At 43.6% G+C, this 144,179-nt stretch overlaps 1 protein-coding gene across 2 annotated transcripts; it reads right to left on the bottom strand.

Moving 5' to 3' along the window:
• Positions 1–61,575: 61,575 nt before the first annotated feature.
• Positions 61,576–118,861, bottom strand: DOK5 (docking protein 5). Of its 2 annotated transcripts, none has more exons than XM_033153577.1 (8): positions 118,464–118,861; positions 79,528–79,635; positions 72,584–72,698; positions 72,341–72,460; positions 69,626–69,776; positions 68,022–68,157; positions 64,717–64,837; positions 61,576–62,142 (listed from the first exon to the last, which is right to left on the bottom strand). In XM_033153577.1, the coding sequence occupies exons 1-8, from the start codon at positions 118,527–118,529 to the stop codon at positions 62,084–62,086; spliced, it is 876 nt and encodes a 291-aa protein (XP_033009468.1). In that variant the 5' UTR covers positions 118,530–118,861; the 3' UTR covers positions 61,576–62,083. The 2 variants fall into 2 exon arrangements, with proteins under 2 accessions (XP_033009468.1, XP_033009467.1); XM_033153576.1 differs by having other exon boundaries at positions 69,626–69,815; positions 118,464–118,860.
• Positions 118,862–144,179: the final 25,318 nt, after the last annotated feature.

Here is a 144,179-nt window from a genome sequence, read left to right as displayed (position 1 = left end):
AAAGAATTTCTCAAACTATTCTTCTTTCAGCTGAGGGTTGTGGCCTTTGATGAAGGATCCAGGAGCTCACCATCTTATTAATATGGCTCTTGAAAGTTTCAGAATAATGAGATGTTGGGATGAGAGGAAAAAATGAAACATTGTGTGCCTTTAAAGAAAAAATGATCAAACAATTTGCCCTCATGTGCCAATCAGAACTGGCAAAGCACAGGGACTCTTTTTCTGTCTTTTCCACAGGCTTTTGAATAAGGGGGAGAAGGATGCTTTTTATGATTAAGATAATGAAATAAAATGATTATAGCTGCACTTGCAAGGCCCCTAATCCTCACAAAGTGCATTCAGGCAGAGAAAGAGGCAGCAGAACAGGGTCAATCCTGCAGTCCCCACTTGTGTCTGGGAACAGCTTCTGCCAATGCCCTGACATATAGTGAAAGAGATACTAATCCCAGCATGTAAACACATTCAGTTCACATCCTGTAGATATTCAGAAAGTCAACTAGAAATTACTGGTGTGCAGCAGGGAACCCAGGGGTATTAATTACCTTGCTTCTATGCTGCCACATGGGTGGGTGTGTTGTTCTTGTTTTAAACCTGAGGAACTGAGCTAAAAATAAACACCAACCTCTGCCTTTGAAGCATCACTCTGTATGGGCTACTGAAGACTGACTTTGAAAGCACGGGGATGCAACCATGTTCTTAACTGGAGGCTACCAAGAATGCTCCGGTTACTTTGAGGTATCAGCAACACTATCCTGCAGAATAAAATGTTCAAGTCTCTGTCATGAAAATGTATGGCTTCATGTGTACATGGTACTTTTTGATGTGAAAAGAGGATGAAGGAAAGGTCTCAAGCGGCTTGGTTCACACAGAGTGACCTGGTTCACCCAGCACCAAGCCAAAGGCAAGCAGGTTCTGAGTGGCTCAGTCAGTAGAGCACAAGACTCTTAATTTATGGGTTGTGGGTTTGAGCACCACAATGGGAAGTTTTCTCCGTCGCAGGGGGTTGGGCAAGAATGACCCTTGGGGTCTCTTCCAACTCTACAATTCTATGATTCTATGTGGGCTCCTGGAGAGAAGTCCACAACTATTTTGCTGCCCTCTGGCCCTTTTTATGCTGCATAAACTGGGGCATGTCCAAACTGGGGCTTTTGGTTAAGTTATCTCCTCACTAGCCACAAGCTGTATCGTAGATTTGTTTTGTGTTACAGCTTGTGGTTAGTGAAGAGAGAGATTAGCTCCAAAGCCCCTGTTTGGATGACATGCTAAGCCAAACCTTGTTTTCACTGGTTGTGGCAAGAAAAAGAAGCAAGGAGGAGCAAAGTGCTTATGAACCTGCAGACTTGTGCGATATCGCTATGCCAGGATTTGGCTTAGCGAATCACGCAATGTAGGTGAGTGGTGATTTGATGGCATTGTTAAAGGTCTATGAGTTTGCAAACGATATGCTGCTCTAAGCCAGTTGGCCCTCTGCCCAACAACATCCAGCATTCCAAGAATAGTCAACCAGATTCCTCAAGGAAGGGAAGGAAGGAAGGAAGGAAGGAAGGAAGGAAGGAAGGAAGGTTTTGAGTTGCATCAAAGGAATTTGCAGTACTATTATTTTTCTTAACATCTGCTGCTTAGGATTTGTTAATTTAACAGAAAACTGTTGATGTTTCCTCTTCTCCAACATTTATCTCATTTGGGGGGAGGGGGTTAGGCAGAATGGATTGCCATGGCTGTGCTGCGGCAACTTGATGGATTGCAATATCCTTTTGATAATATGTTTGTTGACTAGGGCTGACCCAATAGGGCTGGCAAGGTCAAGCAACTGCCTTAGGCAACAAATCTAGCCTCCAAAGATTGCATTGACTATGCTGCTGCCACTGCTGCAGTGGCAGTGATGTCTCTGTCATGCTCCTTGGAGGCCATGCTGCTCTTCCTCAGCAGCACTCTCAATGCTGCCTCTACAGCAACCTCTCGGCAAATAGGAAGTGTTGCTATTTATTGAGATCTTTATTTCCCCCTTGTTCCTGATATAGATCTTCACTCAGCCCTTCTTCCCTAGTGGTGGGGAAGGGACAGCATTTTTGTGGTTCACCTCAGATGCCAAAATGTTTTGGGCTGGCGGTGGCTTGTTCAAAAGTTGGCTTTTATCCAAAGTATGCTTTTGGTGGTTATCTCAGTGGCTTGCCCAACTTTGTCACTTTGGAAGCCTTGGAGAAGAACTGGTGAATCTTTGTCCCTGAAAAAACTACCTAGGCAAGGAGCTTCCCTATTGCTTGGGATGAAAACAACTGAACCTGGTTGCTAAGCAACACACTTCTGGGGGAGCAATATCTTCCAGGGGCCTTGAAGATTTTGATCTTTGTGAAATCTAATAAGAACTGACCTGATCTACACCTCCCAGACAAACATGTGGATTGGAACTTAGCTATCTACTGCCTCTCACGTTTCCTGGATGTTCTGACACACTTCAGATTCATGCAAAAGTGAGCTGAAGCAGATTGATGAGTGAACATACACAAAAACAGCTGAATCTGAAACAGAATCAAGTCTACAAAAGCTTATCCCATAATGCAAAAATGAGGAACCTCAGGCCCTCCATGCCTTTCTATCTGGCCCTTAGGACCCTCTCTATTGGGCCACACCCATCCTCAAGCCATATCCATTCACACACTCCTCTTTTTCCTGGCTGGAATGTGACCTTGAAATGCGCCTCTTGCTTGCCTATAAAGAGAGCTGTGAATTAGTGTAAATGGTAAAGAGGGACCATTAAAGATCTGATTTTTTAAAGCCACTCTGAGGGCCTTTTTGGCTAAAGGGTAGGGTACAAATGCTGTAAAGAAGCAAAATCTCTCCATGCTTGAACACTCTGATAACTCTCTGGACAAGGACTGCCATTCTCTGAAAGAACTGACTCTCGAGGAGAAGGGGAAATCTTTTGATGGATTTGTCATCGATCTGCCTCAGGTTTTCCGAAGCTCCCTCAAAAATGAGTACCTGCGACAGCACTTCTTCTTTGCATCTGCTGCACTAAAGTTTAATGAAGTAAAATTAGGAAATTTGTCTTTTTATTATAATCACGAATACGTTATCCAATGCACGCCACCTGAGCCCGTGTGACTGTGGTTTATTTTAGATTTTCACTTAGGCTAATAGTTCGTAAATGACTTTGAGAGGAGAATTAAGAATGTGATGCAGCACCTAAGTGCTGCATTAGCATTGTGCTGTGAATGGTGCAAACTTCCTATTAAACTCCACATTCACAGAAAATGTGTGAAGAAAACAAAACTGTGAATGGTTGCTGTGTGGGTGTGTGATTGGTTAGGCTGGAACTTTTGTGTTTCAAGACAGTGCTGATCTTTCGGGATGCTTCCACAGAGAGACCATGATTCTGCCTCTATCAATGAGGTGCAGTGGTTAGAGCAGGGGTGGAGAACCTGTGGTCCTCCAGGTTGTGCTGGATTACAACTCCCATCAGCACCAGCCAATCCGGCCATTGTTCAGGGACGATATGAGTTGCAGTGCAACAACTTCCAGAGAACTAGTCCCATAGAGAACTGGGCTCTAGTGGGAAGGGCCATAGCTCAATGACAGATCATCTGCTTTGCATGCAGAAGGTCCCAATCTTGGTTTCATAGATGTAAGATCCTTCTGACCTGTACACAAGGCATGACTGATTGAAAAGCAATGTTGATGCTTCTCTAGCTCCATTTTAGTCATATTTTTTTTTTGTATTATTGGGAATGGGGAATAGATTATTCTCAGTATATGACTGTTTCAGGCTTGCTCACTCATGTGCCTGTTCTGTGAATTTCTACTGCTCAGGGAAGTTTGATACCGTTCCAACAGCATCAAACACTCTTTTGTACTTTGATGAGGGATTTGCAGCGTCAATAGGCAGCAACATCTGTAACATCTAAAGATACTATTGCTCCCTGCTGTCACAGAGAGATTGTGGCAATGAACGCATTCATTCAAGGCCAAGATGGTCTTGCAAAGGAGATGACTGGCTGTAGCCCTATCCAGAAGTTATCTGTGCATAACTTCTTCAGTGAGGGAGACTTTGTGACTACACCTGCACGTGCGAAGGATCCCTCTCAACAAACACTTGTGCTATAAAGGAGCAGGACTAGTGAGTACATGTGACACCAGTGGTGTGGCTACCCAGTGGTGCCCCACAAACCACTCACTCATGGATCTTGTGCATGGGCATCAATTCTGAGCAGGAGTTACAGATCCTCCAAGTGTCCCTATTTCCCAGGGACATCCCTGATTTAGAAAAGCCATCCCAGTTTCTGATTTGATCCCGGAATGCCCCCCTTTCCCTTAGGATGTCCCAATTTTCATCAGAGAAATGTTGGAGGGTATGGAGTTTTCTGACCCCCCAAGCCGTCTGAAGGCAATTGTGTATAGGGAAGTGGGTTTTTATGTTTAATGTTTTTATATATGTTGGAAGCTGCCCAGAGTGTCTGGGGCATCCCAGTAAGTTGTGTGGGGTATAAATAGTAAAATTATCATTATGGAATGGGACGTCCCTATGTTGGAAGGTATGGAGTTGTATTTAGACCCTGCAACAATAACAGAAAAGGGAACTTTAGGGTGGCTAGTGTTGTGTGTGGCACATTTAAAATAGATCCAAGAAGACCACACAAATATGGAACTATGGAGAAAAGAACTGGCTAGGTCTCAACCCTCAATTGTCCACTCACCTGCTGGTGAGTAGAGGATTCAACCCTGCAGGATGCTGCTTCTCAAGCCTTCCCTACAGGCTTTGCACAGTGCCAACCTCCCCAGCATCTCACACAACCCACTCTCCCAGTAAGCAGCAACGGCCTGCCAGCTGGGAGGTCAGGTAAGTGCAACCTTCCCACCCCACGGTCCACTACAGCCAGCATATCAATCTCCTACCCTATACCTGTGCCAAATTTGTGGAAACTGCACCCTCTCCAAGTAAAATGGTAAATATCAACTTGAGATATGCACATTTTATAATGAGAGATCCATCAGGGCAATAAGCCCTGAAGAAAGCACATTTTGCTATATTGTTTCATTCCTAGGATCTATCTGTGTGTCTGTTTGACGGCCTTGGGAGAAGTGGCATGCGGCTAGCCGATCTGACACTCTCTGTGATGGGTTGTTTCATAAGTTGGTTTCATATACAACTTTAGAAAGCAGGCCTGCTCAGATCATTGATGTTTACATGAAAAATAATTGAATATCAATCAAGGTTCACCAGCAACCCCTTGACAGCTTCAGTGCTACTATAATTCATTCAGTTAATCAATCCCTGACGTTCTGATAGGTTATTATAGTACTAAGAAAAGGGCCAGAAAATTATAATTTTCTTTTTAAATAACTTTCATCTCCAGTGGAAAGTTTCCAGCAAAAGTAAATAAAACAGGCATATCTTAAAATCATACCTGCCAGGCTTTAGACTTCCAAGAGAGTGTGTTTATCTCCTCCTTCATGAAACTGCCATCTGAGCCATTTTTTAAAATCAAGGCTACCTAACTTTTGATGCAAAGCCTACTAGCCATTGTGACTTGCCAGATGTTTGACAATCCCTCTGTTTTTGCAGTTTTGGGGGAAAGTAGCAGGGGTGTTCACGCACGAAATTAGAAGACGCCTGCTTCTTGGGAGAAAAGCAATGACAAACCTAGACAGCATCTTAAAAAGCAAAGACATCACCCTGCCGACAAAGGTCCGTATAGTTAAAGCTATGGTTTTCCCAGTAGTAATGTACGGAAGTGAGAGCTGGACCATAAAGAAGGCTGATCGCCGAAGAATTGATGCTTTTGAATTATGGTGCTGGAGGAGACTCTTGAGAGTCCCATGGACTGCAAGAAGATCAAACCTATCCATTCTCAAGGAAATCGGCCCTGAGTGCTCACTAGAAGGACAGATCTTGAAGTTGAGGCTCCAGTATTTTGGCCACCTCATGAGAAGAGAAGACTCCCTGGAAAAGACCCTGATGTTGGGAAAGATTGAGGGTACAAGGAGAAGGGGACGACAGAGGATGAGATGGTTGGATAGTGTTCTCAAGGCTACTAACATGAGTTTGGCCAAACTGCGGGAGGCAGTGAAGGATAGGAGTGCCTGGCGTGCTCTGGTCCATGGGGTCACGAAGAGTCGGACAAAACTGAACGACTGAACAACAACAACAACAACAACAACAACAACAACAACAACAACAAGCAGGGGTATTGTTTGGAGATGTCCCAGACCCCAAATCTCCTGCCCCTTGCTCTCCTTTAAAAAACAACTACAACGAAAACTGTTTCTTGTTTACTTTGTTTACAGGTTGGCTGTGCATATTGCAAAGCATAGTGCTGGTGAGAGCCCAGCCAGCCACCATATTAATTTGCCCAAAGCCATGAAAATGCACACAGAGAGAAAGATATTGCTACATGCATAAAAATGTAAGGCTGTTGTCACATTGCAGTTCCATGGCTGCTGACAGGGAACTCAGAGTATGCTCACACTCAAGATTGGCCCACCCATGAGGCAAGGTGAGATGACCGTCTCAGACTCCACAGGGGCAGCAGATCTGGCCTCCAAGGAATGCTTCACCCACTGCTGCTACATGGTGGCAGAAAAAAAGCTGCAGTGCATTTCCTGGAAGCAGGATGTGCCCCACATACAAATCTTGGTGGGGAGGATCAAAACAGCCCAAACAGGACTGAGCATGCTCATTGGCCAAAGACTGCTGGCTGACAGCTTCGGGGAAAACAGGAAACTCTGTTGGAGGTAAGAGCAGAATGGAATATTGTGGAAGACAGCATGGCTGAAGACAGCAGTAAAGAGGAGTGCTAGGCACACCACAGCATGTTGTAGTCTCCATGTTTGCCAGTGTCCTAAATGTCTCACTGACACGCTAGCTTTCCACTTGCAGGAGGTTTTTTGTCACTACTGCTACCATTAACTACAAATATATATACCCCTGCTTTCTGAAGTGAACAGTTCTGAAACAGCAAAGCATACATATTCGTATGATAGGCATATCTACTCAGAAACAAGTCTTATTTTGTTCAATGAGACCAACTGCTTGGTAAGTATATTAGCAGCCTAAATCAGCCTTTTCACATTCAGTCTAACACTCTTTAATTGGTGTTAATTATTAACTTCTTATTGGAGATTGTTTTCTCCTCTGTGTGGAGTCACATTGGTTCTAACATGGCCTGTTTGGTGGGATTATTATTATTATTATTATTATTATTATTATTATTATTATTTGAACCATAGCTTTCTCTCCCCCCCCCCCAACATTGATTTTAGTCACGCATCTGATATGATTAAGAGTGGAGCTCCCAGTTCCCAGAATCCCAAGTTCCATGATTGATCTTATTAAACAGGAACATGATTATATAAACTACCAAGACTAAGGTTGTACCTGTGCAGTTCTCAGAATACAATTAAATCTCCAATGTCCTTGCTTGATCATGCTGTGCTTCATTATGGGATGAATTCTAGGAAGTGGCAGTCCTGGCAACACAAGCAGAGGTTTGGAACTGGATGGAGACAGACAAGCAGAAACATTAAATGAATGAACATTCATTTTTCTGTTACTATTATTATCACCATTACCATCATTATTACTTACTATTATACTATAATTAGGATCCTCCTACATGTACCTTTTCTGTTATGGTTCCACTACCTTCTCTTTTGCACATACACGATGTACTTCTCCCAAAGATGGAACATGGAGAGGGACTTAGAGGGACTTCCTCTGATGTTGAATTGGATAAGGTCATCAATGACTGCTAACTGCTATGTCTACATTCTACTTCCACTATTAGATGCAAAATGCATCTGAATCCCAGTTGCTGAGAATTGTTTGAGGTCTTCCCATGTGCATCCAGTTGGCCACTGTTCAGACAGGACGCTGGAGTAAATGGACCTTTTGCCTGTTCTAACAGGCCAGATTCTCATTATCTGGATGCATGGGCAAGTTGATGAAGAAACCATCTTTGCTGGAAGACCTGCAATACCTACGCCTTGATTTGCTGGTCGATTTTCACCTGGCCAGGGTAGAGATGGCCCTAACTGACTCCAGCTACAAAAGCTACTACTGAAGGGGCCCAAGACTACCTTGCTGTTAGTCTAGAAAGATTTCATATCCAAGATGCCTAGACTATTAGCGATGGGGCAATGGTTTTTCTTGGGTCAACATTTAGTTTTGGAGATGCCTTATTTTCGCTGTTGTTGGGATTAAGTTTTTGTATTTTTATTGCTTTAAGAATTACGTAGTACCTTTTTTAATTTTATTGTGTATTTGTTGAGATGTTTTCACTAGTTTATTGTTTATGATTGTTTACATTTTGCCATATGTTGCAATTGTTAGAGTGAATTATTTTGATGTTGTAAGCTGCCTTGAGCATGGTTTAACTATGGAAAGGTGGCATGCAACTGAGTGATGAGGATGAGGACGGTGATATATTTGTCTGGTTTCTGGGTGAATTCTAATTCTGTATAAGTTAGAAACGAGAACCTCTCTTCTAAAAACAAACAAACATATGGCTATCTTTTAAAAGAATGCCAGTGGGCAATAAATATTGTGCGAGAAGGTGATCTGCTCTTACTTCACCTCTAGCACAGGACAAGAAAGCACTTAAAATATACTTCAGGGAACACTCATTCGTTGACAAGCAGGCAAGGCTGTGAGACTCACTAACATCCTTGATTTTGTAAAGTAAGCAAGAGCAGCTAAACACGCAGCCGTATTCTAAGAAGTGCTGACAGTATGCAAAATTGCAAATGGAAGGTGTGCTGTGGGATCTCATTCCTCTAGAAATGACCTTCCCAAGAAGTGGAACAAGAGGAAATGGGCAAAATGCAGATAGGCATCCATGATGCTTTGTCTGCTGACTTCAAACCTTTTGCGCAGGTTGCAGGTTGCTCTGAATTCTCACACACACCCAACCAAATATTATCACTGTAGCATGGAAGAATGAACACTCATGCTCTGCCCATGTACATATATGGTGTGACCCAAATGATCTGAGCCTAGGCTCGAACATATACCAGCTTCATTTACACAATGACAGAATCAGAATTAGGAAGGACAAGATGTTGAGGTAGGTAGGGCCAGTTTCCTTCATGTCATGTGTTGCTGCTGCTTACCGAGAGGGAGGAAAGAAGAAGAGGAGGAGGAGGAGGAGGAGGAGGAGGAGGAGGAGGAGGATCCTGCTTTATCACAACCCAAAGGAGTCTCAAAGCAGCTAACATTCTCCTTTCCCTTCCTTCCCCACAACAAACACTCTGTGAGGTGAGTGGGGCTGAGAGACTTCAAAGAAGGGCAACTAGCCCAAGGTCACCCAGCAGCTGCATGTGGAGGAGCGGAGACGCGAACCCGGTTCACCAGCTTACGAGTCTACCGCTCTTAACCACTACACCACACTGGATGAGGGGCAAGGCAGTGGGGAGTTTGGCAAAGCACATACTAAAACTAAAGACAACTTAGGATTGGAAAAATAAGAGAAAGCAAAATTTTGTCCATAGTGTGGTGAAGAGGTGGAGGGATGAGATGATGGAGAGGTCGGCCTGGTGCAACCTGGTGCTCCTGCTGGAACATTTGCAGTGTGTTGCTCTTACCACTGCCTTGATCCTCTCCGCCATCAGCAGGGGCTCGGTAGAAAGGCCAGGTAAGCGGCAGTGTTTCTGATTCCCATCAGTGTGTTTTTGCCAATGGGTGTTCTGGGACTTGACAACAGAACCTAGAACCTCCCACCCCACCCCACACCAGGTGAGTTGGGATGCAAACACAGATATCCCTGGCCAAAGGTTGGCACTCCAATCACTGCACCACTCTGGCTTTTACACATCTCCTAATGTGGTGTTTTTGTGCTCGCACATGCACTGTTAGGTTCCAGATAAATAACAAGCATTACTACTACTGAACACTTGGAGATGAACTGTAAGGCACTTTCAGAGTTAGAGGGGTGGGGAATGCAACTTCATCCTGAACTTGTAGACTAGCCTCTGGGAATTTTCATTTGAAGCATGCCCCCATACATAGATTTCCATCCAGTGTTACACTGAGTGCTTCTCTATTCTCAGTATTCTGTGCATAGTACATTGCTTGGCAGCTCTGCCCTGATCTACCCAAGCTGGCAGTGGGTCTCTATGGTGTGTGATTGTGGCCTCCAGTCACTCAACTGAGAAACAGTCAGATGGCTAGGTGAAAAGAACCTGCAGATGCAGACAACAGATACTTGATGGGCAACTGCTTTCCTTTAAGCACTGAAAATGTTTCCCTACATCTCTGCTTGAAGCAGACTTCACACACATGTATACAAATGGCTCGACAACATATTGGTTTCCCAAAGCACACAATGAGAACAGGCCTATCTTAAAGCAGATCTTCGTGAACAAAAGCACAAGGAGATTCAATGGAGTGTGTTTCTCTCTTTCTTTTCTCGTTTTGAAAAGTAACTTACCAAAAAGCCCTGCCGTGTCTGCAACTCAGAAAGCATCAGTAATTACTTTAGGGGTACAGCTTAACTCAATGGAGGTACAGATTTCTAGGGCTGGGGGAGACATTCAACTTGGTTTGCATCAAAAGGTGTACCTCCCTAATTCACACTTTCTGAAACAATACGAGAACCTGAAACACAGCCATCCTTCGAAAATTTCCTAATTTTGTGTTGCAGTTCTCCAGCCAAGTAATGTATACAAAACACATATATGAGGGTGAAGTGTGCCTATATTAGTGAAAAGTATATACAAAAATAGTGGAAATTGCTATGCAAAAAAATATATGTTAGGAGAAAATTGCAATTGTCTCCTTTTACGAATCTGCCTGGATGCTAAGATCCTCAGGTGAGCTCCTTCCATCAGCCCCATCAACATCAGAAGCATGGTTGGTGTTGACAGGTGATGGAACCTTCTCTGTGACTGCGCCCATATTGTGGAATTCCTTCCCTTAAGTGGTTAAACTGGCTTCCTCTTTTATATTTCCACCAACAGGCTAAGATCTTCTTATTCAGACAGGCCTTTGAAAATTAAGGTGCAGACAGCACTAATCACTGGGCTGCTATCGGGGCAAACTGTCTTTAATTGCTGGTTTTCAATTAGCTTTGATGTATTTTAGTTATTTTTAGCTAGTTTGCTTTTTTTACTTCTTATTTGATTTACATTGTTTTTCGGTGTTGCCATGAATGGATTCAAGTTAAAAGAATGAAAATTCCAACTAAACATCAGGAATAACGTTCTGGCAGTAAGAGCTGTTTGACGGTGGAATGGTCTCCCTGGGGAGGTGGGGGACTCTCCTTCCTTGGAGCTTTTTAAGCAAAGGTTGGGTGGCCATCTGTAATGGATGATCTAGTTGAGATTCCTGTATTGCAGGGACATGGACTAGATGGCCCTTGGGGTTCCTTCCAACTCCACAATTCTATGATTCTATGAATCACAATTTGGGATAAATGTGGGAAGCAAATCTATTAAACAAATAAATAAAATGCAATAAAATGCTGCTGAATTTTCCTGAAGACTTTAAAAAAAATATCATAAACTGATGTGGAAATACAGTCGTACCTTGGTTCTCGAATGCCTTGGTATGCGTAAGTTTTGGCTCCCGAGTGACGCAAACCCGGAAGTAAGTGTTCCGATTTGCAAACGTTCTTTGGAAGCCGAATGTCCAACGCTGCTTCTGTGGCTTCTGACTGAGTGCAGGAAGCTCCTACAGCCAATCAGAAGCCGTGTCTTGGTTTTTGAACGTTTTTGGAAGTCAGATGGACTTCTGGAACAGACTGTGTTCAAGAGCCAGGGTACGACTGCATGGAGAACTAAACTTAAGATCAAAAAGTTTGGAAATTGAGAGAAACCCAAACTGTCAAATTTACCTATTCCTACTAAGTGTTTTTGTTGAAAAGGGAAAGCTTAATTCGTATATTAGAGGCATACACTGTCTTTTGTTTAAAAATAATGGTTGGTACTGTAATGCACATTCCCCAAAGACCAGCTATCGGGGAGGGAAAGGGGATCTACTGAGACCTATGCAGATCCCTGCCCACATTTGCAAATGCACCCTTAATTCCTGGTCTTAATTTTGCAGATATGCACACAGCAAGGCTATTATATTAAAGGGCACAGTCTTTTGAAATACAACTGTTACGATTTTTTAGTAGCCAATGATTCTTTTAAAAAATTGCAATAATAAAACAAGCCCTTATGGGCAAGAGGGTAATAAAACAGTTTCTTTTGAATAAAATATGTGCACTTCCGGAAAAGTTGAGCTTTTCCAGAAAGAAAATCCATTGCAACAATCAAATACAATTTCCTTGTGATACAATATTGAATGCAACAGTGGAGCTCTTAGATATTGCTCCCATTTGCCATTACCTAACAGAATCTCCTCGGTGGGATGCTTCCTGTTTTATTATTCTCCACATGCAATATGAATATATTCTTGTTTAGTAATTAATTACTGTTGCGCATTTCCACAGCTCTGCCGCTTCCTTGGGGAAAGTCTTGACCACATATTTAAGAAATGGATTAATGTGTATTTATATAGATAGCCCCTGTGGAATAATTTACACTTTGCAATTATGGTTTCTTCGTCAAATACATCTAAATGGCTTTGGAAAAGGATGGGGGAGTCTAAGAAAATGAGCAGTTACAAACAGATTGTTAATAACATTGACGTAGCATGGTGCAATAAACATTGGTTCCCTTGGGAGCTGATTACCCAGTTCTGAGATCAGCAGGGGTTGAATCCAACTCATTTATCCACATTCCTTGGGAGATAGCAGTTACGGTCAGTTGGCTGGCTGTTCAGTTAAGCTCCTGCATGGACTTGTCTATTGAAATCAAAACAGAGAGGGCCAAAGTGCTAAATATAATTTTATCTTAATAGATGGTTAATTTATATAAGGCATAAGCTTTCAGGGAGTCTTCTTAATCATATAATGGTCATACCTCAGGAAAACGTCCATAGCTCAGTGGTAAACCACATGATTTGCATGCAGAAGGTCCAAAATTCAATCCCTGGTATCTCCAGGTGACTCTGCTTTGAGTAAAGCGTAATTGGATACATCTCAATAATAATATGATTTTGTGCAGGGTCCTAACCTGTGTGTCAGTGGGAGGTAGAAGGTATTGCATTCATCAAATTTTAAAAGCCCATTCATTTAGAAACCAAATATGGTTTGACCCTTCATCCAAATGAATGGTTGCTGCACACACACACACAGACACACACACACACACACACACCTGCAGATGTGCATGCATTTGCCTCACACCCAGTAGAGGCTGACTCAGAATAAGGTCCAAGTTTTATAACAATGGCAGGTTCATGCAAGATATATGGAAGCCACACTAAATTGCTCCCCAAGGTGGCTCCTTCTTGCAAGGTAAGCAGATTTGTGTAGCGATTCGACATAAAAGCAGGGAGTTGTTTTGATTTCCATGCCACTGCAAACCTTAAAAAGGGGAGGGGGCAAAAAATGCTCTACAGTTCTGAGAAGAAAACCCTCAAGTTTGAAGAGTGAACCACTGAACAAAATTAACTTTTGATATGGAAGTAGCTTCTACGGGGAGTCATTTCAGATAAATTCATGTATGCACTAGATTCCATCTATGAATCTCGTCCCATGAAACATCTCACAGCAATTTCACAGTAAAAACACCCACAATTTTAACAATTAAAAAACCCATTTCGTATATAAGAGCAATTCCATATATGCAAACAGTTTGCAACAATTCCATATATAAAAACAACTTCAAATTCAGTGCAGACACAGACTGGGATAGAGATAGTGCCTGCCTGACTCATGTGTAAAAGGAGGGAGTTCAAAAGGGTAGGTACTACCAAATTAAATGCCCACTTCCTTTACCATATGCCAAAAGATCTCCTGTTAAGATGGTATGTGCAGGAGGCTCTGTCTTGCAGTGATTATTTGGGTATACGGTATAAGGGATAGGAAGGTATTTTAGGTATCCTGGTCCTAAGATGCATAGTTCTTTGTAAACCAGAACCAACACCTTGAACTTGGTGGGTTCTTGAGGCAGATCAAAGGATGTGAACTGAAGGGAAGATAGAGGCTGGATCTACACTGATCTGAAAAATGCTATAAAAATGTTATCTCTCATTATAATATAATATAATATAATATAATATAATATAATATAATATAATATAATATAATATAATATAATATACCAATGCAAATTCCCATTGGTGACAGATCATTGCTCTACAGCACCCTCTGGTGTCGCATTTTTATAAAGCATTATTAATGTTATAACTCACCAGTGTAGATTAGTCCTGTCTCCATCTGGTCATGGAGCAACCTTCATTGTGGTGGACCTAAGAGTTGAGCAATTCCCCGAAGGTTGCCCCAGCATGTGGATTTGGGAAAAGCATCAGCCACCAGAAGAGCTGCTCAATGGCAGGATCCTACACTCATGCCATGCCAAACTGGTCTTGGTTTATAATGATGATAACAACAATAATAATAATAACAACTATTATTTATACCCCACCCATCTGGCTGGGTTTCCCCAGCTACTCTGGGCAGCTCTCAGCAGAATATTAAAAACATGATAAAACAGAAGGTGGTGAAGGTGACAGCAAAAATAATAGATCAAAAGATAAGAACTTCGTTGAAGAGTGGAGGTTTTTTCCAGAGTATTTCACGAAAAACTATAGCCAGATGAAATTGCGAGCAGGATTTGAATAACAGGCAAGGGAAGGAGAATAAATAAATTATTGCAATGTAAATTATGATACAATAGAAAATAAATGGCAGTTATGGCAGCAGATAAAGGAACACGGGATCATCACAGGTGTAAGGGTGGGAAGTCAAAATGTATTATATTGAAAGTGAATTGAATAATGTCTAATTTTGTGAAAAAACTACTAAAAAACATTTTTTTAAAAGAAAAAAGAAAAAAAATGAACACAGGGACATTATCTCCCATTTTTTTCCAGCTCGCTGTTACAAAAGAGATTGACTGCATAGATGTGGTTCGGTGTCACCTGTGTACACACACACACATCCCTAATTACTTGCCGGACACTTAAGGGGCCACACAGGTTTCAAGGACAGCAAGGAACAAATTATTTTAATCAGTTTAGGAATGGATGGCTGCAAAGAATCCTCACTGCGTCAAGTATCAAATTCACAATCATATCATTTTCTTCCAGTCCTCCTCTCTTTGCTCAGGTCATCCATTTCAGAACAAGTCATTAAAGATTTACACCGCTAAAAAATGTGGTGATTATTTGTAATTTAACATATTGCCAATCAAGCATTCACTTGGTGACCCGTTTTGACCTCTGCCTGCCCATTGATATGCAAACATGTCTTTTGACTGGAATAAGAAATGCTCTGTACGACTCTGAACAGTTGCAGGAAACCGCAGGAGGGGAGAGGATTGCTCTTGTACTTGAGCCCTACTTGAGGACTTCCCACAGGCATCTGGCTGGCCATCATAAGAACAGGAGGCTAGACTAGATGGGCTCATCTTACATTCTCCAGAAGTTTGTTTTGACATGGAAATAGCTTCTCAGGCTAGATCTAGACACATCAAAAGAGCCAGTGTGGTGTAGTGGTTAAGAGCGGTAGACTCGTTATATGGGGAACCGGGTTCGCGTCTCCACTCCTCCACATGCAGCTGCTGGGTGACCTTGGGCTAGTCACACTTCTCTGAAGTTTCTCAGCCCCACTCACCTCACAGAGTGTTTGTTGTGGGGGAGGAAGGGAAAGGAGAATGTTAGCAGCTTTGAGACTCCTTCGGGTAGTGAAAAGCGGGATATCAAATCCAAACTCCTCCTCCTCCTCCTCCTCCTCTTCTTCTTCTTCTTCTTCTTCATCAAGGAAGTGATTCAGTTAAATGCATTGTAAACTTCTGGACTGGGTGGCGGTGTGGGTTAAACCACAGAGCCCAGGGTTTGCCAATCAGAAAGTTGGCGGTTCGATTCCCCACGACGGGGTGAGCTCCCGTTGCTCGGTCCCTGCTCCTGCCAACCTAGCAGTTCAAAAGCACGTCAAAGTGCAAGTAGATAAATAGGTACTCCTCCGCCGGGAAGGTAAACGGCGTTTCCGTGCGCTGCTCTGGTTCACCAAAAACGGCTTAGTCATGCTGGCCACATGACCCGGAAGCTGTATGCCGGCTCCCTCGGCCATTAACGCGAGATGAGCACCGCAACCCCAGAGTCGTCCGCGACTGGACCTAATGGTTAGGGGTCCCTTTACCTTTAAACTTCATATAGGGAACTTCCATTCACAAAAAAACAGGACTCCACACCACCACCTGGTGCCGTGGTGTTATAACGCATACACATAAAGTGCTTTATCTTTACAAATGTAGCTGAGTCCTCATTAGAAATGGGTATGAACGCAGCATGCATGTCGTATGTGAATGAATATGTGGTGGGAAAGCCACCAAGCTCCCATGGAAAGGTGGGTTGGGAGAAAGGAAGTGGGGTGGAATCGAAGAAGAAGAAGAAGAAGAAGAAGAAGAAGAGGAGGAGTTTGGATTTGATATCCCGCTTTTCACTACCCGAAGGAGTCTCAAAGTGGCTAACATTCTCCTTTCCCTTCCTCCCCCACAACAAACACCCTGTGAGGTGAGTGGGGCTGAGAGACTTCAGAGAAGTGTGACTAGCCCAAGGTCACCCAGCAGGTGCATGTGGAGGAGTGGAGACGCGAACCCGGTTCCCCAGATAACGAGTCTACCGCTCTTAACCACTACACCACACTGGCTCACACAGAGGCATTAGGGGCAGCAAGGGAGGAAGTCTGGGATCATTTGAGAGAGTAAGAGACATTCTGACAAGGTAATGGAGCTGGTTGAGCAATGGTCACAGGAAGGTACATTTCCCTGGGGATTCTGCCAGCTGAGGCGGTTGCCTCCCCTCACATCACCTTGCCTCATGGGTGGACCGGCCCTGAATAAAAATATGCATTAGGTTATACTGCCCCAGTAGATCCTGCTGCTTGAGGCTGTCACCCTTCCTTGTCTTATGGGTTGGCTGGCCCTGTTAGGCTGGATGCACCAATGGTCTGACTGAGTATAAGGCAGGTCCCTTTGTTCCTAGCTGTCTTCCTTAGTAGCTATTCCATGCTATAGAACATTTACAGTGGTACCTCAACTTACGAATTACTTGACATACGAATTTTTCGACTTAGGAATGAAAAAAGTGCCCGCATGCCTATGAATTTTTCGACATCCGAAGGACATCCATTGGTGGTTTTAGATGGGGTTTACTCGACTTACGAATTTTAGATGTGGTTTACTCGACGTACGAATTTTTCCGAATTTTCCGTTTCCAATGCATTCCTATGGGGAAATCACTTTTTTCGACTTATGAATTTTTCGACCTACGAATGTGCATTCGGAACGGATTAAATTCGTAAGTCAAGGTACCACTGTATATAACTCTGAGGAATTTCTTTCTGCTTTTGCCCACCCTCCCTCTCCCTTTTGTCCTGCTTTTTCTGTATCATGCCTATTAAATTGTGAGCGACTGGGATGTTATTGTTTGTTTGTTTTTAATATTTGTACAGCAAACAAAAATTGTAGGTGCTTTATTTTTGATGGTGATAAAAAGAAGGAACCATTAACAAAGCAACATTTCCCCTTTTTCTTCCCTAACACATACAGAATCCCAGGTTCTGGAAGGGGAGCTAGGGTTTCATCCAGACTGACCCAAAACAATATTTTGGCACAGTGATTGGATTACTGCTCCAGTATTTAAATACCTTTCCAAGGTTTAGATTCCAAATACAAAGATTTTTTTTTTTAATAAGGCGGGGGATTGTAATATATCAAAGTCAGCATGTTATAAAGGGAACTAAGTATGCTAATTGCATTGCTTTTCTGCCTCTTAATAGCAAATACATTTCCAGGCAGAAGTATAGATATACAAAGGTGAGATCTATGTAAGATGATCCTAAATGATATATCACAAAGTGTTCTTAGTAGTTCCGTTTAATGGAATGAAGTCTTTAGTCTCCATAGAAACAGACAACCTTGGCCCTTTCCATGGAGGAAAGTTAATAGAACAAGATTCTGAACAAGAACCCAAACTAAGGCTGTGTTCACATTCTTTTTTATTTGGGATTGATGACCATGCCAGCGATGTACAGTCAAATAGAAGTGGCCCTATGCAGTGTTAAACCCCCCCCCCCCCAGTATGTATATGTAGACTGTGGATCTGGATTTTTAATATCTTTCTTTCACATATTAATACCATATTTGATATACTGTAAAAAGTCCATAAACTCATGACTTTTCTTAAAGGCTTCCAGGAAAATGGTGAGGCTGTGGCCCTCCATTATCAAGGAGAATTTATAGCTTTACTCCCTAAGGAGTATCTGCTGGACCAAATAAATTTTAAAACTATCAAGAGAGGCTATCTTCAAAACCAGTCTGGACAGGCTCACATTTTTAAGGAATTGCTTTGTTATTTCAGGTCTCCACCACTCTCTCAGCTATATTGGAATGTAGGAAATACTTCTTTCATTTCTTCTTTATTTGCTTGCTTGATTTTATTCTTTTAATATTTGTGTGAAGCTACAGGCATGTGTTTTCAAACAAATCTTTTGGTAAACCAAAACCTTGTTTGTTTCGATAGCACTGAGCTCTACAGGCCAAGTGAAAAGTAATGGGGCCTTCCAGACAGAACTTCTGGTACCTAATTAAAATCATCCTAAAATTAAATTCTGACAACATGCTGGACACCAACTCCCATCAGATCTGATCATTGTCCAATCTGGCTGGGACTGGTGCAAAATTGAGTCCAACGACCTTCGTTTACAGGAAGTTGCGGTTTTCTTTCCAGCAAACTAGGTCATCTGATGTAACCAAGGTTCACTTTAGGTTAAGAGACACGGATTGTTGAAAAAGATTATTGCAAGACCTCTGGGAACGCTGACCATTAAACAACTATTTGAGAAATTTGGCCATGTCTTGGAAAACCACTTAACTTGGTAGCTGCTACTGATGGGATTAATTCTGATAGCTAAGAAAGATACTCCTGTCAAATTTCTGAGCTGCCTTTTGATTTTAAAATAGTTTTGCCAACATGGGATGTGTACATTTTTCTCTCCAAGTATGTTGTTCTAACCAATCGAGGTGATCTACTAATTGTTGCCCTCCGGATTTGATTCCTAAACATTTATGCAACCTGGTAGTTGTGGACTCCAAAGAAAGATATTAGGTCTTGCGAGAAACAGGGGGAACAGGCCTTTTCTGCAGTGGCTCCCCATTTGTGGAATGCTGTCCCCAGGGAGGCTCAGCTGGCACCTTCAATGTTCACCTTTAGGCGCCAGCAAAAACGTTCCTCTTTAACCAGACCTTTGGTTGATTGACATCCAATGCCCTTTTATGTGTTGGGGAGAGGGAGATTATTGGGTTGTTTTTGTTGTTTCTATGTTTATTGCATATTTGTGTTTTTATATTGTGTCTTTATAATGTGAACTTCCCTGAGACACCCTTTGCCTATAGGGCAGTATACAATTTTTAAAATAATTGTTGTTGTTAATAGATAGCAAGCATATGCATTAACCTAGGTATTTATACTGTAAGTATTGTGTGCTGGAGAGAGCAAGGGAAGTTGTATTTGTGACAAGACAAACAGAAACCACAGATTGGTTTTCAAGTAGATGAATCATTCCATCTCCTTCTTCACTACATGTTTCTTGAGAAGTGGGAAGAAGGCCTTGAAAATGCAACAAAACAAAAAGTGGGTTTTAAATGAAGCTATTTCCGATACCACATCTTCGCAGAAGTGTTGATTAGAGAAGGCCTGCACAACTTGTGATCCACCCAGACAAACACACTCGCAATGTTCTGTGACCTGCGCTCAATATGCCGCTTCCTTGTTTTTCTCCATTCCTGGCTGTCAGCATGAACAGGAGCTTTTATCAAGCCTCATGTGGGGTGTCGTACGTGGCTTGTGGGCTGCATTCAAGCTTTGCAGTTCACAGTTTGCGCAGACCCAGATTAGAAATGGAATGAATTTGAAATTTCAGATAGCAGCTCCATACGCAGATAAGGAGCAGTTGATTGAAACAAATCTGTTTTCAGTTCCACTTTGAAGACTGGCAAAGGATTGGATTAGGTTGCCTTTCACCCCTTCAGTTTCTGTGATAACAGGTGAGTGAAGACATTAGGAAATAAGAAGCTTGTGCATTTTTTAATAGTTGCCATATGATATTACTCCCACAAAAGAACATGGAGCAGGAAGACAGCTCATCTGTCCATTTATGTGGCTGTCCATAGTCTTCACTAGGGATGGGGAACTTGTGGTTCTCCAGGTGTTGGTGAACCCCATCTCTCATGAACCCCAGCTTCTGGAATTCATCTAGTACTCTGTGAAAAATTCACCCCATTGTTGTTACAAGCATTAGTGTTCAAATCCAGAGTATTCAAGCCCAGGAATACCATTGTCTATTGAATGTTTTTGTTGTTCTTCCCACACAAAATACAATGGTATCACATTAAATGAAAGCCCCCCCCCCCAAAAAAAATCCCTTCCTTCATGTCTTTCCATGCCTACTTTTATCAGAAAGGTTTTGGAGTTTTAATTTTCACATGAGAAATATATGTAATCTCTGAGCACTTGGTAGGAAATGTAAGAAGGTCCTAACAAATGTCACTTTCCCATTCATGTCCCCCTAGCTTTGCTCTTACCCACTTATCTGGTAAGTTTATGAAACTTGTAAGGCGGTGTATGTAATGGATGGCTTGGGAGTTGCTATGGAAAGCACACTTACTTCAAGCAAATAGGCACATAAATCCCCTCCTAATACGTTCCTCACAAAGCAGTTCTGTCCTGGGAATGCAGTATTCACAAAAGAATGATTTTCACACTTCTTTACTAAAGACCTCATAGCTGATCTCAAGCACTGTGATTTAGCCATAGAAGTGGTTTTTTAACGGATGTGCAAAAACAGCTTGGCCCTCTCACCTTGTATTGGTCTCATCAGCCATTGCTCTGGGATGGGACTCGGTCAAAGGTCTTTGGTGCTGTATAGTGGCTGATACGGTGGGACTCTGTGGCCCAACAATGGTGTTGCCCGTTTAGTCCATCAGAGGTTAAATGCGTTGACCTCAAATACTAAATTGGGTTATATTCTGAAATACCAGATTGGATCCAAACCAAGTCTTGTGGTCAGTGCTTGCCTTTAGTTTGGACCAGTCTGTGTCTGCTGCTACAATGAAGGAGCCTGTTGTCAGTTCCCTTGGGCTTTTTTTTTAAAGTTTTCAGTAATGGTTTTTTGTGTGATACAAAACAAACAAATAAACAAGGAAAAGTACATATAGCATCTCCACTTTCAATTCATAGAGTCTTTTTCACAGTCCGTTTACATTCAGTGTGAGACACTATTGTCATAGACACTGGGGGGATAGAGGGGGAAGGGTGAGGGTTGGGGGGGGTAATGATCTACCGTATTTTTCCGTGTATAAGACTAGGTTTTTTTCCTTTAAAAGAATGTCAAAATTTTGGGGGTGTCTTGTACATGGATACATCTCCCTCATTTTCTTAAATCAGTCCCCCAAAATAGGGGGCATCTTGTACATGAGGGCATCTTATAGATGGAAAATACGATATTCATTCTATTGTATAGTGCTTGTACAGGGTTTTTGTGTCATCATCTGTATTTATATAGTTATTTGTTTTTATTGACATTGACAGAGATTGGAGAGTCCAGAGCTTGGTTGGTTGTGTTCAGTTGGTTGCAGTATGGTTTGTTTGTTTGTTTGTTTGTGGTGGGGGGTTCTTGTGTCAGATTAGCCATATTGATTCATATGCTTTTTATGTATTATAATTGATTTAGCTGGTCTCTTAATTGTAAAGATGTGTACATGGATTTAGCTGCCCTCTCAATTTTATTGGAATTGTGTTGCTTACATATTGATGTGCATTTTACTCTGCCCTGGGGTCATGTGATCGACAGTAGTCCAAAAGTAAATAAATTACCAACTCTCCTCCCTTGCATAATAAACTGAAGGATATTCTTTCCCATGATCCAGTGTAAGTAGGACTTACTCCCAGGTAAATAGATAGAGGGCTGCAGCCTAAATCTCTGGTGTCTTCATCAGATGCGTTCAGTGGGAGGGGTGAAGAGAGAGAAAATTGAGATATTTTATTCACATCAGTTAGTTGCCAATTTTTGAAGCTTTTAGCATCTAGCGAGAAAATACATTGCCCAGCAGGGAGTGACAAATTGTTCTAATGACTTTTTAAAATGCTGCACCAGTTTCCCTTTAACACACGAGGTCAAAGATGCAGTGATCATGTTGGGAGGAATTCTTGTTCAACAAATCGAAAGCTACTCTTATCCATGATCTTTTTTTTCTGTATGAGTTCGTTAAAGACTCTAAAACTTTATGGTTTCACATGTGTAGTTGATAGGGAGTCACCAATAAAATTATGGATATGTCCAATTTCCAATGGGGTGCCAGATGCATATGAATAGTCATTGCACTGCATTTATATCAGCACCATATATCTTTGTTGATATGGGTCTTTCACTTGTGCTGTGTTGTAAAGAGCCACGCATATCTCCACAGTTTTTACTCTCAGGTAAGTGTGTAGAAGATTGCAGCTTTCCTCCCTCACCCTCATAGCTTTACGGAGTGGTAGGGGCACGACTGCAACTTCAGCCCTGATGTTCATGATACCTGAAGCAGAATCGTAGAATTGTAGAGTTGGAAGGGACCCCGAGGGTCATCTATTCCAAGCCCCTGCAATGCAGGAATCTCAACTAGATCATGTTTGACAGTCGTCCCCCCCCCCCACTGTTGGAAAAACACTCTAGGGATAGACGGTGAACTCCCCAAGACTCCAGAGCGTTCTCCAGGTTGCCCTCTCTGGCTGGCATGTCCCTTCAGTCCAGAGTGCCAGTAATCTGCGACCCTTTCCTTATGAAAAGAGCACACAGGTCTTCTAACATCATGCAGCAAGAAGACAGACTCAACTGTAGCTCTAAACTACTCTTATTTACAGTCTATGTACAGAGACTCCATAAGTCACATCTGCGTTCTCCGAACAAGAATACGAACTGCGACACGGCAAAAGTGAAACTAAAACACAATGACACTCTTAGGCAGAAGAGATAATAGACAGACTTCCGTCTCACACTCTCTCAGACACTCATGTGATTTACATTAAACATAATATCACAACAGCCCTAATGTAGTAGCAGAGGATAAATAAAAATCCTAACACCAGCAACCTCTGCTATAAAACCTCCAAGGAAGGAGATTCCACCACCTTTCATGGGAGTCCGTTCCACGGTCAAACAGCTCTTACTGTCAGAAAGTTCTCCCTGATGTTTAGCTGGAACCTCCTTTCTTATAATTTGAATCCATTGGTAAAGGGCAGAACGATTGCAGTGCCAGCCTGGAGCTGGCATAACAATTGAACCTGGTTCAGTGAACACAGGTGAAAATGCAAAGTAATTCCTTCTTACGGCCCTGGTAACATCAGCTGGGATTTGCTGGAGGCATTGTGGGCCATATTGGAGAAAGCTTTGACTCCATCTGATACAAAATCCTCCCATTTCCCCGACATATCACCAGAATGGGGGAGAGGGTTTGGGGTAGATTTACACCAACCCTGGAGCCTGCATGCTTATTTTCCTTCCAGATGCACACATCTGCCAACCTCCCTGGCTGGTGCAAGACCATCGGAGATATGTATCTGGTGGTTGCTGTGCATTGTCTTCTGTTTCCCTGCCTCCATAGCATCACACTGCCCACATCTGAACATTTCTGGGCCACAGCTTCTATGTCACTTCCACTTTTGGAAGCAGGGGATTAGAGAAGAGAAAGCAAATAGAAAAAAAGTAAAGTTTGCTGAGGAGGATTGGAAAGTGGCCCAAAAAATCTCTCATATATATATAATCAAATTCCAGATTATTCCAGTGCCACAAGAAGCTGCAAAGTTTATTGTTCTGTTTCCAGACTGAAGTCTACAGATAATAAATATCTGGGGCTCAGGGCATCTGCAGGTAATGAACATCCGGAGCTTGGCATGCACCCTGAGGTATTTTGGGAACAGTCTTGCAGAAAGAATAGAAAGCAGATAAAATAGCAAAGAGGAAATATGATCAGTAGAGACAAGGAAAGAGGGTAAGATTTGGTTCAGAGGTTCAAACTGACTGGTAAATAATGGGAACTTTCCACCCCTCATAAAAAAATAACTGCATTCGAAGTTTACTGGGAAATAGATTTCAGCTGACACAGCCATAGCTGGCTTCATGGCGTTTCTGCCCTATCTTCTGCAGCTGTGGCAAATGAACTTGCAGACCCAATTAAGTGTTTGTGAAGTCAGAACCTGTCTGTTTGTATTCTTGACACTGCCATCTCTTCCAGCTTGACCTGAAGGCAAGGAACTCATAACCACCTTGTTCTGTGAAACCTGGGTTATTATTTGTCTGAAAACAACCTGAAATGAAGGACCCAGCAAATGTGAAATATTAGACCTTGAAAAGAAACAGGACACACATACTATTATTATTTTTAACAGACAAGAAGGGTAAGTGTCCGATATGCCATCTTTTTTCTGTCCTTTGCATACAACAAAACTTTTGAAATTATTTTTCTCCCTTCAACCTTGTACAGCAGTGCCACCCTTCGGAAGCTCAGCGGGGTTGGATCCAGACTTATGGTGCATCCAGACAGGAGCACAATATTGTAAGCAGGTCATTCAGATATAAGAAGCAAGTTGTTGGCAACAGGTTTTTGTTGTTGTTTAATGGTAAATCTGGAATACCCTACTCACATGATCTAAGGTTAAGCACTTGTGTGAAAGAGTAAATAACTTCAACAGTTGATTATCAACCTACTTAGAAGCTCAGAGAGCCCTACTTTGCTTTAGTATATACCCCAATTGAATTTTCCAGTGTTAAACCCTTAGCAATACACATGCACGCATTTCCCATTTCAGTGTGCAACTAAACAATTTTACTTTGCAGTAAGGACCCTTAGTCATTAGTGGATCTTTTGAAATCAACAGGACTTAGGACTCATCCAGACTTGCCCTTGTCCCAAGCCTAGAAAGCACAGGCCTGAGTGGTTTTGCCGTTGACATTTGCTCTGATTTATCGCTAAAGTGCAGGTATTCCTGGGGGAAGCAGCCGGACAAAGGCAAAACCTCTCAGACCTGTGCTTAGAAAGGCCTCACAAGATTGCCCTGAATGGAAAGCCCGCCCGCCCCCCACGCATGCTGTTACACATGCGTGACTGGAAAAATATTGCATCCTTCCTATATTGTTTGGCACATGTCACAGTTTAGATTATGTGGAGGAACCTCTTTCAGCATTGGGGCCACATTCCCTTCTAGACAACTGTTTTGAATAGTGTTGATATTGGGTCATAAAACCTTTGACCCAAGTAGTGCTGCTGGCCGGCACTGCAATCAATCACCCTTACGATCGTCTCCGACATCAATGGCGCCCAGGCACACTTCTGCTGCGTCCTGAGCGTTCTCCAATTGCAGAGTTAAGCACAGCGTCGCGATGGCTTTTTAGGTCTGCTTCTCCGTGGCGTCGTGAAATAACTTGACAGACGCCAGTGCTACTAAACTAAACTAGGCTTTATTTAGTAGCACACACACAAATCCTACAGACTTGAGCTGCATGCTTGCAGCAAACTAACATACAGCAGTAACACAAAGCAATAAGGCAGAAGAATGCAGAGAAGGGGAAAGTGAAACCAAACCTCCCCTTTTCTAGACAAAGGAAAAGTGCCCGTATTACAGTGGGCAAGGCTAAACTCCCAGGATCAGAACGCCTCTTGCATCATTAACTCTAAGATGCCCATAAAACCTGACACCCCCTCTCGTTCGCAATCCTGGGAATATGCATATATACATTTCATCCAACATTTAACCCATCACAGAAAACTTCGTGTTTCTGGAAACTCAAGGGCTTTGTGAATCCATCGGCAAGATTCATTTCGCTAGGACAATATTTCAGCTTGACCACATTTGTCCTAACACTCTCATGCACGTTTTTGAACCGAATATCCACATGTTTGGTTCGTGCGTTGAATTGACCGGATTCCGCCAACTTCAGGCATGGCTGGTTATCCTCCCATATGGTGATGGGTAGGTAACACTTCTCACACACTTCCTGCACTAGGCACTTGTAGAATTCAAGCTCTCGACACATTTCTGAAAGAGCACTGAACTCTGCCTCAGTTGACGATAGAGCAATTAAACTCTGCTTTTTGGACCTCCAGCCAATTACAGAACCTCCAAATTTTACCACTATTCCAGAAATTGACTTTCTGTCTGAGCCGCAAGCCCAATCAGCATCTACCCAACATTGAAGCTGTTCATCACCTTGGGCTGTCAGTGTGAGGCTAAACTCTTTGGTCTCTTGCAAATATCTAAGAACTCTTTTGACCCCATTCCATGCCATCACGCTGGGCTTTGCTGCCTCTTGGCTCAGCAGATTAACTGCAAATGCAATATCGGGCCTGCTCCACTGCGAGAGATAGAGCAGGCTTCCCAGAGCAGATTGATATACCTCTTGGTTCTCAAATTCTCTTTTTTCAACAGATTGGTTATCAGTTACAAAACTCGTCTCCATTGGTGTCCTTGCACCTTTGCAGTCTGCCATATTGAATTTTCTGAGTAACTGATCAATCTTTGCGCTCTGGTTCAACACAAAACTGCCATCTTGGTCTCTGTGAATCTGAACCCCTAGATACATGTTCACAGGACCCAACTCCTTGAGTTTGAAGTGCTGCCTCAGCTTACTTGCAAACTCCTGCACCTGTTTGTTTGTGTTGGCCACTAGAACAATGTCGTCGACAAAGATCAGGGCCAATTCTTGTTGCTGACCTGTCCCTTTTATGTACAAACAGTTGTCCGCATGGCTTTTCCTAAAGCCTAGCTTCTCCAGCGCTTGGTCGAGACACTGATTCCAGTTTCTCGCGGACTGTTTGAGACCATAAATGGAGCGGTGTAGCCTCCATACCAGACCTGGCCTGCCGCCCTCAAAACCCGGAGGAGGTAGCATATAGATTTCCTCCTGCAGCGGTGCATTTAAGTAGGCGACATCAATGTCAAAATGAGCAGCTTCTGCGCCTCTCTGCGCTGCTACAGCAAGAAGCAATCTCATTGTTTCACTACGGGATGTGGGTGCATAGACTTGTGAGTAATGCACTCCTGGCCTCTGGCTGAAACCTCTTGCCACCAATCTAGCCTTATATTGTGGCTCTCCACTTGCAGTGGGTTTCAATCTATAGACCCAGCGACAGCTCACAGCTTGCTGTCCAGCTGGCAAAGTGGTCAGCGTGAAAACTCCAAGAGATTTCATGGCACTAAGTTCTTTCTCCATTGCTTGTTGCCACTTGCTGGATTCTGCCTGAGGTAATCTCTGCACCTCAGCGAAGCTTTCCGGTTCACAGTGAGCAAAACCGGCCCAAACATTAGTGGCTTGGAACTTGTCAGGAGGTTTCCCCTTTGTAGTGCGCTTGGAACGCCGTGGCACCACCGGTGACTCGCCCCCTGACCCAGACGTGCTGGACTCAGCCTTAGAGTCCCTGGCGTCTGGTGAACCACCAAGCGACCTACTGCGCTTGCTATGTCCCCCTGGACTGGGCTTCCCTGTTGGGGACCTTGGAGACCTACCTCGCTTGCCTCTCCTAGCTACTTCTGGAGATGTGGGTGCACTCCTTGGTTCTGTCTTCACCTGTCTCTTTGGGATTGCCCCCTCTGACACTGCACCCTGGTCGTGTTCGGGAATGCGGCCCGAAACACCAGCAGGTTGACCACCTTCTGCACCACTGGCAGGTGTAACTGGCTGATCTTCATAATCAAGATCGCTGAACGGATCTGTGAGCACCTCAGGATTTCCATGAATCCTTTTCCAGCCTTGCTGCTCACAAAACTCAGCGCTCCTACTGATTATGACTCGTGAACGATCGCCATCTGGGAAAGCAAATCTCCATGCTTTCGAACCTGTCTCGTAGCCACAGAAAATCAACTTTTGTGACCTTGGACTGCCCTTTCTACGTAAATGTTTGGGGATAAGAACCCAAGCTTCTGCCCCGAAAGTCCGAAAATAGTGGACCTTGGGCTTCTTTCCATAAAGTAGAAAGTAGGGCGTGGTCCCTATCACGGAACTATATGTCCTGTTAAGAGTGTGGCAGACAGTTCTCCAGGCTTCAGCCCAATAGCATCTTGGCAAGCCTGAGTCAAACAAGAGAGCATCTACTGCCTCCTGCATTGTTCTATTCCGCCTCTCAGAAACACCATTCTCTTGAGGAGAATAAGGAGCAGTTTTTCTATGCTTGATACCTTTGGCACGAAAGAAATCCTGCAGCTTAGATGCAGTAAATTCTGTGCCTCGGTCTGTCTGAAACGCTTTCACGCGGGTTCCAAATTCCACCTCTACTGCTTTCACCCATTCTATAATCTCCTTCGCTGTTTGCCCCTTGTCTTTGAGCGTGAAAATCCAACCTGCTCGACTAAAATCATCAGTGAGACAAAGAACATAACGAGAATTACCCATGCTTGGCACCCCCATTGGACCACAGAGATCCGCATGCACAAGCTCGAAAGCTTGCTTGGTCACCCTATCAGATGATGGGTAGCTGCAAGAATGCACTTTGGCTCTTTTACAAGATCTACAGTCTAGAAACTTGGAGCACTCCTTCATTTTACAACCATCAGTGCACTCTACCTGCTTGCGCACGTATTTCCAATTCACGTGCGAGAATCTGCGATGCCATAAATGCAAACACTGATCATGCGTGGGTAAGTTGGCATACTGAGCTTGAGTCTCCTCAGAGATGCCATTACTTGTTTCAGCACCCTGCGCCCTCTCTGTGGCGCTGTTGTCAGTTTCCAGCATATACACCCCATCATGGCCTTTCACCTGGACCAATTGTTTCCCATCTTTGGAGATGGTGCATACCTGGTTGCCAAAACTGACCAAATAACCTGCATTGTCTAAAGCTGAAACAGAAAGTAAACCAAATTTCATACCATCTAAAACATACACATCAATGTCATCATTAAGACAAGGCATGAACATAACACCAGTTTTTGTAACAGGTCTTGTGGTTGAATCAGCCAGAGTGACTGCAGTTGCATCTTGGATCGGCCTGCAGTTCCGCAACTGGCTGCTAGGTGGCGCTAGATGTCTCCCCGCACCACTGTCGATAAACCAACGCAGCTTGGGGGTAGCAACTGTCTTTCCAACCAAAGCATATGCAGCTGCTTTGCAGTGGGCTCCAGCCCCTCCTCTGCTTGCTCTGGAAGGTCCTCTTCTCCCACGACGTGGTCTTCCTTTCATCTCCCGGTTGCCATGGAAACCATCTTTGAAGTCAGCCTGATCGCAGTCTGCCTGAAGATGGTTATCAGAATTGCACAGATAACAACGCTTAGCTGCAAAAGCTTTAACAGAGCTCTCAGCGTTTTCTCCACTCCTGGGCTTAGGCAAAAAGCAACCCCCCTTAACAGCTTTCCCTTTCTCTCTCTGCCTCCGGTCCTGTTCGTCCTGCAGCCTCCCAGTAACATAGTCCAGATTCAACTGGCTTGCAGGCATGGACTCCAGCGTTAGGGAAAGAGTCTCATAACTGGGGTCTAGTGAGCTCAGAAGGATATAGACCTTTTGTTCCTCTGAAAAAGGAACATTCAGCTGTCTCAACTTGTTGAAGAGTGCCAGCATTTTGGCCACATGTTGACGCACACAGCCTCCTTCTTGCAAACGTAACTCAAACAGCTGTCTAGTTGTATGAAGTTTGGCACCAGCTGACGTTCTTTGAAACACACGCTTAAGACACTCCCAAATTTGGTGGGCATTAGTGGCAGCGTCTATGTGCACCATCAGCTCTTCCTCTATGCCCATGACTATGTGAGCAGTAGCCCTCTGGTCTTTCTTAAGTGCTGCAGCAGCTTCAGCAGCAGGGGCTTGAACTGGTGGGCTCTGAGTACAAGTCCAAAGATCTTTAGCAATCAGAAATATCTCCATTTTCTTGGCCCAATCTTGCCAATTTCTCCCATCCAACCTTGGAAAGGGTGGCACGAAACTCTCATGGGACTGCGCCATCTCCCCCCTGGGGCTTGAGGTAACTCACGTGGCTGCAAACTCAGCACTCGCCTCTCAGCTCCCAGCTCCGGAAAACGGCTTCTCTTCACCAGCGAGGTTTCCCTGCTTTGTGCCTCAAAAGCATGGCACAAAACAGTCCTCCAGCTGGACTATCAGCTGCCGGCCCCGCAGACATGCAGACCTCCCGTCCTGGCAATCAATCTCCTCAGGACGCCTCGCCATCAAAGCGTAGCTTCTTGGCAATAAAGCAATTAAGCCATTAAGCCATAACCTGTTTTGAATAGTGTTGATATTGGGTCATAAAACCTTTGACCCAAGTAGTGCTGCTGGCCGGCACTGCAATCAATCACCCTTACGATCGTCTCCGACATCAATGGCGCCCAGGCACACTTCTGCTGCGTCCTGAGCGTTCTCCAATTGCAGAGTTAAGCACAGCGTCGCGATGGCTTTTTAGGTCTGCTTCTCCGTGGCGTCGTGAAATAACTTGACAGACGCCAGTGCTACTAAACTAAACTAGGCTTTATTTAGTAGCACACACACAAATCCTACAGACTTGAGCTGCATGCTTGCAGCAAACTAACATACAGCAGTAACACAAAGCAATAAGGCAGAAGAATGCAGAGAAGGGGAAAGTGAAACCAAACCTCCCCTTTTCTAGACAAAGGAAAAGTGCCCGTATTACAGTGGGCAAGGCTAAACTCCCAGGATCAGAACGCCTCTTGCATCATTAACTCTAAGATGCCCATAAAACCTGACACAACCTTATGGGAATCACATGGCAGTGGTGGGCAGGGCCATAATATTCTGTTGGAAGCTGCCCAGAGTGGCTGAGGAAACCCAGCCAGATGGGCGGGGTATTAATAATAATAATAATAATAATAATAAAGCAGGTGGAGCCAATAATGCTAATTTTACCATGGATCAGTAGGATTGTTTCTACGCACACTTGCACATTGCGTTCTATCCAGGCAAGTAAGAAACATTTTCAGAGTTCAAGGAGAAGCAAAGATTGAAGGCAAAAACACTCACAAAAGCAAAAACCAGTGAGGTGGGGGGTAGTTTGGGGAGAAAGGGGTGTGACAGAGGAGAAGGCGTGGCTTGCAGGATGACTCCAGAGTCAGATAAAATGGTTGCATTGGGGGGGGGGGCCAAGCCTGAGATTCCCCATCCCTAATTTATACTGTTTAAATTGTCATGCACAGCGACAGTGCTTTTTATGGCCAAAGTTGTTAAGCTTTTCTTTTTTTTTTTAGAAAATCTCCATAAAAAGTAAACTTTTTAAGCTACTTTTTGGGATATTTGCCAAAAATGGGCTGCCATATGCCCAGGTTTTCCCTAATGTTTTTGCTGGTTTTCACAAATTCCACCATTTTCGTATGGCAGCCCTAATATAAATTATTATTATTATTATTATTATTATTATTATTATTATTATTATTATTATTATGTATTGAGGTTCTCACCCTAGGCCACTAGGGGTGTGTGTATTTAGTTCATTCTGCTGCAGTTTTCACTCAGGTCCGCTGAAGCGTTTTTTGATTGTTGGAAAGGCTTCAAACCAACATCAGCACACCATGGAGCCCAGCACGCTTCCCCTGCGCCCGTACCTGCTGTACGATCTCCTTGCTTGCTTCACCTGTGCTATCAGCAGAGTTATCTTCTTATCTCACGCAGCGGTGTGTGTGCGCATGCCAGCAAATTACAGACAACAGAGTCCAGCTTCCTTCTAATCTAGAAACTTTTATTTACAAGGCATAAATCATACTGGGAGATACGCTCGACATTTTGCGTCTTCTCCCTTCTCCGTTCTCCGGACACAGGAAAAACAAGTATCACATTACACATTACAGTACACAGTGTCTTCCGGTGACGCTCTTCCTCCTGTGGGTGGGACAACCTGGTTGAGCTTGTTAACTCTAAAAGCTCCAAACCTCTACATCCGCATTGAAAGTGACGTTCAGGATTGGGTAACTACAGAAAGTTGTTACTGTTGCTTGTAGCCGGGTTCTATATAAGCAGGCTGCTGAGCCCTTCAGCTCACTTCTGTTCCAGCCTGAGAATAAACGAGAGCTGCTTGAAAATCACTGTGTCGTCTGCTGTGTCCACCCACTACTTAAATTTTTTAGTTATAAAAGTATTTATATACCATCTTCTTGCAAATCACCAGGGCAGTGTACAACAATGTAATGACGTTTAAAAGCAATCGCTGAAATGACTGGCTGCTTGAGGAACATTTTAGACAATTGCATAGGCCTGTCCGCATGGCATAGGCTTAGTACTGCGGCAACAATGACAGCCCTATCTTTTGACCCTAAGCACAATAAAGCAGCGGCGCACAGCGGATCGATATAATGCAGTTTTTCAACATACTGAAACATTTTCTTTCTCACAGCCGTGTGTTCTGTCACAGATGATTTATGTTGCAGGTAAATTATGTAAGTCCCTTAATAATTATTAAGGGCTTTCCAGGGGCTTGTGCCATTTGGGGTCCCTGAAAGCAGTCAGCATTCCTTTATGATTAATGTTCTCTTCCTGATAAGGGAAAGCATGAAAGCTTGGTTTCCTGTCTTTATTTACTTCTGGGTGAGGTCCCTCTGGCTTGCCTCATAATTAGCTGAGGGAAGTTTCCATAAAAAGGTGGGTCTTTTTTAACTTAAAGTTTTCTGGGAAAGGTCAGAAAGTTGGCACACCATGGAGAACTCCCCAGTAGTCGTAACTATGAACTTCTTCTCAAATGTGGGCAGCTGCCATTGAAGGTGGTCTGGACCAGGGCCGGATTTAGGTTTGATGAGGCCCTAAGCTACTGAAGGAAATGGGGCCCTTTATATGTCCAGCTGTCCTTTGTCAACAACAAATTATTGCTGGTTTTTTGTGTTGGATATATGCCATATGGTAATTTATGGACCTAATAGGTATCTAGAGCCATTTTCACATAACAAAATATGTATTTTATCAAAGTAATTGTTGAACTGAAATACACTTAAGGAGAAGTATATCAATAGTGAAATACAATTAAGAAGAAGTATATTAATAGTGAAATAATTATTAAGCTATAACTTAAAATGATTTTTTTTTATTCATAACAAACTTGATAATGCAAACACATGGGCATTTGGCAATAACAAAAGAAGAAGAAGAAGAAGAGTTTGGATTTGATATCCCGCTTTTCACTACCCGAAGGAGTCTCAAAGCGGCTAACATTCTCCTTTCCCTTCCTCCCCCACAACAAACACTCTGTGAGGTGAGTGGGGCTGAGAGACTTCAAAGAAGTGTGACTAGCCCAAGGTCACCCAGCAGCTGCATGTGGAGGAGCGGAGACACGAACCCGGTTCCCCAGATTACGAGTCTACCACTCTTAACCACTACACCATACTACACTTTAGAAAAAACAATTTACAAAAACTCATAATCTAGTCTCTAGAAACTTGCTATAACATGAAATAATAATAGGTGCAAACTACTAATAATTATAAAAAGCAGAATGTAGGCACCCTGTATATGGAAATGAGCAAACCAGTGATATTTTAGAGAGCAGGCTAGCAGACGGGGCCCATTACTTACATCAAAGGAGTTGCACAACACAAAACATCATTGCTGTATGTAGGTTTTATTTTATTTGTTTTTTATCTTATATTTTGGAAATGCACATCCAGTTTTTTTTCCCTTTATTTTTTTGGGGGGGGGAGGCCAAGAGAGTGGGGCCCTGAGCTATATCTTGTTTAGCTTGTATGTAAATCCGGCACTGGTCTGGACTCAGAAAGGATGCAGCTCATGCAGAATGTGGATGCAAGGTTGATAAGTGGGGCAGCCGAACAGGACTGTATATCATCAGTCCTAGAGTCACTACAGAGGCTGCCAGTGAGCTATTTGGCCTATTGTACAAAGCCTTCAGCAACCTGAGACTCAAATACCTGAAAGTGTGCTTCCTCTAATATCAACCACCTTGAGCCTGACAGTTAGCAAGGGAGGCCTTAGTGGCGGTGGCGGTGCCACAGCCAGGGTCCCTCTGGTTGGTGTTGAACCATTAAAGGGTCTTCACAGTGGTGGCCCCATTTGTATAATGTCCTCCCTTGGTGACATGCAGCTGTCTCCCTTGCTGTTAACTTTGAGGAGCAATTTTAAAACTTTCCTCTTTGTCCAGGCCATTGATGGCTGAAATATACTGTTCTTAGTATCCTTGAAGTTATTAGGGGTAGATAACTGTTTCAAGTGCTTTTTTAAAAGATATCCTTAATTCTTAAGCTGCTGCAGCCAATCAGAAGCCGCAGAAGCCACATCGGGCGTTCGGGTTGCAAAGAATGTTCCCAAAGCGGAACACTCACTTCCGGGTTTGCAGCATTCAGGAGCCAAAATGTTCGACTCGGAAGGCATTCGTCAATCAAGGTACGACTGTATAGGGTCCTGCTAGAATATTGTTACAGAAGGACTTCTGCTAGTGCAATGGGATTTCCCCCTCTCCTCCCCTGCCACACACCACTCCCAAATTGGCTCAGAAGTGTCAAGACACGAGACAGGTTAGTATTGGTGCCAGCACCATAGAGAATATTAAAAAGATCTCAGAACACCGGCTGAAATAGAGATGGTGAACCAGCTTGCGACTGTGTTCTTGCTACAGGCTTTCAGGTCATCTGAAACTCTTGGTGAATAATGGCCGAGTCAGCACCTTCCCTTTTTGCTCTGAAATGACAAGGTAAATTGAACCATCTGCTGCCTTTTATTAGAGCTGTGCGGAAAGTGCATGAAATAATGTCGGAATATCTGACCTCTAAATTCTCCCTTTGTGTTTGTTAAATACAGATATGTTCGGAGTAGATTGAGTTGTTGACATTTTGACACAGTTACATTGGACATGATAATATCCTGGGACTTATAAAAGGTATTGCAAAGGGAAATGGAAGATAGATTTTTTAATATATATTTTAAAAAGAATTTTAGCCTGGCAGTAGGGATATAGCAACTATATACTCGTTAAGGTGCTAAATAAGTTGCATGTTATTCCTAAGAATACTTGGAGAATTCGATCTTTGCCAATTCAGAAATGAATTGACCAGATCTGCACCTTACAGATTGATGTGTGGATCAGAACTTAGGACCCCTCCAGACCAGTGGTTGTTTTTTTTTTTTAATGAGCGCATACTGCAACATGTTATTGCTGTAATAATGGTGGCCCATCCACACTTCAGGTTTTTTTAGTTGTTCTGCAATGCATTATAGGCACCCTTGAGCTACAGTACATGCAACAAAAGCAGGACAATCCACACACACCCCACACACAAATTTATGGTCTGAAGTGTCACAGGATTGTGGCAAGAAGCTATGAAGGAATGTGTCCACCCTGGAACATTTTCAGGTGCAAACGTTATTGAGAGGTGGATATGACTTCCCTGGTGCCATCAGGAGTAGAAATCAATGCGCAATATAAAGGAAATCTGAGTCCTTCGATATCCCACAGCTTCTGCACTTCCTAAGTGCTCAAAAAAGCCTCAAATTGCATTTGAAACTACAACTTTTGAGAGCAAATATGTTGAGAAATGTGTATTTTTAGAGAAAATGCATTTGGAATTACATATTTTTATATAGCTTTCAGAGGAGCAGCGACATTAGTTTCATGCTGCAAAACAAACAAACAAACAAAGATCCATGTGGCAATTCTTTTGATGTATGCTTTTGCATATCTGGTTAAGTGGGCTGCAGTCTGAAAAATGATAAAATAAACTTGTCTATCTCTAAGGTGCCACAAGACTCTTTGGATGGAATCCAGCTTGGCCCTAAGGCAGGCTTCCTCAACCTCAGTCCTCCAGATGTTTTTGGCCTACAAGTCCCATGATCCCTAGTTAGCAGGACCAGTGGTCAGGGATGCTGGGAATTGTAGTCTCAAAACCTCTGGAGGGCCAAGGTTGAGGAAGCCTACTCTAAGGCAAACATTCCATCAATGCAAGGATTTCTCTTCTGGAGCATATTTTCAGAGGTTTGCATCACACACAGGAGGGGGTGGAGAGGAGGCTATGTCCCAATGTGCAAATGGAAATCCTTGCACTGACAGGACTCATTAGTAGAATGTGGCTCTTTGTTATATTGTTGTAAGTATTTAGGAAGAAGAAGAAGAGTTTGGATTTGATATCCCGCTTTATCACTACCCAAAGGAGTCTCAAAGTGGATAACATTCTCCTTTCCCTTCCTCCCACAACAAACACTCTGTGAGGTGAGTGGGGCTGAGAGACTTCAGAGAAGTGTGACTAGCCCAAGATCACCCAGCAGCTGCATGTGGAGGAGTGGAGATGCGAACCCGGTTCCCCAGATTACAAGTCTACCACTCTTAACTACTACACCACACTGGCTAATATATTTAAATCATCTTTGGATTCATTCCAGAAGCTCATTTCATAACTTATTTTCATCTTAAATATATATTATCGGGGTGGAGGATGGTTTTGTTGTCAATTTGATTCTAATGTATCAGGACTGTGGTTGTCCAGCTGTTGTAAAGCATGGAATCAGGGAGGGGAGTATTCATTGAATACTCTTTACAATTGAAATAATATGCATTAATATCTAAACAAATGCCCTGTGAGACCTCCTCAGAGTTCTGCACTGGCTGGCAATTTCTTACTGGAACAAATTCATGGTGTTACTATTGGTATATGAAACCGCTAACAGGTTGGAACCAGTTTACTTGAAGAACATATATGTGTCCTTGCAGCCAATGCAGATCTCCAAACACAGGTGTAATAATCTGACAGTCTCACTCCTTCAGCAGTCCTGATTATTTGATTGTTTGATTTCTATACTACTTAATATATTTAAAGTATTTCAAAGTACAAAAAAATTGAAGCAACAACAGTTCACTTAAAATATTACAAAAAACACACAGTTACATTTAAAAATGTTGCATTAATGCACAATTACTAATATATTTAAATCAATATTCATTCGTTTTCTCCCTCTGTCTCCAGGTTGTCACCCAGGGTCCAGACAAACTCTCATGTCACACACAAAAGTCTCACAATGAAAAGAGTTACTGGAAACAGTGAACATCAGCCTAGCCTAGAGCTGGGTGGAATCTACACACATATAAAAAAAACACTGTGAAAATGTTTTATTTTAAAACGTTTTGAAAAATGCATTGAATTTTGCGTAGCTCACTTTCACCATCTAGTGTCGCATTTGTATACTGCACTTTACAACATATTTAAAACGTTTTATTTGCAGCTGTGTAGCTGAGTCCTTGCTTTTTATGGGCAGGCTCAAGGTGGGTGGTGCTTCTTCTGGCTGCCCACAGCTGTGTCCCATTCAGCTGCACTCTGCACACCCAGTTCCAGGTACAGCAGGTTTGTTGAGTTTCCCCAGGGGGTTCAAAGGATGAGAAAAGGGTCCCTCTTCACTCACAGCTCTTTCTTCACCATCTGTCCTCTCATCTTCTTCTCCTGCTGCAGCATTGTGCATGGAATAGTTTCCACACCAAGTATGAAGGAAGCCCCACAGAGGCTTGCAGTAATATAGTTTGAAGAACCAGTGCCTAGACTACTGCAGTCAAGGAATCTTGGTCCATGCAGCATCCCCAGACTCCTTCAAGGGGACTGCAACTATTAAAGTACTCTCAGTCAGTGAAGCAGCAACACCAGTAATGTTTTGCTGACTGCAAGCACAGTATGCCTTCTGTCTGAAGCTCAGAACTCAATGCTGGGGTGGTGTGGTGTTGTTTTTTAATCTAGTGACTGCCTGTCTTACTTAATCGTTGCCATTCTGTAGGCTTTCGTCAGGCAGAGGTGGGGAGAGTGGCTTTCTGTTTCCCCACATGTCTTGCTTTATTCTACATTTGGTGGCAAACCACCAGATAGGTCGTGTACATATTACAGTGGGAGAGAGAAGTCAAATTTTAATTAACACATAGGAGGCTTTGCATTCACGAAGCCTGAGATCTTCTTCGAGCTATGCTGAAATATGTCTAATTAATTTCTTCTGCTGCCCTGCCTCTAAAGCAGGTGATTTTCATATTATCATTTAGATAATCTGAAATCTGACTTATGGCTGTTCAATAGATGCATTTATCATAGAATTGCAGAGCTGGAGGGGATCACAAGGATCCTCTAGTCCAATTCCCTGCAGTGCTGGAATCTTTCATGCAACATGGGGCTTGAACCCATGACCCTGAGATTAAGAGTCTCATGCTTTACTAACTGAGTGATCCCAGGTCTTATATGAGGGGGAAGAGAGAGAGAGAGAGAGAGAGAGAGAGAGAGAGAGAGAGAGAGAGAGAGAGAGAGATGATCAAACATGCAGCTTTGATATCAGTAAAGGGAAGGGCAACTCTCTGTTCCCAGTAATGAATGAAAGAATGTATGTTATTTGTCTTCTTCTTCTTTGGTGATCACTCATAGCTGAGTAAGATTGTCTTCCATAAACACGGTTTTAAAAGTGAGTCCGCAAGTGACTGTGGAGGCCAGTTCTGGATCCACACGTCCTTCCACATTGGGGACATAGGTTTCCAGACGGGAGTTGATCATGGTGAGGGTTTCCCAAGCGTGCCTTCCTCTTTGTGTGTTTCTTCCTTTTGTGGGGATGTCTAGGGAGACAGGAGAGGATATATTGTTTAATAATACCCTTCCTAACTTGTGTTAGCAAGCTCTCACATCCCACACCTTTCATACTGAGTTCTAGCATCTTCAAAACCCATGACACCTTTGGTCAAGGGTGTTCTCCAATTGGAACGCTCACAAGCCAGTGTTTCCCAAATGTCAGTGTTAGTTTTCCAGTGTTAGTTTCCCAAATGTCAGTGTTAGTTTTAGGTTGTTTTTTTTAAAAAAAATTTACCTTGAGAGTGTCTTTGAACCTCTTTCGTTGACCACCAGCATTACGCATACCATTTTAAAGTTCAGAATAGTTGCTTTGGAAGACGATAATCAGGCATCCACACAACATGACCAGTCCAACGAAGTTGATGTTGAAGATCTCAGAGTGGTCCACAGCATAAATGAGCAGACAGTTGTCTTCACAGAGGTTCACTGGGTTACGCATGTGGTGGGAATTATGGTCACAGCAGCAGGCCCCACCCCTTCCATGTGCCCCACCACACCTAACTTTCCATACATTGGTCAGAATATCTGCAGAGCAGCCTCCGTGCACTAGTCTTTATGCCAATATGTGGAAATTGCATGGTTCAAACACCAGGGAAATGTGAGCAAAGTGACAAGGAGCTGACCCATCCATGTGATGTCAAGCAAGGTTTCAGAGCCTTTTTCACTCCAAGGGTATGCGACCTCCCCACAAGGGAAGATGGGGTGAGTGAAGATCGACATCAGGAGCAAGGTGGGGAGAAAGATTGACATTGGGACCTGGTGATCACGCCACCAGGTCTCATGGGCCAACCTTTCCTCAGCCATTAATAAGGGTGTTGTATTTTGGACCAGTTTCCAAGTTGTATTCGAGGGCAGCCTGCACAGAACACGTTCTAAAAATCCATTCTGGAAGTAACCAGAACATGGACTACCAAGGTCAATTTGTCATCACCTGGGAAAACTTCTGCTTTGCAACATGTTGCCTTGACTATTTATTCATGATGGGATGGAAAAGCCCCAGCTGAGTCAGAGTAAGTGAACAAATCAGCTGAGCTGATACTAAGTGCAAAACTATTGCCTCACATTGGCTGTCCACATGATGCCTCCATGTATGAAGAAGGGGGATAAAGCTGTCAGCCTTTCAGAAGATGATATCCTGAGTCATTAAAGAAATCCAAAGATACATGCATTGCTGCAGACTTGAGAGAGGAGCCTGAAAGATGACGATGAAGAAGAAAACTACGTTGGAAATCTTTGAGCGCTGTGTATAAATTGTCACAAAATGACTTTGAGCATTGCTCGCTCAGTCTTCTATAGAATAATCTTTCCTTCACAGGTGGCAGCCCAATCCAACGAATCAGCTTTAGCAGCTTGCTCTTCAGAAGCTAAATTGGCAGAGAATTGCTTTGCCTTGTCCTGATGATGTCTGTAGCATGCCATAATTCTGCACGAGAGCAGTAAAATAAACACAGAATGCTGCAGGGTCAGCATCAGGACCTGAGAATATCTGTGATAGGGCTGGGTGGGGCAGGAGTTGGTTCACTTTGCCTCTTCATGTGGACCTACCATATTCACAGTTCTCGAAACAATGTGTGAACCGAAATGCGCTTTGAAATTTACACTTCTCCAAAGTTTGCCATGCACTTCTCCAACCAATAATGTGCACATTCAGGGAAAGAACGCCCAAAATGTGTACGAATTTAATCCGTTCCGAATGCACATTTGTAGGTTGAAAAATTCGTAATTCGAAAAAAGTGATTTCCCCATAGGAATGCATTGGAAACGAAAAATTCGGAAAAAAATCATAAGTCGAGTAAACCGCATCTAAAATTCGTAAGTCGAGTAAACCCCATCTAAAACCGCCAACGGATGTCCTTCGGATGTCCAAAAATTCGTAGGCGTGCGGGCACTTTTTTCATTCGTAAGTCGAAAAATTCGTATGTCGAGTAATTCGTAAGTCGAGGTACCACTGTATATCACTTAAAATAACATAAATATGCATTATATATGGGGAAATGGCTTGGCAAAAAAATACATGCGCAGGTTAAGGAAAACACACACTGAAAATGCTGACTAATTTCAGTGATGGCTTTCTAATAATAATAATAATACTTCCCATTGTAAACATGTGGCAAACTGAATTTATGATTGGAATAATGGGGGGGACAGAGAGAAATGGTGGCTGCTTGCTGGCACCCAGAGGGATAAGGCAGGAAGCTCTGGCTACTTCTTCCAGTACTTTTACCCCTGGCAAGACGAGGTGAGAGAGTAGGTGCAAGCAAAAGGGAAGAGGAAGGGGCGATTGTATCTATATGTATGGAGTGCTAGGGGAGGGGTAGTACCTCTGGTGGGTTTTATATATTGAAAAACAAGCAACTGTAAGGGGCAACAGACATTATGAAGGTTAAAACCTTATCTGAGAATGAAAACGTTTGAAACCAGAGAGGTGGAAATGCAAGGAGCAGCAAATCTAAAGTGATTTGTAGAGCATCAGCTGCTTTTGCCAAAGATTCTGTAAGTAAGCAACTCTGGGACCTTCTACACAGCAGAGGGAAGAATATCCCCAAAGATGGAGCAGGGAAATCAGCAAATTGCATCTCCCTTCACTCCCTTCACCAGAGCGGAACTGAAGTGAAGGACAGATCCATCAACCTTCTGACAGTTGTCTACACCTGCAGGATGAAGCCCTGCAGAGAAGCTACACAGCCTGTGTTTGCTTTGGTAGTACAATGAAGCAGGAGGATACGAAATAGAAATGAAGACTTTGTGGCTAGACTTTTAAAAGTTTGGCAACTTCCCATGGAGAAACACAGAATGCCACACTGTTGTGCAAACGGCAAGGCGGTTTGGAGCTGAGCATTCTCGCCTCCTACGTGAAGCATCTCATCAAAGGAATGGAATAAAGAGAACCTACTCACAGCGGCGGAGCATATGCCTGCGCTGCCCAGGGCGGGCGCACTCCCAAGGGGTGTGTGGTGTGGACGGTGCCCTCCCAGGCACAAGATAGCTGCTCAGGTGCCCGGAGTGGTGTGCGCACCCTGCAGCCAGGGGTGGAACGAGCCGCCCACGGGGGGGGCAGGGCAGAGCGAGTATCCCATGGCGGACATTCAGCGTGCCACCCACCCACAACTCCCAAGCCTCCCCCAAGCTATCAAAATGAAGGGGGAAGAGGGGATGCCGCCGGGAAAGCCCTTGCACTGACGGCTCAGAGTTGGCTTGGGAGTCGCGAGCAGGTGGCACACCGAATGTCACCCGCCAGTGAGGGCACCCGGGGCGGTCCGACCCCACCCCCTTCCTACACCCCTGCCTACTCAGCCCTATCAAACAGTGTTGCTTGCTACTCACTGCACTTTAAGAACCTAAGAAGACCCTGCTGGATCAGGCCAATGTCCCATCTAGTCCAGCATCCTTTTCTCACAGTGGCCAACTAGATGCCTGTGGGAAACCAAGAAGCAGGATCTGAACAGGGAGCAGAGAGTCCTCTCCCCAGCTGTGGAGGCAGAGCACAGCCATCATTGCTAGTAGCCATTGATAGCCCTCTTCTCCATGATAATCCTCTTTCAAAGCCATCCAAGTTGGGGGCCACCACTGCCTCCCTTGGCCCAGGACATTTTGCTGCCAGAAGTGGAGAATCAAATGCAGAAATCCAACTCCATTTGCATTGAAAGGCAAATGAACCTAAGTCCTACTTTCCCAAGCAGTGCATGAGCCAAAACATGACATCCATAAACATCCACACATTTCTGAATTTACAATGCAGGTCTCCAACCAAGAAATGTGAAACATGCAAGAATACATTATATTAGAGAAAATAGTTTGGAAAAAGCAATGTGTGGATTCAGCAAAATCACACCGAAACACATGCATATTAGGAGAAATTCACACTAAAGTGCTGATGAATTTCCATGAGGGCTTTTTCTTAAAATGAAAAGAAAATCACAAACTGATACGGAACTGTGGAAAGCAGAGTTTAAGATTTTAAGAACTGAAGAACTGAAACTGACATACCCATCCCTAGTAGAACCCAAAGCTGGTTAGGTTATTTTGACACCTAAAGAAAGAAACCCCAGAATCCCATCTCCCACTACCCAGCAGTAAAATGCAACAACAACAACAACAACAATAATAATAAATGAGCCAGAACAATTCTATACAGTGGTACCTCGGGTTACATACGCTTCAGGTTACACACGCTTCAGGTTACATACTCTGCTAACCCAGAAATAATGTTTCAGGTTAAGAACTTTGCTTCAGGATAAGAACAGAAATCGTGCTCTGGCGGCACAGCGGCAGCGGGAGGTCCCATTAGCTAAAGTGGTGCTTCAGGTTAAGAACAGTTTCAGGTTAAGAACGGACCTCCAGAACGAATTAAGTACGTAACCAGAAGTACCACTGTATTCAGCCACCTCTGCACCCACAGCCTTGTCACTTAGGCTAAACAGGCAGAAGGCAGAGGGTAGACAAAACTCTGCCCCCACGCTATGCCAGCCTGTGGATGGTGGAGATACCCGGCCCAAATTGAGCCCAATTCTATCAAGCGATAATAGTGAGGCTGGCATAGTCACTCCTGAACCATACAACCAACACCCTCTGGGGGCTTTCTGGAGGCTAAGCTCCACCTGCAATTTGGGTATGTGGAATGGAGTGATCTACTCTTGTGGAGATCGGTGGGGCTGTTTGGGGTTTAGCATCATCCAATCTCTCTCCCCCACTCTTGGGATTGGGGTTTTGGTTTGCAGAAAGGACAATTTGCTGTCCTTTCAGGACACTGAAACCAGATTCTAGAGGTGTTCATTTCACTCTGTCTAATGGAAGCGTTAATCAACCCTGAGCTATCCACCTTTTTTTTTTAATGCACGAAGAGAAATCTTTCCTGGTGTTTTAATTACCCTTTGTATGCTTTTTAAACACTGGTCGTTGCTATTTAGAAGTGTGTTAGTGCTTTTTGTATTTGCGCTTGTCATTTATCGTTTCTCATTTGTATTGTGAGCTAGCCTGGGACATATATGAAGAAGCGCTATATACCAATGCCATTCATAAATGAATAAATATTGGCAAGGCAGTTGTGTGTTTGTGTCATCATCATGTGCGCTCCCTAGCGGGCTTTCATTTGCTACAACTATCAGAAGATGCAAGTGCATTATGCTCTTAGCTAACCCAACGGCATCATGACCACATTAGCAGGTGGCAGGATCCCTCAGGATCCTCCCCTAAGAGGAGCTGGCTTCAGGCAACTGGCCCATTGGCAAACCAACTCTGTGTTACAAAGACAGACGGTTGCCAACAACAACTCAACAATGCTTAATATGAGCTAGGTGCAGCCTTCAAGGCTTAACCAATGAGGCAAGTGAAGCAATCTAAAGGAGAATGTTTCTGAGCATGCATAAGGAACTTTTCCTTTCAGCCCTGCTTAACCCCAACTACTAGTCCACACACAAACCATGCATCTATTTAGAAGCCCAGCTTCCTGATCAGATTGGATGATCTGGTCATGATCACACATGCCTTATGTCTAAACTGATTGCTGTAATATGCAACCATCCTATTTCAATTCCATAGGTGCCAACACCCTGGGACTCTGGGTGCCCAAGCACCCACAAAATTTCCCATTAAGGGGCCAGACACCCATAAATTTCAGTACCAGGGCCAAGCACGCTCCGTCGCTGCATGGCACCTATGATCCAGGGTACCCCTGTTCATGGGGCCAAGCTGGCACTCACGTTCAATTCTGTGTTATTTCCATTGATTTCAATCATAATATTGTGGGTCCCTTGGCTCTATTGGGATGTGGCATAGTTAGGTAGCCCCAGGCAGACCAGGAGAAGGGGGAACAATAAGAAGGAGCAGATGGGGGAGGGGATGACTGGCACCCAGGAATGGAGAAGAGAGGTCCTCTCCTTGTGACTCTAGATGCCAGAGAAGGAGAAGGAAAGCTGTCAGATCTCCCCCCCCATCCCCCAGCAGAGCATGGGGGCTCAGGGTGGGGAGATGACTTCGACACACTCTTTTGTATGCATTTCCCTCCAAAAAAAAAAATCTGAAGGAAAACTGAATCGCAAAGTTTCAAGGTGTGCACAAGTCAATTGTTAGCTGTGTTTCAATCTATGTATTAATGCAGGAGGTGCTAACTGGGCTGGTTCCCTTTAAATTGTAAGTCAAAGTTCTCTTCATCCATAGCCAGTAGCGGGTGGCATTGTGTGACTGGGTCACTCACCTGACCTCCCTCCAGCTGTGTTGCAGCTCCTTACCAGGGCAGGGGGATGAACAAGGAGCAGTGAGGTTGGCATGGTGCAAACACAGCAGCAGAATTTTTGTCCTGCAGATGCATTAGCACCACAATGACCTCACCACCATATTGCCACTCCTTTGCACCATCCTACTATGCTAGCGCTGTGGGTTAAACCACAGAGCCTAGGACTTGCCGATCAGAAGGTCGGCAGTTCGAATCCCCGCAACGGGGTGAGCTCTCGTTACTCGGTCCCTGCTCCTGCCTACCTAGCAGTTCGAAGCACATCAAAGGTGCAAGTAGATAAATAGGTACCGCTCCGGGGGAAGGTAAACGGCATTTCCGTGTGCTGCTCTGGTTCGCCAGAAGCGGCTTAGTCATGCTGGCCACATGACCCGGAAGCTGTACGCCGGCTCCCTCAGCTAATAAAGCGAGATGAGCGCCGCAACCCCAGAGTCGTCCGCCACTGGACCTAATGGTCAGGGGTCCTTTTACCTTACTATGCAGCAGCAATGCAACTGGAGGGAAGTCAAGGGAGTGTCAAAACCCTGTTATACCCTCTGCTACTGTCACTAGCTGTATGTGGAGATATCTTAGGATGTTCTTTGGAAACTTTAGTTGAGAGATGGGCAGCCTTCAGCCTTAGAGCTATATTTGCCCTAAATTAAAAAGCTCTCTGCAAATGATCAGTTCAGACCTCTGGCATGAATTATCTGTACTAGCAGCCCAATCCATGGGGAGGAGAGAATGGGTTGCCCGAAAGGGGGAAGAGAAAGCAGATGACCCCACCCATATTGGATTTGGCCCTACCCACTTCTGCCAAACAGCCCCAAATAGACTAGGTCCAAAGAAATGCAGCCCTTGATAGAAGGATGCACACCCCTGTTTTTATCTGGTTCCATTACTTATTTCAGCACATCAAAATCCTTGAAGGAAAAAATAGAAATAGGCTTTACTTAAGACATCCCCATTCATAACCTTCTTCTTCAAACTAAAGCAATGAAATGCTGCTTTTAGCTTAGAATCTGGGCAGGACAGAGCCAAAGTGTGTGGAGCTGAAGCTAAAAAATCAGACTAAATAGCTACCACTGAGGGTGAGAATAATGAATTAATCAGTACATTTCTACATGTAACGTGGTGAGAAAATGCTAAGGTTTGTATCCCTCCCCTGATGATAAGTGGGAGACTGTTACTAGAACCTCAATTTGTAGATTCCAAAATCACTTTTATTTCATTTTTCCAGCAGTGCACATTTGATTTCTGTGAGCCAAGCAGGGGAGGAAATCAGAAGATCGGGCCAGGGTTTTCTCTGTTGCTGATTGCACTCCTAAAGAAGTGTCTGATGTTCAACCTACAAAGGGAGGTTACGGTGAACCTAGAGATGGGCCAGACTCACTGGAGCAATTCCACAGAAGAATGTGCCCAGATTTTGGCACAGAACTGATTTGCCATTCCTGGGGTACAAATCCCACTCATAGTGGCCCCACACGTGCTGGCATTCTGCATGAAGGTCAAATGTGTATCTGGATCACATGGGGCAGGGCTCCTGTGAATGCCCAGACCCCTTTCCCACTCCAAGCCACAAGTGTTTGCCCTTAACACCTGAGTATTAGTGACTGTCGGGAGCCAGTTATGCAGTTGGCCACTCATTGCTCCATGGCTGGAAAGTGAGTCAGATAGGCTGGAAGACGCCTCAGGAAGTGCACAGACAGAAGAGAAAGCAGTGGCTGGCCCTGAACAGGGTAGGGAGGAAGCAGCAGTCAGAGTAACAGAAAGGCCAAGCAAGAAGGCAAGAGGCAGAGGCTTGGAAGCAGAGGAAGAGAAGAGAGAATGAATATGGTGGGAAGGAACAGTTGGTGGGTAGCCTTATCTCAGCCACAAGGGCAATAGGGGAAAGTCTGGGGGAGGTAACACCAGTGGAGTGCAAAGGGGAAATGACAAAACTGTAGCAAGCAAACACAGATCCTACATTACAGAATATAGGGGTGTCAGTAGGGATCATACACTACAAGGAAGAGGTGAAAGGGCCCAGGAATGTACATTGACGGGAGCACCCAAATTCAGAGAGTGAGGGGCAGTCTCTGAATACAGGAGACACTCTGGAGTTCTGAAGATCCTTGGGACCTTTGGGGGGTCTCCCCGAGAGTCATAAATAGCTGTGCCCAGAGTAGCACTGATTAACACATCCTGCCAGCAGAAGAACTTCCTCCTTTCTCCCTGTGCACACACTGAATCTGTGCAAGCAAGGAATGCCCCAAACCCTCTGGAACAGAATTGAAGAAGGTGCTGGGTGTTCAGTGGAGGGGGGGCGGGAATCCCATTGCACAAGACACTGATGGGTGTGTTACTTGGCTGCCACCCAGTGGGTCAATAAATCATGATCCTTAGTAAAGGTAAAGGGACCCCTGACCATTAGGTCCAGTCGTGTCCGACTCTGGGGTTGCGGCACTCATCTCGCATTACTGGCCGAGGGAGCCAGCGTACAGCTTCTGGGTCATGTGGCCAGCATGACAAAGGCGCTTCTGGCAAACTAGATTAGTGCACGGAAATGCCATTTACCTTCCCACCGGAGTGGTACCTATTTATCTATTTGCACTTTGACATGCTTTCGAACTGCTAGGTGGGCAGGAGCTGGGACCGAGCAACGGGAGCTCACCCCATTGCGGGGATTCGAATTGCCGACCTTCTGATCGGCAAGCCCTAGGCTCTGTGGTTTAACCCACAGTGCCACCTGGTATAATTGGGCATAAATCAGGTCTATGCCGTTTGCATATGAACACGCGGGGCTTGCAAAAATAAATGTCCATTGTCTGGATCCATTCCGTATAATGTTCTGATTGTATCTGAACCCAGCTATATTCTGCAGGACTTCTGTTTCATTATTTACCTTTAAAGCTTGCAGTGATGCTACAAGCAGCCCCATCCCTTCCCACCCTGCTTTCTCTGACTGCCTCATCCATCATAGTTACACACGCAACAGCCTGCATAACCCAAATTCAACTGATATGAAACTGCACACTCCCAACAAGTGACTATTATTTTGCTGTAAGTGAGTATATATTTTCTGAGCAGACGGAGCTGAATAAATAAAATAAAGGACAGCCAAAGGGACCTCGAACAAACAGAGAGCTTAACACACAAGTATGAAGATGAAACTCTAATTAAATGCCTTGTTCTTGCTCAGATCACACCATTTTAAGCAATTCGCTGTGAGGACTCTGCCATCACATGCTGGAAAGCAAAAGCAACTTTGGATTGATTTGGTTTCAAGCTGTAAACAAGTAAATTGAATAATCTATTGGCAGAATAAATGTTATAAAAACACACGGAGAGACACAGGCCCTGAAAGAGACCTCGGCAAAATGTATTTTCTCTTATTTCTGCTCAAGGTAAGCTCCATTTTCTATCGATCCTTATCGTCATCCTGCAAAAGGTCATCAAAGGTCCACCGCAAGACTTCTTTGTTCCCACAAATATTTGTTGCTTTCTCTTATCTGGAATGAAGCTGTATGATTGTATGAAGCACTGAGCCCCCCCCCATTATATTCCTTTTTTAATGTTTTGAGGAAAGATAAAATTGCCAGTAGTCAAATTAATCTTTCTTTCTTTCTTTCTTTCTTTCTTTCTTTCTTTCTTTCTTTCTTTCTTTCTTTCTTTCTTTCTTTCTTTTTGCAAAGGTTTGAAAGTCCTTATCTGAGTAAATTTGGGGCGGGGGTGGAATCAGACCACATTCACATCATAAAGCTCTGTAATGCCGCTTTAAACAGTCATGGCTTCCCCCAAATAATTATGGGAGCTGAAGTTTGTTTAGGGTGCCGAGAGTTGCTAGGAGACCCCTCATCCCCTCTCAGCACTACAGTTCCCAGAGTAATTCAACAAACAATCATTCTTCACAGGAAACTTTGGGAATTATAGCTCTGTGAGTGGAATAGGGGGTATCTTGTCAACTCTCAGAACCCTCCAATGAAATTAGGGACATCCTATTCCCTCTTCTTTTTCTTCTTCATCACCATTTTGCTATTTATACCCCACCCATCTGACTGGGTTGCCTCAGTCACTCTGGGTGGCTTCCAACATATATAAAAACATAATAAAACATTAAACATAAAAAACTTCCCTAAACAGTCATACCTCATGTTATGGATGCTTCAGGTTACAGTGGTACCTTGCAAGACGAATGCCTCGCACAACGAAAAACTCGCTAGACGAAAGGCATTCGCTAACGAAAGGGTGACTCGCAAGACGAATTTTTCTATGGTCATGCTTCGCAAGACAAAAATTTCAATGCATTCCTATGGGAATTAAATCCCTATGCATTCCTATGGTCGTGCTTCGCAAGACGAATTTTTCACAATACGAAACGACTCGCAGAACGAATTAATTTCGTCTTGCGAGGCACCACTGTACATGTTTTTGGGTTGTGGACTGTGGGAAACCCGGAAATACCGGAAAGGGTTACTTCCGGGCTTTGCCACTCATGCATGCGCAGTAGCGCTAAATCACGCTTCGCGCAGAAGCACCAAATTGCACCGGCGCCTGTGCAGACGCGACACTTCAGGATGCGAACACTGCAGGTTGCGGATGTGCCTCTGACATGGATTATGTCCGCAACCTGAGGTTCCACTGTACAGGGCTGCCTTCAGATGACTTGGGGGGGGGGCAGATAACTCCATATCCCCCAACATTTCTGTGATGGACATAGACATTCTAAGGAAAAGCAGGATCAAATCAGAAACTGGGGCAGCTTCTGTAAACCTGGGACTGTCCCTGGAAAATAGGGACACTTGGAGGTTATGGGCACAGATGTGCTATGAAGCATTGGGGGGTGGTATAATTTCTGAAGTCCTGTTGGCCCCATGCTAGCCTCAATCAGGCCAATGGGCAACAACAGGTACTGTCAGCAGCCTGCATTTATGAACAGTGATTATCAGAATTGGCAGAACTGTAATCCCAGTCTGCAAAGCAAGAGCTACATAGGCAAACCCTAATGGGAGGCATTCGTGATATAAAAATAGAAACATATGGCTGTAAATATAACATCTGTTTCTCAGGGCTTAAAACACTACAGGATATTATTGTGCATTTAAATATATTTTAAAAGCATGCTAAATGTAGGTGCCCTTCTCTCCCTTGACTAAATTATGCTAAAAATAGAGATCATCCATCATTTAACACCATGCACGTTTCATCTGGGTTATTACGTGTTTGTGAAGGAATCAGTGTTTATGCAAATATTAACTCCAGTTTCAGAGGCAAGATGTTTTGCAAATGATGCCTTGCCTTTATCGCAGAAAGGGAGCAGTTAATCGTTGCGGCCTGCGTACCTTTAATATCTTTATATGAAATGAAACATTTGCAGACATCCATTGAACAACATGGATGGGAAGGGGCACATAGGAGCTAACTCCTAGGAGCTGTGGGGGCTTCAGCCCTGGGCATTCCCATTCAAATGGTGTGTGTGTGTTCAGTGCATTGTGTGATTGATTATGCAGGGCGGGGCTTACCTGGGCCCCTACAATATTTTGTGGGGTTGCGGGGAGCCATTCCTGGCTAGCTTCCTGGCAGGTCAGCTACTATTTTTTACCAGGAGGGGAGAGAACAAGGTGTTGGGAAAGTTGGCGTGGAGCAAATGCTGTAGCACCAGATTGACTGCACCTCACCCCTCTCCCTCCTAGATTGTGGTTCCACCCACTATCTACCCAGTGATGTTTTTCTATAAAAAAAGAGATGCCAGAACTCACCTCCCTTGTTCTCTTATAAGGCCAATGGTGCCCACCTGAGAGGTGCCGGAACTGAGTTTCAGAAAGTTCCAGCTGAAAAAAGCCCTGGTTCCACCCCACCAGCAAGCCTCTTCTGTTTTAGTCTGGTGTTGGGTGTATTTTTTTTTCAGTTTTATGATTGTTGCATATCAAGCTTGTTGTATGTGCTTTTTTCTGGGGATACCCAAGGGTATGCAGTACCACCACTCCCCACCCCCCCAATGTTAAAAGTGTGGCACTTACTGTAACATATTCAGTGTGAGTACCAGCACCCTTTTTCAATATTTTTTTTTAAATGCACTGTATAATCACCCTGAGCTCCTATGGAAGAAAAGTGATTCATAAATAACTAAAATAAACGCTGCCATAGATATAATTACATCAGTTCCTAATTTAGGCCATTACTTTATTAATGTGAGGTTACATTGTGGGTTTCTGGGAGTGGAGGGGTCAAAATGAACAGGAGGAATGAAAATTTCCGAAATTTCATAAATTATCCTACGTATTTTGGTGTATTCAGGATTCAGGAGAGGTGAGATGCAGAGCAGAACAAATCCAGAGACTTCACGTGATCCCGTCCACATGCTGAATGAAAACTGGGGAGGGGAGACTGAGGGGCCTAGTCATATCATTGACCCATACGTAATAATAATAATAATAATAATAATAATAATAATAATAATAATAATAATAATTTCCCCAGCCAATCTGGGTGGCTTCCAACAGAGATTAAAATACATGAAAATATCACACATTAAAAACTTCCCTGAACAGGGCTGCCTTCAGATGTCTTCTGAATGTAAGGTAGTTGTTTGTCTCTTTGACATGAGATGGGAGGGCGCCACTACTGAGAAGGCCTTCTGCCTGGTTCCCTGTAGCTTTGCTTCTCTCAGTGAGGGAACCGCCAGAAGACGTTGGACCTCAGTGTCCAGGCAGAACGATGGGGGTGGAGACGTTCCTTCAGGTATACTGGGCCGAGGCCGTTTAGTAGAGGGTAAGAAAGAACAAGAATCCAGCTTCCTCCATGCACTCTTTGAATCCAGGGAGGGGGGTTTGTGGACACCCAGGAGCAGCTCATCTGCTGAGGTGCAGCAGCAGCAGCAAAGCACCACTGCCGCTGTTTGCCAGGAGAAATAGCAGGAAGGACCAGGCAGTGGTGGATTAGGGATTGTGCCAGATTGGCTCCCTCAGTGCCTTCAGGCAGCCCTGACCTTCTTGCTGGTAAGCACCAGAGATGCAGCAGCCAGGAGGCTATTGCTATTGCTGTGGCTCTGCCCCACCAGGCAAGCTCTCCCTGGCCTATGCAAACTATCTCATCAAAGGAAGCAGAATGAAGGGAAACTGGTTAGCCCCATCAAACCGTGCTGCTTCCTAGTCGCTCCATTTGAAGAACCTCGGAAAAGCCTGCTGCATCAGGCTGGTGGCCCATCTGGTCCAGCATCTTGCTCTCACAGCGGCCAACCAGATGCTTGTGGGAAACCAGCAAGCAGGATCTGAACCCAAGACTCCTTGGCTTCCAGCAGCTGGTATTCAGAAGCATTGCTGCCTCCAGCTGTGGAGAAAGAGCACAGCCATTGAAAGCATGAATTTGAATAATCCTCTTTTAAAGACATCTAGAAGATTGGAGGCCATCGCTGCCTCCTGAGGGACCGTGTTTCAAAGCTGAACTATACACTGTGTGAAGAAATACTTTCTCTCCCGTATTCTCAGACTTCCGAGGTCTTTCCAAGAGAAATGTTTGGGACTCTCTCTGCAAGACAGAGGCATTTCCTCAAGCAACGTGTGATGCTGTTTAATCCCCAGAGCAAACCCACATCTCCCCGGACCAAAGAAGAGGCAGAACCTTGAAAGAGAGGATTCTCTGCTTAAGCCCCACAAGTCCCTGTTTCATACCGCATGTGGAGCAGCAGCTCAGGAAAGGTTTGCCGGGGCCCATATATTTGCAGAGGAGACAATTACAGCTCATCCCCCTTTCCCATTTACACTTTTATTGTTTTGTCTATAAGGTTTCACCAGCAATATCCCATTTAGAATAGCCCAGGTGCCTCACACTGCCTCTATTGCTCCACGAGCAACAGGGGAGATAAAGGATGGAGGTTTGATACAGCAGAAATTGGGGACGGTTCCACAAGTGAGATAAAAGAAGAAAAAGTGTAAGATGTTTTGACTTTATTAGCTATAAACCCCAGTTTAGCCAGGGATCAAAGCACAGAGTAGGCACTGATAAGTAAATAAAGCAGTTGGCGGTTTCCTCTCTTGTCCTCTGAGATGGAAAAAGAGTGACGCCTAGTGGTCAGAGGAGCAACAACATTTCCCAAAATGAAAGTTAAGAAGTCTAAGACCAACAACAACAACAACAAAAACCCTCCTAAATTCTACAATGTAAAACTTGTTTTTCATGTTTTGTAATCATTGTCCCATTGGGTTGGGTGTGCTTATCTTCCTTTGCAAATAGATATTTATTTCATCAGCTGAATTCATGGTGCAATTTTTCAGTGATATCTTGATGTCATCTGTTGTGATATAAAGTCATTCTGTTTGCTGAAGTCTCAGGGCGTAACTAGGTAATGGGCTGTATTCAACTAAGGCTTACAGTCAAACCTTGCTTCTCGAATGGCTCCGTTTTCGAATGTTTCGGTTCCTGAATGCCAAAAATCCGGAAGTAAATGCTCCGGTTTTCGAACATTTTTCAGAACGCAAACATCCGACGCAGCTTCTGCTTGAGTGCAAGAAGCTCTTGCAACCAATCGGAAGCAGCGCCTCAGTTGTCAAACATTTCGGAAGTCGAACAGTCTTTCAGAATGGATTACATTTGACAACTGAGGTTTGACTGTACTCAAGAGTACACACATTAAAATGAATGGACTTAACTTAGTCATGTTCACTAATTTCAGTGTGTCTGCTGTTTAGTAAAGCTTAGCTGAATGTCACTCACTACATTTTGTCACATTTACATACTTTTAAAAATGACATATGAAAGGGGGCAATCTGGAATCAGGAACGCGGCGTGGGGAAGGATACACCCCCTCTGTGATATTTCCCCAACAAAATCTCTTCCTCTATGCAGCTGCTATTTGTCCTGAGAGGGAAATGGATATGGGTGCAAAAGGGAAAATAATTCCTGAAAAATGGGGTGGAAGAAATAGAAAGAAACTTTGGGAGTTATAACTGTGGGGTGGCAGCACTGATCCTCTCCCCTTGTGTACCAGCTACCTTGTATTTTCATCGGGACCTCACCACACCATACAGTTATGCCATTGAGTTCAATAAGAATTATTCCCAAATGGGTGTGCACAAAAATGCAGCTTAAATCTTAGGTCTGACATGTGTTTTTAAAAGTGGCAAACACTATTCATACAGTTGTGTGAGAGCCATATTGAGGGCCTTTCCACACTTGCAAATTATAGTGCTAGGGGTTTTCTGGATTTTTTTGGCATGTTGCCACACAACATCATCAGTATTCAGCTAATATTCTGGAATGTTGTTGTTCAGTCGTTCAGTCGTGTCCGACTCTTCGTGACCCCATGGACCAGAGCACGCCAGGCACGCCTATCTTTCACTGCCTCCTGCAGTTTGGTCAGACTCATGTTGGTAGTTTCAAGAACACTGTCCAACCATCTCATCCTCTGTCGTCCCCTTCACCTTGTGCCTTCCATCTTTCCCAACATCAGGGTCTTTTCTAGGGAGTCTTCTCTTTTCATGAGGTCTTCTCTTTTCAAAGTACTGGAGCCTCAACTTCAGGATCTGTCCTTCCACTGAGCACTCAGGGCTGATTTCTTTAAGGATGGATAAGTTTGATCTATTCTGGAATAGGTAAAGGTAAAGGGACCCCTGACCATTAGGTCCAGTCACAGACGACTCTGGGGTTGCGGCGCTCATCTCGCTTTATTGGCTGAGGGAGCCAGTGTACAGCTTCCGGGTCATGTGGCCAGCATGACTAAGCCACTTCTGGCGAACAAGAGCAGCAACCTGCTAGGTTGGCAGGAGCAGGGACCGAGCAACAGGAGCTCACCCCATTGCGGGGATTTGAACCGCCAATCTTCTGATCAGCAAGCTCAAGGCTCTGTGGTTTAACCCACAGTGCCACCCGCGTCCCGGGTTCTGGAATAAAATACTCAAAAACCTGCTTTTTCCCATTCTGCAAAAAAAAAAAAAACCCAAAAAAACTGACTCTTGTGAAAGACATCCCTACTCAAATGTAAGGCAAGCATGCCAATAGCACCACACCTGTGAGAATTTCAGTGAAACCGTCTCTTCCCTTTGATGATTCCTTTTCTCATTAACCAATCGGTGAAAAATAGGAGACATTTTCAGCACAGCACTAGCATCAATGGCTTACTCACACATAGGAGGGGAACCATGAATGAACAAGGTGTCTGCTTCATAACAACCACATCTGAGCCATGTCTGTCTTCAGAATCCATTTACCGGTAAAAAAGACTAGTAGACTGAAGACCTTGAAATATTTATTAAAACGTAGACATACCATTCAGCCAAATATGTCTTCTTCTTTGAAAGCACACATTTTGACAGCCGGGGGTGGGGTGGGACAAACTAGTTAGAGAGAATTCTCTCATTTTAAAGGAGAGCTCATCAGGTCTATTTTTCCTAAGTAATCCGACAGATACACCTCCTCATCCTAGTTCCTTTCTTGAAATGGTTCCCGGTCACCAAACCTGCCAGCACCTCTCTGTTGAAAATAGGAACGTCCTAAATAATAACAATAATAATACTAATAATTTTATGATTTGTACCCTGCACATCTAACTGGGTTGCTGCAGCCACTCTGGGTGCCTTCCAACATATATAAAAACATAATTAAACATTAAAACATTTTTTAAAAAACCTTCCCTACACAGGACTGCCATCAGATGTCTTCCAAAGGTTATATATCTGAAGAAGTGTGCATCTGAAGAAGTGTGCATGCACACAAAAGCTCATACCAAGAACAAACTTAGTTGGTCTCTAAGGTGCTACTGGAAGGATTTTTTTTATTTTTATTTTGTTTTGACTATGGCAGACCAACACGGCTACCTACCTGTAAAAGGTTATGTAGTTACTTATCTCCATACCCTCCAACATTTCTCTGGTGAAAAGAGGGATGTCCCAAGGAAAAGTGGGACATTCTGGGATCAAATCAGAAACCGGGATGGCTTCTGTAAATCCATGGGGCACTCGGAGGGTCTGGATCACTTGTTCCTTATTATGCTGACAGGCTACTGGTTGGTAGCAAGAACAGACAGCAAACCCAGCCAGGTCATCTTTGGTCCACTGAAGAGCATAGAAAGAGCCTGATGGATGAAGCCAGTGGTCCATCGATGCCAGCATCCTATTGTCACAGTGGCCAACCAGATGCCTGTGAGAAACCCACAAGCAGGACCCAAGCACAAGAGCCCTCTCCCCTCCTGTGGTTTCCAGCAACTGGTATTCAGAAGCAGAGGACCAGTACTATTTATTTTAGGATTTATTGCATTTCTATCCCACCTTTTTCTCGAAGGAGCTCAAGGCCGTGTACGTGATTCCTCCCCTCCTCAATTAATCCCCACAACAGCCCTGTGAGGTAGGTTAGGCTGAGTGGCAGTGACCCATTGAGTTCCATAGCTGAGCGGAGATTTGAACCCTGGTCTCCCAGGCTCCAATCTGACACTCTAACCCAGGCTTCCTTAACCTCGGCCCTCCAGATGCTTTTGGCCTACAACTCCCATGATCCCTAGCTATCAGGACCAGTGGTCAGGGATGATGGGAATTGTAGTCTCAAAACATCTGGAGGGCCAAGGTTGAGGAAGCCTACTCTAACCGCTACAGCACACTGGTCACAATATCATTGTCCCAGGTGCAGCAAGACTGAATATTGCTAAATTAAGAATGATGAATATAAACATTATATGCATGTATCACTAATGAATGGGGATAATCTCCTGCTTATGCATGTCTCCTCGGATGTAAGTCCCATTGAGTTCAAACAGGGCTAGAGTTGCAAGCTTTGACTCCCAGCTAGAGCAGGAGATGTCTAGAAGTGGCTGAAAGCCAGAACTAATAATAATAATAATAATAATTTTATTTTTTTTGTACCCTGCCCATCTGATTGGGTTGCTCCAGCCAGTCTGGGCAGCTTTCAACATATATGAAAACATAATAACGCATTAAACATTAAAAACTTTCCTATATAGGGGCGCATTTCATTCCTGCTTGGAACCAAGGTAGTTTACTCTGTCCTTGTTAAAATGAACAGCAATGCAAAGACAGAAAGTATGTCAGATTCACTACGTGGAGCCACAGGGTAGCAATGCTCAACCCTTATTTCCTCTGCATGCTGTTTATGTGCATGGTCATTTAATTAATAGTAAGCTGAAATCGCAGTTCTAGGGTGTTTAAAGGCCTTGTTGGTTGCATTCCAGCACAGCTTTCTAAGCTCTTAAGTCTCATTGATTTCAGTGGGATTTTTGTGCACAGGAAGCCATGTGCTTGATCATGCACACTCTTGCTTTTATATCTATCTATCTATCTATCTATCTATCTATCTATCTATCTATATCCACAGCACTTATGAAAATGAAATGTTGAATGTTAATGGATGGTTAACTTGAATAAATGGTTAAGCCATGCAAAGATTTATTACAATCACATACATGTATATTCCATTGCAAACTGCTTAGCGGTCTTCTGTTGAGCAACTGGTATTTACATTTTAAAATAAAACAAATAAAACCAAACTTAAAAATGTTAAATCAATGTTTCCCAAGTCTTATGGGGAGGGGGGTTATTATTATTTTTCTTTAGTACTATATGTTATTTTATTTTTTGTGTTTTTATAGTGTAAACCACTCTGCGATCCTCAGATGAAGGGCAGTATAGAAATCTAATTGATTGATTGATTGATTAAACTGAATATTTCAGAACCTTTTGGTATTCCAGTGAATGAGGCATGCAGTGTCCAAATTCAGTCACACATGCACCATCTCATCATTACATGCAAGCCCTAAAGTATAAAGGAACCTATTAGAATTCATCTCCAAGCAGCTTTTTGGAAACCTTTTACCCAAAGCCAGAGGCGATCTGATCTCGCAATCCCTCTCCTTCTGCTTAGCTAATGACCTCTCTAGCTAATTCCGCTCACAATGGTGGAGCAACAACCCGTCTGACAAATTGATTCTGATCATCAGTATCCACAGGTACACATTTGTCTAACAGGTTGCGACAGTTTTTGACACGAAATGTCATAAATGATATGCCAAATCATAAGAGGAATGCAAAACGTTTGAAAGTAGCCTGACCTCTCTGGGTCCCACTCCCTCTCTGCCACAACTCCGGTGGAATGTAGGCAGATATCAGATGCGGTTGCCTTGCGGGCTTATCATTTCAAGGCCAGGTTTATGGAATTTCCCATCTTCCTTATAACTGGACTACTCCATTGTATATATAGTTGTACTCTATCAGTTACTGGGTGGATATAGTCTTGATGGAGGCTTCTACAGAACTGCCACCTCCAAGATAAACGGAAACGCAAATGGATGCTGTTGTTAGCCCAAGGGAAGGTGCAAGCAGGACAAAAATTTCCAAGATAGCAACCAATTCAGTCCCAAAATTGCCATTTAAACCACTTATTTATGTGAGAAACCCAGCCCAGAAATAAATAACGTTTTAATCTGTGTTCCTTATAAATTAAGCTCTACGGAATTAAGCAGAGCTGTGCAGAAGGTCTTAAACAACAGTGTTGTATTGATTTCCTCGCTAAGCAACACAATGCCATTTAACTATCCTTTATTTGACATGGATCTTTTGGCCAGAGTAAAGCAGGTGAGCTGCACCTTTCTTTGCCTGCACCTACTTTGTCTCCGTGGTTACTAGGACATCTCACTTTTCTACAGCCTTTCGATTTGGAAGGACTCCAAGGATGATAAAGCTGATAAAATTGCAAATCCAAAGACTAATCTTACCCACTGCCCACTCCTCAGACTAGCAGAATTATAGTACATCAAGTGGTTTATGGGAGGTCTGTTCCCACAATTTTTTGTGCTGGCATTTCAGAGCTACATTTAAGGAAGGATTAGTTGGAATCCTTCGCTGTGCTTTCAGGTTTTCAGGAATCTCTGCTGCATAGCTGGGTACCATTTTATTCATTTCCATGCTCACTACAGAAAAATGCATTGGTGCTCTCTTTGGTCTCCCATTTCATGTATGATTGCTTTGTGATGCTCTGAACTGTTTAACATTGAAACAAAATAGGAAATTCTTTCCAGTAGCACCTTAGAGACCAACTGAGTTTGTTCTTGGTATGAGCTTTCGTGTGCATGCACACTTCTTCAAATACCAAGAACAAACTCAGTTGGTCTCTAAGGTGCTACTGGAAAGAATTTCCTATTTTGTTTCGACTATGGCAGACCAACACGGCTACCCACCTGTTTAACATTGCACAGCTCAACAGCTGTTGACAACCTCTTCTCCTGTTGCATGCAACCTCTCCACGTCCTCCTCTGCAAATGCTGCTAAGTGACATTTATCTTTCCATCGCTTTCTTTGTTGCACTAGCTTCCTGGCTGTTGAGTTACTGTTGCTTACCAGGTGGGACAAGAAAGCTGGCATGGTGCAAACACACTGGCAGAAGCACTGGATTGGCTCTTTGTACTGTGCTGACCTCCCTGCCACCTCACCTTCCTAGTAAGTAACGGCAATCTACCTGCTGCGGAGTATCACCCTACCCAGCAAGTCACTTCTGGCACATTTCCTTGTGGTGGCACCCCTTGGGTCTGACAATATGCCACTTTGAGTGGCCGCCTGGCCTTTGCTGGAATGCCAGGTGTTGCAGTGAGAAGTGAGTGGCAAGAAGCCTCCATTCTCATGTGGAAAACCATATACAGACTTGGGCATCCTTCCTGATCAGAATGCTTTGCCCTCAAGTCATATGTAGGCAAATAGCGTGGCGATACAATGTGTAGCAATGAGGTCATGCAAATGACTCTGAACACTTCTAAAAATTACATACTAAAATATTGCAGCCAGGAACCTACCTGTGTGCCTGACTCAGCTGTTGTGTGAAAGTGCTATACATAGTCCAACCAGTCTCAACAACAGACTGGGGAAAGCTTCTAGGAGCTGGTTTAAACACAATGCCAGAAGTGTTGAGACAAGTTGCCAACAGTGCATACCTAAAATTAGTCGTCCCTCCCCGCCATGACTGAAATGGGTCTAAGTTATAACTGAGAGGATACCTTGGAAACATGATGAGAAGCAATGAATTGCCATTGCTGAATTCTAGAATTTTAGTTCGTTGCATTGCTTCCACTCTTCATTTCTCCTACTCCCTGTGTAGTTTCTCCCAAAATCTCAAAGCTGTGCTGTTTTCTATGCCACACATCCTTCCATAATTCATCTGAATTTTGAAAGGCTCAGCAAGACATTTCTTTCAATCTCCATTTCTCTGACCAAGCAGAGAAAAATATATGATAGTAAATATGTGTGCTAAAGGAGTTACTGGCTCTTAGTCTCAGTTGTGCAGTTCCCTCCTCCCTCCTGTTGTCATGATGGCAATCCAGCCACATTAGCAGCTTGACTTTTCTGATAGATCCAGGAACCCATACATCTGTTCTGAGCATGCTCAGAGCTGTTTCCTTGAAGGCCAAACCTATACAGTAGCAAAGCTAAGGCCCAGCTTCCCTGACCAGCTTTGTTATTTGATACTTTATTACTTCTTTCAGTATTTGTGTGAATCAACTCCACTGGACACACTCCAGTTTGTAAAATAAATGGGTTGGGTTTTGTTTTGTTTCTTCTACTTATACCATATTTTAAAACAAATGGAGGTGACTTAAATTATTATTTGTAAATGAGTTTCCCACATATCCTGTAGCAGTTCACCCTCATTTAAAGCTGGCCCAAGGGCCAAGGATCCTTGGTATGCTAACATATACAGGTAGATACTGCCCTATGTAGGTTAGAACCCTACATAAGTCAAGCCATGACGACTGGGACAAGCTCAATGGTGGAACAGCTGCTTTGAATACAGAAGGTCCCTGGTTCAATACCTGGCATCTCCAGGCAAAAATGTGACTGTCCTTGACTGAAATTCTGGAGCACCTCTGCCACTCCCTGTAGACAGTACTGAACTAGATGCACCAATGCTCTGATTCAGAATAAGGCACTTTTCTATGTTTTGTAAATTCATGTTCTGTTTCATTCAACAGTTGTCTCAGTCTGGGCCAACAGGATATTCTGCATCCTTATTTCTCTTCACTAGCTTCCCCCCGCCCTTTAATATCTTCCACTTCACTTTCACCACCTTCATGTTAAGGCTTGAGCATACTATTTCACTTCATGTTTTGGTTCTCGCTTTATTGTTTAGCTACATGTGTACAAGCTACTATTATATAAGTTCAGCTTTATTAAAAATGCCTATTGCAATATTGTTTATTTTTCTCAGCTCCATAACTTGAACGTTTACAAGAAATGAAATCCCTCGATTTGAGTTCGGCAAAGAACGTACGTATGTGCTTACCTCTTGAGATGCCATTGGGATGCAGTGCACTTCCCAATAAGATGTTGAGAATGTCAAGTCAGACTCTTATTACTTGTTGGCAGCACCTTAGATATGGTGCTTCTGTTGATTTTTTCAACCTGTGTCTCTCAGAAAACTTGCAAGCAATACCCTGTTTCTCCTAAAATAAGACATGGCCATAAAATAAGCCATAGCAGGATTTCTATGCATTTGCGAAATATAAGCCGTTCCCCAAAAATAAGCCATACCCCGAAAATAAGCCATAGTGACGTGGTACCTCCCATTAAAACAGCCTGGAGAGGTGTGGCTATGCAGCGTACCGATGTGACACGGTTAAAATAAGACATCCCCTGAAAATAAGCCATACTGTGTTTTGTTGAGCGAAAAAAAATATAAGACGGTGTCTTATTTTAGGAGAAACACGGTATTTCAAGCGATGTGGCAAATAGCATTTTACTTCTAAACTTCTAAAAGACATTTTTAAACACAGGAGTATGAAATGAAACATTAAAAAGACAAAAGAAATGTCTGCTGATAACTTACGATTAGTCTTAATCAGACTTTAATAGACAGGTACAACAGATTCCAGTTCCAAAAAACTGGTCACCATTCTGAAAATCGCTATGCTCAGTGATGAATCAGGACACTGAAGTTGAAGAAAAATATACAAATATTTCATGTAGTTTATACATGTAAACTACATTATCTAAGATACCATCAAAATGAATCTTGACCAACTGATAGCATAAGACAAATCATCAACAGATATCAATTATATTCCAAAAATAATAATAATCACACACCAAATGAGAGCTTCATTTCTTCTGGATGTAACTATGAAATATAGCAACTTTCCAATATTATTTCTAAGATGTATATGTTTTGGTTGAAGATTAAAAAATAGCAGGGCAGTCTTAATCCAGTCTTCCCTTCTTCTGTCAGCCTCATTATTGTTGGCCAATTGTCAATGAAAGCCTCTTTGCTGGAGCAGTCTATCTCAATGAGGACACGTTTCAAATGTCCTCGGCTTTCTTTTATCAATGCTCTGACCGATAGGTTGGGAAAGTCTCTGTCCGATGGATCTTCAGTGGACTATCTTCTCCAAATCAGATCAGGGGGTGGAGGGGAAAAAAACAATATATCAGTTCAACTACCATACATGTTATGTCTAATACATGGGTGGGGAATATATGGCATTCCAGTTGTTGTTGGACTCCAACTCCCATCAGCCCCAGACAGCAAGGCCAGTGATCAGGGATGATGGGAGTTGGAGGCCCACAGATAGCAGGACAGTTTATTATATGTATATAATAAAACACCTTTAAAAGCAGTACAAAATAACCAACAGAAGGTAGACCCCAGCCTACCTTTTTCCTCAGTCAATTGGGACTCAGGAAGAGGCCTGTCCTTTGAATCCAGCTTCTCCTTCCTGTACCTGCTGCCATCTTGCATAATTCCATTTCTCTCCTTGCCTTCCACTTCAGATTAGGCTTGGCTTTGCCCAGTTTTTAACCCTAGAAATCTACCTAGCCCTTAGCTGAATGTGGCTCAAATAACTTCTGGTCTGAATGCTCTCAAACTAGGTTTGGGATCCCTATTGGATTGAGTCTAGTTTCCATTGATCTTTTAATTTTCTCCCACATTTTCATATGTTCTTTTGCTGTTCCAAGCACATTGCCAAGAATGGCTCCCACAGCTGATCCTCACACAGATCAAAACTTTATTTGCCCACTGCACATTCCAGATAAAAGAATCTTCTTCAAACATAAAAGGAGGAGGAGAAATCCCTATGGTGTACTTATCACATATTTGGAATATTTTGATTCATTTTATGTGCTTATACACTGGGATCAACCTTCAGGTATAAACGGCTGATCAGAGATGGGCATTTTCAGGACTCCCTCCTACCTAGATTCTCAGGATTTGGATTCAGAAACATGAAGCAGGCACAGGAACTTCAGCTGAAGATATGAGCACCCATCTTTCCAGATTCAGGCAATGAAATGCTATATTGAACATTAGTGAATGTACTTATCCTGACCACTAGATGTCCCTCAGAGATCATAAGAAAACACATTTCACATGCTGTCCAACGATTAGATGCGCATATATATATATATACACACACACATATATATACCCCCTTCCACACACACACACACACACACACCTGCCATGTTTAGCAAGGGTGGATAATGAAAAACTTTATTATAAAATTTCCTGTGATCATGTGTGAGGAGATATGAGATATAGTTCGCAGCACTTTTGCAAAATGTCCAGAATAAACTATAGAAGTGTAGGGACGTGGCTGTTCTTCTAACAATGATCCTGGCAAATATTTGGCCAATAGCCCAGAAAATATTGATGTGAAGGCTAGACAGTATGAGCCAAATATCACCCAAGGACTGATGGCATCCATCTGTCTTTTCAGTGGGGGAATGTCTTCTGATAAACTGATCACTGTTGGCTCACATGACACATGACATTACACTAGCAAACCTTGGGCTCATCTGCTCCCTCTTTTTCTTCATTTCTTCCTTTTGCCCTTTCCACTCCTGAACCTCCTGGTTGACAGCAAACCAGAGTTTGTTAATCGTGTCCTCCAAATCATGGAGAACCACGTTTTGCAGTGAGATCACCCAACTGCCTTCTTGTTGCTGGGGTGGGCCTGTTTGGATGACCTCCTCACCTCAAAGGTTGCCCCTTTGTTGCTGGGGAAAATTTTCTGTCGGTTGGGGTTTGATTGGCAACTAAGGGGCTATTTAAGGGGCTGCACGAGGCAAAGTACTTTCTCTTTCGCATCGTGCAGCGGATCTCCCACCCTCCCTCCCTATAAGGTTGTGTTTTTGACCTTGCTATGCCTGTCTAGGGGTCGTCTGTTTTTGGACCAGGGGCCCAGTAGGAATTTTGCCACTTGGCTGATTGGCTGGTGCCATTTGGTTTTTGCCTACCATGTAGCAAATCGTCACAACTTTGTAAGGTTGGTGGTTAGGCATTAGTTCATTCTTTGGTGGAGGGGATTATAGATTGGCTGTACCTGCCCCTCAATTATTTTTTTGCTGCTGGTAGGGAATTCCGTTAAAGGAATCCAGGGGCTCGATTTGCTCTGTCCGATTCCCTCTCAGGAGTAGGGCCATGCCAGAGTTCCTAGGAGCATCTGGGGTGAACTAAGAGGCGGAAATCCGCCTCTGTGCTCCCCCAGTATGTTTTCCCTTACTGACCTCTGGAGGTTCCTGTTGTCAATCCTGTTCCTGCTGGTGCAGGGTCAGGTAGTCCGAACCAATGCCTAAGCAACCACTCACATGTTGTAATCAATAAAGTTGTGGCCAAATTAATGCCAAAAATCTTAAACAAATATTCTGTGTCCTGTGTGATTTATTTTGGAGGGGGTTTGGGGGTCTTCACACGCAATTACAACCAAATTGGCAAGCTGTAGTTTGTGCTTGTCCTTCAACCCCAAGCTGGAAACCACGGTTTGGAGGTGGCTTCCAAACCTGGTTTGGAGAGTGAGCATAAACCCTAGTTCGACATGGGAAGAATCAGAGTGTGCGAGGGGAGAAGGAAACATGCAAGCCCATTCTTGGCATACCAAACCATCGTTTGGCGATGCACGTGATATAGTACTTACAAATGAAAGAAGGCCTCAACTATTATTCCATCAGCTTCCTACCTTGTAAGCCAAAGAGCTGCCCAGTGCTGTGTTGCCGTGTGATGTGCTGCCAATAGGCACTGCGGGGCAAGGGGACCATGGTGCTGAGGGAAACAGCCCGGTCACTCATTTTCATCTGTAGCTGAAAGAAAAGGCAACGGACCTTGATATATATACACATGGCGATATAATTCAATCATGAAAATGTTGCGTTAAAACCTAGCTCGAGCTCGTAGAAACTGTAGCTCGGGAATGTGTTACTGCAAAAGGAGCATTTTGCAAAATATGACTTGCCACGATTTTGTGTGACTCTTCCGTTATTCCCAAGTAAAGGCGCTGCCCAACTATGGATTTCAAGACTCTCTTCTTCTTTTTAACCTCTCTTATGCACAAACATGGCTACCATTGCTTTTTATGTGGTGAGGGAGGGAGAGAGAGAGAGAGAGACTAATGTTTGTTTACAAAAGAAGGCAGCCAATGGCAATTATAAAATACCTGCCCTGAGCTCTTAATGTGTTCCATACCATGCATTTAAAGTGCATTTAAACCACATATCTTCCCCCAAAGAATCTGGGGATCTGCAGCTTCCCCATCACAACCCTGCAATTCTCAGCACCCTTAACAAACCCCAGTTCCCAGGATTCTTTGTGGGAGGGGCAACTGGTTTAAATGTGCACTGAATGTGCTTTAAACATATAGTGTAGATCTGCCCTTAGATAAAAGAGTATCTGGAGAAAGGCATCTTCTTTACAAGTACAGTTCATGTTCCCGTCAAAAGGATGTGATCCATGTGACACTTTGTCGTTTTTAGTAATTTAGTACCACTGGGAGGGGAACAGAAGCTATAATAAAGGACAGTTTTGAATCTTTACATTTCCCTTTTGCGATTTAACTCTTGGTCAGTTATGACATTCGGCTATATTGATTTAAGTCTCATATTTAACTTCTAATTTCTTCAAAGTTCAGACAAAGACCAAAGGGGGGGGGGATTAATATGAAATCAACCAGTTATCTTTAAACACCCACACCAATCTAACAAACGCTGAACATACAATAGAGGCTTCCGCCCACAGCATGTTAAATAAATATGGTCCCTCAAGTAATGTTTCAACAAAACTTGTAATGTTATCCTACATTCCAGTGTCATGGAAACAACTTCGAATCTATTTTTGGAATTGCAGAACTCTGTCAAACATTGCACCAAAAAACAAAACCAGCCCACCCCACTTCTCAAAGCATAACCCTCATGATTTTGATTTCACTGTTAACTCCTATTCAGTGAAAATGGGTGGGAGTGATCATTTTTATTCGCAGAGAACATAAAACTTGCTAGAAGAGAACAGCTAGAGAAAAACAATTAGAAGGGGGCGGGGAGCTAAAAAGAAAAGATTTTCATATATGAAACGTAATTTGTAAACAGCTTATCTGTTGTTGTTGTTGTTGTTTAAAAGAACCTCTAAGCAGTTTATATAAAATATGCATTGAAATTGTCAATGAAGAGTCAGAAATTAAAAATACGTAGGTCTAAACCATTTCAAAACGTGAATAGAATTGGCAGTTGCAAATATACATTATTAAAAAAATTATGTATTAAAATGCATGCTGACTTGAGATATCTGGGTAGGCTTGCTGAAGCAAAGATGCTTTTAGCAGGCACCTGTCTAATATCAAGGGGCAGGGAGTTCCTAGGTGAGACTCTCCTTCCTTGGATGTTTTCAAGCATGGGTTGGAAGGCCATCTCTCACAAATGCTCGAGCCAAGATTCCTGCATTGCAGGGGGTTGGACTAGATAGATCATGGAGTCCCTTCCAACTCTATAATTCTATAAAAGGTGCTCCCTGTTTGTTTGTTTGTTTGTTTGTTTGTTTGTTTATACAAATATCTATATAGCACTATGTCATTTTAAAAAACTGGTTCACAGCAATAAAACATAAAACCATGCAATAAAAAAAATGAAAAATCTTAAAAGCGGACATCAGTTAACCATTACGGAAGGAAATATTCTTAACTGCCTGCACAGACCTGGTAGAATAGAAAGGTTTTCAGCAGCCATTTAAAAGTTAGCACAGATGGCACCTGCTGAATATCTATGAACAGATTATTCCACAGGACTGGACTGATGACACTGAAGTCTCAGCGTCCTGTTGCCAAATGCTTTGCAGGGGGTTGGACTAGATGAGCCTTGGGGGGTCCCTTCCAACATGAGTCTTGCTGACATGGGAATGACCAAAGATGCTCCTGCAGGTGATCTCAATTATCAAGCTGGGATATAAGGGTTCAGACTATCCCTTGGAAATAAGTTGTTTTGGGCTTTGTGAATCGAAATTGGGTAGCAGCTTTCTCTAGAGATATAATTTTAATATTAGCATTTGTGAGTGACAGGCACCATCTTAGGAAAGGCTTTCCTTTTCCTCTGTCATGCATGAGGGAATGCTTGATCTATTGTGGCCTTTGCCTGATGCTTGCGTGCATCAACTTTCTTCAGAAGCATAGGCTTGTTTCTATGCAGATTATGCCAATTTAAGCAATATTGCTCAAATAAAACTCATACGGTTTATCATAAGATTTATTTAAGATGGTCAGAGCCCTGGAGCTGATAGGTAATAGAAATAAGAACAGGAACGCTACTGGGTCATACCAAAGTACTATTTACTCTAGCATCTGATACTAAATATAGATGTTGTTGTTGTTGTTGTTACTTATACCCCGTCCATCCGACTGGGTTGCCTCAGCCACTCTAGGCAGCTAAAGTATTGAAAGGGGTTAGATATTCATATAGATCACATGGAACATGGGCTATACATGTGAAGATACAGACGACATCATTCTCATATACCCTTTTCAACTTGCATTTCAAGAATGCACCAGGGGCTTAGAAGTAGAGTTATAGCAAGAAGTATGAGGAGCAGCTATTTTACATTTCATGCAAAAGCTGAAGCCCGCCACCCTACCCCGTTTTGATATGCCATACGTTGCTCGTGCCAGTCTACAAGACTTAGATCAGTTGTAGCAACTTAGACAACATGCTCACTTCTTAGAAAGAAACAAAATCCATAAATCAACCTGCAGCTCTGGTGCAGAGCCATTTCTTATCAGGCTAGTTAATTGAAAAGCAGCCACAGTTACAGACTTGACCGATAACCCCATGCATGAAGAAATGAAGAAATTGAATGAGTTAACAAGGAGGAGAGGAAAACAACCCTACACTCAAATCTGTTTGCAATCTGAAAATCACAATCTGAACTCATGCTTAGGAAGGTGGCCTATGGATTTTATGTCATTACCGCTGACTGCTAGAGGATGACAAGAAAGGCCAGTAAGCATACCATTGAGTTTTTCACACTCTGTAATAAGTGGTCGTGTTGTTCTGCTATGGTCAGAGCTGCCGAGTGAACCTTCTGATAGATTGCCTCCCCATCTCTCGTCTGAAAGATGAATAGCCCTTCCCCTGTGTCACACATCCTGCCAGAAAGAGAACAGAGTAGGGTCACATGTGAGCGGACTGATTTATTAGCATGCAAATGTAGTAGTGCCTGCACAGAAATGTAACAGCATGAGGAGGTAACAGCAGCTGATTGACATGGAGGGCCAGGCATTACTGTTTGGCAGAAGGAGGGGGTTGCCTTAGGCGGCAGATGTGGGGCATGGCAGCAAGCCAACAGAACTATGGGTGCCACATGGCCTGCCCTGAATCCAGAAGAGCCTCGCTGGGTGGAGTAGAGCTGCTACATTAGTTTGCTGGCAGGTGGATCACTGTTACTTACTGGGAAGCAGAGTGTTAGAGGCAAGATGGTGGTTCAAACACACTGGCAGGGGTGCCAGATTGTGCCAGTGCATTTGCCTCACGCCAACCTCCCCACCACCTTCCCGTCTCCCTCCCAGTAAGAAACAACAACCAGGAAGCTAGTTCAACCCCACCCAGTAAGCCACTTCTTCCTGCACTCCTAAGCTAGCCTGCTGACCTCAAGTGTGGTGCAGGATACTGCTCTCATGAGGGCTGAAGAAAGAGTCAGGTGTCAGCCCATTTGGTTTCTGAACATCCAGTGGAAGTGGGGCATCTTGTCCTTTGCCTCAGGCAACAAAATGTATTGGGGTGGCCCTGTTAATATGTGTTAAGTCAGGAAGCAAATATATGCATCATATGTATGTGTGCATATTCATAAGCATGCAACTAATATGGAAGTTTAGATACCCAACTTCACAGCAGCTTCAGCGGCTTGGCAGACAGAAATTTATTTATTTATTTATTTAATAGATTTATATAAGAATAAAAGCCTTACGAAAACATTCAATGGAAAGGAGGACACAAAAGCAGAACACTGTAGCTCCCTTTCTTTCACTTTTAATTTTTATTTGGAAGATGATCATCACGCGTTCTGACATTTCATCTATACTTGGGGCAGAAGTTATCAAATGCAATTGGTTCCACACTGAGCCAAAGTATCAGTCTTCTCGTTGTGGATAAAACGACAATCTACTCATTCAAGTTAAAACATATACAAAGGATCTAAGATATGCGAGTTGCATACAAGGGAATGATGTTGCTGCTCAGTTTTCTCTGTAGAGGTTTTCTGTTGTTTACCCCCCAATGCCCCAATTGAACCATTGGTTAGTATGCTGCTGGCATTCAGCTCTAGCCAATATATGTATCTATGGTGGTGGCTCCAGATTTGCCCAAGTCAAATTGGGCGTTATTCAGAGGCATACAGTTCTTGGTTGAGTGGGTTTCAAACAGCCCCAGATTGCTAAAGGTCAAGTTGAGCTCTAGGGCCATTTAAATAAGGATGGGGTAGTCCGCATAATTCTTGGGGGGAAGTCATGGCTGTTTAAAGTGCCACCATAGTGCTTAAAATAAATGTATGGTGTGGAGGTGCCCAGAATTCTCGGGTCTGAAGAACTTGTGCAGCCCTGTTACAAAGCATTCACTCACCTCCCAGCTTCGAATGTAAACCATGTTGAGTCCCGCCCATATCGTCGGAGGGCACTTAAAGGCCAAGAGACGAGCTTTACTCTGGGATTCTGGATGTCCCAAAGACAGATATTTTCAAACGTTATCTGCAAGGTACATTCCCCATGCACATCTAAATTAGGGGATGGCATCAAATACACATTGAATCTCTCTGGGAGAAAAACAAAAGATTTAGACTAAAACCCTTGCAGAATCAAAAACAGCACGACAGACATGGTTCAATCATATCATTAACAGCAATCACTTCTGTAGCATTTCTCAAGGTCCAAACTGCATTCTGCAGTTCTTCTTCTCATAACAGTTCCACAAAAGAAAGAGCAATTGGGAAATTCCACAAATGAGGGAGGGGGAGTTCAGAAATAAATCCACTGTCTCTGCCATCAGAATTGACAGATGATAGTCAGAATCTGTACACATGTAAGCTCATCACACAATGTAGGACCCTAGAAAATTAGGATTCTACAGTGTTCAAGGAGGATACACTAAAAGAAGTTCATGGGAGGCAGAGCAAGGGTCCTTGTCCCTGGGAGCTTCTCCCTCTATGTGGAACTTCCCCAATTTTTATAATGCTACAATAAGACTACATTCTGCACATCAGAACATTCAGTGTAGCCTTCTACCCAAGGTGGAAGACCACTCACAAAAAGTGACATCCTCAGCTATCTTAGTAAAGTCTAGAATTCTACCAACTCATACTGCCAGCACTTCATTCTGCATGATGTGTAGAAAAGATCTCATCTATAGCATTTCCCTGACTCAATGTTGAGACGATGCGTAACAAGGAACAGGATTCAGTCTTTAAAAAATTCAGTTTTCAGGGACTTAGGAACTAGACAGCCACTGACTGCAGCCTTGGTTTCACATCCTTATGAAAGGACTATGGGAAGATGAATTTGCTATGGGACTAAGAGCAAAAGCGAATCTTTGAGAATCAGTTGTTATCTGTCCAAAATGGCACCACCATATTACCTGGGAGATGGTTGTTGTTGTTGTTTTTTTAATGGGGGACGACTCCAATCACAGCCCAGTGAGGCCTGAGCTCAGTGGGCACAGAATGGGGAATAAATATTAGGGAATGAGAATATGAGGGGCAGGATGCAATGGAATGGCATTTCCAGGAACAGGGAATGTATGGTTCATTGGAAGCTTCAACACAAGCATTCCGCACTATTATCCTTAGTTTGATCTTTGCTCTGTCACTTTGACAATCTGCAGGAAAGGGAAGTGATTGACCGTGTGAAAGCCTGGAACTAGTTTTAAAGGAGTTGACTGTGAAGCTGTTTGATATAGGCAGGCATGTAGCAAAAACTGCAGTTTTAGGTTGCTGCCAAGCTTGACGGCTGCAGAATTGGTGCAAAGGACATCACACGTGGGCATGTTGGAGGCAGATCTTGCATGTGTGCCTCTCTCCTCCCCATCCATACTTTGAACACTGGTATCTTTAAATCAACCAATAAATACAAGTGTGCCAAGGGTGAAAAAAGCTCAGGTCCTGGGATTGAATGCATCCTCTAGGCCTTTCAACATGGCCCTCAAGACTCTTCATATGCCACGGCTCTTCCTCAGACTGCTCTCCCTAGCCCAAGCTCTATTCCATGGGTAGGCAAACTAAGGCCCAGGGGCCGGATCAGGCCCATTTGCCTTCTAAATCCGGCCTGTGGATGGTCCGGGAATCAGCATATTTTTACATGAGTAGAATGTGTCCTTTTATTTAAAATGCATCGCTGGGTTATTTGTGGGGTATATGAATTTGTTCTTTTTTCCCCTTCAAAATATAGTCCAGCCCCCCACAAGGTCTGAGGGACAGTGGACCGGACCCCTGCTCTATTCCCTTCTCCAATACAGTGGTGCCCCAGTAGACGAATGCCTCGCTAGACGAAAAACTCGCTAGACGAACAGCATTCGCTAGCGGAAGGCTGCCCCGCAAGACGAAAATGTCAATGGGGCTGCCTCGCAAGACAATTTTTTTTTTAAAATGAAAAACCGCTACTTGTATTGGTGCTTCGCTAGACGAAAAAATCGCTCTAAGAAGACACTCGTAGAACGAATTATTTTCGTCTAGCGGGGCACCACTGTATCTTGAACTGGGTTGGTGCTTCTTATATGTTGCCCTGCAAGGACCCTTGAATTTTCTCTGGCTGGCACATAACCTACTATACAAAAGTAGGAGTCACAGCCTTTGCACCTCTCACTTTTTTTCCTCTGGCACCTACCCCAACATTTTCCCACACAGCCCTCAGCTTGAAAAGTGTCCCCTGCTTCTGAGGCAGGCTTTTGACCCTAGAAGGATTCTGTCAAACACAGAACGACATATGAAATGACCAAGCATTCAAGGCAGGCTTAGCACTGTGCAGCAAAACATTTCGGTTTCCTCTTTGTATCACAGCTGAGGTTCAAATTTTTTTTTAATTGTTTTTAAATCCCAACTGTGTTACTGAGTTGACGGAAGCTGAAACGCTTTAACTTTTGTCGTTGCAATATATCCGCATCTATAAATAGGGTAACATTGGGAGCAGCAGCAACCGTGGAGCACCAAACACGATCGCATGGAAGAATGTCACACTCTGTTGCACTGGTCCACAGTATTTATGGATTTCATGAGCACATTGCAGAGGCAGCCTAAACGTTTCTATTTGTAGTTGTGTAAAAGAAGAAGAAGAAGAAGTATTTACATACCACTTTGTTCCCTCTCTACACCGGAAGCCAATAGGTCAGGTTCTCCAAGGCTAATATCATTAATCTGAGTCCCCAGGCACTCCACCTGCAAGACTTTACACCATTCATCTGCTTCAAGCTCTGCATATAAATGACGAAAAATCTGCATGTTGGTGTGGTATGTAACATTTATAATGTTTACAGCTTGCTACGACAGTTACAGCTACTACAGCTAATGACAACTGCCTGTGCCACTAAACCCACCTGATTCACAAGCAAACGTCCTGGATGTGTCATCGTTAAAATATATCCCTACAGCGTGTTTCCTTGTGCCCTTTGGCAAGCGCAGTATATTCTTCACGTGATTAAGTTCCGTAACCTGGAGTAAAAAGAAGAAGAGGAAGAATGGTGGGGGGAGGAGGGGGATAAAATAAAACAGCAACTTGCAGCTCTCGTTAAAATCTCTGTACCAAGAGGCTTGTACGGAGAAGGCTTGTGTAACTTGTGACTCAGTGCGCTGAACACAACTCACCAGGCATGTATGAGAGACCACCAGGCAAGTTTCTGTATTTGTTTCCTGCTCAAGATGGCAAAACCAAGACGGCTTGTTAAGGACCTGGGAGGCTACCGTACATGGCTGGATTGACTACATTTGGCTTGCTTGATCAGGCATTGTTCAGGTCAGGTGAAGGCAAGGAGAAATGGGAATACAATGTGTTAATCTGTGCATTCACAATGAATAAAAAGGATGCACGTGACCAGGGCCATCTTACCCATAGGCGCTAGGGGTGCGGGGCACCCGGGCGCCGGGCTCTCAGGGGCACTAGGCTGAGAGTCTGGACCCTGAGAGTTGAGTCCGGGGAAGACCCCGCCCCTGGGTCAGAGCGCCGCAATGGGCTCTTCTGCTGTGGGCGGCTCTGCGCTGCGAGTTGGGGGTGAGCGAGCCAGCGAGGCAGTGAGGCGGCCAGCAGGCTGGCTCCGCCCTCCTGCGCGCCTGGGACTGGGCAACCGTGGGGGGCGCCGGGCGGATCTTTGAACCCCGGCGCCGTATATGCTGAAGACAGCCCTGCATCTGACAAGATGAATTCAGGGCCAGCACAATAGGCAGGGATCTGCATTACCAAGGTATGGGCTTCTGAGTGCTCAAAGCTCAAGAGCAGAGTGCTACAGCAGCAGTTTTGCTGGTGTACGTGCACAAGAAAGAACATCAGGTCCATCGGCAATAGCTTGGCTCAGATGCATGTCCTCCCAGATTTTCTCCACTTGGGCAGAGAACTGGATAATGATGATGATGATTCCAGCCTTCACCCTAAGGTCCCAGGGCAGGTCACAACAATTTAAAGTACATTAAAAACAGTTTAACACAAAATAGCTGGGAATCTCATGATTCTACCACATTGCATAAGAATTTGAGATGAGTCTGCTGGTCGCTGACCAGATGCCTGTGGAAGCTGCAACTTAAGACATGAGTGCAACAGCATTCTGCCCACCTTCAATTCCTAGCAACTCTTATTCAGACGCATACTGCCTTGGATAGAGGAGGTAGAACATAGTCATTATGGCTAGTAGCTCCCGATAGCCTTGTTCTCAATGTTGTTGTTTTTTTAACAATAATGTTTATTAGTTTTCAATTACAATAATCCAATGGTAGTCTCATGATAGCAATGCCAAATTACAATACTATACAATTACTAATCCCAATCATTCAGATGCCCAATTATATAATTTAGGTGGCCTCCCGCATGCTAGAATTGATGGTTTGATGATTTACTTTGTTTCTGCATTCCAAGATCTTATTCATCTGTTACATTCCATTCAAAATAACCATCCCTTATACAACAACTGCAATATTAACAACATCCATTCGTCTTGACACATTCAAACTATATCCTGATTCCTCCTGTGTGTGACATTCATTCTGTCCATGGTCTTCTCAGCCGTTGCTGCTCTCCATCATGCCTTGGGTGGAGTTAATATCCCATTGTTGTTTCAGAAGTTCTCCAGCGCTCCATCGTGTGGTTCATTGCTTTACAACATCAACAGCAGCTGCAAAAATCACACTGTTCCAGTATATACCCTGTTTGCACCACCACCACCACCCCCCGGCCTGGGAAGGTGATCTGACGCACTTCAAATAGCTCAGTAATGAACCTTCCTTGGCAACCACGCAGATTCCCCCATTCAGCCGAAGATAGGCAAATATATTCTTCTCAATGTTGACATTCATCTGTCTCAAGAGACAATGGAAGAGTATGCCATTGAGTCAAACCGTTGGCGAGTTACAGCACCTGCTCTGGCTGTTGAGACCGATATGGGAGAGACATGTTTTGTTGCAGCTGGGGCAGATGAAAGTGTTCGGTTTTGCCAGTGCACTATGGCATTTCTTCTCTCTGCACTCCTGCCAGTGGTCATTTCTCCTGTGGTCACTGCTGTGGATACATGACCTGACTGTCTGTCTCCAGGCACTGCGGTCATCTGCAAGGGATTCCCACATGGCAGGTTGCCAGCCTTCATGTCATGCTTGCAGATATCTTTATGGCACAGATTTGGTCTGCCAACAGGTCTGGTGCCTGAAGCCAGCTCCCCACAGAGCATTTCCTTGGGGATCTTGCCATCTTCCATTCTATGTTTAATCCTCTCAAAAAGCCATCAGGTACCCTGCCATTCCACCAGGCAGACATACAGTAATTATCTGAGCTTCACCTCTATTCCTATATATATTTCTCCTTCTTACCTCTAGCCTTTCAGTTGATTCTCACATTCAACTCTCAATGGGGTCATGAGGCTCACAGGGGCAGTCATGACATCTCATCTTAACCTATCTCTCATTACTAGATACTGCGGACCAAATAACAGCAGACGTTGCTACCTTCATGCTTTGCTGGAATGGTTCCACAAAGCTTCTGGCTCAGCAATGTTTGAAGGAGACTGGTGGACAAGATGCCTTGTGGGTCCAATCCAGTAGAGTTGTTAGAGTGGAATGCAAAGATTGAGGCTGATCAGAGGAAGGGAAGGGAAGACCTCCCATGGTGAGAGATCAGGTGGGTCTACCACTTTCTGGGTTAAGAGAGAGGATTCTGTATTTTCCTTTCTCTTTCTCTCTCTGTTTTTGCTTTTATTTACATTAGGTTTTTTTAATCTTATCGTATTATGAAAAAGCTTTATTAATAAAACAAAACAAATATTAAGTCTGATCTGAATGCCTAAATTTCTACCATATGTAAACAAAACTACCTTGCCACCTGAGAATTTCTCTCATTCTCTCACTCACACACACACATGCACACACATTAATGTTCTCTCACACACACACCATGCAAAGGGGAAGGAAAGACTTTGCCCATCCCAAACAAAGCGATTTTATTCTTGCCTTGCTGAAATCTAGCTTTCTTCCATATATTTTTCTCAATTAAATGAAAATATGCCATCATTTATTGCCTTTGGTTACAAAGGCTTAATATTTTCAAGATAGCTTTAATCTGAATTCCGGGTGATATCCAGCATTAATCACACTCAGAGTACTTAATCATGCTTAAGTAATTAAGTTCATTAATATGATTGGGTCTCCTCTGAGTAGAAGGAAACGAGATATCGCACTCTATTTTGAAACGCTTTCTCATATCAAGCTCTTTATGAAGGTAATTGTATATGGATGAGGCATGGACTATTGGCTGCCTGTGATGGCTTTATGCTGTTTAGGAGGGAAAGAAGTAATAAAAGAGAAGAATTACTCGATTTATTCACGTTATCAATTCATCCTTAAAGGTCAGACACAGAAAGAGCAACTGCTATGCAGAAATCCAAAAGGCAGAGCAATATATTTCAACATACATCTTGCACGCTTCAGCTCACATTTGAAGCTTCAAAGTTCATTCACCTGAAGAGTAAAAATTGTTTTCTTTTTGCTACTTGTCCTTCCCACCGTTTGCACCTCATTTTGGCATCAGTTCATAAAGCAGGCAAGGAAGATTGTTCATCTCCCATGATTGTTATCTTCATAGCACCAAAGGTCCTGATTTGATATTGCAGAGAGCAAGAAGCATTCATCTACGTGAACACAATAAATTCTGTTCTACTCAATAATAGCCAGACGATGCATACATTAGGGTGATATATAACCAAAACCGCAAGTGGGAATAAGAAGCTGCCTGAGATCTGCTTTGAAGACTTTGGGCAGAATGGATTCATTCTACTCTGCCAAAACTCCAGTATACATTATAATATCCGGAATGGATGCTACGAACTGCTGTGGACATTTCCAGAGAGGCCTAACACTCTCCATTGACATACCCAGTAGGGATTGGCAGCTATGACTCATTTTTTCCAATTTCTCCAAATATTGTTAGATGTTATATATAAATTTTCCTTAATGTACACATTTTTGCAAAGCTCTTTTCCGTAATATAATGCATTTATGTATGTTATCTTCACTCACATACACATTTTTGTACATGTTACCTGGCTGGAGAGCTGAATTGCAAAAGACGGAGAGGTGCCAATTTAAAAAGATGTTTCAGTTTGCATATTGTTCCATAAATTCAGTAAGTTCTCCCCGATCTTGAATCCTCATGCTGTTCTAGGCCTCCCTGCAGACATGCTGTGCAACACTGTGCTGGCCTGCCTCAGATAGCATAAGGGAGATGAAAAAGCTACCTTCATACCTTCTCCTTTCAAACATTTCTCCTACCACCTGGTTAGGCAAACCCTTGTGCATATAATTTCCCTTGACCACGACTTGGATCCTAAGTTCTTTCCCATGAAAGGAAGGGCTGCCAATCCAGCACAGGATCTCACTTCTGGAAGTTGCGGGAAAGCAACTTTCACTAACTCCTACGCCCTGCCTACAGCACCTCCTCAACTGTTCCAAATGGACTGCAAGGGGAACATCTAAAGCTACCTTCCACCAGCAGGCACTGGGAGCATCTCATGCATGTAACTATGCTCCCAGGATGCTGCCACTGGCAGAAGGAAACTCTGAATCTATGCCCATGTATCTATAAAACCAGATCATCAGAGCTATATGTCAGCATCATACATCACCAAGGCAAGGGAACATAAGTCAGATGAGCTAGTGCAATAAATCACTAGGAAAAAAACAGCTAGATTATATCAGTTCCAGGCACTGTGGAATTAAACTGATCCTAAATCATTGCCTGTGATGCTTATTAGAACACATTATTGACTCCAACGAGGCCAATAAAGGTTTAGTATGTTTTAGAATTCCTGACTCCATACATAAAAAAGAGAGTGCTGTTGTCCATTGTGACATGACAAGAAGGCTTCTTCAGTGCTAGAACTCCTTCCCTGAGAAGTCTGGGCTTCTTCTTCTGTATTTGTGCTCTGCTGACAACTGAACAAAAATCCTTTTTTCATAAGCTTTTTGATTCTGTTGTTGTTTGTTGATCAGTTACCACTGTGTCTTGCCTTTTGCTGCTGTCTTTAGTGTGGTAATCTAAGGTTTTATTAGTTGGAGTACTGTTTACTTTTGATTTCTAAACCACAATAAACAAACAAATATGTCAAGGGGTCGGCTTTATTTGTAATTATGGTTGCAAATGTAGAAGTTCTAGAAAGTCTGTAGATATCACCATACCCTGAATTGCCCCGTTTTTACCAGTACATCCCAAATTCCCAGCATTCCCAACTTCCATTTGGATCTGGGAATGTCCCACTTTCCCCCTCCGGAACTACTGCCACTGAGCTAGGGGAAAAGGATGAAACAGCCAACTCTCTCCATGCTGTCACCCCAGGCTGTCACCCCAGGAGATGCCACACGGACCAGTTCAGCCTGGTGGGTGAATGTCACATTGAGTGGAGGCCTTGCTGGTGTTGCTATGGTAACCCAGGGCACCTGGCACCCTTATCGCAGAACATCCAGACATGGGGGATGTGTTCCTCAAGATACGAGACTGTGTAATTTAATCCACTGTTCACATTACACCAACATAAACAGGGTTTAATGGGTAGCTACATGCCTTGATTGGCAGAGAATCTAGTCTCTGGATTATGCAAGGGGAGGAAATCAAGACCCATTTTAAAGAAGCAAATGTTTAAGAGAATATGATCTTACATTTCAGCCCTAATTCCCACATCATTCAGAGTTGGATGTACCACTCATACTTCGCATTACTATGTGAAGAAGCAGAGAGAGTAAAAGAGACATAAGATTTGCATCAATAATTTGTCAGCTCAGTATCATTACAGATGACACACCTTCTGTGCTGAGCCGAAATTAAAGTGCGCTAAATATACATTCTGCACAATCCCAATAGGAGTTGAGATGAAGCAGAGGAAGGGATTTTGAGTCTCTTCTCGTGACTTTTGAAAATGGCCTCAGATAAATTTCCCCTGAACTTCTATTTCTAGACACACGTAGGGCCAATTGTCCCCCAGGCTTCATAGCCAATCCTGTATAAATTATGCATCCGAGAGATGTAGAACAGAGCAAATAGTTTAAGGAGATTCAAATGTGGTATTCTCATGAGATTTATTCCTTAAACACCTCTCAAGCCAAATAAGAATGGATCAACCACCAAAAGCTTATCTTTTCACTCCCAGGCACCTAGACTGTTTGCACACCTAAATCCCAATTTTCTAATATATTAAGCTGTTGCCGTCAAAGATTAAAAATTAAAGGGTCTATTATTGTTGTGGTGCTGTGGGGAATTACACATGTACCTTCTCAGACGGAGCGATCCCCAACTGATTTTTTTTTTTTTACAAGGAGTCTCAGAAACTTTTCTATCTAGCAACAACGATTATGCAAATGATGAACGAATTATATTGTTTCCATTGATACAACTCCTGATAGGAATGCTCTGAAAGGAATGTAATGATTTTTAAAGTTATAATTTAAATATACTATTTATATCTTCTCTAAGGCTGATTATAAACTGATAGAAAGAATAGACTATAAAAAGAGCCTTTGCAGGATCAGGCAAAAATCCCATCTAGTCCAGCATCCTGTGGCCAGCCAGATGTTCTTGGGTGGATGTGCAGAATGGGCCCAGAGGGGGAGGACTAGTGAACTGCCAGTGGTGCATTGGGGAGATTGGGGAGACATGTGGATGGGTGGGCAGCAAGGGCAGGTGGGTGGAACTGCCACCTGAGGCTACCACCTCACCCCGCCTAGATTAACCATGGGAGTTACTTACATGGGAAAACCTTCTTGTGAAGGAGACACAGAGGAAGCATGCAGGTTCTCTTACCTTATGATAGCATCTGAAATAAGCAGCGCGCTCATCTGAAAATTTCTCTATTCTTTTCGGCCCTTTGCTTGATGCTTTCTTGAAGACTAGCCAGCATCTCTGATAAATCTAGAAACATTGAAACACATTATTATTATTATTATTATTATTATTATTATTATTATTATTGAAAAGCAAAGCTTGTGACAAATAATTATTTTCAAATATTCCATTTGGGGGAATTAATAGTCCCATAAGAATGCAAGGGGTGGGTACTCAGCTCAGCAAAATCCCTTGAGCTGTTTTTGATTCCTCAGACTCTTCCTCCTCCTGCTTCTCCAAATGATGTCCATTTCCTGTACCAACTCACATTCTCACTCACAAGCATGCATTTGTGGTTGCTTTTGGTCGCCAAAAGCTTTATTTATTTATGGACTTCAATGCTTACTTATTTACAGTGTGCTTTTTTTGGTAAGGAATGAGGTGTCAGTACTCATATCGTGATAAAAGTGTCATGGGCGCCAAAACAAAATATCCATGAGTACAAAATCACACAAAAAGCACTGCTTAATCGGGTTCTCCCCTGGGAGAGCACGTGTTGCGGTGGAGTGCTTGCAAGCCACCTCCCTGGTAGCTGGGCGGGGTTAGATAGCTGGCCACAGCTTCAATAGGACCCTGGGGTGTTTCTGGGGAGAATGAAATGTTGCAATGTTGTGATGGACAGCCCAGCATCCTTTATATTGCTCTGCACACAGAGTGATCCTTCTCTTGGCTGCGTGCTTCAGATCACCCACCCTCCCTCCCTTTATTTTAGGCTTCTGCATTGACCTTGACACTGCCTGTCATGGCGTCATCTGCTTTTGGGGCAGGGGCCCAGTAGGAATTTTGTCCATTTGGCTGATTGGCTGTTGCCATTTGGTTTTCACCTACTGCAGTAGCAACTAGTCACAACTTGTAAGGTTGGCGGTTAGGCATTGGTTACTGTATTGGTTACTGGAAGGGTGGTGCCCCCCTCCAGAATGATGATGGTGTGCAGGGAATTCTGTTAAAGGAATCCAGGGGCTTGACATGCTTTTGTCCGAACCCCCGGTAGGGGGACAGGGCCACGTAAGAGCCCCTGGGATGTCTGGGGAGAGGGAGGGCTCTGCCCCCAGCCTCCTTAACTCTCCCCAGATGGCATTCTCCCATCGCTGACCGAAAGTCAGCTCTGTCCCGGTGGACAGCTAGTCTGAACCAATGCCTACGCAACCACTCACATAATTTGTATTTTAATAAAGTGGCCTAAATTATTGCCAAAGACCCAAACAAAAATTATGTCTGAAGTGTGAATTTTTTGGGGGGGGGGGTTTCACTGGATTCAGCCCCTAATCTCCTTTACACTCTTCCCCAGGAATGGACTCCAATGGGCTTGGGTGTTGTAGAGATCTCCATCAACTAGGCTGGCCATGTGTCATACAGGCTTACGGCAGGCTTCTGTCTGAAGGGTGGTCAGAGGACACTCCTCTGAAGGGAGAGCAGGAAGGGCTTTGAATTTGCCTGTCCACTCTTCGCACCTGGGCAGAAGACTGAGAAGGCCCACAGATCACTTAGTCGCAGTCTTCTCTACTATCTTAAAATATATAGTGTTCCTATTTCTGTTAGGAACATAGGAAGCTGCCTTATGAGTCACACTATTTGTCTATCTAGCGCAACAATATCCATACTGACTGGTAGCAGCTCTCCAGGGTGTTAGGCAGGGAACATTCCCAGCCCTACCTGGGGGTCCTGTATTTTGAACCTGGGACCTGTGCAATTTGTAAATAATTATAGTAATTATTTCCAAATCTGCATTGGTACATATAAAGAAGCATGTTCTCTTTCATCCTTTATTCATTCATTCATTCATTCATTCATTCATTTATTATTGGTGGTGGTGGTGGTACATAAGTGGCAATCCAATCCCCAATCCCCCGATGGCATATTTGCTGGCAGTGAGCACAGAGGAATGACAAGATATTCTTTAAAGAGTATCCCTGTATTACGCTGGTAATTGCATAATCCAAGAGAGATTCAAATTGCCTTTGATGCAGAATAACAACTTCATATATACCCATCACAGTAGTGGTGGTAAATGGCTGAAAGATGTAAAATCCATTGGTAGTTGTTAGAAGAGGAAGAAGGAAAGGACTCCATCTAAAAGCTGGTACAGGGAGCTAGAAGGTCCTGTTTCAAATCTCCTCTCACCGTGAACATACTAGGTGGAGGGGCAACCAATGCAGTGGTCTGCAGATGTTGTGGAATACAACTCCCATCACTCAATCAGCACTGCCAATGATCATGAATGATGGGACTTGTAGTCCAAAACAGCTGGCAGGGGCACCATGCTGTCCACCCCTGTGCTAGGTGGTGTGTCAGGCAAGGTAGTGTCTCTCAGCATCAGTCTCATACTGACCCACCTTACAGGGTCATTGTAATGATTACATCTAGAACACGTGGTTGATGGATGGATTTTTTTCTCTGCTATTTTATATGCGTCTATCAGTGAATGGTTCTATTGTCTCCTGGTGTTTCTGTAGCACATTTTTAGTAGAGTGGGCGGAGAGATTGGTGATAGTGGTTGGCGACACTTGTGATAGTGACTAGGTGATACTGGAGCGATTGGGTGGGTGGTGTGCTTGTGGATGTTTCTAAGGTGTGGAGAGGGCTAGTGGACATTGTATGACTTGTGTAGACATAAGGATCTGGGTGTGATGTGAATGTTGCATGCTATGAGTAAGATGTCCCTTGGCAAGGAGGAGGGATCACTGACTCTTAAGCTGCTTTCAAAACGTGTTGTCAATTTCATTGTAGCTCGTCCGTTCATTTGCTGTATACAATACATGTTGCATAACAGATCGGTTATTTTTGAAAACCTTTTAGTAGTCATTTTAAGTGGCAAATATTAAATAAATAAATAAATAAAATTAATTCAATTAGGGGGTGTCATCCAGTCAGAGTCTTCCCTTAGGTCTCCACACTATGTGTAAAAAGGGCAAAAAGGTAAAGGACCCCTAAACAGTTAAGTCCAGTCAAAGGCGACTATGGGGTTGCGGCACTCATCTTGCTTTCAGGCCAAGGGAGCCAGCATTTGTCCACAGACAGTTTTCCGGGTCATGTGGTCAGCAGGACTAAATTGCTTCTGCCGCAACGGAACACCGCAACGTAAACCAGAGCGCATGGAAATGCCGTTTACCTTCCCACTGCAGCGGTACTCCTCCCAGATCCAATTAAGTCCAGTGCCACCTAGTCCCTAGGCTGTATAATGACAATATCCACACCAACTCACAGATGCAAACAGGGGAAATTCTTTTATGCCTGTAATACATTCTGCTAAGCAATCCTGGAGGCCCTTTCCTTGCTGCGTTCGTTTCTTCTGCAACAGCTTGTTCTGCATCCGCTTCAGAAGCCAACATGTTGGGAAACCGATCATAACAGTTCCCTTTGTTAAAAACCTGAGGATGGTTTGTACAATGTTTAGACACACGGCTGATGTGCTGTACTTATTATAAGATAGCTGCAACTTAAACAGCACCACTTACTATATGGGCAGATGGTTATGTGGGGGATAAAAGGGAAGAGAGGCACTGTGTTTCGGCAACCAAGAAGGAACAAAACTTAGCTGCATAATTTAAAACCCAAACAGGAGGTTGTGCCAGAATGAAATAACAAAGCAAAGTTGTCCAACAGTGTATGCTTCTGAACTAGGCTAGTATGGGTGCACACACTAAAATCTCCCTTAAAGGGAAAAATTAGGGAAAGGGGATTTTTTTTTACAAAGGACAAGCTCCAGAAAACAGAAGCATAAGAAGCTACCTTATACTGAATCATGCCACTGGTCCATCTAGCTCAGTATTGTCCACCCCAACAGGCAGCTGCTCTCCAGGGTTTCAAGACAGGAGGGCTCTTTCCCAAAGGGTTTTTTTTTAATGAAAAAAGCCTTTCAAGTTTGTGTGTGAGTATCTCTTGGTTGTTGTTGTTGTTGGGTTGTTTTTTTATTATTTATTTATTTTTAATAAGAATTTATTGGTATTTTCATAACAAACATACCCCCACACCCACACCTACATATATAAATCAAATACAAACACAAATACAATTCTTCTTGTTTATACACTTAAGAAAATATCCTAGTTCCAAATCTTGACAATTGACTTCCCCCACCCTCTCTCCTTCGGTTTTATATCCATATTCTACTTTAATAACTTCCTTTCTCTAAAAATTTTATTCACTTAATAAAATTCAAACCTTAAACAACAATCTTAATAACAATTCTTTGGATCTTAACAAATTAATCTTATATTAAATCTAAACTATTCTTCTTCTCTTGAACTGCTGCTAATATCAAAAAGTTTCAAAATATCCCTTTTCTTATTAAAAATTAAAATAAAACTTAATGTCTTAACCCTCCGATTTCAGATTACCATAACAAAGCATTTATATTTTATACTTAATATAGTTCACCCTATCCCCCCTCTGTCCCATGTCCTTCTCCATCTTTCACCGGAACCGCTCCTCAGATTGTCCTCTTTTCTTATACATCCACAGGACCAGACACAAATCCAGACACCTTCCCCAACCATCCTTGCATCGAGCATCAGGATACACTGTTCGTCTCTCGGCTTCTCCCATTCAATGCTGCATTCTTCTATTTGTAGATATCTTAATTTCTTGACCATCGCTCCCGAGCTCACACCTCGGGGGCTGGATATAATATTCCTTGCCGTCCTCGGACTGCCACCACCGAGGAACGCTTCTTTTTCCGGGGATCGCCATGCCAGCTCGCTCAATTTTTCAATTAGCTCCATCAACTCTTTGCCCAAATTTTCTTCCATAGTATCGAGTGTCTGGAAGGTCTCCTCTGTGGGAAATAAATTTTCCTTCAAATCCCCACTCAAAACCTTCAATTTCCGATTAATCAGTTCCAGTTTCAATATAATAATCCTTTCTTCATCAGTTAGTTCAAAGTCCAAAACAGTTTCAAAAACAAAGCCCAACATGGTGAGGACGGGCATAGGTATCAGATTTCAGTTTCTATTTCAGTGTTGTTCATCATATAGCAGTAGTTTTCCACTTCGATTCAGAGTCTTCGCAGCCATTTTTCTCTGAAACCGGAGCGCAAAGACCAAAACTTTCAACTGGGATATTTTCCATCCTCTTCCTCCCCCAAGGGAGATCTATAAAGTCTCACTCCTCAAAAAGTCTTAACAATATATCCATCCGATAGCAACAGTATCACAATCTGTTATTTTTCTCGCCTCCGAAGGGAGACAGGCAGACTCCTTTATCTAAAGCCTCCAGGGTCGTTAAGTCGTTAAGTCGTTAAGTCTTTAAACTCAGCAGTAAATCCACTCAAGTACTTACGACCTCCAGCTTCTTTTTCTTTCATTCAGGGAGAACGTCTCGCTCACCACGGCCAGTTCTCGCCGCTTTTCCGCCCGGTTGGGGCATTTCCCCTAATGGCCCGGCTCCGCATTCCCTTCACCCCCGCTCCCCCTTTACAGGGGGAGCGAGGGAAGGGTGCGTAGCCTAGCGGGCCCGCCGGGGAGCCCGAGGCACGGGACGCTCTTCCCGGCCTCACCGGAGCCCCGCGTAGCGGTGGCGGGGCTCCAACCCCCGGGCTAGACTGGGTGGCCTCGCAGCCGAGGCAACCCAGCGACCGCCCGCGATGGTGACCTCGCCGGAAGTCGGGTTGTTGTTTTTTAAAGGATCATAGAATTGTAGCACTGGAAGGACCACAAGGGTCATCGAGTCCAACCCCCTGCAATGGAGGAAACTTTTGCCCAACGTGGGGCTTGAACCCACGACCCTGAGATTAAGAGCCTCATGCTCTGCCAACTGAGCTGTCCCAGGTCCATCCCAGGATGCTCTGCCTTCTCTGCAAGTTGTGGGCAATTTGACTACTCTCAAGGAATGGATGGGAAATTTGGTAGCAAGGGAAAGTGCCACATTGAGTAAAATATCAGATTTTTTAAGAGAATGTCAAATTTTGCAGTATACGGAAATTGGTAAAAAATAATAATATGGCAGTGGTGGTGATAGAATCCAATGGTTTGAATATCTTCCACTCAGGTATTTGTTAAATTATCATGGGAGGAAAGTGAATAGAAAACTAGCTTGGTTTGAAAGTAATTAATTTCACAAATACAGTACACTAAAGGGTACAACCTAGCAGTTCGAAAGCACGTCAAAGTGCAAGGTACAGCTCCAATGGGAAGGTAAACGGCGTTTCTGTGCGCTGCTCTGGTTCGCCAGAAGCGGCTTAGTCATGCTGGCCACATGACCCGGAAGCTGTACGCCGGCTCCCTCGGCCAGTAAAGCAAGATGAGCGTCACAAGCCCAGAGTCATCCGCGACTGGATCTAATGGTCAGGGGTCCTTTACCTTTACCTAAAGGGTTAATATCTAAAATGTGGGGCATAATGACAGAAGGGGGAAAGTTAAACTCCAAGGTTTAAAAGCAAGATGGGATTATTATTGTGGGGTGGCTACTGGGAGTATACAGGAAGCTTTTTTGTGTAAAAATTCTCCATTTCTATCCTTTGTAGGCAAAATCATTCTGAAGCGTTACATAATTGGCATTTAATGCCTTCAAAATTAAGCAAAATGAACAGGTTAATGGAAGGGCTATGTTGCTTTCGTAAGTGGTGAACAGTGCAAACTTATTGCAAGGAAATTCATATAATCATAGAATTGTAGACTTGGAGAGGACCCCAAGGGTCATCTAGTCCAACCCCCTGCAATGCAGGAAATTGGCCTGAAAGAAAATTTCAAAATTATAGAACACTAAAGGGATATTATCTGAAATATATTGGGATTTAACGACAGAAGAAATTGTTCAGATTATTAGAAAAATTTATATAGACATGTTACTGTTATCACTATTAATATCTCCCCCACCAGCAAAATGTATATATGAAACATGTGAAGCTGCCTTATGCTGAGTTAGACTATCAATCCATCTTGTTCAGTATTGCCTGCACTGACTGGAAGTCTCTCCTGCATTTTAGGCATTTGACATTCCTGGCCACACATGGAGAAGCCAGTGGATTCAACCTGGGACCTTCTAGCCTTCCCTAAAGCAATATTCTTCAAAAACAAGAACAATAGAAACATACAATGTGCATCAGGGCCGTCTTAAGCATATCCGGCGCCGTGGTGCAAAGATCCTTCCGCCACCCCTCCCCTTTCCCCAGAGTTGTCAACCTTTTTTTTAGGGCTGGAGGACGTGGCCAGCTCCTCTGGTGTGGAAGAGATGGAGGCCTGACGCAGCGCTTCCCGGCTCAGCTGGCCACTTCGTTTGCGGTGGCCACAGCAGGCAGCACACCGAGCGAGTGGGCCTGCGCCAAACGAGAGCGCATGCGCCACTCCCGCCAAGCGTCAGTTTGGTTTTTTCCCTTTTAGCCTTCTGGCGCCCCGCAGAATTCAGAGTCTGCAGGCTAAAAGGGAAGAGGCTGAGCTGACACTTGGCGGGAGCGGCACACGCACCCTCGCTCACTCAGCGCGCTTGTTCGGTGGTCCCCGGACTCTCACCTGGTGTCCTCCAGAACTTGGTGCCCTGGCACCCCGCGCCACTAGCCTCTATGGGTAAGACAGGCCTGATGTGCATCTTAAAGGGACTTCCTACTGAATGAAGGAAACATATTTTGCTGAAACGAAGCAGATTAGAGATCAAGCATAGAATTCTCTATATTTTCCAAAGGGGGCAATATACTAAGTAAACAACGTAATAGCCTAATATGAAAATGATTACTGAATAGCTGTGTGAGCATTAGCCTTTCTAGAGCCAACTGGGAAAACACAAGTGGTAGATATGCTAATGCAAAGCAATGCAGGGTCCCAGGAGAACAGTACCGCCTAAGGAGTTGGCTTTGTTGGTATTGAGATGCTGTACAAACCTAATGACTCTATAATTAAAGCTGGCGGCACATCTTCCTTTCTCATTACGTACCCTTGAGAAAGGGAACTGGGGGCTTTGTCTGCAGGACAGTTTACAGTATATTATATACTTGGGGAAAGACTGGGGGGTGGGAATACCAGGCAAAAGGATACAATGGGGTGATGCACTGGAATTAAGTGGCTTTGACAACAAATTCAAAGAGCTCAGGATGGTTTGGGAGTTCTTTGCCCATAATTTCAGAATGCAATTGTTTCAGAAGCCAGTTAAAGGTTTTTTTTCTGATAGTTTCATTTGATAAGACTGGAGGCACCAGTAAAATGGGGGAAAGACAGAATATGCAAAGTGGACATACAGGTACAAAACATACAGTGGTACCTCTGGTTACGTACTTAATTCATTCCGGAGGTCCATTCTTAACCTGAAACCGTTCTTAACCTGAGGTACCACTTTAGCTAATGGGGCCTCCCGCTGCCACCATGCCGCCGGCACGCGATTTCTGTTCTCATCCTGAGGTAAAGTTCTTAACCCGAGGTATTACTTCCAGGTTAGCTGAGTCTGTAACCCAAGGTGTTTGTAACCCGAGGTACCACTGTATAGGACACTTATCCACCAAGACACACAGAGTTACCTTATACTAACTATCTAAATTAGCATTGTCCACAGTGACTGATAGCAGCTCTGCAGGATTTCAGGCAGGGGTCTATTGCCCCCTTATAGTTTTGCAGTTTCTATACTTAGAATGTGGAGAGGGCACCATCTTGTCCTTAGCCTCAGGCTGCAAAATGTCTTGGGCTGGCCTTGAGGGCTAGCTTTCCATATTTCAAAGTGGGTGAGCATATTACCATCTAAAACGGAGTAAGGGGGGGAAATCAGTTATTCGAGTCATGGAAGTCCTTTGTGTGTCACATCCACTTTGATCCTTACAGAGCTATAAAATAGATTTAAAAAATCCATTGGGGGTGGGGACATCAAAGCAGCAGTCCTTCCACATGTGTATTCAAAAGAACAAAGATGGAGACCCTCCAGATGTTGTTGGATGACAAATGCCATCATCCTCGACCACTGAATGCGTTGGTTGGGGCTGACAGAAATTGGAGTCCAATATCTGTGGGCTGGCAGCTTCCCAAACCCTTTATTAGATAACAATGCAACTCACAACACACTTCGCTCGCTCTACCACACATGAACCCCATTATGTCGACCATCCTCTACTACAGCTTGGAAAGTATTTACTATTTTCACATTCTACATTTGCACTACAATATTTTCTCAAAGCACACATCATACGAACCGCGGTCAGGACTGCAAGAGCGACTTGACAGGTTTTTTTAACATATTTTATTATCTCTTTGAACAACATGCCATATCCCAAAATGCTTCTGAATCCCTCCTGTCCTGCATTTCAAATGCAGGTTTGCCAGGTGACGAGGGATCTACTTTCAGAGAAATGCAACCCAAACCCCTTTGGGGGGCACGCAGAGCTAATTGCATGGCTCTTTGGATCCGAGCCAGTTTTTGAGAGTTCTGAAAAGGATTGCCTGAGACACAAAAAAGGGCATTCATTTTTGTGAACAAAACCATCCAATCTGATGCGATATTTTATCCCCCACTTGCTTGAGTTCCACGTTCAGGATGACAGATCTAGGTACCAGAGATATACATCACCACAAGAGAAGAATGGCAGTGCTTGATGGCAAAATAACTACACAGGATTAGGAAACCAAACCCCGTTTCCAGAGAGTGCAGAGGTGCGCCGGCAACCACTGCGGCATCCAGGTGGCATTGCGTTCAACAGCTTGGCAAATAAAAGCACAGCTAAAGGTTTAGGGAATCCAGCTGGTGGGTGAACAGTTTGTGTCTTATTAAAATAACCCTAGGATTATTTGCAAAGGTTAAGCACGACTGTTTGAATCTGTAATGCTAGCAGCCAGAAGGTAAACATGCTTATTTGTTGAGTGTAATAACGATACTGCTGAGAAGGGATTTGCTTCTAGTCAAAGTGAATTTCTGCAGTTTTCTCCCTTCTGTAAATCTACAAGTCATGACTCTAGGGCCTGTTTCTCAGCATCTGAAACCTTTGGCGGTATACTACTGCTTATGCGTCAATTTGTGTGGCATTTATCGAAAGGTTAGAAGACACCACACACTTATTCTTTGAGAGGTTTTGATTCAGTTCCCGTACAGCAAGGGCTCTCAAACTCTCCGCCCCCAGAGCCCACTTGAGGCAGCTGAGAATTGCTGAGGCCCACCAGTCACAAAATGGTGGTGCGGGGGCACAGCCTGCCACAAAATGGTGGCAGACGGAGGCAGAGTTTGGCATAATGAGTCGGCAGCTACTGACATCATTTTCTACTAATATCTCACCCATCTTTGAGTGAATTTTCTAAATCCTTTGCCACACACCTTTTCTTGCGGCAAGGAGTTCTCTAGCTCATCTTCTCTCGTGCTAAGCACAGACGTTTACTCGGGAGGAAATGTAACTCAGCTTCCCAATTTTGGGCAGAATTTTCTAATTCAGAGGCTCAAAGTGGAAGAGGCTTTATGGAATTCCCCAGCTCCCACAGAGTTTGCTGACAACCAGGGCGTTCCTGCGCTCCACATGGCTTCCACATCACACCACCAATTGGAGAAGCCAAGCGGCAATGCTTTGCAGAAAGCTGAAGCTCTTGCTGGCGGTGGAAGTCAGGGGTGGCAGCAGGGAGGCAGGAGGCGGAAATTCCCGTTTCCCCTCAGGTGGAGAAACGGGATGGGCCATCCCTGCCTCAAGTGCAGCCCTGTGAAGGATAGCATAGGCATCTGCTTATGACTAACAGCACTTTGTCATTATGTCTGATAAGGATAAGCTTTAAACTGGGAGTGAGGAACATCAGACCTGAAGAAGAAATGCAGTCCTTGAAGCCTCTCTAGACCACAACTCTCACCAGCCCTGCTCCATGGTCTCTGCATGGCTGGAATGTATCCTTGAAGTCTCCATCCTGCTTGCCCAGATGAAGAAACGCATGGATGGTGTGTAGAAACAAACCTTTTGTGTTATCATGTACCCCTGTGATACATAAGGTAAAGAGTCATGTAAAGAATCACAGCCCCCAGAAAACTGGTCACAGGGGAATGTGGCTCTTAAGCTGGAAATTGTTCCCCAGCCTTGGTGATGCTTTGCTGAACAAGCAGCGATTAAACTGTGGTTTCTGATCCTGGTACATATAGGTTAGATCTAGACACACCAAAGAAGCGTTTCAATTAAACGTGTTGCAAATTTAAATGGGAAACAGGTAGAGAATAACTGGACTCCACAGCGCCACCTGGTGGCATGATGTTACATCGCATATGTTGTTGTTCAGTCGTTCAGTCGTGTCCAACTCTTCGTGACCCCATGGACCAGAGCACGCCAGGCACACCTATCTTTCACTGCCTCCCACAGTTTGGCCAAACTCATGCTAGTCGCTTCAAGACACTTTCCAACCATCTCATCCTCTGTCATCCCCTTCTCCTTGTGCCCTTGTGCCCTCCATCTTTCCCAAAATCAGGGTCTTTTCTAGGGAGTCTTCTCTTCTCATGAGGTGGCCAAAGTATTGGAGCCTCAACTTCAGGATCTGTCCTTCCAGTGAGCACTCAGGGCTGATTTCTTTAAGGATGGATAAGTTTGATCTTTTTGCAGCCAAACTGAGACAAGAACCATGTATTTTCTCCTCCTAGATGCTGATACAATTCTCCCTGCTTTTGCTGTTCCAGGCCAACAGCAAAATTGGGACATCTATAGAGCCCCTGCTACCCCACCATACATGGTGAACTGTTCAGGCTGGTGGGTCATTCACGTCCTGTTCAGATATAACTATAGACAACTTATAGTGGCTATATATTATAGATCACTATAGATAACATGGAGTGGCTAGGGAAACCCACCCAGATGGGCAGGGGATTATTATTATTAGTAGCAGCAGCAGCAGCAGTAGTAGTAATAGTAGTAGTAATATTAGTAGTGATAATATTAATAATAATAATAATTTGCTAATTAAAAATGCCACCATTGAGCAAGTGAAAGCAGGTCCACAAATGTCTAATGACAACATCCTTTGAGAACATTTTTCTCCCTAAATAATAGACTTGCCTATTACATGCACATCAATTCATTGTTTCTCTGGCTGTTGTCAAATCCATTCATAACAATTATTCAGATTGTCATCCAATATATAAAACACACTGTGCATTTCTGTTCAGCGAAGCATGGGGGAAATGAAGTGGCTTGAAAAACCACAGCTGCATAAAGCTTCTCCTTGACAGTTCATGTTGAAACACTATCCCTGCACCAAAATATCAACTTAAAACCTTATTCCAGAGCCTTAACATTTCTAGTTTTTGCTAACTTAGGCCCCATCTGCATTTTACACTTAAAGCAGTATCATCCCACTTTAAACAGCAGTGCCTTTCCCTAAGTAAACCTGGGAACTGTGGTTTGTGAAGAGTGCTGAGAGCTGTTCCTCTCACACAGCTACAATTCCCTCCATCCCCTGGGAAGAGGGATTGATTGTTAAATCACTCTGGGAACTATAGTTTTTTGGGGGTTCTCCTAGCAGTTCTCCAACCACCCCTCACAATTTCCCATGGCCATGCTTGGAACTGCTACATGCTGAGGTAGCCAGCCCAAATTATGTCTTTGCATCAGAGGTTACACAAATGGGTGTGTATGGGGTTTCATGTTCATCCATTAATTCTTATACTGGCTCTTATACTGGTCCTAAACACCATTATCATGTGCCCCCCAGAAGGTTTTCCACCAGGGAATGTGGCCCTGAGCCTGAAAAAGGTTCCCCACCTCCGAGGCAGAAAGTCCCATTGGACTTACAAGGGCTTACCTTTGATCTGGCTGCCGCATGCCACAAGCAACATCTTCCGGATCAAGCCCACACTAATTGCAGCGCACAACCAACTTTAATTCAGGAAGCAAACTCACAGCAAGAGCAATATCCAGAGAGATCAATAAAACACATTGTCAGGATTTCATTTTCTTTTGCATAAGGATTATGGGGAAATGAACACAGACAAAGACAAAGAGGTTTAATGTATCCCTAAGTGCTGATTCTTCAAAATGATTCATTTGCGTCTCTCTCTCTTGTTAAAGAGGAGAAAAAGCACTGGCTTCACACTTTTGTATTGATCCCGACACATGGCAGCTATTACAGCTGGATACTTTTCACAGTCAAAGAGTCGAACAGAAGCAATTTGTTCTTAAATGAGGAGGATCAAATATCTGAAGGAACACCAGGAGGAGATGGGGTTGGGTTGCCTGCCTGTCTGCCTTTCTGCCTGTCTCTGTCTGTCATTCAGGCACTTGGAATTTCTTCAGCTCAACATCTGCTTAGACAAACTGCCAACAACCAGGAAAGCTAAAACAATGATAGAGATCACCGTTCTGGGAGAGGGACAAAATAAGCAAATACAAAGAGTTTGTTAACATGTAATTGCAGAATCTGGCAGCAGGCCTTGCACTGGGTTGCGGTCATGGTCTGCGCAGGGTTCAAACTTCTGCTCTTAGTCTTTAAAACATTCTGCCTCATTGCCTTTGGAAATGGCCAGTGCCTTCATGCAATCGATCCATCAGTCAGTCAAATGCTGTTAACAACTTTCAGTTGCTCTGTGACAACCACTTTCTTAGAGTTGCTGCTCAGGCTGCAAACCAGGGCAATGGGTATGACTCTTAGCTTTTTCATAGTCAGTTATACATCCCAGCTAGACAGAAGTCACAGGCCTATGAAGAACAGCACACAAGAGGCATTTTCACAGTTCAGGACACTTAAAAAATGCATGGGGGAAGGCCACTGCAAGGGGTAAAAGGTAAAGGTAAAGGACCCCTGGGTGGGTAAGTCCAGTCAAAGGCGACTATGGGGTGCAGCGCTCATCTCACTTTTCAGGCCGAGGGAGCCAGCGTTTGTCCACAGAGACCTTTCCGGGTCATTTGGCCAACATGACTAAACCGCATCTGGTGCAACAAAACACCGTGACAGAAGCCAGAGCACATGGGAATGCCATTTATCTTCCTACCACAGTGGTACCTATTTATCTACTTGCACCAGTGTGCTTTTGAACTGCTATGTTGGCAGAGGCTGGGACAGAGCAATGGGAGCTCACCCCATCGTGCAGATTCAAACCGCTGACCTTCCGATCGGCAAGCCCAAGAGGCTCAGGGGTTTAGACTACAGTGCCACCCGCTCCCCTGCAAGGGTAGCCTAGGAAGAGGAAGAGGGAGTGGGGCCATGGAACATGCCAAAGGACACCCCTACACTAAAGGGTACATAGAAGTATCAAAAGGTTTAGGAGGGCTGTTTTGCAGGGTGGGGAGTGATGCTGATGAAATGCAACATCCATCTTGGCTCATCACTAACAGGACCACCAGGGCAGATAAAACTCTACTGTTGATGAACTCTGGTATGCAGGCCATCAGTTGACCATTCCTTGGCCCAGATCCCTGTTTCACCTCTTTCAATATTGTCTACAATGACCGAGACAACTCTCCAACATTTCAGCAAGGAGTCTTTCCCAACACCACCTGGAGACATTTGCGAACAAATGTGCTCTACCAATGAGCTCTCACAATTTGAAGGTGCCTGCATAGCACCATCTCTGAAGCCTCTGTCAGCCCTGACTTTCACCAGCATCTGTGCCAGTGACTGCTCGGGGAGCACATCTATGTCATTCAGGGTTCCTTGGAGGAAGGGCTGGGCATTGGTATAACCAATAACTGAGTGTGCTGCCATATACAAAACAGGTGCATTGGTTTCAAATGAAATGTATGGTTAAGAATTTGAGATGTTATTTCCATATTGCTTTTTGGAATACAAAAAAAGAGCAGTTCTTATCCCAGTTATCTGCAGAATGACATCTGTGTGAAAAGATGCTCAGAGATCCAGGGCTAAGGAACAGTTGTCCACCTTGCAGCTATTGCACTGCAATGGTATTGATAAGCTAATCTTATTACTGTTGCTACAGTCGTGTATAGGACAAATCAACTTGCTCATGTCCACAGAATGGAAGATTGGAGAATCCCCAAGGATGTGCTCTACGGGGAGCTGGCTTCCAGCACCAGGCTAGTTGGAAGACCAACTCTCTATTACGAAGATGTCTGCAAAGCCTGGCAACATCAACCCAGCTGTGTGGGAATCCCTTGCAGACTACCGCAGTGCCTGGAGACAGACAGGTTATGTACCCATAGCAGTGACCAGAGGAATGAGCATTGGGAGGAGCACAGAGAGAAGAAACGCCGGGGTTGCATCTGCAGCAGCACAGCCAGATGCCTTCATCTGCCCCAGCTGTAACAAAACATGTCTCTCCCGTATCAGTTTCTACAGCTACATCAGGCACTGAGGCCTTCCAACAGTTTGACTTCACTCCCAAAAGTGCACTCCTCCATTGTCTCCAGAGACAAACAGATGCTGACAACAACAATTACTGTCACTACTGTCCTACATAGGATAAATCAGGCCAAGCTCTGATTCATCAAGGCATATGGAAGACTTTCTGGAAAACAGACATTTCACTTTATTTATTCTGCTGTTTCCACAACAAAAGCAGAATGTGCCTGCCGTGGTTGTACAAGCTGCCAGGAAACACCTATGAGAACTGACAGATCAGGTATTCTGAAGAATTTGTTTTTTATTCTGTCTTTTTTCTTTCTTTAAGTGAATGCAACAGCCTGCAGTGCAAGATCATATTCTACACACCTGGCTCTGTGCCCAAAATTTGACTTTTCTATACTTGAGATAAACCTGTAAAAATAGACGACCTAGAGATAGGGTGGCAGCTCATTAACGGAGACATTTCTCACCATGCGTTCTGCTTCACTAACGTTGTACTTGCCTTAAAGGCGGGGGGGGGGGGAATCATGACAAAATTTCTCCATGCAGGCAATTTTGTATCACAAAAGTTCTGAAACATAGCAAGATGTCAAGAGCTTTCCAGCTGGAATTTTATGCTAAACTCGACCTGCATGCTTGGAAGAAGTCAGAGCTGATATCAGGTTTCTGACGGAATAAGCTGAAACCTATGAAAAGCCAGTCATTTCAAACTTTGCACCCTCCAGATGTTTTGGACAACAATGGCTAGAACTGATGGGAACTGGTCTCCAAAATATCTGGAGGGCAGCAGGCTGATGAAGGCTGCCATGGTGAGTTTTGAGGTTCAAGAACTGCTGTACGGTGGCACCATGAAGAAGCAGGTTGATGTTACTCCAGTTGAAGATGCTGAACATTACCTGGCCCCTTCTAATACCTTTGGGCGAAGGGGTGAGGTATGACTGCTACAGTGCCAGGAAACTTTCCATCAATTCCCATCAGAGATTATGGGAGTAGTCGTCCAGCCAAATCTGGAGGGCTGCAAGCTCCCCATTTCCGTTTTAAAGAGAACATTCTCTTAGTGGTCCTCCAAGGTTCGCTGAAGGGGTTTCTGGTAGTTTAAAGCTGCCACATTCCCCAGCCAGTTTATTGGTATAAATAACTATGATTCCTTGCATCTGCAGTCTGGCAAGTCCTGACCCCTTTCAGCAATGTTTCCACTCCAGTTGATATCTGGGCTTCCAGTCTCTAAGCCGATGGTGGTGGAATTTGACAACATCCCTAATGGCATCCCTAAATATTGTCAAGACATCATTGAACATTATGAACGTCCAGGAGAGTAATTTCAGTAAGGTAATTTTAGAAAAGACCCTGATGCCAGTGTGGTGTAGTGGTTAAGAGCGGTAGACTCGTTATCTGGGGAACCGAGTTTGTGTCTCCACTCCTCCACATGCAGCTGCTGGGTGACCTTGGGCTAGTCACACTTCTCTGAAGTCTCTCAGCCCCACTCACCTCACAGAGTGTTTGTTGTGGGGGAGGAAGGGAAAGGAGAATGTTAGCCGCTTTGCGACTCCTTTGGGTAGTGAAAAGCGGGATATCAAATCCAAACTCTTCTTCTTCTTCTTCTTCTGATGTTGGGAAAGATGGAGGGCACAAGGAGAAGGGGATGACAGAGGATGAGATGGTTGGACAGTGTTCTCGAAGCTACTAACATGAGTTTGGCCAAACTACGAGAGGCAGTGAAGGATAGGCGTGCCTGGCATGCTCTGGTCCATGGGGTCATGAAGAGTTGGACACGACTGAACGACTGAACAACAACAATTTTAGCATATGAAGGTGAAAAGAGACTCTGTTATGATGATTCTGTGGTATGCCCCTCTCTTTTTATTTCTCTATATTTGGTGGGTTCCAGCAGGGTGAGCTATCCCAGACGAGCTGTCCAAGTTGAGCTGTCCAGAGCTGGTGGCTTCCAGTGTAGGTTTGTTTAATATGCATTATATTGTTGTGGTTAATATTATTTATTGATCGCCTTCAACGTACGTCCCAAATCAATGTACAAAATATAATAAAAGCAGCACCAACAACACACACGCACCAGAATATGAATTTTAAGAACAAGACAAAGTAGACACCCATGGCAGTAGACCTATGCAGCCAACTGGGGAAGAGCCAGCATGGTGTAGTGGTTAAGAGCGGTGGACTCGTAATCTGCTAAATTGGGTTCGCGTCTCTGCTCCTCCACATGCAGCTGCTGGGTGACCTTGCTGGGTCACCTCACAGAGTGTTTGTTGTGGGGGAGGAAGGGAAAGGAGAATGTTAGCCGCTTTGCGACTCCTTCGGGTAGTGAAAAGCGGGATATCAAATCCAAACTCCTCCTCTTCTTCTTCTTTTCAGAATAAAATGTCTTTAGTTATTTCTGGAAATTTCAGATAGTGAGTGCCTGTCATACCTTGGCAGTCTAATGGGTCCATTTCCATGACTAATCTAAAGTGCTGGTATTATCTCTTAAATACGAATGACCAGGATACCTAAAAGAATGTCTATCCAAACTTTGATGTCCCACTCCTCAGTGGTGGTACCCCAGTTGTGGCATACCCTTCCCACCTTTCTTGTGGCCTATTCGATGCCAAGTGAAGACTTGTTTATTTTTCCTGGCCTTTCAAAAACCCTGTGGTTTTTAACATGTATGAAATTGCCATGGTTTTAGCCAACACTTTTGAGCTGTGGTTTGTTTTTATTTCTGCCAGAGAGAAGCTTTTCTGCTCTGAAAACTGTGATTTTATGATACTGTATTTTAATTTTGCATTTTATTGTTTTATGTGTGCCATCCAGAGAACAAAGCTATTGGATGGCCATGTGTAAATATAAGAAAAAAACCAGAGAGGAGAAGTTCCCAAACTATGCCCAACATGTTTCGGAGATAAGAAATTCCTTCAGTGGGGCGACACTTCTTATCCGAAGTGCTACAGAATTTTATCTGTCCTGGTTGATCTTGAGAAATGTTGCCACTGACGAAGGAATTTCTTGATTCTGAAGTGATTTTGGGATAATAAAACCTCCATCAAGTCCCTTCTCTCTCCTTTTTTGGCCTTATGTAGGGTGATAGTCAATTTTAGTCATACTCAAAAGTAAAAGGTAAAGGGACCTCTGACAATTAAGTCCAGTCATGAACGACTCTGGGGTTGCGACGCTCATCTTGCTTTACTGGCTGAGGGAGCCGACAGACAGTTTTGTCTGCAGACAGTTTTTCCAGTTCATGTGGCCAGCATGACTAAGCCACTTCTGGCGAAACCAGAGCAGCACACGGAAACGTTGTTTATCTTCCCACCGGAGCGGTACCTATTTATCTACTTGCACTGCCTGCTTTCAAACTGCTAGGTTGGCAGGAGCTCAATACTCAAAAGTAGACTTGTTGAAATCAGTTGATTTCAGTGGTCTGTCTACTTGGAGTATCACCCATAGCAAACAAATAAACCATAAATACTTTTTTTTAAGTGAATTATTTATCTATGTTTTTTAAGGATGACACTATTATTATTATTATTATTATTATTATTATTATTATTATTATTTTGTTTGTACCCTGCCCATCTGGCTGGGTCCCCCTAGCCACTCTGGGCGGCTTCCAACAAATATTAAATACATTAAAATGTCACAGATTAAAAACTTCCCTATCTTTACTTGTGGCATGCTTGACAAAACGGAAGCTCACCACTGCCACAAGATGCAAGGCATAAGAATGTAAGAGACCTGCTGGATCATGTCAGTGGCTTGCCTTGTCCAGCATCCCATTTTCACAGGGACCAAACAGATGGCTGTGGCAAGCAGACTCTTTCCACCTCTGCAGCACAGTTTACATGCAAACTGTCTCTTTAATTAAAATGGTTAAACCAATGAGTAGTGTGAAGAAGTAATGGTTCTATGTCTGCATCCTAAAATATGCCTCAAATTTATTAAGCATGACACTGTTATTTGCCCATGACACTGTTATCACCCTCCTGCTGCTACAAACGCACGGTTCTTATTTAAAAAGGGACATTCACCAGCTGCAGAACTAACCACACATTTCATTTTACTACAGGGAGATAATGAGATACAGAGAGAGAGAGAAAGGGAGAGAGTCTCCTTGCAGGGAAATATAGATGTGCCATAATGTGTGAAGTGCAAAATGAGGTGAGGGGTGTTTTTTTTCCATCTCCTGCGGGCTCATGTCAGGGTTGGAGTCAGACGCAGGTCAGCAATATAGAAAGCAGATCTCTGTTGTCAGTGAACTTAATACTTTATTCAAGGAAGCAAACATACAACTCGGTCTAGTTGATTCAACAACACTTCCCAATAGGTCCTGACCCCATGGAGCAGTTGCCAGGATTGAAGGTCTCTGCCTTCCACCCTCTCTAAGGCTCTTCCCCTCCCAGATGTTCCCCAAGCAGTCTCAAACTGCGTCTGCACACCTCTGACCTCAGTTCTGCTCTTCTCTTCTTTTTAAAATAATTTTATTTACAATCTTAGAATTATTACAATACTTTTCATACACCAGAATCATACAGTAAATTACATCACATTGTAATTCCACCTTACACAAATTTCTTTCTTTATCCCGCCAACAAAATCCCCTCACCACACCCCTCTGACTTCCCTCCGTCACCAATTTGACTTCCACAAAAAAAGAACGTTGCAAACTTACTCTTGCATTCCAAATTTTCCTTTATATTAATTTATATATTGAATCACCTAATTCATTTCTAAATTTTCTATCTTATTCACTTCATATCTCTTAATCAAGGCATGATAGTATATTAGTTCTTGAGCAATATTTTACCATGTAATCCTCATAGCATTTCCATTCATCTTTTAGCTTTTGTTTGGATTGATTTCTTATTGCGGCTGTTAATTTTTGCCAATGATAAATACTCACTTACAGTAATTTGCAGATCCATTCCTCCTTTGCTGGGACTCTCTGTTCTTTCCAATTTGCTGCTATGACTACCCTAGCGGCAGTGCTTGCATACAGTTCTGCTCTTCTCATTACTGTCCGAGATCTTGAAAACCAGGGGGAAAGGGGGTTTGTCACAGCAGCAGAGAGAGACTCCCTGGATTCTTGATCCCTCCTCCTCTGCTTCAGCCTTATAGTCTGAACTGCTCCCTTTCCCTGTGGTCCTCCTGCTCTTCTAAATCCTGCTCCCCCTTCGGCATCCAGCACCTCCTCCTAATCTTCTCCCTCTTACCTCTCCTTGGTGTCCCACCACCAATGCCTTGGCAGGTGTCTCCCACCACTCCTCTTTGTCCAGACAGCGCCTGACTGATCATGGATTTGGAACATACAGCAAATACAGTGTTAAGCAGCCATTAATCTTCCCATGGACTGCAAGAACATCAAACCTATCCATTCTGAAGGAAATCAGCCCTGAGTGCTCACTGGAAGGACAGATCCTGAAGCTGAGGCTCCAAAACTTTGGCCACCTCATGAGAAGAGAAGACTCCCTGGAAAAGACCCTGATATTGGGAAAGATGGGGGGCAGAAGGAGAAGGGGACGACAGAGGATGAGATGGTTGGACAGTGTTCTCAAAGCTACCAACATGAGTCTGACCAAACTGCGGGAGGCAGTGGAAGACAAGAGTGCCTGGCGTGCTCTGGTCCATGGGGTCACGAAGAGTCGGACAAGACTAAACGACTAAACAACAACAACAATCTTACCACACCATGCATAAGTGTGGGAGCTCTGATGCCACCCATAAAGCAGAGGTGACAAATTGCTGCCCCCAGGACAGTTCTGGTCCATTAAGTCTCCCCATCCAGCTGTGATATGAATCCCTCGGAACCCTGTGATTCAACCAAGGAGCAGGAGGCACCTAAGGATGAGGACTCAGAGTGGAAAATGGGCAGGGATGAGACGAGGTCACAGAGCCTGCTTCATGAAACCTCCCTGTCCCCAGGTGCACCTGGGCCGGACAAGGCAGGGGACCCAGTGACTACGCTTTCTGAACATATGGAGGATGAAGGAGCCTCAAGGTCCCTTCCAACTCTAGAATTCTATTATTCTAAATAGAATAGTAGCACACTCAATATTTGGTTTGGTTCTGAGACTCATTCTTCCAAGGAGGCCACTCCATCTCCTACCTGGGGACATTCCCACCCCAGCTCTCACCAGAAAGAGCCTTATGACCACCATTGTTGTGGGCTCTCACCCCACAAGGTGACCAACAGCTTTCTTTCCACACTCTCTCACCAAGCATTCAACCATGCTGGGGGGCATAAACAAGGTCTCAGAAACTCCCCAAATGGCAACTCCAAAAATGGATTTTCGGTGTAAGGAACACAGGAAACTGCCGAGTCAGACCACTGGTCCATCTAGCCCAGGATTGGCATCAGTGTCATCAGACTTTTGATCAGGGGGGTATTTCCAACATTACCTGGAGATGGCTGGACGTGAACCTGGGGCCTTCTGTGGACAAAGCAGATACTCTACCACTGAATTACAGATATTCCCACCAAACCAACCACTGCCTCTTCTGTCTAGCTGGGGCTGATCCTACAGAACACTCAAATTCATTCCATGAGGAAGAACTATAACCAAAATCGTAATGTGGTATTCCTCCTACACCTGTCCCTAGTGCCGAAAGTCCACACTAATATCCATTCTGCTTCAACGTGAAGCTGGTTCCGGACATAAATTATATGAGTAACGTTCACAGTACAGTAACTAAGTCTATAATGACAAAGACACAGAAAATACTATCAATTTAGCTCAGTTCCTGATACCTGACTGGAACTTCCACCAGCGCAGGTCAGATGCTGCTTTTTAAAAAAAACTAAAATAGAATGAGTCAGTTCATTAATAACTTGGGCTGCCTGCCAGTGCAATGCATCCAGTGACTAACTCATGACCAGACAGACTTTGGAACTTGGGGGACTATGAGGACTTACCAATTACGAAGAAGGCTGTGGCATTTTATGATTCTCTCTATCCTACTTACTGCATTTAATTAGGAAGACGCAGAGGAGGGGGAAGAGCAGTCATCTGTTGCTAATGTTGACGTAGCTTGTACATTGCACTCATTAACACTTTGCTCACCTCCATCTTCTGTGGTATGCAGCCTTATTTCCTACACTTTTAATAATGATGGTGGTGGTGGTGGTGGTGGTGGTGGTGGTGATGATGATGATGATATGAGCCATAAGAGAATGACAAACAAAACAGATGGAACAGGCCTTCTGCCTATTGCCACAGGGTGATACCTTCGTGGTACTTTTTGCTTAGGGACAGGTCCAGTTGTGCACACACATCTCTCGATTTCTGACCTCTTGGTTATCGATCAAGACTTGCAGTAGTAGGCACAGGAATACTAGGAGTGTTTTGAAGGTTGTTCAGTTGTGGGAAGAAGAGTCAAGGTGTTCAAGAGGATGTGATGAATCTTGCCTTTTTATCAGGCTTGTTTGCTTAAAAAAAAAAAAAGCCTTGCTCATTTAATGGGCCAATTGTGGTATTTAAACCTCTGCTGGTTCAGAGTTAGAGCTGTCTGATGTTCACTGGAGCTCCACAAAACCAGGAAATTAGAAGCTAACACCAAGGCCTTAACAGATGTGCCCCGTGATCAGAACTCCCTTGCCGCTATAATAAGCTACACCATTCAATATTACTGAATTGCGTTTATCATATACATACATATATTTGAGCAAAAGAAGAAATTGGAAAGCATACTCTTAACCAGGGATAGGGAACCAAAGTCTTGGGGACCAAATGCAATTGTCCAGGAATCTCTGTCTGATGCTCAGGACTCTCCTTAGGCTATGCCCCTCCCCCACATTGGGTCACACCCACATTCTCCAGGCCACACCCCTCACTGGCCCTGCTCCATGACCTCATCAAGTGCTATTCTTTGAGCAAAATATGCCCCTTGCTTGCCTTGATGGAGGAGAGAGCTGTGTGCATGTGTTTGTATATCTGACTTTTGCACAGCTGAAATGTAGCCTACTGTATCAAGGTTAAGAGTCTCATCTTCCCACTTTTGCTTCTGGACTTTCCCCCTGCCGGCATGCAGCCCCTGGAAGGAATGCAGCCCTCAGATGGAAAGGGGTTCTTTCCCTCGCCACGCTCCAAACTAAATCAGTAAGTTCACTGGAACCATCATTTTCTTCGTTGACATCAAACAAATGAGGAGTCCAATTATTTAATCCTCTGCAGTTTAGGCACCAGGAAGTAAATGGTGTAAACATCCTAATGGATCAATAATTTCAATTAAAACCAGTGACATTAATTTCACTGAAGCAAAAGTCTGAGTCACTCTTGCAGCGTGGGACTCCGATCATATTTGCAGACAGTGCAATGAAAGATCTGTCAGCTCCATATATATATATATATATATATATATATATGAATCAAATCCACAGTAAGTCAACCCAATTATTGCTCGTTATCTTGCAGATGGGTCAAGAAGCCTTGAAAGTCTTACACTTTTAGTCTGTTTCTAAAAAGACAAGTGCCAGTGTTCAAAAGTGTGTGGAAAGCGCACGTTCTGACCTAGGTGCCCAGAGGGGGAAGATGATAGTGGCTTAGTCATGAGCAAAGTGTAACCCATATATTCTCAGAAACACCCTTCATGAATTTCTTTATGTTTCTACGTAGCCTGTTACCTAAAGAGATGAGTGGTACAGAGGTAAACAAAGGCCTGAGTCATTTTAGAAGTGTGGGCCCTGGCCATACTTGCTGATGACTCAAGAAAATGAAAGTGGAAAGAAAAGTCCATCAACTCCACAAAAAACTAATCTAATCCCCAGTTAGTCACTCCGATTATCGTTGGTTATCCTATATACTGTACATATATGAGAAGAGGCCCCAGAAGTTGTACACTGTGGTCTGTCTCTGAAAATAGCAAATGCCAAATTTCTGCCTGGAGGGGGGAGATGGTTGCAGCTACTTAGTAATGAGCTGTATGTAACCTGTACATGCTCAGAAGCACTCTTCACAAATTTCTCTGCACTCTGTGGTATAGTAATAATTTTTCATAATGGCTCCAGCTGCAGCCACAGTCCCAATAAATATAGGCATGTCCCTCAGGGAAAGACAGTCTGCTGAATGGATAGGGGTAGATAGAGAACAACGAGCACCAATAAACAGCATAATATCCAATTTATCAGGGCCATCAGGACTGCAATTCTATGCATTGTTTCTTTGGAGCAAACTCCACTGAACTCAGTAGAGCTTACTTCTGGCTGCACAGGTTGAACCTGTAAAACACACTGAACTTAACAAACAAAAAAAGATCTTCAGCTTGCTGACATGCAATATTTAAGGCAGTGGTTTCCAATTAGCTAAGTACAACAGTAGGATTGCCAAATTTCTAGAAGTAAAATTCATTTGAACGTGTTTTTCAACACTTTTTTCATTTCATTATAAATCTTTTCCCAGAAGTCTTTTACCTTTGGGCACAACCACCACATATGGAAGAAAGTTCCTTCTGCTTGTTTACATTTCCAGCACTTATTACTTAGTCCATGATACATTTTTGCTAGTTTCATGTAATAAATATATTATAAAAAAGAAGTAAAATTCAAAAGTTCTAGAGCTTTTCGGGGGAAATGAAACTCAAAATTGCCGATTTTCCAAAATTTTCTGGACGCTATGGCAACCCTAACATCAGCCCCCCCCCATTTTTCAAAAGCCAAGCCTTCAACCCACTATTTTTGAAAATGTTGATAACTCTACAATAGTTTTTGTTATGTGAATGGTGCCATAGACACCCTGGGTGGGTTATGTAGAACCCCTGGGGTTCACAGACCACCAATTGGGAACCACTGCTTTGAGCCATTCAGTCAGAAATGAAAACAACTTTCAAAGAAGTGTAACCATTTAAACTGCATTAAAAAAAAGGGAAGAAATAACCAGTTTCACCATGATGATTCTCTCACCCTATGGCCTTCCTCTATGCCAATCCATTGTAAACAACCTTGAAAGCCTCGCCGTCAACTCATTCGTTTTCCAAAGCAAGAAGGCTCCATCAAATAACCTGCTGCTCTCATTGTTGACATCGTCACTCCTGCTATGGAAAAAGTCCCACGCCTTCTCCTTCTCCCTTACTACTGCCTGAGACCCAGTTCAAATCAAGGCCTTCCCTTTTGAAACTAAATGTAATACGCAGGTGGGACCACAGCCGTTTCCCTAAGGTGGCGCACTGTAAACGTGAAGCATTCCTGACAGATGCCTGCTCCATCTTTTCTTGGGAAGGAAATTCCATAAGCCTCTCAGTTGTTTGTTCTGGTGAGCAGCTCAGTTTAAATTGTTATCTATAGCACAGACAGCATTGCTATTGCTGCTGCTCTCAGTAGATCAAGAGAACAATTGTTCCCTTTTATAACATTATATCTTGTGTTTGAGCATTATAATCATCTTCCAGAATTAAGACTGCCAGAAGAAATATCAACAACCTCAGATATGCTGATGACACAACCTTGATGGCAGAAAGTGAGGAGGAATTAAAGAACCTTTTAATGAGGGTGAAAGAGGAGAGCGCAAAATATGGTCTGAAGCTCAACATCAAAAAAACTAAGATCATGGCCACTGGTCCCATCACCTCCTGGCAAATAGAAGGGGAAGAAATGGAGGCAGTGAGAGATTTCACTTTCTTGGGCTCCATGATCACTGCAGATGGTGACAGCAGTCCCGAAATTAAAAGACGCCTGCTTCTTGGGAGGAAAGCAATGACAAACCTAGACAGCATCTTAAAAAGCAGAGACATCACCTTGCCAACAAAGGTCCGTATAGTTAAAGCTATGGTTTTCCCAGTAGTAATGTATGGAAGTGAGAGCTGGACCATAAAAAAGACTGATCACTGAAGAATTGATGCTTTTGAATTATGGTGCTGGAGGAGACTCTTGAGAGTCCAATGGACTGCAAGAAGATCAAACCTATCCATCCTTAAAGAAATCAGCCCTGAGTGCTCACTGGAAGGGCAGATCCTGAAGTTGAGGCTCCAGTACTTTGGCCACCTCATGAGAAGAGAAGACTCCCTGGAAAAGACCCTGATGTTGGGAAAGATGGAGGGCACAAGGAGAAGGGGATGACAGAGGATGAGATGGTCGGACAGTGTTCTCGAAGCGACTAGCATGACTTTGGCCAAACTGCGGGAGACAGTGAAAGATAGGCATGCCTGGTGTGCTCTGGTCCATGGGGTCACGAAGAGTCGGACACGACTGAACGACTGAACAACAACAACAACAATCATCTTGCAGCCTGATGTAAACACATTGACTTTCCAACGAGTTCTCAGTGTGAGTGCTCAGAACTGCAGCCTTAACTGGCTTTTCTAAAATACCTTACTATTTCCATTTGCCCAGGTATGATTTCTCTTCCTGACCTTTTCCACTCTCATAAAAACCTCCCCAGTTTGTTGACTGTCAGTGTTACTGGCGCAGAAAGTTCATGCTTTAATGTTTTTCTTTGAGACGCTGCCTTTTCTGATATCTGATGTATTATGCATTAAGTTTCTGACACAGTCTGCCCTGGGAAGGTTCTGCCCTGGAAGTTGTCATCTAAATGTTCTATATAAAGTAACTGGATTACTTTCAATCAGCTCCTGTGCTGATTTGGATCAATGCAACTCCATTTAATTAAGCTCTGCCAATGAAGAACAGAAAGGGAATGGCCAATGGCATGCATTACTTTAGGCAACTTCACTTAATTGTCACTAGTAACCAGCAAATCATTTTCCACCAAATTTAGTGGGCAATAACTACTCTAAAGGCTTAAGCACTGAGTCACTGAGAAGCAGTAAATTAGAGTTATCACCTTACAACCTAGACTTTTAAAATACAGGCAGTTGTGGTTCCTCTTGTGAGGAGATACAGGGGCTACAGGCAGTGCTTTTTTCTTGAAAAATGTTTAGGGGTACTCTCATTTTCCTACTCATATTGAAATACAGCCGTTCAATGAGGTCAAACTTAGATGCACAAAATGTTTAGGGGTATGTGTACCCCCAGAAAAAAGCACTGGCGTCAGGAACCCTTGGCTCTCTGCACAGCTGGCCTTGTGGGATGATGAGCCATCAGGCCTACAGGTTGGAGCATATTCCCAGAGAATGAAGGATGGTCGGCGTCTCTCTCATTCAAGACTGGCCACTATCTCTCCTCAACAGGAAGGTGATGCAATTCCTTCCTTTTCCGGCTAGGACTTTGCCTTGATGATGCAAATCCATCTCTAGGTTTTGGCCTGGTTTCTGGTCCTGACTTCACATGAGAACCGTGATTGACGGGAATGCTGTAGCTCTCTCTGTGGTAGAAATTGTGCTTTTCATGCAGGGAGTCTGAGGTTAATTTTCAGTATCTGCCGGTAGGGCTAAAAAGGACTCCCATTCTGAAATACTGGCCAACCACTGCCAGTCAGTGTAGAAAATACTAAGCTAGATGGACCAAATGACACCAGCATGAGTGGGATGGATCCAAGACAGTTACAGCCTAAGGCAGGAATATAAAACAGGGAGAGTCTCTTGCTCTACACAAGGCTGCTACTTTGAGGAAGCACCCTTAGCTTTGAGCTATACCACTAGGCGCTGGCTGAAAGTTACAAGCTGTCCTGGTTAAATGCAAAACATACTGTTATTTGAGAAGTGTTCTGTTACAATAACTACAATGGAAAGGGCCTCCTCAGTGGTGGCACCCCAGCTGTGGAATACCCTTCCCAAAGAGGCTCACTTGTCACCTTTCTTGTGGCCTATTCGATACAAAGTATTTATTGAAAGTGCCCAAGACCGCACACATGAAAGTCATGGCAACATGTTAAAAGCTAAAATACACAGAATAAAAATAACAGAATAACACCAGACTGGTTATCACAGCTTGCCAAATGTTCTCCAATGAAAACCTATCTGACTAGGAAAATATGTAATGCACATGGACTTATATTTGGTTGTAAGTTGCTTTGGACTGCCTTGGGCACCTTAAAGCAACTAAACATTTAATCAAATATAATAATTATTATTTCTTGTTTTCCAAAGGAATGAATGAAATAAGTATTTATTTCTGTTATGCACACTGTGGAAATGCTTCCAAAGGCAAATCATTCAAAAGAATGCCAAAGATGACTAAAGCAACTCTAACAATTCAGACACTTGCAGAAATATGTCTGTTATCTCTGTTCTACAATCCTAAAACAGGCTTGGCAGACATGATCAGCTATAATAACAACTTTAATAACTTTTAACTTCTTTCAAGAGTAAGAATCATATTTTTTTCCTAGCTCATCTGACACATGAGCCATCATCTCTCAGACATGAAAGCATTTTGCAACATTTCCCAAGATGCTGCTTCAAGATAAACTTTTTTAAAAATATTCTTTTGTAAATCATCAATGACAGCTAGCAGTTTGTCTTGGCAAATTTTCCGTTATGAAGTGGCTAAAACATAAATCCATGGAATCTTGGGGGGAAAACATGGCCTGGAATTACAAATTACACACCACTAAGAGTCAGTGCAAGCAGGTCGTGCAGAAAAGCATCCAACACGAGCAGGGTGAATTTAAAAATCACAGTGTGTTCTCTCTCACGCACTCTCTCAGTTTCCCATCGGTTCTCTAATAATTGCAAAACAGGGAAATCAAACAAATGGCCTGTCAAAAAAAATTGGCAATAGAAGAAAGTCCTAATTTACATTCTAAAGATGGTGTGTGTTGAAATACCAAGAGATAAATAAAACCCCTGTACATTTGGGGATTGTAAATGAAAGCAAGTCTGAATGACTTGTGTCCCAGCAAGCCAAACATAGCCTACTAGCCACATATTATCTTCTGTAGGTGCCTCACACACACACACAAACACACACAAACACACATGTCCTGTATTTACAGTCCCAGATAAACAGCAAAGCTTCATTTAGCTTGACAGATTTCAAGTCATGCTGCTTAATGATTGCCATGGACTGGTTGGGCACAGGGGAATGGTGGGAGAAAACAGGTTGGGAAGCCCCAAGGGAAGAAGGCTCCAAGACATGGCAGGGGGGTTGGACGATGCTTAGTGGTCAGAGGGAGAAGACTGGGAGGAGGTGTCAGAAGCTGAAGAGGTAAACTGGGTTTGCTGGAGAGTCTGTTGCAAAGAGAAGTCCAGAATCAGAAGCAGGAGACGGCCAAGAGGCAGAGAGGAGTCCAGCTGGTGAGGAGGCACAGGTGTCTCCTCCTGCTGCTGCAACAAGCTCCCCTCTCTCCAGGTCTCCCAGAACCAGGAGAGGCTTGAAGAGGGCAGAGTAGTTAGCTTCACACCAGCATAGTCTCAGATTACTTGGGGGAAACCTTGGGGAGGACAGGGTTTAGGCAGCTGTGGCGAGGCAGAGACCTTCAGTCTTCACAACAAGACCAGCTTGAGATGAGTTGCTGTGCTCATTAGACATAACACTCCTGTGCAGATCCCAGTTTTGCTAATCAAGAGTTAACTCCAACTTACTCGGTGTAATTTACTGCTGGCTCGCTCCTGTCAATGATACTGGCAAAGAAGATGAAACCAGGTAAATGGCAGAATATGTAAAGCACTAAGAGGGGCACTATTCTGAGGCAGATGTGCCTTTCTCTCCTGCCAGTCGAGAGCCTAGCAGACTACATGAGAAGAACCTTGATGGATCAGGCTTAAAGTCTAGTCCAGCATCTTCTTTTCACGGGGGACAACCAGATGACTATAGGAAGCCCCAAACCGTCTCTTACGGTTTCCAGCAACTGGTATTCAGAAGCAAACTGCACTGACATGGCCCTGAATGCTCCCTAACAATGGACCATCACTGATCCATGCTGGATTTGTCAGCGACTGTACATTTACTGCCTTATTATCTCAATGCAATTTGGGTAAGGGGGGCATAGAAGGATCTACTGGGTGGTTGTTCTTATGTCCCCTGGTGTGTAGTTTCAGAAAGGTTTCAGATACAGGCCACCTGCATGCATGTGCAACAAGAATTGCTGCGCATTTAACCGTGGGATAGGTGTTGGTGGGGCAGAGAACAGAAGAAACTATGTTTTAGAAATACGGCACATTTGAAAAAAAACACAGGAATTTAGCAAAATCTTATTGACGAAAAAGAATTTATAATTGAAGAGCAAGCGAGAGAATGAATATAACAGAGAAAAAGATCATAGCTGTCAACTTTTCCTTTTTTTAAGGGAAATTCCCTTATTCCGAATAGGATTCCTCACAAGAAAAGGGGAAAATTGACAGCTATGAATAAGATAGAAACGCAAAATAAACAGGTGCATATAGTGGGTGATAGAGAAGTTAGACCTGGCCATTAATAAGTATTAAGAGTGAAAGAATTTGACAATAATATCAAATAAAACAACCCAACTTTGCAGGGAGTGCCCAAGGGGGTAGAAAGTAAACCAATGCTCTGTTTAACAGAAATATGTATAGGACTGAAAGACAAGAAACAACTTTAACGTTCAGATAGATGCCTGCATGATCACAAAACCCATGTGGTTATTTTAGAGATGCAACCATTTTGCACACAGCTGGGAATGAGGCTGACTGGCACATGGAAGGTACATGAGCTCAATTAATCCTGGTGCACTGCAAGGCCTGGTGAGCATCAGCTGGGCGCCTGGTGCCCATAGCTCTGTCACTGCCCCTTTGGAAGTCTGTAACACCTTAACTGCCATTTCATTGGTCGATACAATAGTAATCATTGCAGAAGCAGCAGGACGGGGAAGTGGGGAGCAAGGCAGAATTTAGAGTCCTCCACCAGAAACAGCAGTGGGTGGCTCTAAACCGGTCTGTGGACACATTTGGCAGCTTGCATCCAAGATCAAGCCCTGCCAGTTCCAAGTTTTGTCCTCAGGTTGCCCCCATTAAGCAGGATATCAAAGATGCAGGAAGGAAGTCACTATGGAATGCTCAAGTCTTAGCAGCTCACACTCTATATATAACAGAAGACTCTCCGCCTGGGATTCTTCTTCATGTTACAATTGGTGGGAAAAGACGGTGTTATTTCTGAACACAAGGACAACCCCCCCCCACCCCCCGGGGGATGTGGCAGTGGATTTTGACAAGCCATACAAGGTTCTCTGGACACCTGCAAGGATGATACAACATCTAGCAGGAAAACCGTAGGAGAGGCAGCCAATGGAATCACCCGTGATTAGACTGAAGCATTGGAAGAGGGAAATGGTGATCATTTTACAAATAGTAGAACGAGTATCCCAGGATGTAATATAGTAGCTCATCTCTTCCACTAACAATAGTACAGGAAGCAGTGAGTTACAGGAAGGCAGATCTAGGTAGAGGGCAGAAAGCATCCTTTTGATTCAGTTTTCATACTCTAGGTAAAAAACTGTATTATATATTGCATAGGCCAGTGTTTTTCAACCTTTTTTGGGCAAAGGCACACTTGTTTCATGAAAAAAATCACGAGGCACACCACCATTAGAAAATGTTAAAAAATTTAACTCTCTGCCTATATTGACTATATATAAAGTAATTTTTTCAATTTTTCCCACAGCACAACCAGGCAACAGTGGTTGAAAAACACTGGCATAGGCAACGTAATATTGTGATTACAGATCATTCAGTCTCACTGTATAACAAGCATATGTAGCAAGCATATTGCAGACCCTCCAAGTGTCCCTATTTTCCAGGGACATCCCTGATTTAGAGAAGACGTCCCGGTTTCTGATTTGATCCCAGAAAGTCCTGCTTTTCCTTAGGATGGCCTTATTTTCATGGGAGAAATGTTGGAGGGCGTGGAGTTATCCAACTTCCAAGCCATCTGAAGGCAATCCTGTATGAGGAAGGTGTTTTATTTTTAATGTTTAATGTTTTGTGTTTTTATATATGTTGCAAGCTGCCCATAGTGGCTGGGGCAACTCAATAAGATGTGTGGGGTATAAATAGTAAAATTATCGTTATGGAATGAGACATCCCTATTTTCATTGGAGAAATGTTGCAGGGTATGGTATTGCCTAAACCAGCCAGAATTTAGGCCAATGTTCTCAGCTGTTTTTAACTGACAAATCGGGTTCTGCCATGAGTAAGAGCATGTGTTGCGATCGGGACCTGGCAAGACTCATCCCTTCCTGTGGGGGTGGGGCCAGTAACCGGCCTTAGCAGCTATAGGGCAGAGAGGAGTTACTGGGCAAAATTAGATGTTGCAATTTGTGATGGACAGCTTAGCATCCTATATATTCCTCTGCATGCAGGGTGATCTACCTCTTGGCTTCGAGCTTCTGATCACCCATCCCGCTCCCCCTCTTTTTCTTAGGCCTCTGCGCTTGACCTTGCAACTGCCTGTCATGGGGTCGTCTGCTTTTGGGGCAGAGGCCCAGTAGGAATTTGTCCATCTGGCTGATTGGCTGTTGCCATTTGGTTTTGCCTACTGCAGTAGCAACTTGTCACAACTTGTAAGGTTGGCGGTTAGGCATTGGTTCCTGTGTGGATTGCTGGATTGGGCGGTTCCCATCCAGAACCATGATGATACTGGGAATTCCGTTAAAGGAATCCGGCGACTCTTATGCTTTGTCCGAAGCCCCCGGTAGGGGTTAGGGCCATGGCCGAGTCCCCGGGACCATGGGGAGAGGGTAGCGTGTACACCCCCCGCTCCTTAACTCTCCTCAGAGGCATTCTCCCAATCGCTGGTTTTAGGCCAGCCTCTGTCCCAGTAGGACAGTAGTCTGAACCGATGCCTACGCAACCACTCACCGAATTTGTATTTAAATAAAGTTGTGGTCTAAATTATTGCCAAAAACCCAAACAAAAATTATGTCTCCTGTGTCAAGTCATTGGGGGGTGGCTTGAGGTCCTCGATACGCAATCAACAATGGAGAGCAAGCACTGGAACAGGGTGTGTTTAATCCCTTCATCCCGTGTTATTTCCCAGCTGAAATATTCTCCTTCAATCACAGAATCATAGAACTGTAGAGTTGGAAGGGACCCCAAGTATCATCTAGTTCAACCCTCTGCGATCTTTTTCTCTCCAGCAAAGCTAATAACAGCTTGCGGAGGAGGAGGGTTAATTTTAGTGGGGGAGCTGTTCAGCATTCCCCTTCCCTAGCTGATTTTAAGAGGGGTTTTTTAAACTGATTACATGCTGAAATAGAAGTAGAGGAGCAAAGCCACTCCATGGCACATTCCATTTACTAAGGAAAAAGCATTCTGTACATGCTCAGAGGTATTTCACTTACAAGGGGGAGAAACTGAGTCATTGTTTGGGGATCCTAACCAGAAGGTGCACATATAGTTTAAATGATCTAATTGATTTACTGTGTTTGTTTGTTTTTTTATCTCATTTTATATTGTTTTGTTGCGTTTTTTTTTTTAATCAGGATGCCACATTGGGGGGCCTTTTGGAAGTCAAAAGGCAGATATGGTAACTTTTTTGCAGAATGGTAATGACAATGATGACAACAGCAGCAGCAATGTTTTTGCCTTGAGATCCCTGGATTTTCTATAAGAATTTGGTATTTTAAAGATGCAATACAATCATTTTACTTTTCTTTGGAAGGAGGAGGATGTGATACTATTGCTTCCATGGCAACTATTTTTTTAATTAAATGAATATGCTAATTGCCCGTTTCAAATGGAATGTAAAATTGCACTTTTACTAACAGTAAATAACCCAAATCAGATTTTTAAATTAGCCATCAGCTATCATTTCTGTAATTCCCTTTCCTGCTACATATATATTCACTGATTGTGGCCTTCAAGCAAAAACTTGTGTGTGTGTGTGTGTGTGTGTGTGTGTGTGAACCAGCATATATACGGTGTGTGTGTGTGTGTGTGTGTGTGTGTGTGTGTATATATATATATATATATATATATATATAATTTCAACTGGTTCAAATGTTTAGCAGGGCTTTGTGTCCTGTCTTATCACAGAAAACAAGAGTGAGGCTCATTCCATTGGCTTGTTGTTGTTGTTCAGTCGTTCAGTCGTGTCCGACTCTTCGTGACCCCATGGACCAGAGCACGCCAGGCACGCTTATCTTCCACTGCCTCCCACAGTTTGGCCAAACTCATGCCAGTCGCTTCAAGAACACTGTCCAACCATCTCATCCTCTGCCGTCCCCTTCTCCTTGTGCCCTCCATCTTTCCCAACATCAGGGTCTTTTCCAGGGAGTCTTCTCTTCTCATGAGGTGGCCAAAGTACTGGAGCCATTGGCTTGGATGGGACCAACTGCTATTAGTCGCTTCTCCTCCTCTCCCCAAACTGAGTTTATCAGTGGCTATTTTATCATTTCATTCTATATCATTATATAAGAGCAGGTACCTTGGATGTGGAAGGAAGAAGAAAATAAGGGAATTAAGGTACCTGCTCTTATATAATATAATAGTGAATAACTGTAATCCTGGTTTATTTTCCTCAATTGTTAACCCAGAATTCCCTGTTTCACATGCCAATGCCCTAAACAACTTGGGCCCCAAATATCTGAAGAAGTGTCTCATCTTACATCAATCTGCCCAGATGTTAAGATCAGCAGCGGAGGCCTGGTTGGCTGAGCTGCCACCCTCCATGGTTCAAGAGGTGGTAGCATGTGACAGGGTCTTCTCTGTGGTGTCCCCCAGGTTATGAAATGACCTCCCCTATGACGTCTGCCTTGTTCCATCACTGTATGCTTTTTGATGATTGGTCAAGTTGCACCTCTTTGGTCAAGGGGCACCTCAGGCCTTGGGCTGAGTGGACATCTTCCCTTCTCCTTCTCCTTCTCATGTTGTCCTACAGTTCTGTGCTGCCATCTTGTTATACCAATACAGTACTATTATTTTAATTGTACATTGCTACTTATTTTAATTCTTACATTTTTTTTTTGACCCACCAGCATGACCAAGGTAGACTATAACATAAAATAGTAAACAAATAAATAAAGGGAACTGTGGCTTAATATGAGACAAGATCTTCACACTGAAACCATTAAGAATAAGTCTTTGGCCTCAACACTTATAGTTCACACCCACTATTCCTAGGGAGGCTAGAATGATGTCTCAAAGCAAGTCATGATGTTTTAGTTGAGATTTGTGCTCGGCGGCTGCAGCTGTGGCGTGCAAAGTCGGAGGCCCTGGTCCAGTTGCTGCTGCAGCACCGGAGAGCACTGCACGGCAATGACATCATGACATGGCGTGATGACATCATGCCATGTCACGACGTCACTACGGCATGGTGCAGTGCGTGCTGATGTTGGGCGCTCATAGTGGGGGCCCAAGTTGGTGACCCAGCCCTTCTGCTGCTACTTTGTTCCATGCTAAGCCATGGTTTGAATTAAGCCTTGTGGTTTGTCTCTTCCAGGCAAAGCACAAACTGTCAGCCAAGAATGAAGTTTGGTTACAGCTTATGGTTTGTCTAAAGCAAGAGAAACTATGATCCTGGGCTTGGACAACATGCTAAGCCAACCATGGTTTAATTCACAGCAATAGGAACAGAGGCAGAAAGCAGCCACAAACTCATCTCCAGGAGCCACAGTGACATTCTCTTTCTCCAAAACAATGTCTACTAGACTCCATTAATTCTAACCATTATGTTTAACTTTAAAGGAAATGCATAGCAGTGCTGAAATTGTAGGTTTTCCCTTTTCTTTTCGGCATCTCCGTAGGCATCCATATTTTATTATAAGAAATGTGTGTGTGTTCAGTCGTTCAGTCATTAGCTTATAAATAGCTTATAAATTAGCTTATAAATACATAGGGGAACAAATCAAATGGACAATAGAGTTTGGGGAGGGGGGATTCTTCCAATAGGTATCAACTAAACTGCTCCACACCATGAATTCAATATAAGGTGTCCTGGACAAAATATAAGCACCTCTTTCCACCTGTATAATCCCTGAGCTCCCATCTAAACAAGCACCTGGTGGTGGCTTTTTCTCATTACACCTGGTGCAAAACATAATTAATTAGCAATATAATGATAGCAGCATCACTGACCATTTTGTTGTGTTTGTTTCAAACACTTTAAAAAAAATGACAGCAAAGCTAACAAGAGTAATACCACTGATGAACAGAATAATCACAGAAAGCTTACCACACCTGAGGTGACAATTTAATGTGAACTGTACCTGAGGGCCCTAGCACATGGTACAATTTGGCATATTTCAGTATGATCTTCACAAGGCATCATCTGTTTGAAATTTTTAATAACTAGCAAGTTTTATCTCCTTCTCCTAACAGGCCACCTTTCCCACTTTTACTGTACCATTGGAAGTGACTATTCTGTGGCTCCTTAGCATTCTTAGCGAGGACTCTAGGAGTCAACTTGCAATTCAGATCTGAAATTCAGGCATCACCTATGTTTTCTGTCTGCTACTTGCCACATGAGACACCTTAGTTTTATGTTCTGTATGAGCAATCTCCAAGATGGGTCATAGTTCCCATTCCACAGATGGAAGAACCAAGGCAGAACTATAGTGAGTTGCCAACGGTTATCAAGTAAATTAATCAATGGGCAAGAATAGAAACATAAGAAGCTGCCATTGGTCCATCTTGCTCAGTAATGTCTACACCAGGCACCCCCAAACTCAGCCCTCCAGATGTTTTGGGACTACAACTCCCATCATCCCTAGCTAACAGGACCCGTGATCAGGGATGATGGGAATTATAGTCCCAAAACATCTGGAGGGCCGAGTTTGGGGATGCTTTGTCTACACCGACTGATAACAGCTCTCCAGATTTTCACATGAGAGTCTTGCATAGCACTAGCTGGAGATGCCTGGGATTGAACTCAGAATCTTATGCAAGCAATGCATGTGCTCTACCACTGAAATATGTACATCCCTCAAATTTGAACCCAAGACTTCCAGAACCCAGTCCTAATATGGATCACTGTAGTTCAACATTGCGTGGCAGAGAGCATGATGGCGGAGTTATGACTGTCATAGGTTTGCTACATAAACCTCCATGAACCTAGAGTACAAAATGGAGCGGAAGTGTAAATAAATGAAATAATTGCTTAAACATAAAATGTATAGCCAAACCACGGAAATTAAGGCATCAGTTTCTGTTGCAATCAATAAGGCACTGGTCTGGAGATATATCTTTAAACACACACGTGTTCATGCAAGGCATTTCTTCTAAACACACACACACATACACACCTTCCATACCATGAAACTTTGTGAACATTTATAGCCAGCACTTCTGTAGAATATCAACACTGGAATAGTATAGGTTTCTGTTTCCTCAAACTCTCCAACCAAGTACAGAGTTGCATGCTCACTTAGCACACTAAAGACTGTGGCTTTGTTTTTTTAGGTACCAAATGTTGCATGGAGGGGGCATCCTTGGTAACATTTTGACACCGAAACTTAGACCTATAGATGCATTGTAGAGGTTTCCGACAAGTGCCATGTTTGTAGCAAATGACGCCCTCACATTTGCACCTGTATCCATGCTGATCAATACGCATTTGAAAGGAACATCTAATATTTAGTCAGGTAGCAAGACATGTGTCCCTTCAAACGGGTGTTTTTTTAAATATGAGACTATGATATTCAAGAACTGTCATTCCAATTACCTACACGATGATATTTGTCACATTGCGGCCAACGTGAATTTTACATTCCCATTGTAGCTTGATGTCTGCGCCAGCTAATGCTGCCTGCAATCCTATACACACTTAATGGGGTGGAGTATGGGGTCAATGGGACTTAATTCTGATTAGACATAGATAGGACTGTCCATGAAAGAACCATGGTAGCACACTCCCTTGCATGTTGGCTCAGAAACAAATGCATTACTGCTGCCTGTCATCTAGGCATATTACGTTGTTGATCATTATTCAAAATTTTTATATCTCTGCTTTCTTTATCAATGTTCAAGGCAGCATAGGAATATAGGGTATAAGAGCCTTATACTGTACTGACTTATACCATTGGTCCATATGGTTTACTGTTGACTCTCCAGAGTTCCAGACAGAGATCTTTCCTAGCCTTACCTGGAGATGCCGGGGGTTTCACCAGAGACCTTTTGCATGCAAAAATACCGCTAAATTTACTGCCCTGGCATATTTATTAGGGTGTAAATGTCACTGGATCCTGCGGGGCTTATTTCTGAGTGAGCTCGTCCAGCATCAGGCTGCTTATCTCTAAGGTGCTACAACACTCTTCTGCCAGGAAGTTCTTTTGGGCGAGTCCCATTGAAATGAATGGGAACTGTGCGTGGGCACTGAACCACTGAGTCCGAAAGTCTGCTTGCTGGCTCCTCTTCTGAAAGTGAAAAGTTAAGAGGGGACGCCGGCTGACTAGGAGATCCCTTAGCCAATTCTAATATGATTAGAGAAGAAATTTATCTAAGCACGCTCATTAATCTTCAGGAATGAGCCTCACTTCCACAAACCGCATAACACAAGAGTTCTGTGACATTCCAAAGCTTGCTACTTTCTCCACACACAAACACAGCTAAGGCACTGGAAAGATAGCATTGGAGCCAGTGTGGATTTTGCAGGCTTTCCTTCCCTCCACCCCGCTTGTATCCATTAACGAGAAATGTCCTTTGCACGGCACTGTGCAAGCTCTGCTTCTATATTTATAATGCACATATGACGGTGGAGAGAGACCTGGAAAGGACTGGCCCTTTGCACAGTTAAAAATAAAATGAAAACAAAGCATGCAACCTTGTTTCCCTTTCAGATCCTCGGACAACCGCACACAACGCACGTGGCCAACGCTGTGATTAAGCAACACCAACCCATTGATAAATCAAACACGGTACAATAACGCCTGTGGAGGGTTTGGGTTTGTTTGTTTTGTAAAAAATAATAAAAAAAAATACTGTACTTACTCCTAAACGTCTGCTCCTTATCTTGACATACCCTTGCTTCACTATGTCGTTAAAATTGGAAGCCATCCTGGGCGGAGGGAACAGAAGGAGTGGAGTTGGGGCAAAGTTGCAATGCAATCCAGTTTGGGGCTGTGGGCTTGGGTGGTGCTTCTGTGTGCAGGTGTGGTTGTTTTGCTTTAAATCCTCCCACCGACCAGCCTTCGGAATAAATCCTCCTCCTGACCCAGAAACTCCCCGGCAAGAGTTTTGTTGCTGCTGCTATCTTTTAAAAAAAGAAGAAGAAGAAGGGAGGGAGGAATCCACTTGGGAAGTGAGAGGAGAAGAGTCAATGAGAGACGGAAGGCTCTCCTGCTGGATCAGCTGACGAGAGAGGCAGACAGCTCGCAGCTGACTGGCTTGTGCGATGAGATCAGAGAATCAGCCCAGAGAGAGCTTCCCCCTCCCCGGTTGTGGGCGGCGAGATCCTCCCTCACTCGCTGCCTGGGTGAAAGAAATGCTACACTTATATATAACGACGTCTGTTTGCCCCCTTCCCTCTTTGAAAGCGGGGGGAGCTGCGCCGGGAAAGAAGGACTCGACTGATTGTGGTCCAGCCAGGAATGAGGATACCTGTGGACCTCAGTCCAGATGTTTGCTGGACTGCATCTCCCATCATCCCTGACAGCTGAGCTGGCAATGCTGGGTGGGGTTGATGGGAAATGGAGTGCCTCTGGAGGACCCCAGCCCCCCCCCCCCCCGTCTTTTGGCATTAAAAGAAAGTAGGGGCAAGGAAATCAGGGTTTAAGCTGGAGCTCATGGAGACTTTGTGTTGGCACCTAATTGGTAGTAGCATCAAGGGTGAACTCCTGGAATATGGGTGCCCCCGAGCAGATGCAGAGGGCATTTCTTCCATCCCAGCCAAGCTAAAGAGGGTCCCAGCTATTAATAGTGTGCTCTATTCATTTGTTCGTTCAGATACAAAAGTGTATTGTTTGTTATATGTGCTGTTATTATTTTGTAGTGTGTTTTGTTGCTCTTTCACCTGGCGGATAGCGAGAGGAATTTCTGTTAGCGAGTGGCTATGTAAACGCAGGACATAAAATACAGAACAAGTACCTAAAATGTACTAGGCTCTAAGTCAGAACAAGAATAAAATGAACAGGTCCCATAGTACTCACGATGTTGGACTGGGTCACTGGGGGGTTGGGGGCTTCCAGAATGAACCCCATAAGTAAGGGGAAGAGGGGTTTAGCCCCCCTAACCTTGGCCCATTTGTTCTATGGCACAGAGCAGGTATTTGGTTATGCTAAGTATGGTGCTTAACTGGCTAGCCAATGTCACTACCTCAATGGAAGGAAAGGGTTTGGCAAGCTTGTTCTTATACATTTTACCCCAACAGATAAAGGAGCCCAATACAGTGGTACTTCAGGTTACAGATGCTTCAGGTTACAGATGCTTCAGCTTACAGACTCCGCTAACCCAGAAATAGTACCTCGGGTTAAGAACTTTGCTTCAGGATAAGAACAAAAATTCCACCATGGCAGGAAAGGCTCAGTGGCCCAGAAGATACCACTACCCCAGAGCAGATGGAGATGGTGCTTTTCATCACAGGGCAGTTCTTTCAGGTGGCCTTGGTGAGAGGCCCAGCTGTGCTCAGCTGGTGGAAGCAGCCATAAGCGGAGAGGGTGGTGGTGAGCTTTCCTGCCAGGAGTTTCTAGGAACAGTGTAAATACCCTGATCTGAAGTCTCTGCATACACACAAGTGCTTCATAAGACGTCTCCTCCCCACATGGAGGGAGAACTTTTGCCAGCAAAGTACTGTATCGGCATCAGGCTTCCTATTAAATTCATTCTGTGCAAGCTGCAATCTCGAATGGAAATGAATGCGTGTGTGTGTTTGTTTCAGCATTTTCCACAATAGCATTATCATGTTGTGTCAAACCAGTGCTAACATTTCTAATTGCGAGAGAACAAAAGGTCACATTTATGGGCTAGCCCTGTTGTTAATAATTTAAATGAATGGTAATTATAAAATTACGTTACGGTAAGCATGGGGAAAAAGCGTTTCAATATGTGGCTGAGATTTCTTTCTGAGAGGTTGTGAGAAAGGAATTCCAATATTTAGACTGAAGCCGCCTGCTCGTTTCAGAAACCATCCACTGAGGGGGTCTTCACGCCCAGCTGTGCTTCCCAGCCTCTCCCTCAAGGTGGATTGGTGAAAGCATCTGATCAAACCATCTTTCAACTGTAAGAGAAACAACTCTTTATTTCCTTAGAATGTTGAACAGTTTAAATCAGGGATGTAGAACCTGTGGCCCTCCAGATGTTTCCAGACTATAACTCCTGGTCACTGAGGCTGATGGGAACTGGAGTCCAACCACATCTGGAGGGCCACAGGTTCCACACCCATGTGTTAAATATTCACCCTGCTCATCTTTCGTGAGGAGAGGGAACCAACGATTACATGAAATGTCCACTCTACAAGAGCTCCCACCTTTGTTTCAAAAGTCAGGTCAGCTTTGCATGGGCTTATGGTCCTCCTGGCTCCTTAGAAATGATTGGAAAAACCCAGAAATGTAGGATCTACATTAGCGCACAAACAGGGATCTTTAGATTCGAGCAAATAAATTTAACACTAGAGCTCGTGGGCACCCAAGGAAGCTGAATGTTGGAAGCTTCAGGAAAGATAAAAGAAAGTCCTTCTTCGTGCAGCGCATAGTTAAATTATGGGATTCACTCCCCTAGCAGGCAGTGATGGCCCACAACGTGGATGACTTTAAAAGAGGATTGGTCAGATTCATGGAGGATAAGGCTACATGGCCACTGGTGACAATGACTATACTCGGCCACCACCACTGGAGGCAGTAATGCTTCTGAATTCCAGTTACTGGAAAGCACAGGAACAGGAAATGTTATTATCATAGAATCATAGAGTTGGAAGAGACCACAAGGGCCATCCAGTCCAAACCCCTGCCAAGCAGGAAACACCATCAAAGCATTCCTGACAGATGGCTGTCAAGCCTCCGCTTAAAGACCTCCAAAGAAGGAGACTCCACCACACTCCTTGGCAGCAAATTCCACTGCCGAACAGCTCTCACTGTCAAGAAGTTCTTCCTAATGTTATGCTTGGGTTGTCAACTGTGAGAACAGGATGCTGGACTAGATAGGCCACTGATCTAGCAGACTCTTCTCAGGTTCTTAAATGCTACTTGTTTTTAAACTACAGCAACCTGATCCACACACACACCCCAAACCAGCCCTCGTCACAGGAAAGAAATCTGAACAGCTCCTCCAAGCCTGTCTGAACAGCTACTAAGTCAGAACCAAATACTTCTTTTCTCTCTTCTTTATCCCTACTTCCCTCCCCCCCCCAAACTATTTCAAGTTGTCTCATTTCCAGCAGAACAATTCCATCCGTACAGACCTTCAAGGTCTTCTTTCGTCATTTAATGGCTACCTAATCAATTTGAATGGGTAGTCAGAGAACCAGGAAGAAAGTGGATATCCCAAGGATATTTCTCCCAAACTCCTATGACATTTCATGCTTTATTGTCTGCATCAGATAATTGGTTTTATCTGGATTCACAGAAGAACTTTCGGTTTCCATGAAAAGCACAACAAACAAATGAGAACTCTTTTTCATTGCACATTAGGATTCATTTTTTAAAAGTATTTCCTGGTTCTCACCCATTCCTGAATGCAAATAAACATTTTCTGGTGCTTACTGAAGCTTAGCCTAACCACAGCAATTACAGCAAAGTCTTAATGAACCAGTTCACTAATGAGTGTGTCAGACTTTGGCAACAGAGAACAGACTGAAGCAGAGCCCGGACTAAATGGAAACAATGATGGTCAGCAGATCTGGTGAATAGCAGGTGGTGAAGGGAAAATGGGTTTGTGCCTAATTGACGGAGTTCACTCTCCATCAAAGGTTTGTGATTGCTGCCTTCAGGCACTCCTGGACCCATCTCACTTCCTGGCCTACCTGATTGCAGGTGTACCCAAGAACTACTTTATGCAGACAGGGAGGGATGTGTCACTTTTTACTCTCAGCCAATATAATCCAAGATGGCGGGAGGAAGGGTGTGTGGGTTTATGGCTGTGTGCTACCATCTCATAAAATATCAGTGCAATACACAGCAATATTAAAACATAAGGTGGTTCTGATCTACCTACAGGATCTGTACTATACAACCAACTTTAGCAAAAACCACTACAAGAAAACCAACCAGTACGAGAACACTTCAGTCTCCCAGGACATTCTATACAAGATCTCAAAGTAGCTGTCTTAATACAAAGGAATTTCAGAAATAGACTGGAAAGAGAAGTTGCTGAATTGCAACTCATTACCAAACTCAAAACCACGGAGAGACCTGGTCTGAACAAAGACATTGGATTCTTATCTCATTATACATGACAAAGCTATCTTTAGCCACCTCACCCCTTGCTTTTTCCTTTAGGACTAACTGCAGTCATTAACCGTCATCAACAGGTTTTCCACACCCATCAGCCAATCACCCATTCCCACCACCCTTCTGAGTAATACCCCTCCTCACTCTCTCACTATATATGAGTCTGGTGAGTTCTATTTCAGTGTATCTGAAGAAGTGTGGATGCACATGAAAGCTCATACCAAGAACAAACTTAGTTGGTCTCTAAGGTGCTACTGAAAGGATTTTTTCATTTTTTATTTTATTTTGAAGAAAACCAACGTTAAGGAAACAAAGACACCAGCAGTTAAAGCACAAATCAACAATCTAATCTACAAATGGGGAATGGGGAATAATTCCAGTGTGGGGTGTCTTTCCAGAACTGTAATGGAAAGTATTGAAGTTTACGGGTGAAAGGGTCATTATCGACAGGAGAGATTAATGTCTGCCATATAATGCTCAGTCAGGTGACAGGGCTAGATCTGCCACCTAGCAGACACTCTTGAGATGTAAGGTAGAAACACAGCACTAGTGGCCCAAGAGGGGGAAAAATGCAATTGGATGTTAGAGACTTCTGACAAAAACAGAAACAGGAGTGGAAATTGCCAGTGATTGCATATTCCTCCCATGTCCAGAACACAAATAAATCCAGTGAATATAATAATCAGAATTCACTGCTATAGTTACTTTCAGGCTTTAAATGATAGGAAATTGATTTCTTTTCCTCCCCTTTGCATTGTGTTTCATTTGCATTGAAATAAATGAAATGGAATAACGTAATGACAATTTAAATTGCATAATTTACACAATATAGGATGTAGCATAGGTATGTTACGTAATTTCTTGCATCCCTAGTGCGAGAGATCAGCTGTTGAGAGTCCTAGTTTGAGAAACATACAGAAAGAACACCTTACAGACCCCTCGGGCATTACCCAGCTAGCTTTTCTCCTTTTCACCTACCATCACATACTCTTTTCCTTCCAGATCAGTTCCCTATCAGTCTCACGCACCTCAGTGGGCCCTGCTCAGCCATAGCATAATTGTGTGTTTGCACATTGCTCAAAACTGATCTAAAGCCTTCTCTGGTTGATTGAAAGCTTAATGCCTTGCTACCCTCCTTCCTTCCCTCCCTTCTCCTTCTTCTTCTTCTTCTTCTTCTTCTTCTTCTTCTTCTTCTTCTTCTTCTCTCCCTGCCATTTTTATTCAACATTTCTGGTGCTGAAAATATGCGGTGACATTGTGAGGATGGATGATCTGCAGTGGGAGTTTTAACACTGAAAGCTAAATTTACCATAGAGGTATAAAAATGGTGCTATTAGGAAAGACTGTCATGAAATGATTAATACTAGAAGGTTATGATCATTCCTTTCAGCCTTCAAACTAGTGAAGCCCATTAATCTGAAATCTGTACAGTCATGCCAAATGTCGCTTGTTCCAGTGCTTATCCAGAGAAGTCACGATGTCTTCTTCATAAGGAAATCAATATTGAATGTGGCCTGGCCTTTGTTTGGTACTAATAAAAAGGGGAAATAAAAAGGCTGTGTGCAAACGCATTTCCATGTGTTTGCGGATCTAATGAATTTGTAGAAGTGGAGTTATAGGCATCATTGAATGAATACTGAAATGCCACAAGAACTGTCCTTTAAAATGCTTTTTAAATATATAATAATAATAATAATAATAATAATAATAATAATAATAATAATTTATTTATACCCCGCCCATCTGGCTGGGCCTCCCCAGCCACTCTGGGTGGCTTCCAACACAATATTAAAATACAATAATTCATCAGATATTAAAAGCTTCCCTATACTGGGCTGTGAATCAGCTGCGTAAGAGCAGCAGCTATGCCACGATGGTAATATTCATCCTCAAAGCCTACCCTTTCCGTGTGATCTTTAGTTTATCCTTCTAATCTTCATTCTCAGCTGTAACTAAGCTTTAGGTACATGTGATGGTGTCTGCCCACATTCTTTTCTTCCTACAAGATGACATCACACTGATCACATGATCTGTAGGTATAAATAGATGAATGAACAAAGACAACGGATAATGGTAGTAAGAATTGCCAGTCTTTATAACGTGCCACAAGCACAGAGTATTCTATTCTATCCTATTAATTTACAACAGGGATTGTCTTATGTTCTTAGGTCTGTCAGCAAACCGGAGAAACTGTTGTGGGAACCACAAGCATGATACAACACACACTACAACCTTGTCTGATGGTGACAATAGAATGCTGTTTTCCACACCTCACAACTTAAGCAGGACATCCTGGATCACAGAAGCCAATCCCGGCTTCTGTTTGGATCCCAGAATGTCCCATTTAAGACTGGCACCCTGGCACAAGTCAGCAGTGCCAGCACACTTTCTGGGATTGCTTTGGCGATCATCAAAAGGTTGCGGCCACCACTGCCACAGTTACAACAATGGCTGTGACATGCCCCTTGGAGGCTGGATTTGAAACCTCCTTGGTATCCCATGCCCATGTTGCCTCTACAGCAACCTCTCAGTGAATGGCTCCCTTAGGGAAGAAATGGGGAGGGCTGCCTTCTGAGCTCTGCACCCAACTGACATTATTCAGAGTGGGCATCTCCTCCCATAACGAGCATTGATTCAGGTAGTGTTGATTGGATTCTCTCCTTGTTCCTGATGTAGATCTTCACTCACCCTTTCTTAGGTCCCAAAATGTCTTGGGCTGGCCCGGCAGCTACAGCTTGAACCGATTATTCCATGCAGATCAGTCTATGCCCCTACAGATGTTCCTGAACTACCACTCCTATCAGCCCCAATGGTCACGAATGATGGGAGTTGTAAGTCAACAACATCTGGAAGACTGCAAATTCCCCATCCCTGTTTTAGAAAGGATGTGGTATAAATGCACAATGTATAGAGGGACCTTAAAGAAACTAAGCAGCTCTATGGTCTGGTTGAGATGGAAGACCATCTGGGAACTCTGCATGCCATTGTAAGGTACAGAATATAAAACAATAGATAAAATCAACAGCTGGTGCAGGTTTTTTAAGGGTGTATTTATTAAAGTTCTACAAGCATGTAACCAAAATTCTCTGCACACTTTGCTTTAAAAGCAAACAGAACTCTCACATATAACATCACAGTCAACCAAAATAAAATCCACAACAGCAATCCAAAAATACATAGGACAAAAATGAAAACTGTGATTCTCCTGTTTAAAATCAACTTCGGTTAAAAACTTTCTGGATTCATTTATTTTTACACGTGACTCTCAAAGGCCCAAATGGAAGGTGCTAAGGACCTCTCCTAGGCAGAGTAGCCTCTGTGGCAGCCCCAAAGTGATGAGATTCCCTCACCACAGAAGTCCATATGTAGTTTCCATTACATGCTGAAGACCAACTCTCAGCTTAGCCTGCCTCACAGGGCCATTGTGAAGATAAGGGGGGGGGAGACAATGGAACATGTTGTTGTTGTTCAGTCGCTCAGTCGTGTCCGACTCTTCGTGACCCCATGGACCAGAGCACGCCAGGCACGCCTATCCTTCACTGCCTCCCACAGTTTGGCCAAACTCATGTTAGTAGCTTCAAGAACACTGTCCAACCATCTCATCCTCTGTCGCAATGGAACATAGACTAGAGTTTTTAGGAGGAAAACCAAGTTACAAACATACAACAAGCAAAGCATATGTGCAGTTTCAGAACTCTCACACAAAATTCTTTGTGTTAATGTACAGTTTCTGGGAATTTTAACTTGCTGCAGTTGTAAGATGCTTCCTTATTTTATGGTTGTATTTGCTTATTCATTTTGCATTTTATATTTTTGTTTTATGGTTACTGCCTATTGATAAATAACAGCCCAGTGATGACAAGCAGACCAGTAGTAGTCCGGGGGGCAGGGGAGAGGCGGAGTTTGGGCTTAGAAAATCTGAGGAGGGCAATGCAATATCACATTTTTTCTCAATCAGAAGGAAGCCTCGTTTATATCAAGAGAGCTATTTCCAAGTGATTGTGTTTTGTTCTGTAAAAGCAGCACAGTTGGGGCGTGAACGAAATCATGTGGACACAAGAAAAATGCTTAAACAAACATACTCCAGCATCCTCCATCCAGCTCCTCTTGCTTTGCTGCTGCTCTGAGTCCCAGCTGGGGATAGTCAACATTTCTTCTTGTGATTGCTTAGCAATGGAGATTAAGCATCCTTAACGATGGTGCCGCCTGCCACGTTCCAAAGCCTTGGCATTGCCTTTGCATTTTGTTTTATAACTTTCTTTAGAAATGTTTGGTTTACTTTTTAAAAAATGTAAACGTCTGGGGCCCCTACTGGCCCCTGTACTTCCCTGTTGGTGGCCCTGATCCAGACCATCTTTTCAGACAACTGAAACATTGTGAACTCTCTGGCATTTTCTCTGATCAAGAACAATGAAATGGAGGAATGAAAACTTCAGTTTTGATGAGCACTCTGAAATAAAATAGAATCTTTCCCACTCCACTTTTCCCTTTCTCTGCCAATCATTACCATGGTGAAAAAGAGAGCTCAATAACCTCTGAGCCTTTTAATTGCAGAAGTAACAATGCTGCCTTTTCTCTCCATTTTCAGCACTCCTTCTACTTAGCCCTTTTCCTTTCTTTACAGCCTCCCCACATATGCTGGTTCTCTCTTTCTTAATTTAGCAGGACTGATTTAGACTTACTTTTTTACTTTGCAAAGAAAGAGACAGGGAGAAATAAACTTTTCTTTCAAAACAAGCTGTACATATCCATTAAGGAGGGACCATAGCTCAGCAGTAGAGCACATGCTTTTTCTGGCACCAGGTCTTAGATTCAGTCTTTGGCATCTCCAGTTAAAAGCATTATTAGGCAGCGGGAGATGGGGACGGGGGACTGTCTGACTGAGATCCTGGGGAGCCACTGTGTCGGAAATACTGGGTGAGGTCGGACTGTGACAGAAAGGCACACAGTTGGGGTGTGCCGTTTTTCCGGATGAATCCAAAATGGAAACTGAAGCTTTGGATAAGTCCAGGGCATCTCTGAGCTAAAGCAACATCTCTGTAAAGTGCCCCAAATTGAAACAGGGACCTCCAAAGTATTTTGGGGTGCTTTGGAAATTTAGATATTGATAAAGCATTGCAGACAGCACATCTGCCAAAATGGAAACATTTGCCCACAAAACCGGCATATAAAGGAGCCAGGGCGGGTAGAGTAGAATGGGAGACCTCTTTTGTGACTGACAGGTCAGAGGGATTGGTTTCAACAGGGCCCTCCAATCACAGTGCTTTGGGGGAGGAGTGCTGAAGCAATGTATCACCTTGTTCTTGTCTGTTTTGTGTTCTCTGTTCGTTCTGCTAGGGTGCTTACTTGGAAAACGTTGGACAATCAGATCCTTCTGCCTCAGTCACATGCCCACACAGCCATGTCAAATCAGCTTTGCACTTAGTTTCTGAGACTTTGGGTGCCAACTGAGCAGAACTCGAGATTGAAGCTTTTATCATTTCCCCATTTATTTCAACCCCCTTCATCTATCCTCCTGAAAATTTACCAGCTGCTTTCCTAGCAGCAGTTCTACAATGCGCGAGTGGCGCTGTGGCCTAAACCACTGAGCCTTTTGGGCTTGCTGATCGGAAGGTCAGCGGTTCAAATCCCCGTGATGGGGTGAGCTCCCGTTGCTCTGTCCCAGCTCCTGCCAACCTAGCAGTTCCAAAACATGCCAGTGCAAGTAGATAAATAGGTACCACTGCAGTGGGAAGGTAAACAGCATTACTGTGCGCTCTGGCACTTAGTCATGCTGGCCACGTGACCCGGAAAACTGTCTGTGCACAAACGCCGGCTCCCTTGGCCTGAAAGCGAGATGAGCGCCGCAATCCCATAGTTGCCTTTGACTGGACTTAACTGTCCAGGGGTCCTTAATCTTTACCTGTACAATGCATGACATTTTGCTACTGAAATATTTCACCACAAAACTACAAGGAGTGAAAACGTCTTCTTCCTCAAAAAAAGAAAAGAAAAGAAAAGAAAAGAAAAGAAAAGAAAAGAAAAGAAAAGAAAAGAAAAGAAAAGCATGGACTTTAATGGCAGCTAGTAGAATGCACACGCACCACATTTAACCTTCTGATTTATTATTTTTAACATAAACAGTAGAAAAGGTATGAAGCCCAAAAACCACCAGATCTATTTGTTCTTAATTTGGCAAGTTTATCCACTCAAGGGATGCTACTATGCCTGAGAATGTCATCCAATTCTGTAAAATAGGGAGAGGGGAGAGTTGCGGACTTTTTAATGGAAAAAAATTAGGTACCCTCTGGAGTGCTTTTGATGCAATCAGCGTCCAAACAAAAACTTGTGGTTGGTGCATACACTAATGATTTCTTTCTTAGCAATAAAGGCTAGAGTCACCCTGCATTTTTATTTACACTTGACCACCAGTTTATTGTGCTGAATCTGAACATGTGAAAAACTCAGGCTTACGGTGGTTAAAGAAGAAGAAGCAAGCCCAAGTCAGTTCTGCTCCTGTGACTGATTAGTGTAAAACAGAATGTAAAATCATCAAAAAAAAAATCCTTCCAGTAGCACCTTAGAGACCAGCTAAGTTTGTTCTTGGTATGAGCTTTCGTCTGCATGCAACACTTCTTCAGTGTAAAGTAGAGGAGTCAGCTGCAGGTGAGATCGCCCCAGTAAAGCTCATTAATCAATTCCTCGATTCGAATTCAAAAAGTTCCTTAGATGGTTAAAGGTTAAATGGGGGGGGGGGAAATAAGAGATAGCAGATTGCATTTAAAAAGAAAACAACAGTATTTTTCTTTAAACTAATCCTAGACCGGTATTAGCCTTTTGGATACTTTCAACAACCTGTTGCTGTTAAATTAAATTTGTATACCACCCTTCATCCATAGATCTCAGGGTAGTTCACAGCATTAAAAGACAAGAGAAAAACACAAATACAAATAAAGCATATTCAATATATTTTTCAGAAAGCACAAGGTTCCTCAAAGCAAAACACCTGCCCCGATTAGAAAATGGTTAATCCTGGTCTAATATGTTCTGCATCATTGTGAGAGCCAACTCACATTTGCCTCCATAATTTAAGCAATGCCTTAGAATATCTAATTTCCTACATAATGTCCACACTTGGTATATAATTATCTGCCACCCAGTTATTTTGGGAAAATATGCAACAGCACATATTTTTAAGATGCATATTTTATGCCACCCACAGCTATATACTCACAATCACTAATACAGTTTAGAAATTCTGCCATGAAACGGGCATTGAATGAGCACCCTTCCATAGGGAATTTTTTTTCACACAATGCATAAATAACTATTGGAATTATTTGCCACATGATGTGCTGATGGTAAGCAGCTTAGATAGTTCCTGGCCGCCATGGTTATCCAGGGAAGATGAAGAATGAGAGAATCAGAACAGGCAAGAATATGTTACACTGTTGGAGGATGGTTGGCGGCTAACAGATTGAGGTTGAATCCTGACAAGACAGAAGTACTGTTTTGGGGGGACAGGAGGCGGGTGGGTGTGGGGGACTCCCTGGTCCTGAATGGGGTAACTGTGCCCCTGAAGGACCAGGTGAGCAGCCTGGGAGTCATTTTGGACTCACAGCTGTCCATGGAGGGGCAGGTTAATTCTGTGTCCAGGGCAGCTGTCTACCAGCTCCATCTGGTACGCAGGCTGAGACCCTACCTGCCCACGGACTGTCTCACTAGAGTGGTGCATGCTCTGGTTATCTCCCGCTTGGAATACTGCAATGCGCTCTATGTGGGGCTACCTTTGAAGGTGACCCGGAAACTGCAATTAATCCAGAATGCGGCAGCTAGACTGGTGACTGGGAGTGGCCGCCGGGACCACATAACACCAGTCCTGAGAGATCTACATTGGCTCCCAGTACGTTTCTGAGCACAATTCAAAGTGTTGGTGCTGAACTTTAAAGCCCTAAACGGCCTCGGTCCTGTATACCTGAAGGAGCATCTCCACCCCCATCGTTCAGCCCGGACACTGAGATCCAGTGCCGAGGGCCTTCTGGCGGTTCCCTCACTGCGAGAAGCAAAGCTACAGGGAACCAGGCAGAGGGCCTTGTCGGTAGTGGCGCCCGCCCTGTGGAACGCCCTCCCATCACAGGTCAAGGAGATAAACAACTACCTGACATTCAGAAAATACCTGAAGGCAGCCCTGTTTAGGGAAGTTTTTAATTTGTGACTTGGTATTGTATTTTGTTATTTGTTGGAGGCCGCCCAGAGTGGCTGGGGAGACCCGGCCAGATGGGCGGGGTATAAATAATAAATTATTATTATTATTATTATTACACTTTACATGGCTTCCACAAGAAATAGTAATGTCTACCAATGTTGGGCTCCATGATCACTGCAGATGGTGGCAGCAGTCACGAAATTAAAAGACGCCTGCTTCTTGGGAGGAAAGCAATGACAAACCTAGACAGCATCTTTAAAAGCAGAGACATCACCTTGCCGACAAAGGTCCGTATAGTTAAAGCTATGGTTTTCCCAGTAGTAATGTATGGAAGTGAGAGCTGGACCATAAAGAAGACTGATCGCCAAAGAATTGATGCTGTTGAATTATGGTGCTGGAGGAGACTCTTGAGAGTCCCATGGACTGCAAGAAGATCTTATCAATCCTTAAAGAAATCAGCCCTGAGTGCTCACTGGAAGGGCAGATCCTGAAGTTGAGGCTCCAGTACTTTGGCCACCTCATGAGAAGAGAAGACTCCCTGGAAAAGACCCTGATGTTGGGAAAGATGGAGGGCACAAGGAGAAGGGGATGACAGAGGATGAGATGGTTGGACAGTGTTCTCGAAGCGACTGGCATGAGTTCGGCCAAACTGCGGGAGGCAGTGGAGGATAGGGGTGTCTGGCATGCTCTGGTCCATGGGGTCACGAAGAGTCGGACACGACTGAACGACTGAACAACACAACCAATGTAGATGGCTTTAAACGAGGATTAGACAAATTCATGGAGGATCAGTTAGACCTGATGACTATATGGAAACCAGTAGTGCAGTGGTAAAGTTCAGGTTCCGTTCATTATAGTCACAGCCACACCTCTTCTAAGATTGTACAATAATGTTATAATGATAAAATAATAATAATTCAGGGTGCATTGCAATGATCAATGCAGATCTCCATTTGTTGCCTTTCAGCTTTGACCTACTATTTTCTCTGCATGTGCATGAGCAAATCATCTGGAATACTCCCATAGCTTCTTTCTGAGTGTTGGCCAGCAGGCAATGGCTTTTGAGTGTTTAGAGCTTTTAACCATTCCCTAGAAATAAATTCACACATGACTCAAATATTTGGTTTGGATTTGGCAGAATTTAGGCCACAGCTTTATTGATTACAATCAAGTGAGTGGTTGCATAGGCTCTGGTTCGACTAGCTCCCTGCACCCTTGCAGGCAGCGCTGTCCTAGAGCTCTATCGTAGGACAGCCAAGGGTGAACACCAGGGACAGCTGATGACAGGAGTGCCAGTCAGCCACCCTGATGTCCTCCGGACTCGGGCACAGGCACAACCCCTTTCAGGGTTTGCCAAACCATTGAGTCCCATGGATTCATTTACCGGAATAGCCTTCGCATAGGAGTGGCCAGATCATTCTGCCACCCCTATCACTTGAACCAGAGCCTATCCGCAACCTTACAAGTTGTGACAATTTATTACGCAGCAGGCGAAACCCAAGTGGCAATAGCCAATCAGCCAAGTGGGAAAATTCCTGCCGTGCGCCTGCCCCAACGACAGATGACATTAGACGGCATAGCAATGTCAAGCGCAAGCCCTAAACATAGGGAGAGGTGGGTGGGTGTTCCGATGCACTAGCCCCAAAGAGGAAGCTCAGGATCACGTGCATGGGCTTAAATAGGTCCCTCAATGCCCTTTCCTTGCATCCCATTGGCCAGATTGCTCCCAGCATCGAGGGACCTACCAATAGGGTGTTGTGGCTATCCAAACGACCCCCACCCACAACACTGGGTCTGGTTACCAGGTTGCACCGCAACACGTGCCCTCTGTTAGGGAGGACCTGATTTACGACCTGCCTAAGGGAGCTGTTTCCAGAGGAAGAAACGTGAGGGGAGACAGACTCTGTTTGCCATCGTGGAGTGGTTGGTTTCACCTGTACGGTTCCACCTCCAGCCCAAGAAACCTTCAAAAGGGAGTCACTGCGCCAGGAATTTGTGCATTTTAACGAGCAGAACAGAGTAAAATATTATGAGTCGTTGGGGTATGGAAAGTGTGCACATGAACTTAACAGTGCTTAGTTTATTTTTTGACTGCTATTTTGCTAATGTGGTTTATATTGTTTTATAGATTATAAATGCTGCATTGATTTGTTAATCATAGAATATGACTTTTGCTTTAGCTTATTTTTAGTTCTTGCCTTGTTAGCAGTGTTTTATAGATTGTTATATTGAGGATTTGTTAATTATTCTGTACGATTTGTGCTGTATTTGTAATGTTCTATTATGTCGTTTCTATTTATTGTTTGTAAGCCGCTTTGAGATTCACATGAATGAAAAGTCACACAGGAATAAAACAAACCAAATCAAAAGGAAATGAAATAAGTTGCTACACTCTCTTGAACTTGCACACCATTCTCTTGAAACTGAAACACTTTGGGTTTCCAGTGCTCCTAAATCAAAGAATCACAGAATTGTAGAGTTGGAAGAGATGATATGGGTCATATAGCCTAACCCACTGTAAGGCAGGAATCTTTTTGCCCAATGTAGGGCTCGAACCCATGACCCTTAGATTAATAGTCTCATGCTCTACCAATTGAGCTATGCATAGCTCTGGAGCATATAGTGACTTAAATGTCCCCCTTTTGTGCTGACTGGGTGGCCCTAGGATAGTGGAGACAGAGACTTTGCTATAGTAACAGGTCTTTGCATATATGCACCCTGTAACCCTGGGACACTACACCACTGATGGAAACTACACTTTGAGGCACTGGCAGTATGTCCTTGAAAACTCATAGCTGCCAGGTGTAACGGATCTGCCCTTAGGCAGGGTACGGTCAGAAACCCCAGCGTGTGAAGAGTTAAGATTCCGTCTGTTTGAGTGGCAGTTCGCTCGCAGGAGGCAGGACTTTTCGCCCTTTAAAAGGAGGGACCGGCAGTTGGTCAAAGAGGGAGAAAGAGGGAGTGAGTGGTGACTGAGGGAGAGAGGGTTAGAGACCAGGATAGTGGTGGGTAGGTTAGGCTAGGTCGATGGTTTAGTATGTTATGCTGAATAGAAAACCTTTTAGGCTGTTATGAAACTACGTTTAAACTTTTGATTCTCTGAAACCGTTATGCTCTTTAAAAAAATTAAGACTGGTTTGTGTTGCTATAAGTCAAACGTCGTCAATTCTTGGGTCCAGCGGGTTATAACTGCTCATGAAGAGGTGAACCCAGGGAAGAGTCCAAACTGTCCTGCGGGGTGTTAGTTTGTGTCTTAGGGGTTTCACTCAGGAGGGGCTGGCGGCTGAAACATTGTGTATGCCACTGAGTTGCTAAAAGGGTTTAGCAGACTGCTACAGTGAGGGATCTAGAGAGAGAGGGACCCTGGGGCTGTAGGCAATAAGGTGTTCAACCCCTGAAGCCCAGAGCAAGGATTATAAACAACCGCGGCAGCTGGACAAAGACACTCTGGTTACTAAGATACTCCCGTTTTGTAACTACCAGGGAGTTAACTTCATTGACGGACCTCCGAGGGACAGGTGGGGTGGCTGATTAGTCTGACCCGGAACACCTGAGCAATAAAAAAAAAAAAAAAAAATTAAACTTAGTAACAGGGGAGGGGAGTGGGACAGGGAGGTTCGTTGCACCAGGTGAAGTCAAAAGCAGGGCAGGGTTGTTATCCATGCCCTGTTTATTGAATTACTAGTGGCAACTGACTGACAACTCTTCCCAGTAAGAGTTTGGGAGAGGTGGATCTTAAGCCCAATCCAGCGGGGCTCATTTTATAGATGGACTACTGGTCAGTGTCCGTGTTTTCCCATTCAAAAGGAAATTAGCATTCGGAAAAGTGTGGAAGTGCAAAACACTAGATAAGGCCAATAAATAAAAGTCGAAGGAAGCCTGGTTTATCACGGTTTCCAGTGTCTGGTTTCCAGTGACGATAAGGGTATTTTCAGGTATGCTGCCTATACGAATTCTTCATCAGAAAGATACATTGTTTACAGAAATCTGCAGGCACTAAAGAAAAATCAGTTGTTGTGAAAGCAGAAACAAGGATGATGCATTGACAAGGATTTCTACTGGCTGGTATAATTTTATTCTGTGCTTTATGCCAATGAATAATTTACAGACAATGCATTTGAGATGAATAAGTCATTTCGTTCATGTAAAATTATAACTTTTAAATGAGGTTGTCCTTTGGGGGTGGAAGCACGCCTCATACTCTATGTTAGCAATTAGAAATGCCATAAATTTAGATTTATATGCCTGGGTTGGGTTATTTATTTATTTTAAAATCCTACATACATACCTGATTCATTCTTCACTACATCTTCATGCAACTTTCAGCTGAAGGTTTTGATCTACTTTGGGGGGGGGGGCTGCTGCTGCTGCTGCTGGTGGATGTATACCATCAAAGGGCAACACTGCAACTTAAGACATGGAAGAGCTGGTTCACAGAGGCAAGTTGATGACTTGATGGCTAGAGTATTAAATGTTGGCTTGCACATGCAAATGAATCATCACAGAGCAAATGCCATATATAATATCATGTCAAACACAGTGAGCTGGTCCAGAGCAACATATTCGCACTCTAGCCCCCTTGAAATCAATGAGTGGCATTCAAGGTTATACACACTCAGAGAAGATTCACTGAAGTTAATGGATGCAACTAACTTGGTTCATTCATTTTAGTGGGCCAAATCTGAGAAGAATTTAGCTGAATACAATTAATAATAATAATAATAATAATAATAATTCCAGTTACAGGTGGGTAGCCGTGTTGGTCTGCCATAGTCAGTGTATCTGAAGTTCAGTGTATCTGAAGAAGTGTGCATGCACACGAAAGCTCACACCAAGAACAAACTCAGTTGGTCTCTAAGGTGCTACTGGAAAGAATTTTCTATTTTGTTTCGAATAATAATACTAATTTTTAATAATAATAATAATAATAATAATAATAATAATAATAATAATAATAATAGCCCACCCATCTGGCTGGGTTTCCCCAGCCACAATGGGTGGCTCCCAACAGAATATTAGAACCACAATAAAATATCAAACATTAAAAACCTCCCTAAACAGGGTTGCCTTCAGATGTCTACTAAAAGTCAGGTAGTTGTTTATTTCCTTGACATCTGGTGGGAGGGTGTTCCACAGGGCGGGTGCCACTACCAAGAAGGCCCTCTGACTGGTTCCCCGTAACCTCACTTATCGCTGTCAGGTCAGGGAACCGCCACAACGCCCTTGGAGCTGGACCTCAGTGTCTGGGCTGAATAATGGGGGTGGAGACGCTCCTTCAGGTATACTGGGTCAAGGCCATTTAGGGCTTTAAAGGTCAGCACCAACACTTTGAATTGTGCTCAGAAACGTACTGGAAGCCAATGTAGGTCTTTCAGGACCAGTGTTATATGGTCTCGGCGGCATATACAATGCAATGGGACTTAAGTTGCACATGACTAATTTGTCCTGTTGATTTCAAGAGGACTGAAGTGTGAGTAGCTTAATCTAGAATGATTGTAGAATCATAGAACTGTAGAGTTGGGACCCAAGGGTCATCTAGTCCAACCACCTGGAACACAGGAATCTTTCACCCAACATGGGGTCAGAACTCATGAACCTGAGATTAAGACTCTCGTGCTCTACCAACTGAACTATCCTCCACCCTAATCTTTTCCATTTATTTAATTTACTCATTCAGCTACACATTATTGTTTGTATAGTAAGTGAATCATCAGAAATCCTATGATAGAGATGTGGGGCTGAAGCTCCGCACTACCCAACAATACTGAGAACATTGCAACTATGCAACAATTTAAGCTGGGTTAAGTCAGTCAGGAGAAGGGGACGACAAGGAGAAGGAGGCGACAGAGGACGAGATGGTTGGACAGTGTTCTCGAAGCTACTAACATGAGTCTGACCAAACTGCGGGAGGCAGTGGAAGACAGGAGTGCCTGGCGTGCTCTGGTCCATGGGGTCACGAAGAGTCAGACACGACTAAACGACTAAACAACAACAATAACAACAACAACAACAACAAGTCAGTCCATATACCAACACATGGCTGTTTAAAATGATGTAATACTGCTTTAAATGTATGGTATGGTTGTGGCATTCTCTCCATCTCTCTCTCTCCCAGAAACCCTGCATTTCAACTTTCAGACTAAACTTTTCACATTTTCAGTCCTGCCCTAATTTAAAGGCAGAGCTTGCTCATTACAAATGCTTACATTTGTTGCTGGGTATTGCAGAATCTTAGTGAGTTCTGAATGTAGCAAGGGGAGGAAGGACAACTGTAATGCACATCTGCAAATCTCACACCAGCCAACGTAGTAGGATAATATTTTTTTTCTGCTAGGGCATAATATTTGAAGTTATTTTGAGAGGTTGTTTTGGGTCTGGGTTTGTTTTTCCACAAGAGAACCAGCTTCTGAACAAATGCACTTTTAAAAATTCAATTTCCTTCTAGCTGCTAGAGGAAATTCACATCAAGTATTGCCTGTGCGGATGGCAGAAGTCCAAGCATAGGGGAGATCTATATGTCAGTATGATGTTCTGTCTCTAGTTACTGAGGTCTGTAATGGGTAACAGCTTAGACAATAGGATGAAAGGCTGAACAAAAGTTTCTCTCTCTCTCTCTCTCTCTCTCTCTCTCTCTCTCTCTCTCTCACACACACACACACACGCACGCACGCACACACACACATTTGTGCATCAGCAATCCAAAGTAAAGCATTTTAAAATCCACCTGATTAAGCAACCTGCTAATTATCACCCATTGTACTCAATGGGTTTCATTATGGCTGGATTATGCCCTACATTTTAAATACTAAGAAACTGATGTTTCAACACCAAATTAGGCTCAAATTAGTCCGAAATAAAACATGGTAATTTGTGTTGACACAGTGTTCAGTGTAAAAAGGTATGAAATCATAATATAACTCACTTTTTGACTTAGGAAACAAGAATGGGGGGGGAGTGTTTTAGTTTTGGTAGGTTATGCATGCAAACGGTTTGATATAGTGCAGATATGGATTACAGTTGGCTAAGTGTCCGCGGAGGACAACTTCCCCTAAACAAATGTGACTGGGCTTACTGCTACATGCTTTCAATGTATGTATTGGGCTTTTATGTCAGAAGAGAACACAGGGGAGGCACTGTGGTGTAGTGGTTAGAATGTTGGGCTAAGGCCCAGGAGTCCCAGGTTCAAATCCCTGCTCAGCCATTAAGCTTTTTGGGTGACCTTGGGCCAGTCGCCTTCTCTTAGTCGAACCTACCTCACAGGGTTGTTGTGAGGATAAAAGGAGAAAGGGGAGAATGATGCATGCCACCTTGAGCTCTTTGCTAGAAAGTTCCATAATGCTACTGCTGATATGTAAAGCCCTTCATGTCATGGGACTGCTTTTCTTGCAGGATCACCTGACCCCCTGACTTTGATCTGCAGAACTGGTACTGTTGTAGTTGCCACATAATATTTGTTATAAGAAATCAATCTTTTAGTGTGGCAGCACCTACATTTTGGATCTCCCTTTTTAATTGATTTTTTATGGATGATTTTAATATTTCTGGTAAACCTCTTACAGGTAAATAAAACTTTATGTGTAGGAACTATTTACACAACTAGTTCCTTATTCAGTTAGGGATGTACATGAGGAATTATTCACTTATTATAGCATTGCTCAAGCACAAATTAAAATAATATATTAAAATATACATGAAATCCTTCTAACACTGAGAATGTACTGATGCTGAGGATGTAACGCAAAGTGTTGCAGCACCAAATGCTTCTGTTCAGGGTCCCAGTTAACCAGCCATTTAGCTGCACCCTCTTCCAAAATACTCCATTATTTCTTTGCTCCCTACGCACATTTACCCAAGAGACAAACAGCTGTGGCAGTTAGCATTGTCAGACATCATGGGCTGTTCAGATTTTGTTTCGTTTCCTCTCTCTCTTTTTTGGTCCTCTTAAAGGTAAAGGGACCCCTGACTATTAGGTCCAGTCATGTCTGACTCTGGGGTTGTGGCGCTCATCTCACGACTGGCCGAGGGAGCCGGTGTACAGCTTCCTGGTCATGTGGCCAGCATAACTAAGCCGCTTCTGGCAAACCAGAGCAGCACACGGAAACTCCGTTTACCTTCCCGCCGGAGCGGTACCTATTTATCTACTTGTACTGGCGTGCTTTCAAACTGCTAGGTTGGCAGGAGCAGGGACCGAGCAACGGGAGCTCACCCCGTCATGGGGATTCAAACCGCCAACCTTCTGATCGGCAAGCCCTAGGCTCTGTGGTTTAGACCACACCGCCACCCGTGTCCTTTTTGGTCCTCGTAGTGATTATTTTTTTCTAAATATTTTTGGCCTTCTGAAAACCTTGGGATTCCCCAAGCATACCGACTCCTTCCTCTGATGCCTGAATGGTGTTTTTTCCCTACATAATGATCAGCAGTCACTTCTGAACATAGCTGTTAGAGGGAGTTGTTGGTACCATTACTGCTGCTGTTGCTGCTACTGCTAGTATTAGTGTGCGGCATCTTCACTATATTTATGCAACAATTCAGCCTATACTGAATACTTTATTTTTGGGTAGGAGGTAATTTTGATTAGCAGTTTAACATCACATTGCATTTTAAAATTTGACTCTCATCCATTATTTTTACTGATCAGTGCTTTCAACTCCAACTCAAATAATAAAATTAGTTTATTTGTAAGCAACCAAAATATTACTTTATTTGGAAGCAACCAAATCAACTTTGTAATCAGCCACAGGAAAAGCAGACCACCAGCCTCTCTCTCTCTCTCTCTCTCTCTCTCTCTCTCTCTCTCTCTCACACACACACACACACACACACACTACACCATTACACAGTCCAGACCATCAAGTACATACACTGAAACTGAAACTCAATTCAGATAATACTGAGGACTCAGCTACATTGGTAAAGAAAAGGTGTTTTATATGCGTTGTGTATGCATTATAACACCGTGACACCAGATGGCGCTGTGGAGTTCCGTTTTTGCCCACGCAATTTCTCATACAAAGTTTGCAACACGTTTTCCTGAAACGCTGCTTTGGTGTGTTGAGATCCAGTCTGAGGCAATGTTTGTGGGCAGTTTTCTAGATCAGATGGATGAGCGGTTAGCTGCTCCTGATGGGCTTACAACTTGATCTGAAAGAGTAGCTTCACAGCTTGGGTTGCTTCCGGTTCCATTGCTGTCTCTTGGACTCAGTGGCGTGGCGTGGCGTGCCTTCCATCAGCTTTGGCTGGTGGCCCAGCTGCACCCCTATCTGGACCTCTCTTGTCTAGGCTCTGATCACCATTAGGTTAGATTACTGCAATGCATTATATGTGGGGCTGCCTCTGAAGACAGTTCAGAAACTAGCTGGTACAGAATTCAGCAGCCAGGTTGCTCACTGATGTGAGACGGTTTCAGCATATAACACCAATCCTGGTCCAACTGTGCTGGATGCCATTTAGTTTCCAGGCCCAATTCAAAGTGCTGGTGTTGGCCTATAAACGGCTCAGGATGGCAATACCTCTCCTCTGCCAGTGTGTTTGCACCACACTGACCTTGCTTCTTCCACATCTTCCGCTCTGCCCTGCAGCAATGCAACCAAACGGAGGTCAGGTGAATGGCAGCAGCCTCCCCCTCCACACACATTGTCTGCTACTGGTTCCACTGATTCCCTGGTGCTTACTCCTAGGTAAGTGTGCACAGGATCAAGGCTGGTCAAGGATGTTTTGCTACTGGAGGCAAAACAGAAAATTGCACCCTCTCCTCCTCTTCCAGTGCTTCTTCCCTTCCCCCACCTCTTGAGGTGACTCAAGGCAGCCAAGGGAAGCCCCAGAATGCTGAAAGTTGGGGGGATAGGAGCCTGGAGAGAGGCAGTGGGGGGAGGGCAACATGCACAGGAGGCAGTAAGCAGCACACTTCCAGCTAGTCCAACCTGCCACCCGAGGCAACTACCTAACCAAGTCTCAGGGGCAAGCAGCCGTGCATAGCAGTGCTTATCTCGATTTATTGTTTTTCTCTCTCAAACATCCAACATGAGCCATCCAATATGCTGGAAATTTTATTTTGGGGCACTTTAAGAAAAAAGCAAATAAACAAGGGTTTCTCCCCCCCCCCTCTCTCTTAGCATCTACCATTTAAAGAATATGGCCCAGGAAAAATAATTCCCACTTGGGGGGGGGGGAATCACAAGCAGCTGAAAGCTGATGGCAGATATTTTTGGGGAGAAGGGGAAATAAATTCTCACTCCATTATTATTTTTGCCAGATGACAAGAGAGAAAGTTTTCCATTAAAAAGACTCTGACAGGCTGGGGGCCTCCTTTGGAGACATACAAACAAACAGCAGATCGCAGCACAGCATCTTTAATACATTCCACCCATGACAGCAAATCATTTCAGACTTTGCTAGAGAATAAATATGAAGAGTGAAATTAGGTGCTGCTTTCTTTTTATAAAAAAAAAGTTGTCAAAGATCAAACGGAACTTTTATCGTAATTCAAGTGATTCCACACACCTCCTCCCTTAGTTAGGTGGCAAACCACTGGAGATCCCCAAATGTTAATTGAAACTTTGACACATTACTTTTTTCATCTCTGGGCTGAAAGGTACTCAGGTTTACATGTCAAGTCCTGTTAAACTGGGAGATGGGGGGAAAAATTAAACCGCCATACTAGCAGTTTCACACCCAACACACCATCATTACCTGCAATTACCATAAATGTAATTGAGGGAGATTCAGCACAGAATTTATCCTTATGGTTTAGGGGCAAACATAGGAACATGGGAAGCTGCCTTATACTTACTCAAACCAATGGTCCATCTAGCTCCATGTTGTCATTGTAATTTTCAAGCAAAGGCCAGGGATTAAAACTTCATGCAAAGCAGAAGCTCTGAGACTGTGTGATGGCTCCGTATAGTTAAAGCTATGGTTTTCCCAGTAGTGATATATGGAAGTGAGAGCTGGACCATAAAGAAGACTGATCGCCGAAGAATTGATGCTTTTGAATTATGGTGCTGGAGGAGACTCTTGAGAGTCCCATGGGCTGCAAGAAGATCAAACCTATGCATTCTGAAGGAAATCAGCCCTGAGTGCTCACTGGAAGGGCAGATCTTGAAGCTGAGGCTCCAATACTTTGGCCACCTCATGAGAAGAGAAGACTCCCTGGAAAAGACCCTGATGTTGGGTAAGATGGAGGACACAAGAAGAATGGGATGACAGAGGATGAGATGGTTGGACAGTGTTCTAGAAGCTACCAACATGAGCCTGACCAAACTGCAGGAGGCAGTGGAAGACAGGAGTGCCTGGTGTGCTCTGGTCCATGGGGTTATGAAGAGTCAGACACAACTAAATGACTAAACAACAACAACAACAAACTTCATGCAAAGCAGAAGCTCTGAGACTGTGTGATGGGTCTTTCCCAAATAATATTTCGCAGACCTGCAATAAATATTTGTAATATTTATAAATGAGGGGAAATGTTTCACAGGCTTGAGCTACTTATAATCCTATAATCTGAGGCATGTGTTTGATTTACAAGAAGAAATCAGTACCACTCACACAGTGTGTGTGTCCTCCCCCCCCCCAGTAGAGTTTACCCCATATCCTTTGGGCAAAATGACCAAAGACTTCCTAGTTAGCATAACTGGCTGCAGAATCTGGGAAGGTTGTGTAGCCAGCTGCTGCAGTAACCCATCAGAATGTGCTATAGTGGAAGTCAACATTTAAATAGCTAGTAAGTAGCACAGTGTGTGTATCCTACCCCATTACAGCTCCTTCTGTTTGGTTATTCAGAAAAGTCCGTTCACATCATCAACTACACAATGGGATGGCTAATCCCTGGCCCAGAGGCCTGATCTAGCACACAAACGCACCAGCAATTTTTCTCTAGCCCACCAAGACGCTACCAAGTTTGGCAGCAGTGGCAACAAGGAACAAAAATAAAGGAGGTATTTAAAATAAAGGGGTTTGAGCTCCTGCACCCAATCCAGCCTACTGAAGGTAATACAATTGCAGTACACACTAGGAGTGATGGTCCATGAGGTTGCATGAAGACAGCTCAAGGAGTTTGTTTTCTTACACTGTGACTTCTTACACTGTGGATATTGGCTGGCTTAGTTCACTTGGGTCCACAGTTGTGTTTAACACAGTAGCCATCCAAATGTTCCTGAGAAGCCTACAAGCAGGACGTGAGATCAGTAGGTCTCTCCTTACGTTGGCCATGTATTCTATTTTACAGAGGACAGACCTCTGTTAGAAATGCTGTCAGAGGAGAGTCATCCACTTGAAGAGCTGTTTGGTCCAGGATTGGTTTAAAGGTGAAGAATCACACAAAAGGAACCCAAAGGAAAGCCTGGAAGTTGCCCATCAATGATTAGCACCTGGGCAGCAGACTGAGAAGGCGTTCAGGCCATCCAGCCACAGTCTTTCCTGCTGCAAGGAGATGCATTGCATTCCTATTTGAATTACAGTAACAAACCCTCCAACATTTCTCCGACGAAAACAGGGACATCCCATTCCATAAGGATAATGTTACTATTTATACCCCACACATCTTACTGGATCGCCCCAGCCACTCTGGGCAGCTTCCAACATATGTAAAAACGTAATAAAACATTAAACATTTTTTAAAAAAAACTATACAGGATTGTCTTCAGATGGCTCGGGGGTCGGATAACTCCATACCCTCCAGCATTTCTCCAATGAAAATAGGGACATCCTAAGGAAAAGTGGGATATTCCGGGTTCAAATCAGAAACCAGGGCAGCTTCTCTAAATCAGGGACGTCCCTGGAAAATAGGGACACTTGAAGGGTCTGCAGTAATTATGTTTCTCTTGGCATCTAGACATCTAAATTAGCATATGCAAACCTCATGCAAAGTCTTGCCGTCTTTTGCCTTATTTTTAATGCTGCATTTCCTCTCTTTGGCCCTCTTACCCTGAGACACTTTACACTCCACTTTCTCAAAAGGAATGCAAAAAGCTCCCTTCTCTGCCCCCCTCCACTTGTGTAATCTTGCTTTTTTATTAAAAATAATTATCTGCTTTTACATGTTCTTAATGGCTCTTTCAGTGGCTTTTATAGATTTTAGAACATGGAGAGTTTTAAGTTCTGCTTGTACTGCTTGTTACTCCTGTTGCGCTGGCTGGTTATATT

Source organism: Lacerta agilis, chromosome 6 (assembly GCF_009819535.1).
Source record: "Lacerta agilis isolate rLacAgi1 chromosome 6, rLacAgi1.pri, whole genome shotgun sequence".
Taxonomy (NCBI): domain Eukaryota; kingdom Metazoa; phylum Chordata; class Lepidosauria; order Squamata; family Lacertidae; genus Lacerta; species Lacerta agilis.
Note: the sequence above shows the minus strand (reverse complement) of the source record. Positions and strands in the feature narration are given on the sequence as shown.

Coding starts and splice junctions, on each gene's coding strand:
- DOK5 (XM_033153576.1), bottom strand. CDS start 118,529: ATGGCTTCCAATTTTAACGACATAGTGAAGCAAGGGTATGTCAAGATA. Junction 69,816..72,340: donor TGTAGAGAGGGAACAAAGTG/GTATGTAAATAC, acceptor TTTTTCTCCCAG/AGAGATTCAATGTGTATTTG. Junction 64,838..68,021: donor AGAGTGTGAAAAACTCAATG/GTATGCTTACTG, acceptor CTTTTCTTTCAG/CTACAGATGAAAATGAGTGA.